At 47.7% G+C, this 144179-nt stretch overlaps 1 protein-coding gene across 1 annotated transcript; it reads right to left on the reverse strand.

Annotated features, from left to right (window-relative positions):
- Positions 1-395: 395 nt before the first annotated feature.
- On the reverse strand, positions 396-83443 carry LOC147710149 (E3 ubiquitin-protein ligase TRIM39-like). Its single transcript, XM_086920847.1, has 6 exons — positions 82866-83443; positions 80202-80297; positions 49021-49251; positions 43873-43895; positions 10515-10567; positions 396-1520 (listed from the first exon to the last, which is right to left on the reverse strand). The coding sequence occupies exons 1-6, from the start codon at positions 83277-83279 to the stop codon at positions 1012-1014; spliced, it is 1326 nt and encodes a 441-aa protein (XP_086776973.1). The 5' UTR covers positions 83280-83443; the 3' UTR covers positions 396-1011.
- Between the last annotated feature and the right edge of the window lie 60736 nt (positions 83444-144179).

Genomic DNA, 144179 nt, shown 5'->3' on the forward strand with positions numbered 1-144179 from the left:
ACCCGGCTTTAGAGTTAGAGGCGCCAGGTGCGACAATATTTATTTGCGCCCCTCCGCCCATGACCGCCAATTCCAAATATTCCCTCACCCCCACCTTCCAACAGTGGCACCCATCTCTGTACAGTCCCTCTCTCATACGCATGTCTTTTGTTTTATAGCGCTACTCATGCCAACTCGTAGGTGTCAGAGCAATTTACAACAAACACACATTAACAGAGGCAATGAATCTTATATGTGTAAATCAGTCTACAGGAAATTTTACACAAACCAATGAGGATTACCGTTCTGTGTTCTGCATGTACACGTTCTTTGCAGCCGGCATATTAACCCTCTGCGCTACTTAAGGATGAGTTGAAACTGTGACAAGACAAAACTTCGATCTCTCTCCAGCAGAAACATTATTCACCTGCGTCATCTTGACATTTTTATTGTTGCCTGAAACCTGCTGGACAGACAAGGAAGCAGCAGGTGCTTTTAAAACCTAAAGTTTTTCTGCACACAGCACCGCTCCCAGGTTAGCGCAGGTGCGGCTGCACCGGTCGCACTGTCCTAAAGCCGTCCTGAATCTGGTTTACATACAGGGTTCACGTGACAACTGTCTTGCGTCTGAGGTATTTAATAATATCGTTATTGGCCGGGGCAGGAATGGTTTCTAGGGTCATGTTTAAAAACAATCACTTTCAATAAGTACTTCTCAGCGCAGCGCTATAATGTGCATATTAATGTCACAGCTCTGCATGCCAAAGAAATACACATTTTTGAATTTTACAGAGACTTTATCATATGTTACATAATGTCTGGTGCATGATTCACACGGCAAACATTTCCTGCCCTTGTTTTAAAAAATGTACAAGGAAAAGAGATATGAAGCAGTCAGTTTCACGTGAGGCTTCTGGGTGTCATGGCAACAGGTGGGAGGGTCCTTGTGAAGAAGATTCTTTGGAATGTTGGTGTTTGAAGATTCTTTTAACGGTAGATGACAGTTGGGGGGAGAGGGGGGTGGTGTCACTCTCACACCAGCCTTATCTCCGCTCCACAGAGACTGAAGATCGGGAAGAGCCGCTGTGTGAAGGGGGCCGGCGGGAAGGAATAGAGAAGCTCCATGGAGTCAGCATTGTACAGGGACAGCTGCCCCCCCTCGTAGTCCAGATACACCCCCAGCTTCAGGGGCATCTCACGAGGGGACAGAGGGGTCAGAGGGGAGGTGAGAGCCTCGTACTGACCCTTCGACCCCCGCACAGCCAAGACTCCCCTCTCAGGTGAGCATGTGATCCCCCCCTTCCTGTTCACAGACTCTGCTGCGACCCCCACACGCCACGCTCCCCCCTCCTGCAGCAGCTGCACCTCCCAGTAATGTCTGCCGGAGGTGAACCCCTCGCTCCCCAGCACACAGGGGTAGTAGGTGAATCTCTTGCAGGTGTCTGGCAGGGTCTGTTCTGTGCCCGTCTCTCTCACTCGTCTCCCCCCCTCAGACAGGAGGAGCTCAGGATGAGCCGTGTCAGGATCCAGAGTCACCATCACTGCAGAGAAGAGATTCAGAATTAGAGATTTAATGACACAAATAAAGGCTGTAATTACTGCTTCTGTTTTGCATATGATTAATTTACACCACATCTGGAAGGAGCACGCGGCGCTAGATGGAAAAAATGAAACCCACGCAAGCAGAGGCTACAACAAAACAAGAAGGGGGTACCTTTTATAGTTTACTTTTGTGAAACCGAATAAAGTTTATTTGATTGATTGATTGATTGAACAAGAAGGGGATTTCCTTCAATTATAGCAGAGGTTCAAACTACCAGCAAACTAGTACAGGGGGAAATCGAGACGAAATTTGTTTTTTTTTAAAGAATCCAGTGACTGCTTTACTTACATATCACAACAAGGCAAGTGGATTACAAGCCTGCTACGTTCATTTTAACCTGGTTTTTCCGAAATAACAACCAAAACTCTGTAAATATCTTTAAAATCTGTTACCTCCGCAGAAATTAAAACTAAAAAACCTGCCTTCCGGTGGGAGGACTTGGCGAAAAGGAGCTTCCGAGCCATGGAGAGAAGCCAAACTCAGGTGTTGAGCTCATTGAAGTCATAATGACTTGGGGATTTTGCAGTCTGAGCTGGATACAGTTCCTGAGGGACTGTATCTTAATTCCAATGGGCCACTGGCGGCTAAATGTGTAATAGAGCCAAACACTGTCCTGACAAAGGTCAAGGTTAGGCAAGTGATAGTTGAGGTGCACCAATCATTTAATTCCAACGATAACAGCTTTAAACCTCAACTTTCAGGCTTGGACAGCAAGGATCCTGTCCAGGGAACAAAACAGTCAATTACTAATGGTATTTCTCTAATAGGGCTGCCGAATTCCATTCGAGTTCTGGAGGAAGACTCAATTGGATGAGACCTTTCCACTCACAGGTGGAGCCACAGGCAAAGCCTGTGTTGATACAGGGAGAAGGAATACCTCTGGCTGCCCCCCCTTATCACTGTCTCCAGACATCTCCCGACAAGCTGAAGTATTGGACCGCCACTTCCCTTGTCGGGGAGGAAACGACAACAATACGTGGGATATTTTGCTTGGTTCCTTTCAAACTGTCATCGAAGCCTTACCGTACGAGTCTAGTAAGTCAGACATCTAGGTGGACTTATTCAATACAAAAGCTCTCTATATTCCAGAGGGCACAAGTTCCTGCTTGTTTCTGCAGTCCAGTTTTAGATAAACTGGCATCGCTCCCAAGATTTGTAGACTCTGTTTTGGACGACATTAAGCTGCAGTTAAAGACCACTCCAAGAACAGTGGACATTACCACACCAACCAATTCCCACAATTGCGCTTCAAATAATAAAGTTTCTTGCCAAAAAAACAACACAATTAGGAAAGGTTACAGTGGAGTCGAGTGAAGTAATTTCGGAACAGCGGCGTCGTGGAGCCGAAAGGTCACTAACTAGCAGGTGCCACAGGAGACTGAAAGCTGTGGTGTCTCTCTGCTTTGTCCACCTCACAAAACTAGTATAGATCTGGGAGAACCAGTAACCCATACTTTATTAAGGTGCGACCCACTTGAAGACATCGCACAACCGACTAAAAGACAGCGTAAGAGGCTTAGGAAAGCACATTACAAAAAGTCACATTTTGGGAAAGAGTGGATCGCATGCTAGTCAGTCTGGTCAAGTCTACCCAATTTTAAAAACAAGCATTGGAATAGCCAATAGGTCTCGCCTTTGGGACCTTATAACTGTTTAGCAAGAGCTATTGCCATTTCTGTTAGCTTATATATAATTAGGATTATATTATGTATAATTGAACATCTGTATTAAAAAAGAAATAACAAAAAATGCTGCAACGCATGTCTACTATGAAGACGAACCTTGTGGGATGTTTCCGGGTTATGTGCACTTGTGTCAGTGCTGGGGCACCTTGAAAGCAAATGGCAGTGATGATATACTCAAGCTTTAAGTCCCTTACATGTGAATAACCAAACAAGCTCCCCTTAAGAGAATATACCATGCGCTATCGAGAAAAGAAATAGGGCCTTGTGTGACATCGTGTCACTGCTGTTATATTATTTATATGAAATACTGATAGAGATATCAAAATAAAAAAGATTGTTGTTTGGGCCTTTAAATTCACAATGGGTAAACCCGCATTACAAGCCGTGCTGTCACTGAATTAGTAAGTGTCTTTAGGGATCCATCCCAAACTGAATTTGTTTTTGCATCGACCACAAAGGGGTTCATTTTTGCACAAATATTATGAGCATTATTGATTTAATAAAAATAAAGCTGCTCTTGTTATGTAGCTGTATATTCATTCATTCATCTTACAGGGAAAATCAAATACAAGCATTGGAAATGCAATAGGTCTCACATTTATTTGAATTAGAGCTAATGGCATTGTAAATGTAAATGTACAGGAATTTATATAGCGCAAATCACCGAGCGGTTTCTAAGCGCTTGCTTAGGGAACCCATCCTGGTATTCCCCTGTGAGATAACCCCGGCAGGGTATCCGCAAGGTGAAAGCCAGGCATCCCACCGCGAGGGGCCATTGTGGAGATTAAGCAAGCTATTGCCCAGATTCGCAGAGCGTGAACCCGTGAATCGAGTAGGCACCGGAGCGAGAATTGTTGAGTCCATGGACATTTTTAGGACTCAAGACCCCGCCGAGCCGGGAATTGAACCCTGGTCCCGGGCTGACCTCTGCTTCCAGGTCTGCCTCCTCTAACCAGTGAGCGTACAAAAAGGTTTTGGGTCCAAAAATATGGCCAGCCTGGACCTCAACAGTTGCGAAACAGAAAAAATGGCTAGCCAGACTGCTTTAGTTTACAATTAGAACCCACACAGCCGATGAATGCTGCGTGGCCAGGCCATTTATTTAGCAAAACTTTTATTTTTGGTTCAGAATTAAGTTTTCAAAGTTCATAAAAACATGGCATCAACTGAGAACACACCGTCCAGACCAGTCAAATCAAAAGCAAAAACAAACAACTGTGTGCACCATGAATACAAAATATACAGACATGAATACTAAATATTCAAACATTAACAGGACACCAGAATGCAACTTAGAATTAAATGCATACGAGCCAAATCAATTGTGAATACAACACATACCACACAACATACACAACACCTCTAACCAGTGAGCCACACTTCTCCACATGGCAATGTGCTTCACCTGTGTAAAACACATTTTATGTGTGTGTATGCATGTGTTGTGTAGTGGAATTATGTGGGTTGGTTTGTAATTTTTAGTTGAGGAATTATGTCGAGTGGATTTGTGTAGTGGAATTATGTGGCATGGCGTGCAGTGGAATTATGCGGAAAGTAATTATGTGGTATTGAGTGCAGTGGAACTATGTGGAGTGAGATTGTGTGTTATGAGTGTAATTATGTGGAATGGTATTTTGTGTTGAATGATGGGATATTTACTTTTATTTTAATATCTTTTCTTTCAAACACAAATACAGTGATGAACAGTAAAAACTGTACCTCGACAGAAAATGTTCCCTTCAGTGTTGTTAAACATGGGGCAGTAGTGTGAAAACACGATCGGTAGCAAGTCTTAGGCTGACTAGAAAATGCCCTGTTTATTCCCTTATTCAAGATCCATGTTTAAGGCAGCATGGAAAACAATCAAAACAATGTATTGCTGCTGTTAACAATAAAGCCTGAGCAAAAAAGCCTGTTTTGCACTCGTCAATAAAAGTCACTCATAACCAATTTCTTGACTGATTAAAGATAATGCTTGATGTCTTTGAAACTCCACCAATACACATAATCGGACATTAAAATTGGCGAGAAGGTTGCACTACCACAACATGTAGATGTCCCTGCAATGGTCACTCAATTAAACAGCAATATTCCCACTGTCAGCAAACATGATTTTAGTGAAATCATCAAAAATGTTGATAGTGATGTAATATCACCATTAAGATCATCTGTGACCATGCGCGAGGCCTTGAACAGTGCTCTGGGCCCAGGGTCACCGCTCAGTAGATCTCTCTTTCAAGTGACCGACTCCACGTGTTTTCTTGTGCAAGAGATCCGGGTAACAAGTCTCCTGATGGGGGCTGTACATGATTCGGAAGGTGGCTCACTGATGTGTGGTAGAGATACACTCAAAACGACGACCAGACCCATGAATCGGCCAAGACAACGACTAGTAGCAGCTGATCAAACCATGCAGAGAACAATTACCAGCTTTTCCTGTGTGAATCTATGTCGTTTACATGGCTAGCCGAACTAGTACCAAATGTATGTGTGAGTAGATCTTAATTAAATGATGGGAGGAGCACACCCACGTTGGGAGGAGTCCAGTATTTATTTAGACCCTACAGTTATCAGCAGGGTTTACTAGTAGTCAGAATGGATATCCGTCCTTTTCCTACCTGTTTCCTCTACTGCTCTCCTATCTCTCATTCTCCCTCCCTCCAGAAACCAATGGAACGCCAAGTGTATGCATCTTGTGTGAAATCACCTATACTTCGATGGAGCAGGAAGTCTGGAGTACACCTTCGTTTGACTAAGACACTTCCTGAAGAATGAAGAATTGTGGACATTGGCATGATCAGAGTTGCACACCCACACATAGAGATGGGCTGCACGTCAATTTCCTGCATTATGTACTGCATGAACAAAGGAACCAAGTTCCTTGAAAGAGTACTCTGTGTTTTTTTTGTCCTTTCACCATTTTCGTGTTCTCAATTATCACAGCTGGAGACTGCCACATCACTGTTTCCCTTGACATGATGCTGAATTAGCATAGAGGACCATGAGCCGTGCCACTATTCAATATGCCTTGGAGTCAGTAGTAGTCTTACACGTCCTCTAATGTGATGTCATTAAGGCCAAAGGATGTGTGATGTCACTTCCAGTACACCTGCCATTTTGGTGTAATGATGTCTATGATTCTGCCCATAGCCGAATCTGTGAACAGCAACAGGTCAGTATGAGCTTGCATAACTTGCAAAAGGTGCCAATGCCTGGTAGTCAAATCGTTGCAATCAAAGCTATTGATCATCAGAATGGACTGCAGGGATTCGAACCTTTACCCCTTCTGAACAAGTCTTTCATTATGATCCCTAAACCAACATTCGCAGGCACTCAGGGGTGACGTGTGTGGTCAAATGAATCAGTCTATCTTGACAACTAATAAAGCTGTGGAAATTGCTGCAAAGTGACTTCTGCACTTAAGGGAGTACCACGTCATCTGTCCATTCAGAACAACTATCCTCTCGAGAAGCTCCCGACTTTGATGCTAAAGTGTCCCAGAAACTGAGACAATAAACAAGCAGCTGTGCATCAACTACAGTGACTCTTTGTCTTGAACTCGGTCTGGTACATGGATGTAATAACGGTTTAATTCCTTGCACCGTGACACAAGCAAAAAAGAAAATCACATATATAAATATTGCCTGATGTCCACAGCACTACCGCTGCATATGCCAATCAGTCACAATTAGAGAATCCTAATCAAGTTAATGGACATCTCGTATCTTGGTCGGTGCATCTGCGGGGTATGAGGAACGTGTATATTGTATTCAACTTGAAAATGCCTCCCTGACCAAGCCCACACAGGGGCAGCAATAATGGAGCCAGCAACGGGAGGGGCTGCTTAGCAGATCCGCTAGGGCCACAGGAGAGGGCAAGGTACGCTAATGGCAGAAGGGATGAACAACATAAGAGGAGCTACGGGCAGTCTCATGGCGGAGCAAAAAGCGGGGCGGTAATTAGACGAAGGGACACGTAGCACAAGAGGAGGGAGGAAAGGTGCAGAGCGGCATGCACAAAAAGTGGGCGGTCGCAAGGTAGTGGTTGTGAAAAGTGACTTTACGATAAACAGTTGCGCTTGTGAAAAGTGCTCGTAAATAAATTCCAAAATAGTCCCGAACTCGGCCAAAGTAGTACAACGCCATTGTATACTTGGTCATGGTGCTGAGGGACAGCACCACTACTCTTCGGATGTTCACACACAACAAACACAAGGGTGCAAATGTTTCACCCGGGAGTGCAGGCGGTGTACTCGGTTTCCCAGCAACACGCCGTAAGAGGCTGGAGGTGATCCTGTATGCCGCCTCATGTTTCCACGCCGCTCTCCGCTTGCTAACGCTGCCTTGTGGCAAATCTATATACACACTTCTCTCTGCTTACAGAGAGAACAACTAACAGAACAAGCCCGGGAGTGGTGCGTGCATGCATGCTCGCGAGGTCTTCACTTTTCAAGCACTGCACTTGTGCTTGTGGCACGCCGCTGCTCGATCCCGCAAGGTGGATGATGCCACAAGCACGAGTGCAGCGCTTGAAAAGTGAAGACGGATGGCTAAAGGCCCTCCTAGATCAGCGCATGCGCGCTGCATAGGCGAGACCTAAAAAATAACTGCTAACAGAACAGAATCGGTTAACACGCTGGGAGAGGAGCTGGACCGAATTCAGACGGCAGATACTCACAGTGATCAAAACGGACCGCAGTCGAATAAATAGTGACATGATAAGCAAACCCTTATTACAATTAGATCCAACCTTACTACTGGCAGTTTCCCCACTACTGGAAAATAAGAGTCTTAAAGAGGCAAAGTTAGAGCAGAAGCAAGAACTAGGAGGAAAGAAAAGGCGGTGAAGCTGCTTCTCAAAGATAAACCAGGCTTCGACAGCTGTCCTTCAGGTAGAAAAGGATGAGAAATCTTGGGGCAAATGTTCTGCAACTGGGGTGCATCTCAGAGGTGCTAGAAGGTGATCTGTACTAGTCAGTACACTCTATTAGAAGTCACAGTGTGACAAAGCTACTTCAAATACTTCAAAGGTATACAGTAGTAATCAGGAACAACAGAGAAAGGGCTCCCTCTTGACCTATAATTACTTATACCATAGGAGTTACCTCTCAAACATAGGGCATACACCAACAATATCTACACAAAATGTAAAAAAAATTCTCATTTTATTTCATTTATACAGTTAAAAAGTCTTTTTTTCTTTTTTTATATCATATTTTTCAGATTCATTATAAAAATATATACATTTTGCACAGAGGCTACAAGAAAAACATTTTGCAATACATTAAAGTTGTGAATATATGTCCTTAATTCTTCAAATTCATGTAGAACACAAAATCAATTAAATGTGCACACCAGGTAAAGAGCCACACATACAACACATACATACTCCTAAACATCCATCCCATCACAGAAATAACAAAAGAAAAGGATTTCCTATAGCGTTGAAACTGTAGTCCAATTAATGACCAAAGTCATTTAGATTTTAGAGGAAGAAGAAGGGTCGACGCGTTTCGGTGGAAATGTCGCATTGGGGACCACCTTCATCAGGACCGAACAGAGACAATACGGTATAGGATCTCTGAACCTGGGGTGTGGATCTGAAGATTTGTAGAGGTCCACGAGGCTAGATTTATATTTCTTTTTTAATGTTGGATAAGGCAGCTGTATGCTGAAGGGAATACAAGAGAGCAGAACGCAGCAGAAGGCGACTTATTGGTATCTCTAAGTTTGGCTTATGCTTCAATATCGGTGTGGAGGGGACGCCACATTTTAAAATGTTTTTTATGGTTGCCTTCTAGATGTCACCTAGTCATCTTAAAGCGGTGTATCTTAGTAATGTAGATGCGTTTTACATGGTACAAAAGGTCCTAGTCCCCAAGACAAGCCGCCTCCACCGTCGTCCGCAGTTCGCGCCGTGAAAAAAATGTGGTAATCAGTACACCGCAATGGATGCTGCAGGGAAGGAAAGCTACTAGAGGTATACAGTACTAGTCAGTACACTGCGTTAGATGGTACAGAGTAAGAGAGTTATTAGAAGGTATACAGTACTAGTCACTACACTGCGTTACATGGTACAGCGTGAGAGAGTTATTAGAAAGTATACAGTACTAGTCAGTACACTGCATTAGATGGTACAGAGCTACTCCAAGCTATAATGTAATAGCCAGTACAGTGCATTAGATTGTACAGAAAACAGAATTGATCCAAGACATACTGTACTAGTTAGTAATCTATATTAGATTATACAGAGCAAGAGAGCTACTCGAAGGAATACAGTACTGGTCAGTACACTGCATTTGATGGTACAGAATGACAGATCTACTCCAAGGTATACAGTTCCAGTCATACACTACACTGCATTGTAGATGGATGCACTACATCAGAGTAAATATATGCGCTAGGTTAGTGTAGGTGAATGCGCTAGCCAGCGTGGGTGCATGTGCTAGGTCAGTGTAGGTTCATACACCACCTCACTATAGGTGCATGCGTTGGATTAGAAGTATGCGCTAGGTCAGTGTAGGTGCATGGGGTAGCTCAGGGTAAGTGCACGAACTACAACAGTGTAGGTACATGAGCTAGGTCAGTGTAAGTGCATGCGCTAGGTCAGTGTAGGTGCATGTGCTAGGTCTGTGTAGGTGCATGTGCTAGGTCAGTGTACATGCCTGTGTTAGGTCAGTGTAGGTGCATGCCCTAGGTCAGTGTAGGTGAATGCCCTAGGTCAGTATGTGCTGGGTCATTGCAGAAGCATGTGTTAGGTCCCTGTTGGAGCTAGCACTCTGGAACACAGAATGTGTTATGCATTACATGCCAAATTCTGAGGTGCAATTCCATGCCATCCCATATTTTACTATGATCCCACCCCATATCACATCACACCATCCCATCATAACGTTCCATACCATACCGCCATAACATACCATTTCATAAAACTCCAATCCACACCATCCAATCGCATCTAATCCCTTCCTACCCCATACCATACCACCATAACATTCCATGCCATACCGTTCCATAGCACACCACACCATCCCATCATACCATATTACACCATGATACCAACCCATAGCACGCCACACCACCCCATCCAATCCATACAATACCATACCATACACAATCTCATCCCTTCCTATCCCATACCATACGAACATAACATTCCATTCCATACCATACCACATAAAACCATACCATACCACATCATTTTCATGAACCATAACATACAGAGCTAATCGTCACAATGATATTTACCTTTATAACTCTTCACCACCATCTCTGGGCACTGAATCTTCACATTATTACACCTGTAATAAATAACACACACATCATCTTTGTATTAAAGAGCAATGACAGCTACAGGAACAAAGGATGAACATCACATAAGACCTGTATTTGAAATAAGATTCAGTATTAAGAGCAGCGCCTGCGGACTAGTGCTCAGGGTGAGTTACTGTTCATACACAACAGTCAAAGCTCTAACGATATCCAAAAGTACCTTTAACATCTTATGACAGGATGTGGGTGTTCTATGGCAGATAGCTCGGTGAGACCAGCGTGCTTCATGCGAGTCCACGGAGAGCCTCAGATTGGGTCTATGAGCGGCGGTTAGCTCAGTGAGAGGGGGGCTGACTAACAGGGTACATCTGCTTCTGGTGGAGTCTTGTGTATATAAAGTACACACAGCCGGAGATTGGCCCCAATAATGCGCATGGCTGGAGGGGTTACGTGTGCTCCTAAAACACTACAAATTCAGATGCCGCATTAGTTAGAAACATATAGCCAATCAGGTAATGAACAAGTGGTCCGTGACTGCTTTAGAGAAGAGTAATTTATGATTTATCATGTGTGTGTTGCTTAATTAAGTCAAACACTGGTAAGACATACCAACAATGAACACAACAACATACCCTGCTATCTAAGATAGCATTTTTCAAAACGTACAGTCAATGTAAAACACAAAAGCGTCAAAGAATTGTTTAAGTCCAGTATATTTAATTTTATATACTTGAAACAGATCAAAAGTTAATTTAGACAAAAGGTTGCTCAAGGGATGGGAGAAGAATGGGTGTGCTCGTGATGGGTAGGACAAGGTGAATAGTCACTAATATTCAGAGTTTATACATTTCTAATGCTAGGCACTGGACTGGTAAAGAGACCAGTACAGAAAGGCCTGTCCCAAACAAATTATTTATAAAAATGTTTACAGTTTTTTAAAAATGCATAAATGCAACATCAAGCGAAGGGGATGGGATGAGATACAGGCCGTGGATGGGTGGGGTGCGTCGACGTTTCGACTCGGCTTGTGCATAGAGGGTGACGTATACCTCCACTGCGAGACTTCTTCAGGACGAAAGAGGGGGCAACCTAGGGGTGAAAGATCAACTGTCGGTTAATTGGCGCCTATTACCCAATCCGGGAGAGAATAGAGTGACGGTATAGTACTGACCTAATCCTGGTGCCGCACAAGCATCTCAGGTAAACCACTGGAGGTTGAGTAGTTAATGGCTCTGTCAGGGCTTTCTGTGGAAAACCAATACTAAACTTAGTATGCATACAATTCTGCAATGTGACGCAAGGTATGAGGTTACTCTGATTCTGAACTCCCCCATTAGTAGTGAGCTGAAATCCACTCATGGGGGCCCACCTTGTGAAGTCCTCACCGGTATTTTAAACTGTCAATTAATTAGAACATGGTCATCAGACGTTTGAATTAATCTGTCAAGACCTGCACCAGGATTAGGTCAGGACTATACCGTCACTCAATTCTCTCCCGGATTGGGTAATAGGCGCCAATTAACCGACTGTTGATCTTTCACCCCTAGGTTGCCCCCATCCCCCCTTTCGTCCTGAAGAAGACTCACAGCTGAGGTATAAGTCACCCTCTATGCACAAGCCGAGTCGAAATGTCGACGCACCCGACCCATCAACCGCCTGTATCTCATCCCATCCCCTTCGCTTGATGTTGCATTTGTGCATTTGCAAAAAACCTGTAAAAAATCTTATAAATAATCTGTTTGGGACAGGCCTTTCTGTACTGGTCTCTTTACCAGTCCATTGCCTAAGCATTAAAAATGTATAAACTCTGAATATTAGTGACTATTCACTTTTCCCGACCCATCACTAGCACACCCATTCTTCTCCCGTCCCTTGAGCAATCTTTGTACCTTCCTTTTGCCTAAATTACCTTTTGATCTGTTTCAAGTATATGAAATTAAATATACTAGACTTAAACAATTCTTTGGCGCTTTTGTGTTTTACATTGACTGTACGTTTTGAAAAATGCTATCCAAGATAGCAGGGTATGTTGTTGTGTTCATTGTTGGTATGTCTTACCAGTGTTTGACTTAATTAAGCAACACACACATGATAAGCTATAAATTATTCTTCTCTAAAGCAGTCAAGGACCACTTGTTCATTACCTCATTGTACCCAGATCTTCGGGCAATTATTGGGTTACCCCATTATTTTGTAATGGGCATATAGCCAATCAGAACACAGCAATCGGGCGCTCCCCATGCCAGACATCTGGACACGTTACCCACCGGCCGCATTGTGTCCATGCAAGGTCGAGGCCCACCTGGATTATCCATTTAAAATGATTTATGACTCCAGAGGCAGCAATTTATAATCCTCACCATACAAGGATCGCCAGAATAATTTTCCTGCCAATAATGAACTTTATATAAGACTGCTACAGAGTGATTGAAATGTGACCCTGTGCCTGTCACTCTTATCCTGGCTGATACGTTTAATCGAACTAACTGTTCCTGTTTTGCCAAACGCCTCTTGTCTCTTGTTTTTCAAAGATCTTTCACGTTCAAACAACACCGTGATATAGATGCTCTCCTTCAAAGGTGGGAAAATCTGCCCCTCTGTATCTGTGGGAGGGTGAACATCATTAAGATGCTGGTTCTTCCTAAGGTAATGGACTTGTTTAACACTAAACCACTTCCTTTCCCCAAAACTCTTTTGCAGAAATTGCAAGGGAGGGTCGGAAGCTGTATCCAGGGGAGCCGAGATCTCATGAAAACAGCTCTGGATGAGACTGTTATGCTTTCCAGTTCAAGAATTCCAGGCTCTTGGCTGGAGAGCTAGATAATTCTTACATGAGTCAATTGGGGGAGCTAAATAGATTTACTGGCAAACCTTCGTGATCCTTACCTGCCATGACGGGGGTGTTCTGCTTCATTGTTCACCTTCTTTGTTGGTCCCGCTGCCTGTGTTGCTGTGCCCGCCCACCTCCCGCCGCTGCACAACTATTACACATGAGTGCGGCCGCCGTGTGGAGAGGGGGCCGTGGCACATTGAACTACATCTCCCGGCAGCCTATGCGGCCGCAAGCCGCTCACGGGGGAAGCGCTCCAGGAGGCGCATAAATAACAGCGTCATCCCCGGTGGAGCTGGGAGCTGAATAGATTTACTGGCAAACCTTCGTGATCCTTACCTGCCATGACGGGGGTGTTCTGCTTCATTGTTCACCTTCTTTGTTGGTCCCGCTGCCTGTGTTGCTGTGTCCGCCCACCTCCCGCCGCCTCACAACTATTACACCTGAGTGCGGCCGCCGTGTGGAGGGGGGGCCGTGGTGCATTGAACTACATCTCCCAGCAGCCTATGCGGCCGGAAGCCGCCCACGGGGGAAGCGCGCCAGTAGGCGCATAAATAACAGCGTCATCCCCCGCGTCGCGGGAGCGTCGCGGGAGAAGCCCGGGACAAGGGCGGGACCGTCTGTGGCCGTCTGGGGCCGGAGGAGGCAGGGCTGGGCCACCCCCCCCCTTGGTTGAGCATTAGGTCTGTTGCATTATCATAGTCATTGATTGTAAAAGACTTGTAAAGTCTGTCCTGTGTGCTTATAGGTGATAATATAAATATGGGTAAAAGTACTCCAATGCACACTCGTTCTACCTCGAGACAGAAAACACATACTACTACACCACTCCCAAGTCTGACAGCAATAGACAGGATGTTGCAAAAGACCATAGGGGTAGTTGTGACTGCAATTGAGAGCACCGAGAGACGTCTCTCACTACCCCCAGATATGTGTCTATCCACCCAACATATTAATACATCTACAACAACGGCATATTCCCATGACTCCATCCTTATGGACTCATATGCAGATTTTCCAGGGATAGAAAGACTGTAGTACCGAGCAACAACATAATCCCCCTATTGAATCCTTACTTCCGGCTAGTAGACTCTCATTAACGCCGACCTTGCGGCCTCCACAGATAAGCGAGGAACCCCCTCTTTTAATTAATGATTTGAATGATGTGGAGGGGTTGGATCCCTATCCTATTATTGACCCTGACTCAACAGATATGGGAAACAAGGAGAGTCCCCCACAAAGAACTAGAGGGCAAAAAACAAAGCAAGCATCTAGTAGGAAAGAACAGCCCATAATTAAAACTAGGGGGAAAGATAAAAGAAATCGTAAAAAAATACCCATCCCACCTAGACAAAAAGGGGACAAGAGTGAAGATCAGCTTATCGCTGTTGAGGTGCAACATAATGAAGAGAGGTGTAGAGCTCAACCAGAAACAATACTATCAAATCCTGTAGGTTTTATGAATCATCTGGAGCAGATAATGAAATCTCTAACTTTACCCCTGCTGGAAAGAATAAAGCTCCTAACAGATAAAATAGGGACTTTGGGAAAGCTGGTTACAGCTAACTCAGATTTATTGAAACATCTTGAAATTTATAGTAGAAGTGCTGTTATACCCAGCCCTAAGTACAGCTAGTGGTGCTTTAAAGCCATCTGACAAACCAGCCACACTAGCGGTAAAGGGTGATAACTGCCCAGTTCTGCATACTCTGCCTCTAGGAAAAAGAGCACAGGCTCATAAAAGCAGTGAAAGAAAGGGGAACGAGAGGGAGACTGGAAAGGAACTAACAGTAAGGGTCCAGGGGCCCCATTGATAGAGATACAGAAAAGAACAGTAGTGTTAGGGAGAAGATCATTTATCCACGCATTGACCTCCCACCACAGTCTATGCCGTACACTGTGGTGTTGACGGGAGTGCCAGAGTTGAAAAATGAAAGAGGGGAATCCTATTTAGAACTTAAGAACAAGGTAGTTTTTTGGCTCAATACCAACAGACCACCCCCAGGGCGCGTACAAGCAGAAATTATACATGTTCGCAGAGTAAGCTGGATTGGACACAGACAAAAAGATCTTCCTGGGGACTGTATAATTGTACATTTTAGAGATAGACGTTCAATAAGATTCATTTGTGGTTGGAATAACCATCGAAGGAATGGCGGGATCCAGACTATGGATCTGGCCTACTTCTATCCATCAATGAACTCTACAACGACTACGTTTAACTTATGGCAGCAATGGGAGCCGAGGGCTAGAAACAGAGTTGATTATAATATAACAATATCTAACCAATACCATATATTGCAGGGATTAGAGGATATCGATTGACTTGCTACGGATACATGGGTTACTAATTTATCAGTGTCCACGAAACCTTGCAGATAAATGTCAGTCCTTGATAAACATGGCATGGTTATGACCAATGCCAAGGATGATACTGGCACAGTGGGTTATGAAATTAAAGAACGGGTTCTAATAAATGAAAGTACCCCACATGATAAGCCAATTCTAGGGGCTATCGTGGAGCCTAGCCGCAACACGGATGTGCTGGTTAGATAAACAAATAAGAAAACATGGTCTTTTATGAGCTGGAATATCGCAGGGCTAAGGACAAAATTGGATAACGAGAACTGGGTAAACCTTGTGAATAAATATGATGTTGTCAGTTTCCAAGAAACTTGGACTACGGTCCCTGATCATCTTAATGGTTTTAGAACTTATTTCTCCCCAGCCACCAGCTCAGCTCATGGTAGGGCCAAAGGAGGCTTATGTACCTATGTCTCCAACATGTTATTATGTACTAAAGTAGAAATGGTTTTTAATAACATGTATTATCATGTTATCAGGATTACAATTGGAAACGTGTTTCTTTAGTTCTGGTGAACTTTTATAATAATGTCCCGGGTGAGGACATAGACAATATTTTTAAATCTTTAAGAGATAATATTAAATCTATGACGGAAGGAATATTAAGAGAGGTCTGTGTCATATGGGCAGGGGACTTTAATTGTTCTTTATGTGCGAGAGGAGAGAGAGGAATATGTGGAGTAATGCTGGATAAAAGATACCAGTTTTAGCCACTTTGAGCATACTAAATGTGGGGATTATTTAAACGAAGTTATTTTTGGGTGTGATATGGGCTTTGCGAATAGATTGATTAGCCCAGAGTTCCCATTTCTCCCCACTTTTAATGGTAGGGGGCAAATACGATTGATTACATGATTATGACTGCTAGACATGGGGGTACGATACAGGAATTTACCACACTTGATAATTCAATGAGCGACCACTTTCCCCTCAGTTTAGTATTACAAGGCATACTGAAGGCACTATGTGGAAAATATATGGCTAGAATACAAGTAGATAATATCTCCATGGTTAGGAAAAATGGTTACTCTTTAAAGTGGACAAAAATTGTCCCGGATGACTTTTTACAAAAACTAGTACAGAGTACTGTTCCCCAATTCTATGCCTGCACAGAGATGAATACTGCTGACCCTGATATCATCAATAATTTCTTAATGAATATAACACAAATTAAGAAATTGCTATAGGTCGAAACAAAAGGTGGTAAGAGGGTTCGAAAGGGGTGGTTTGATACGGCCTGCACTAAGGCCTATTCAAAACTGAAATGTGCCCTAAATGCCCCAGTTAAGGATAGTTCCCTAATTAAAGATTGCAGAAATGCCTATAAGCAGACCTTAAAAAGGAGAAAAGAGATCTTAAAAAAGGAAGCTTGGGAAACTCTGTGTGAAGCATCTTTTAGCAGAGACCCTGCAGCTTTCTGGAAGGTTGTTAATGCCCCCTTTCTGAATTATAACACCACCACTACAATAGAAGTAGCAATACCTGAGAAAGAGTGGGTGAAACACTTTTCAGAACTGTACTCTGCTGAGATCTATGAGGAGGATTGCTCGATAGAGAAAGATCAAGCTGGAAATTATTCACACTTAATGAGTAAACTAGTTCCTGATATCTCTGTAACAGAAGTAAATGCTAGCATTAATGCAAGTTCTGGGGGTAAGGCACCGGGCCCGGATGGGGTTCCGGTGGACCTATATAAAAATAATACAGACCTCTGGGCCCGATACTTACACAACTTTTCAATGCTACACTTCATACTTCTTCTTCCTTCCTGGTGCGAATCATTGATAGTCCCTATATTTAAAAAGAGGAAGGTGGCTTTTACCGGTTCTTCCCCAGTTGATTTTACTTTAACAGTCTCTTATTTAGGAGTTTTATTTGATCATATGGGCCTATGGAACACCACAATTAACACTAGAAAATTATTGTATTGCAAATCCATCATGGCCTTAAAACATTTTAGCCACAAAATTGGCAGAAAACCAATTGGGGAAATGTTGACTGTATACAACGCTACTTGTGTAGCAATCGTGACATATGGTGCAGGCCTATGGGGCTATGCAAATGTAACATCTTTACAGGTGGTAGAAAATCTCTTTATGAAGTATCTTCTAGCTGTACCTAAAAGTGTCTCCACATACGTCTGCCATGCAGAACTTGGGGAACCATATCTGGAGGATACAATAAAGACAGCCCCAGTATTACTATGGCATTGAGTCTGGACGACCGATGAATGTGGGTTAAATCGTTTGATCATCAACAATGTGGTCGGATTAGAAAAGAGTAGTAAAATAAAATGGTTGTGTTACGTAAGGAAATTCCTCACGGATTTGGGCATGCGGAATTATTTTTCCAAACCATCTATTTTATGTAATATCTCAAGTAAGTCCTTGAAGGAAAAATGTATGGCCCACTTACATGACCACAGAACAATAATAGAAATGAAGAAAATGACGGTAGTCACCCATGAACAGATTATGATTTCAAGAAAAATGCAGCCATATGTTAAACTGCAAATGAGTAACCATGAGAGGTTTTTATTAACCCGTTTTAGATTTAATTTGCTGTTTAGGTTGCTTAGTTTCCCCGCTATGAATGATTGGTCGAAAAATTTGATTAAGTGCCCATGTGATGATTTGTGTGAACAATCGGATATACATATTCTTTTCTTTTGTAAATTTTATACTATACCGCGACGAAGGTGGGTTGTCCCATTATTGAAGACCATGGATATTAATCGCTGTCGCCCTGCCTTTTTAGCTGTACAGAAGCTGGATAACATTTTAACTATTGTATTCATTTCCTCGTTTTAAAAAAATGTTTACAAATCACGTAAATCAATTGTATCCTGAACTATGAAGAATTGACCTTGGCACATTGGATGAATTTTCTATACTGTGTTTTTATCTGTACTTTTATGGTTATTGTGCTTTAATAACCGAATAAAGAATTTTTGTTTTGATTTGAGTCAATTGTATGAAGTTATGTTGAAGCATTTAGGCCTCAATACGTTTTTTGTTTCAGTTTGGGGACCCAAAGTTTTTAAACAAGTTACGTTGAAGGTGCTCTTAACGGCACAGAGGGTGTGGGTCTTCTTTAGGAAAATTCTCGGGATAGACCACAAAGCAGAACCGGCACCAATTCAATTTAGGGCTCTCCTGGAACCCCCGAGTAGCTTAAAGATAAACTTAGTTATCCTCCCCAGCATGGCAACCTTTCCACCTGGGGAGACTTCAGGGAGGGTGATGCCCTCATCACATAACAAGAGATATCCGACCTGTTGAAGGGGGGGCTTTCCAAGTTTAATTACCTGCAGCTATGTTTTTGTCGGTCATCCAAAAGAGTTGTTAGAGGTGAGCTGTTCAGTGCAGGATTTTCTCGAGCGGGTGAGAGCTAAGCAACAACCTAAGAAAGAGGTTTTGCAGTGGTTTTGGATATTTATTTCTACAGCAGATGAGAAAATGGGAGGACCATCCCTGCACTGGGAAAAGGATCTTCCAGAGCTGGCTACAGAGCAATTATGACGAGTATCTTTAAATCTGTCATGCACTCTGGTCAAACCAGCACCACTTAAAAAGATTCATTTGTTGACTCTCCAGAGAGCTTATTGGTCACCAGCGAAGTTAGCTAAGAAAGACCATGTTGGAACCATCAAAATCTAAGAAGTACAGTGACACAGAAGCGGACAATATACGAATGGCATGTTTGTGGATTGCCGTTATTGGCCTTCTTCCGGGGGAATGTACCTCAGATGTTTCAAGAACTTATTGGCTGAAAAACTTAGGTAAGCCCCTGCCTTATCCTATTTGAAATGGACTTGTGGCCTTACTGGGATGAGTTAAACTTGGATATTCATATATATACACATGTATATTTTGTCTGATATTTTTAGCAAGAAAGGAAATCTGTAAGAAATGGATTACTCCCGACCCGCCAAAGGTATAAGAAAGGCTAAGATCTGTAAGAGATGTCAGTAGACTGGACTTGGACTGCAAGTTGGCCGCGAAAGAGAAAAGATGGCGTCCCTTTGTGATATGGCAAAGTAAATCATAACATCCTATGATTGTACTTCTATCTTGCTGAGAAACGGGCAGTTCTCCTTCCTACAAAAGGGCAAAACTATAAGAAATATTCAGCGTGCATGCACGATCGCTGGACGCTCCGGATAAAGGCATCTTGGCTCACAGCTCACTTAGCTGGATGGTGATTTAAGGACAAGAATATGTAAACTATTCCTCTACTACCTTTAACAGGATTAGCACACACCCTCTGTTACTGCAAACTCCATCATCACTGCTCTAGAACTTTGGAGGACAAACCCCTCTAAAAATATATCCTCAAGTTTACAAGATGGCTCAAGGAGGTAAGTGCTCACTACTGGCATCTATCTGACCTGTAAGACATAACTGTGAATTCCAGCAAGGCAAACTCACCCTTTCATCCTTCTCAGGTTGTTACCCTGCACACAGTGGGTAATGGACATTTTGTTATCAGCAATGATGAATTTAAAAGCTCCAGTACTTTGGGAGATCTCTGACCAGAGATCTCAGTCGACAGTTCTCTGCCCACATACCCTCACAACAGAGGGAGACAGGCACATAATCCCTGCAAGTGTAATCACCATACTCTCTGCTCTAGAACCTTGGTGGGGTTAGCACGCAATACCTACATCTTTAAACCCCTTCATCGCTGCTCTAGAACCTTGGATCAATAAACACACAATCCCGGCCACTGTAAACCCCGTCTTCCCTGTTCTAGAACTTTTAATGGGATTAGCGCAGCATACTACCTCTGGAGAGAGGCGAGTTCATGTCACTATACGCTGTAACCTCGAGGCACTGTTACTTCTTAGGATTCTTCCTTCATCTTTGGCTGAACTGGTCTGTGGCATCCATAGGATCTATCTGTGATTTATCCTATGGGGGATCCATAGGGTCGGCATGTGCATTCATTTTATTATTGATAAATAATATTACCGTCTGGACTCCTTCTTTGTGTATACAGTTGTGTAGAACGAGATGTGTTAAATAAGAACCCACTGTGCACTGGAAGACCCCACCTGCACAAGGATGTGCATCCAAAGCCCTTTATTCAATCCCAGTCTGGGGTTATTTACACCTACAATGCATCCATCAGATGACCTTTAATGGGTCAAATGTGGGATGCAATGAATTCTGCAGTCAATGCCTCCCAGCTCCGACTGATTCTCCCTTAAAAACATATTGGCGTTGGTTTACACCCTTCCAGACACTGAGCAAAGGATGTAAGGGGGAAATGCCTTCCTGATAGGGTGGCTGGGGAGAAGCTGGACCCCACCCTAGTTACACTTCTAAAGATTCACACAAGGAAACTGACATCAGGCCTGGCCTTGCCTTTGTCACCCTGGACAGTTTAGAGACAAGACCAGGGGATGGGGAAGAACTGACCAGAACCAGTTTTGGGGTTGGTTGGGGAATTTCCTCACACAAAGCTGACACCAGTATGAAATTAGGACCTTCAGAACATTTTATCAGAACACTCCTGGCCGTGTGGAAGATTCAGAAGAAGGACTGCCCTGCTGCTGCAAAGACTGCCCTGCTGCTGGAAGGACTGCTCTGCTGCTGGATGGACTGCCCTGCTGCGGGAAGGACTGCCCCGCTGCTGGAAGGACTGCCCCGCTGCTGAAAGGACTGCCCCGCTGCTGAAAGGACTGCCCCGCTGCTGAAAGGACTGCCCCGCTGCTGGAAGGACTGCCTCGCTGCTGGGAGGACTGCCTTGCTGCTGAAAGGACTGCCCTACCGCTGGAAGGACTGCCCTGCTGCTGGAGGGACTGCCCCGCTGCTGGAAGGACTGCCCTGCTGCTGGAAGGACTGCCCTGCTGCTGGAAGGACTGCCCTGCTGCTAGAAGGACTGCCCTGCTGCTGCAAGGACTGCCCTGCTGCTGGAAGGACTGCCCTGCTGCTGGAAGGACTGCATCGCTGCTGGAAGGACTGCCCTGCTGCTGCAAGGACTGCCCTGCTGCTGCAAGGACTGCCCTGCTGCTGCAAGGACTGCCCTGCTGCTGCAAGGACTGCCCTGCTGCTGGAGGGACTGCCCCGCTGCTGGAAGGACTGCCCTGCTGCTGGAAGGACCGCCCTGCTGCTGGAAGGACTGCCCTGCTGCTGCAAGGACTGCCCTGCTGCTGCAAGGACTGCCCTGCTGCTGGAAGGACTGCCCTGCTGCTGGAAGGACTGCCCTGCTCCTGGAAGGACTGCCCTACTGCTGGAAGGACTGCCCTGCTGCTGGAAGGACTGCCCTGCTGCTGCAAGGACTGCCCTGCTGCTGGATGCACTGCCCTGCTGCTGGAAGGACTGCCCCGCTGGAAGGACTGCCCCGCTGCGGGAAGGACTGCCCTGCTGCTGGAAGGACTGCCCTGCTGCTGGAAGGACTGCCTTGCTGCTGGAAGGACTGCCCTGCTGCTGGAAGGACTGCCCCGCTGGAAGGACTGCCCCGCTGCGGGAAGGACTGCCCTGCTGCTGGAAGGACTGCCCTGCTGCTGGAAGGACTGCCATGCTGCTGGAGGGACTGCATTGCTGTCTGAAGAGGAAGGGTTGGACCTGCTTGCCTAGGGCACAGGCTACCCAGAGTGAATCTAAGGGTTAGTCGACTGACCTCCTGTGTGAGCGACATTGACACCACAAGCTTCTAGAGACCTCCCTGCAATTGCCCTGCTGACCAGTACCAACTTGACCTGCCTGGACCTGCCCAAGCCTCCTGCTGGGCTGTAGGCATTATAGACTGTGCACTCTTGTGATACAACGCAGGGATCCGGATATGGATTAGCCTTACAGAGCGTTGACTCTTGTAATATGACGCCTAGCTGATGACATGATGTATCCTTACAAAGTAAAGTGTCCTGTAATATGACACCTGGCTCCTGACATGGTGTAACTTTACAGAGTGTACACCCCTGTAATATGATGCATAGATGCTTACACAACACCTTGGGGCCTCGAGTCTGATTCTATGCACTCGTTCTGATCCATTCCAGGGTTTGCAGTTAGCTGGCGGTCAGCGGCAGTGTCGTGCTGAGCGAGAAAGCGAGCGAGAAAGCAGCAGCTCCTCTGCTCCTGTGTTCCTCTGTTCCTCCGTTTTCGGTCAGCGGCCCGTTCCCCTGCCCTGTGGTTTGTGGTTTGCAGTCTGCAGCAGAGTTCAGCGTGGAGTCCAGCGGAGTTGAGCGGAGTGGGAAAGCGTGAAAGGCTGCTCCTCTGTTCCTCCGCTCCTCCGTTCCTCTGCTCCTCCGCCATCCATCCATCACCGCCATTGCCGCGGGGGGCAGGAGCGCCGTGCGAAAAAGTGGAAGGCTGAAGGTGAGAGGCGGGAGGCGCTGGGAAAAGACAGTCCTTCTGCTGCCCTTCCGCTCTTGGGAGCTGAGGACTTTGGACCAAAAAAAAAAATAATAACTATCCTGGCTCTCTCACAGCACAGTACAGTGTAATAACAAGCAATAACTGTTATTTCCGAATCCTTGACGTTTGCTCGCCAGCGCCAGGCGCCACGGAAATATTCCATTAGGAGACGGACGCCACTCTCAGTGCAGTGGGGCAAGTCTACAGCGCCTGCATGGTAGTACGACACAGCTCATAGAACCGCGGCTGGACCCCGACTGCCTCCCGGGCCCCGTGCGGCTGGCACCACCGCTGCAGGATCTCGAGAGCTGGCCGGTTCTGTACAATTGCTTTGGCACCGGAGGTTTCCAATCTTGGCACCGGATTCCGGTCGCTGCTGTGAGTGCTGAGTGGAGTTTCTCTGAGCCAGACCCGGTTTTCAAAGGTCACGTTTCCCGTCGCCTGCCACTTGCTGCTTGCGGTTCTTGGCCGCTGGCCGGGTGGCTCCTCCAGCTCACCGCCCCTCCTGCGGATACACTGTCACCGCACCTTCTGCCCCCCTCCCACCTCTCAGTTTTTCCTGGAGACATCGCACTGTATCAAAGAGAGCCCCGGGACCGAGGACAGAGGTTTCTCAGATCCAAGCTGCTTTTCAGCGGCTAGTGGTAGAGGGTAAGCGGAAGCGGCTGCCATCAAAAGGAAAACCGAGGAGCCAGGGCTCAGCTGTTGGGGAGATTTGCAAGCATAGTATTCCGCACACAAGAAGGATGACAAGAAAAAAAAGAAAAAGTCTCCCAGTGTCAAGAAAATGCCTCCGCAAAACAATTTCCACAACCCAAGTTCCATCTAGAATCCTAAAGAGTGCAAGAATGCTGTCCCAGACAAAAATTCTTTTTTAAAGTCTCCAGCAGCAGGGCTCATAACTCAATACCTATATAAACGAGCTACCAAGGACGAGAGCCCCCCTGCCCCGACAGATCGATCAGAATGGATTAAAGCCAGCAATGAAATAACTCAGCGGCTAGGGAACCTTACCAATAACAAGTCACACGCACCACTAGCACAAAGTATAAGCAGCGGAACCATACATCTCGATAGACGCCGGTCCCAATCTTGCTCCTGGTCATGTTGTCGTGTAGGAACCAAGCACAGACATGCAAGCGACCCACCTGCTGACGCCACAGCTCTAACCCCAGAAAATCATACGCAGGTAGTGACAGCTCAAATACACCCTCAACACCATCTCACATCGCAGGCTCCCGCTCAATCACAACCACTTTCATCCATAGGCCCCACCTGACGACGCTACCGCCTTAACTCCAGAAAACCACGTGCAGGTAGTGACAGCTCAAATACATCACCAACACCATCTCACACTGCAGGCTCCTGCACAATCACAACCATTTGCACCCACAGGTCTCGATCTATCGAAGACCAACGATCCAGAGTGCCATCAAAATCTTGGATATCTATCTCCTCTATTCCTTCACAACTTGGAATCAAGGATACAAAGTACGTTAGACCTTACTCCAAAGCTCCTCAGAACGGCCAGTGTAACCCTGTTCTCCCCACCCCCTACACAAAGCTCCCACAGTCGCCACAACGGTAGTTTCATCAACGAGCCAGGCACAACCCCACCGGGCGAGACAGGCCGCTCAGTGGCAAGGGCACTGTTCTGGCAATCGAAGAAAATGGAACTACAAATTATCCTCCTATCCACTATGGCTCAACGGCTAGTGGAACTGAGTAACAAGGTGTACTTTATAGAGAACAAGCTTAGCATCAAGCAGTTCAATGGGTCGTGCCCATGTTCCTGTGCAGACCTCATGGATAAATGGGCTACACTTCCAAAAATCCTAACAGATCTGGTAGTCTTATTAACAGTTCACACAGGAAGCATTACGGGCCCGATGATCAATAACAGCACCCTACCAACCTCAAACTTCACCGACCCTCACAACAACTCAGTTAAAAACAGCCCGGGCAAATCTCCAACAAAGTCAGACACACAAGGTCCCCCTGCACTCACCAAACATTGCATCAATTCAGACAGTTCCATATCTAGCCCCCGAAGCTTAACCCCACTGAAGATCAATAAGGGCACGCCTCCTCGGAGACAAAGAATGAAGAACCTCCCTCCAGGAGAGCTAAGAAAAAAAATAAAAAACAAGAGAAAAAGGCCAAAGCATCCAAAAAAAGTGCCCTCTTACTGTCAACTTATTCTCAAAACCGACAAACTGATAAAGATAAATCACGGACCTTTTCAATATTCACTAAACCGTACGGCAAAAGCTATTTAACACCTACAGTATCAACACCTTCGGACGCCAAACAAGAGCCTATTGCTCCATCACAGCCAACTCTCAGCACGGGGGATCTGTACAGACCAGCTGGTCTGGTTACTCCAACTCAGCCACCTCACTCACCAAACACCAGGAATTTAAAGCAGGGAAGTTTAACACGCAAAACCAAGGAACAAGGCCCCGACACCAGGGACAAGATAGTGCAGGGCCCTCTTATCTTGGACTCCCAAAGGCCTAGTGATCAAACTGCGCAGTCACTACAAAATCCGACCCATGCCCCTGTGCTACACCAACGGGCTTTAGACCCAAGCTCCAACTTAAGTACTGTGCAGATGGGTCCCAGCTCTCAGTCCAAATCAATCCTAGACACCAAAACTGTGCACGAGGTAATTCTCACCCGAGATACTTTATCAAAGGCTAACATGATATTCTAAATAGGGGCAACATACTCCGACTTTTCAAGCATATCCCATCCCTCTCAGAAACACATTCAAACGACTTAGCCTGGGTTAAGTTCCTGTGTCTCTCCAGTGACTCACACGGGGAGTCAACCTCAATTGGGCTGTGCCGTCACTCTCAGGACTGAATCTGGAAATGAATCCCTAGAGTTATGGAGGAATTTTGCTCAAAGCCCTGGACCTTTTCAGCCTCAAAAAGACAAGTAGAGATAGGGTTGTGAGCTTCAGCCCTCACCAGCCAGGCTAGCTTGAATTCAGTGGCAAAGTGAGCAAGGGTATGCCCAGACGTGGGTCCCTTGCTCACTTTGCCACTGAATTCAAGCTAGCATGGCTGATGAAGGGTGTTACCCAGAAACAGGTCCCAGGATGCTTGATTCCGGTTCAGGGAAGACCTGGCTTGGCAATTCGGGCTGGACATTTCCCATAAGGCACAGAGTCAAGACTGATTTGCATATAGCTGGGTCTGAACTGAGGTTGCGAAGAGAGCTAAAAAATGATGATGGATTCAACCCAGATCTGTGACTGGGGGTGAGAGTCTGAAACGTTTTGGCGCTCCATCCATCATCTCCTTGTGTTTGCTGTGTTCGCCCTAAGTTGGCAGGGTATGCCCAGACCTGGGTCCCTTGCTTACTTTGCCACTGAATTCAAGCTAGCCGGGCTGATGAAGGGTGATACCCAAAAACCGGTTTAAGGATGCTTTTTCCGGTTCTGGGAAGACCTGGCTTGGCAATTCGGGCTGAACTGTTCCCAGCAGGCACAGGGTCAAGACTGATTTGCATATAGCTGGGTCTGAACTGAGGTGGCGAAGTGAGCTAAAGAATGATGATGGAATCAACCCAGATATGTGACTCGGGGTGAGTGTCTGAAAAGTTGCGGTGCTCCGTCCATCATCTCCTTGTGTTTGCTTTGTTCGCCCTAAGTTGGCAAGGTATGCCCAGACGTGGGTCCTTTGCTCACTTTACCACTGAATTTAAGCTAGCCTGTCTGATGAAGGTGTTATCCAGAAACCGGTCCCAGGATGCTTGTTTCCAGTTCAGGGAAGACCTGGCTTGGCAATTCGGGCTGGACTGTTCCCATGAGGCACAGGGTGAAGACTGATTTGCATATAGCTGGGTATGAACTGAGGTGGCGAAGTGAGCTAAAGAATGATGATGGATTCAGCCCAGGTCTGTGACTGGGGGTGAGTGTCTGAAATGTTTCAGCGATCCGTCCATCATCTCCTTGTGTTTGCTCCATTTATCAATGCCATATATATAGCCCAAATGGAGGAGTGGTCAGATATCCTCCTAGTTAATGGTGCATCTCTCGGAATCACGAGACGTGGTGGGCCAAAGTGAGTAGGAGGGAAATACAGGAGAGACGCCCAATGAGCCTCCGAGGGAAATGTACAATTCTGAGTGATGGGATTGTATGTTTGCCATACATCTACCAACCCCATTGCTGTAAAGAAGTCCATCAAATGTGTGTGGGAAGTGGTCACGTGGCGTGGGGGTCGGCAGTCAAGTGAATCACGCATGGTCATATTAAAGTCACCCCCTAATAGGAGTTCACCCAGGTCCAGAGGAGTGCTGCTGTGTAAGGCCAGATGGTTATACACTGATAGGACATTTATCGGTTCCCCCTCCCATATCCCAGAGAGGGCTGTGCATCTATGTAGGGGATTGATTCATTGTCAACTGCAAATATTTTTTAATAGAATGCCTACTGCTCTAGAGCTTGTTGTGAAACCTGCATATATCACCAACGTGTGACCCCTGCCATCTAGGGCTTTGCAAGTGTTACCATCAGATGCATCTCCTGTAGGAGGACCACCATCAGGTGAATGCCGTTTAACATATTGTAGCACTACCCCGCTTGAGTCGGTCTCCCAATCCTTTCACATTCCAGGATAGGATGCAGATATCAGAGACTGCTCGCATCGTCATTCCAGGGGCCTAGTGTTGTCGGTAGCCATGCAGGGCCGGGCCTGTCCGTATATACATAAAGTGTAGTCTCTACGTTACAATATGTGTGGAGCACATCAAGAGAAATAACATTAAATTCAACACAACCCATTCCCTTCCCTCCCTCCCCCCAAATGTTGAAACCCTCCATTCCGCCTCCCTGCACAGCAAACTCAAAACTGCCTGCCACCAAACTCTGCAGAGTGCCCATCGCCCCACCCCAACATGAAACAAGTACAGGAACTATGGAGCACCCAACAAACTGCACCCCCGGCCTCTCTCATAACTAGTACCAAAGAGCACAACTAAACCCCACAGTAGTGCAACACATTTAAATAGAATTTTCGTCTTTCATCCCATTGCATCTATATATTTCAGCCATCTTTATAGGTTCCCTGCCACCCATATCTCAGTAGTCGGGGCCTGTGCTTCAATCCTGGCCTGTGCCATACACAGTTCGATGTCGCCATGTGAGATGTCTCATAGTGCGAAAATAGCCCAAAACAGCTCTTTGCGTTCTGTTCATGGATCGTGTTCAGGAGGTTCCCTTGTTTCCTCCTGATGTGTTTACCTGGGTCTGTTGTCCTGATGAATATCCTGAACGGCATCGTTGTCATCCATGCCGGTTCGTAGCCCCCTGCTTGCCGACAGTTCTCCAACCATCCAACCACTCCCAGGCCTCTTCTGGGGATGTGAAAAACCACGGTTTTCTCTCTGCTTCCACTCGTAATTTAGCAGGGAAGAGCAGTGCACACTTAATTGCGTTGTACCTCACCGCTTTTTGGACTTCAAGAAAGCTGCGGTGTTGTCTCTGAACTTTGAGCGTAAAGTCGTGAAAACATTTTATCTGTACATTTTCACAAGTCTCTGGGGGTGCCCTGCGGGCAGTTTTTAATATCACGTTCCGGTCTCTGAAGTAAAAAATTCAGGCTATGATAGGTCATGAGGCTGCCCCCCGGAATCGGTGGAACCGTTGCACCAAAAAGTATTTAGGCAGGCCTCGAGGCTGTAGCTCCTTGGTCACCAGATCTTAAACAAAGATGTCCACTGAAGGCCCCTCTGCGTGCGCCGGAACCCCCAGTATGCGTATGTTGTTGTGTAGACATCTACATCAATAGTCCTCCAGTCAGGCCTCCATTGGGGCATTAGCCTTTCGTAGATCGTGAACTTGGCTTTTGAGGGTCTTAGTGTCTAGGCCGAGAGAGGTGGAGGGGTCTTCTATTTCCTTCACTCGTGAGCTCATGTTCCGCAGATCCGCCCTCCTTACGGATACCTCATTCGTGACCAAGTCCATAAGTGTTTCCAGTGAGGACTTTAACCCCTGGATCAGCACCATGATACCTTGCAGCATCATGCAGTCTTCCCATTACGGAGGTGGCCCCACAAGCGGCGTGTGGTCTTTGGCCTCTTGGCAAAATGGGTTTGAGCTGCCCTCCGAGGCACTGGGCTTAGCCTGTACCCACTAGTCGGTCGTAGATATGAGGTTTTTTGTCCGCTCTTCCCCCAGCAGGCAGCAGAAAGCCCATTAGACCACTCGGGATTATATTTGGAGGGGGAAGCGCTCCTCTCTGGCAATGGGTAATGCACCCCCCTACCCACAGGCCCAAAAGTCTTTCTACTCCTGTGGGGGCATATCAGTGGTTTTTACCCACTATACACCCAGTGGGGCTGGCACGGAGCAGGGTAGTAAAAAAAAGAAAAATGTAATCTACCTTCTTTCCACCACGTCTCTTCTAGTCGTCCCTCCTCGTAATGACGTCTGTCCTCAACCAGAAGCGAGGAAGCACTCAGGCTCCCCTGAGCAAATCACAACGCTGCAGTGAAGAGTTGTGATTGGTCTGGCTGCCGTTGTTCGGCGCTCAGCCATGGACTGGGAGCGTGGGCATGTTCTCGATCCAGGCTGTAATGCAGCCTGCGTGGACAACATGCAAAGTGCGCTTAATGGTTTGGCATGACTGAGACGGACGGTCAAACTCATGCGCACTGATAACAGGTTGTACCACTCCCGCGAGGGCCCGTTATCCCCCTGGCCCCGCCTCCCAGACGCCAGGACACAAAATAAAATCATAATAAACCACGGTTTATTCTCATTTTTTTCTTCTTGTATTTACCTGCTGTAAGGGGGGGTCAACGGTGTAGATACCAGGGATGATTGTTTGGGGGAGAAATGGGTGGGATCTGCCGACCTTGGCATTGGGCCTAACCCACCCTCTCAAATGAACCGTAATAGTCTTTCTGTCCAACCCAGGGGCAAGATGAGAGGTCTTTAACCCAATCAGCTCCAGTGGGAGGGGCAGAAAGCCCACTAGACACCTGGGAGCTTTTATATTACTACAATGTGTGGGAGTGGCCTGCCCACCCCCCCACACATCATGCCTAGCCTCCCCTTGAAAAGTGACCCCAACATTCTTTCTGCCCCCTTGGGGACTAAAGCATCCCCATCTATTTGGCAACAAGGGACATTTTGCTTGTGGATGCTTTTTTTTTTTAAAATTACGTGCAGGCACCCGTCATACTCAATCTCCACCATCACAGGTATGATTAACTGCCCTTCAGGAGGCGTGCAAGCTATCACGGGGTATGAACCCTAACTGCCTAACTAACAGCCTTGTGGAGAAGCGTGGCTCAATGGTTAGAGCGGCAGACCCTGATTCAGAGGTCTGGCCCGGGACCAGGGTTCAATTCCCGCCTCGGCGGCTCTTGGACTCAATCTCCCCGGACCTGATAATTCTCGCCTCGGTGCCTATTCTAATCATGGGTCCCACTCTGTGACTCTGGGCAATAGCTTGCTTAATCTCCACAACGGCCCCAGCAGCGCTTGGATGCCTGGCTTCACCATGGGGGTGCCCAGGAGTGGACATCTCACAGGACAGCCAGGAAGGGTTCCACAGCGGTATGAATACAGCGCTACGAGACCTCTGGGTAGAAGGCGCTATATAAATACAAACACATTTACATTTACATCACTGCAGCACAGGTCATCACACCTGGCTGCGGCAGACGTGTCCTCCCTGCAGTATCGCCACCTTAGGCACCAGCCTCGAGGTGTGACTCGGACTACCCGCCTGCTCCACTCTGCGTGCACACCCAAGATGCCTTCCATCCTCGCCATCTGTCCATTCATGATCTCTTGGGCATTCTCTTCACAGCACCTAAAAGGAAGCTGCGGCTGGACAGAATAGAAATCTATTTCACAGGCACCAGTGTTTTGGAGGAGAGGAAGAAAGAGACAACACTAAAACCAACGGAGATATAAATGTATTCCTAATGACATCCAAACCCACTACCCTTACCAGGAGTCTTCAAAGTGGAACTCACTCATGAGATCAAGCAGTCAGGGCAGAGGTGCTCATTGCCAAAGAGTGCAGGAATGCTGCCAGGCAGCCACAAGTCTTCAGCTGATTCAGTTTGCCTCCACTGCTGAGCTGGACAATCTTCTCCTGGAAAGCAACAGCCTGTTTCATGGCATTGGGTGTTTGAAAGGAAAGACTGTGCATCTGCAGATCGATCAATCTATTGACATCACTGAGGGGCGATTCGTCTTCAGGCAAAAGTGGAAGAGGAGCTATGAAGGCTGGAAGAGGCTGACATCATCGAGTGAGATTATGGGCCCACTCCCTGGGTTTTCACAACTGTTGTCACCCAGAAGCCCAAACAGCCAGGAGACGTGTGGCTGTGTGTGGCCATGCACCTCCTTAATCAGGCACGCCAAAGACAACAACCTATCGTGCCTACAGAGGATGGACTAATAAATGAGATCAAAGGAGCTAGCTTGTTCTCCAAAACAGATCTTAAGTCAGGGTATCACCTGCTGATGCTCGACCCCACTTTTTGATATATCACGACCTTCTCCACACACCTGGGTCTGAGACTATACACAAGATTAAACTTCGGAATCTCCAGTGTCGCTGATGTTTTTGAGAACACCATCCCAGAAGTTCTATACGGATTGACTGGAATAATTAACATCAGTGATGACATATTGGTGCAGGCACACAATGTGACAGTCATTATTGCCCCCGAAAAGTCCTACAGTGCCTTCAAGCGGCCTCAGGGTAAACCCTGCAAGCTTGACTTTTTAAAGCAACACATCAGTTTCTTCGAACAGAGATTTTCAGCGGAAATGGTGACTCCGAATCCCCACAAAGTCAAAGACAAGAAATCTGTACTCACACCAACTTTCATGACAGGAGTAAGACGTTTCCTTGGAATGATGACATACTGTGGTAAGTTCACAAAGAACTTGGTAGCCTTTACGGATTTAACCCAGGCACTTACAAAGACTGATGTCAAGCAATGGTCATAGAGGGAAGATAGAGTTTCAACAGACCAAGGATGGGGCACCGCAGTATCTGCCGCTCCCTCACCCGCTTCTCCAGGCTCCGGACTCCTGCCTCACGACTCTCCGAGCTCCACTCGGGAGCCAGAGCCAGCGCCGCCATCAGCCTCAGGGAACTAAAGTTCCCAGCAGCCTCCGGGAGGTGGGCCTGGCACATTTTCACACCTCCGGCAGCATAATAATTCCTTCTGCGGCTCCCGCCTCACAGGAGCTGTGAAGGTGGTGCTCAGGCAAAACCCAGGCAAAGGGCGGTCCCGTGCATGCCCGTCAGAAACAGAAGGAGGCTGGGCCACCCCTCTTACGCCCACAGTTTCAGTTAAAGTGCTCCGTGGCCTTGTCCCCCATGACACCGTGCCCGACGCTCTCCCCTCAGCCCAACCTGCACTAGACTCCCAGTAGTTACTGCCCAGCTGCGCCCCTCTTGACCTTGGTAGCCTGGGCCAGCTGCACTTGACCTTGCAGTCTAGCTTCTTCGTCTTCCCTCTGTCCCTGCCTGCCCCCACCAATCCCTTGCCCGGCTCTGCTGGGAGTTCCCTTCCGCTGCCTGGAGGCCTACCGCTCCCTACACCTCGCCTCCCGCCTCGCTCCCCATTGTGCCTGCTGTCTCCCCTTATGGGCACCATTGGCACCCTCTTTCCAGTAACCCAGTCCTCTGGCATGAAGACCACAGCACACCAATGCAGCAGAAGCGCACAGTGGGTATGCTGTGGATGGACCTCGCTCTGCACTAGGTCTCCACCCACCATGGACCGCTGGAGTTTCACAGCAGACGACTTTGGGGCAGATGTATGAAGCATTTTTGCATTCACTAACGGACAGATTCTGTGGATCTGCCCGTTTGCGAACACAAAAACTGATTTTCAGATGCAGCAAACCGAATTTTGCGATTCGGTAACCTGTTACTGAATCGCAAAATGGGTCTGTGATTCGGTATGAGGAAGGGGTGTGTTTAGGTTGTCCCTTCCTAATACTGAATCGCATAGGTATGTATGAATGTTTTGTGACCGCATTTGCGGTGGCAAAACATTTGCATGTTACCACCTACTTCAAGTAGGTGGTAACCCATTCGCAAATGGGAAGGGGTCCCCAAGGGATCCCTTCCCCTTTGTAAATGTTTGTAAAACCATTTTTAAGAACCTACTCTTTAAAAATCAAAAGAAATCTTATCATTTTTCCTTTTGTAAAGCATCTTGTTTTCCTTTAAGGAAAATGGGCTGCTTTACAAAAAAAAGATGGCTTCATTTAAAAGCAAACACGAACATGGCGGTCTGCTGATCTCAGCAGGCTATCATCCCCGTGATTTTTGCGATTCCTAGGGGGTCGCAAATTGCGACCTACCTCATTAATATTCATGAGGTAGGTCATTTGCGACCCCCTAGGAATCGCAAAAGGTGTACTATACACCTTCATACATGGCCTTTTCCGATTCCCTAATTGCGAATCCTTGGGATTCGCAAATAGGGAATCGCAAATAACTATATTGATAAATCTGGCCCTCAGAGCCCTGGACCCCGGATGCCAGAACAACTCCTGCGCCCAGGCCTCCCCCTGGACCATCAACGGCCCTTTCTCCTACCGGAATTGCCGATTTATCTGCATCACAAGAGAAACAACAGACACCACACCACGTTCATCAGCCACAACAAGTCACTCACACTCAACATGCAACACTGGTACAGGTTGTGATCTCCTTGGTGCTATCCCGCCTCGACTTCTCGGACTTCCACAATCACTGCTTCATCGTCTTCAAATTGTACAAAATCAGGCTGCTAGACTCATTCTTAAAACCCCAAAGTGGCAATCTGCTAAATCTCTGCTGCGTAAACTACATTGGCTGCCGATTGAACAAAGAGCAGCCTTCAAGATCGTCTGTCTGGCGTTCAAAGCTCTCTATTGCCCCAGCCCTGCTTTCCTTAAAAACCTGATTGTGGAGCACCGCCCGGTGCGCAATCTCCGGTCGGCTCACCTTCACCTGCTGGTCCCCCGACCATAAAACTCAAAAAGTTTGGTGGCTGACGGTTCGCCCATCTGGTCCCCAAACTGTGGAACCCCCTTACCTTGTCATTCAAATCCAGCTGCTCCCTTCTGAATTTCAGGAAACTCCTAAAAAGTAGACTCTTCACTCTGACCGGCTAGCCTACCTCTTTGCAATCTCTACACCCTTCAGTGCTAGGAAACTTATGGTGTCAGCGCGCTCTACAAATTTCATTTCACCTAACATAACATATCATAACAGCAGGGCCGTGGCCAACCCATTCAGAGAGATCAACTGCCTGCTGAACAACGCACGCTCTCTTGGAAAAGACGCCACAGAAATCAGGAAAATCATCACTACCCCAGACACAGTCTTCATCACAGAGACCTGGCTGAACCCCGCATCAGCACCCAGTACTGCCACAGCCGTACCAGACTGATGCAAGATCACGCACACAGACCGGACCAATAGAAACGTCAGCGGCACAGCACATAATGCACAAAGAGGTTCTCAAATGTGCAACCACCACAGACAACACCACCCCCTTCATGGAGCACCTCAACTTCCAACTCCAAAAGAACAGCAAAACCACATTCGGAGACACCCTCGCCAACAGACCTCCGGGACTCCGCCCTCCCTTCTGCAACCCAATCTCCGACTTCATTGCTCATATCACCATTGAGGTGAAACCATCTTCCTAGGGGACCTCAACTTTCACCTTGAAAACACTGATGATACCAACACGGCTGACATCCTAGAAAGTATGACCAACCTCAAACTCGAGCAATTAGTCACCGACATCACTCACATCGCAGGAGACACGATTGACCCTATCTTTACAGCCAGCAACAGAGTGAACTACGCCCACACTGAAGAGCTCACCTGGACTAACCACCACTGCGCCCACTTCCTCGTCTCAGAGCCCCTCAACACCTTCACCGCCACTGCCAACAAAACATTTCGCAGCTAGTCCAAAGCATCAGAACAACGCTGGATCAACCTCCTCAACTTCCACCTACCCACCTCCACCTGGACGCGGAATAAGCAGTGGACAACTTCACGAACTGGATCACAGCAAGCGCTGATGGAAGTCGCCCTGACGAATCCTACCAACCCCAAGAAACAAACACAACACCCCCAGGAGCTGAACTAGTACACGTTATGGAGCTGCCCCCGAATAGGAGTGTACTGCAACACAATAACCAGGATATTACACACATTTACAGGTGGAGCACTACCTTTTGAATAGTCCGTATACCTCCTGTATCAATTCAGGAGAATGCCTAAGACCAAAGTAGTGTCTAGGTTTCTAGACTTGGGGACAATAGTAGCTAAAAGCCCCCTAACTAGACGGTGGAAAGCGGCGGACCCACCACATGTACGGGCATGGCGTCACTCATTGTTAGCATGGGCCAAGGCACAAAGCATCTCCATCAAGCGTGAAGAAACGTTAGGACTGCGTCGAGAACCCATAGCACATGTTGGGAAAACCTCTTAAATGAGCTGCAACAGATAGAGGGCGGTGACCCTGAGGATTCGCCTGGTCGAGACATGGGCGAATAGATTTAGCGAACCATACATACCGCTAACGGGCATGATATTCCATGGGTGTATGCAGACTACTTAAGAATGTGAATAAGCGTGGACATTACGCAAAGGGGTCGTTGAGTAATACAGCAGCAAGGAAACATTACGCAAACAAGCCCGAAGATGGAGAGATACGTTACCACGCGCAGGTCATTGTTTTGGTTGTTCTTGTTTATTCTGGATTCATCTGTTCATTATCCCAATGTGTCAGAACTGGAAGGACTCTTAAATATAATATAACATATAATTGCTGATATTATCAAACAGAAAAACATTTGATTGTACACATGGTGTTTTTTCAAGATAAGTTTGCATATAAAATTAATTTCAAAATTGCAGTTACCATAAACAGCGTTGTCATTATTATCATTTGCATCTAAGTGTATGACTGAAAACATAATTCCGCACCAAACATTTGCTCGACCATTCAAGTTGTGTCATTATCCGAGATCAGAGATACTTGTTTCCAAGTTTAATGTTAACAGCAATATTACGAAGGGTATGGTCTCAAAAGAAGAGGTTATATTTATACAAATGGATCCTATGGGACATACTGCATGGCCCCAGAACACAAACCTCAATTTCATCTCTGTTATCATACTTCAGTATTAGAAAAGAACACTTGCTTTCTTTTAAGAAATGGGCCCATTATCTGAGTACGTCTTTTTCATGGACGTTTCTTTCGTCCCCATCATCAACCAAACAGGTCCAAGCTACACATAGAGCGACAGAATAAAATCTCCATAGTTATCTCTATATCTACAAGATAGCGGTCCTACAAAAAGTTATTATTCATGCATAGCACATATATATATATAGTTCCTACCGTAATGGTAGTTGACAGTCGTGGATATTTTCTGAGCCAGGATAGCGGGATGAAGTAAAAATCTATTCCCTCTATGTGGGTGGTGACGAATTAGATGCAAATGATAATAATGACAACGCTGTTTCTGGTAACTGCAATTTTGAATTTAATTTTATATGCAAACTTATCTTGAAAAAACACCATGTGTACAATCAAATGTTTTTCTGTTTGATAATATCAGCTTAACCCCCAGGCTTTGCTTGTGGGTGTAAATTGAGATCTGTTTTAAATTCTTTATGCAGCATAAGAACCCATTGAAATAGACAATACAATGCTTTGATGTGATGTGAATGCTGCATTTTTAAACTGTAGGATGTTTTTAACTTTGGCTTGACTTGGTGTAATTAATGTTTTTGTCTTTTCATGTACGTTGCACTCAATTTGGTTTGAAGGAACTTACACGGGTTTTTGTATGTTTCACTTTATGATTTACAGCCCTGAAGAAGTTCCGCTTGACGGAACGAAACGCGTTGGCTGGTTTCTCAATTGGAATATTAAAAGAACTCTGAACACTTTTTTGCAATTACGGACTCAGCGTTTTCTCATTTGGAACATTTCTGATCACAGACTTTATCACTTATATATGGTGTAGATTTAATTTCCTGAGCGGTGCATTTCAAAATTAGTTTCAACATTGTAAATATCAATACAATACCCACAAACATTAATTAAAAGGGAATAAAAAACCATATTGAATAGACAACAATATCACTTTCCTACGATTTTTAGATTCTTAAATCTCTCCACCTTTTAATTGGTGCCCAAATATTCCTCCCCAATTCTTGATTTATTTGCCCTTATATTCATACAAGCATGTTTCTATATTATGTATTCCCAACAATCGGGCCAGCCACATTTGAAAAGATGGAGCTGCAGTATCCTTCCATCCAGCCGAGATAAGAATCCTAAGTACCACAACTGAAATAAAAACCAGAGCTTCTGCATCTTTTGCCAGTCCCAACTTGTTATCCGTACCTAATAACATCAGGGTTAGGGTTAAATTGATTTTTACGGCTAATACTCCCTCCCAAAATGTCATGATTTTCCTACGTATTGGGACTAACTTATCGCACAGATGGAACATAAGCGCCAAATCCGCCGGGCCCTGATTGCATCTGGGGCACTTATCGTCCCCCCTTACCCCCAAGCAAACAGCTTTGCTGGGGTATAATATAGACTAAACAAAGTCTTGTAATGCTGTTCCCTCAGGTTTGATGAGCGGAATAGCTTTTTGTTTAAAAGTATGGCTTTATCAAGATCGGCATCTGGGTCACCTAATTTTACCGCTAAGGAAGTCTCGGTTTTTTCCATATCATCCTGTATCCCAGATACCAGAAAGCTATATACTTTTTTAATCCCCCCCCTTTGACAGGTACTCAATTAGTGTATTACTCTTTCCCAAAGAAATCCGCGGTCTTACTGCCGCCAACGTTCTAACTAACTGGGCATATAAAAACCATTGGTTAGAGGGGATACCGTACTTCTGCTGAATACTTTCAAACCCCAAAAGAGATTCCCCTGTCATAATGTCGCCTAAGGTTATTACTCCCTTCTCCCTCCAAATCAGGCTATTCCTATTTAAGTGCAGTTGAGGAAGAAGACTAGAGTTCCACAGATGGAGGTAAGAATTTATCTTAAGAATATTCAACATCTTTTGAGCCGCATTCCAGACCTGCCAGGCCCCTTCGACCACCTCATACCGTGTTCTTTTATAATAACGGCGATCTACTTCAGACATTAATAAGCCTAAAGCTTTTCTCCCCAATAACAGCTCAAAAATAGTTGCCTTCATCAATATTATCAGAGATCGCCTCCGGTTGAAAAAGAAGGGTCTTTTGGGTCAACAGGCATGTCCAATGGTAAAGCCTGAGATTCGGCATAGCTAATCCTCCTTTTTCTGGGGGCAATGACATATATTTAGTGGAGCGCCTGATCTTTCCATACTGCCATATAAACCTAATAAATATTGATTCCAATTTTTTCATCAGTTTATCTTCTACAAAGAGAGGAATAGCTCTGAACAGGTATAATACCTTTGGAAACATGGACATTTTTAAAACATTCACCCTACCTATCGGGGATAAATGCAATACATCAATTCTTTTCAGGTCGGCCTCTATATTCCTCATAAGGGGCACATAGTTGTCTCCAATAATCTTATCAACAGAGGCATTAACTTTCACCCCCAGGTATACCGCTGAATCAACAAATCTGGCATCTGTCTTGCTCATATCTTTGGTACAAATTATTTGCGTTTTTCCTTCGTTCAATAAGTACCCAGACCGAGTGCCAAATTCCTTTGCTAATTGCACCAATACCGGTAGCGCTTGATTGGGATCAGGGGTAATGACTGCCAAATCATCGGCATACGCCTATAAGTTATTTTCATAGCCGTTAAGCATTACTGGGCTAATCTGCGCGCAACCAAGAATCTTCTGAATCAGGGGATCAATATATAATGAAAAAAGAATCGGGGAGCAGGGACACCCTTGGCGAGTCCCCCTCCTAATTATGATTTTATACGAGCGCTCCCCCATTACTTGTAAATGTAAATGTGTTTGTATTTATATAGCGCCTTCTACCCAGAGGTCTCGTAGCGCTGTATTCATACCGCTGTGGAACCCTTCCTGGCTTTCCTGTGAGATGTCCACTCCTGGGCACCCCCAAGGTGAAGCCAGGCATCCAAGCGCTGCTGGGGCCGTTGTGGAGATTAAGCAAGCTATTGCCCAGAGTCACAGAGTGGGACCGATGATTAGAATAGGCACCGAGGCGAGAATTATCAGGTCCGGGGAGATTGAGTCCAAGAGCCGCCGAGGCAGGAATTGAACCCTGGTCCCGGGCCAGACCTCTGCATCAGGGTCTGCCGCTCTAACCATTGAGCCACGCTTCTCCACTGTACTCGAGCTGTTGGGTCTTGATACATTATACATTGCCTTAAGGGCTCTCAAAGCCTGTGGGCCAAAACCTCTGCCAGCCAATATGCCCATAGATGTTTCCATACCACGCGGTCAAAGGCTTTTTCAGCATCGAGGAGGATCATGGCCATCCCGCCCCCCCGCCCCCCCTAGACAGCATTGGCGTCAAACAGCGCTATAGCTCGCCTGGTGTGATCAGTGGTACCTCGCCCAGGAACAAACCCATGCTGCCACGGAGAGACGAGACCCCCAATAATCCTCCACAATCTCCTGGCCCACACCTTTGAATATAACTTTGTATCAGCATTTATGAGCGAGATTGGGCGGTATGACCCCGGGTCTTCCTTTGGTTTCCCCTTCTTGTGAAACACAATTATATTTGTTTCCTTCCATGAATCTGGTGTATTGCCTGAATATAAAATCCCATTAAAAAGATCCATTAACATAGGGGCAATCTACATTTCGATACTCTTATAGCCCTCCAAAGGAATACCATCGGGCCAACAGCTTTTCCTACCACTAGGTCCTGTAGCGCCGCTCTTATCTCGCTCATCGACAGTTCTTTATCCAATTCTATTCTCTCCTGTTCAGCTAGAGCGAGCCCCTATCCCAGGGCTCCTCACAGCTACTGCTAATTTCCCTTTCTTCGTTATACAGCAATTGATAAAAGTTTTTGAACACTCCTAGAATATCCTTCGGATCCGTATAGCCCGTCCCCCCTCCTTTAAACTAGAGATCATATTCTTAGTCTTCTCCTGTCTAATTTTTAGTGCCAGTGCACTCCCCGCTTGTTCTCCGGTTTCATAAAGTTTTGCCCTAGAGGTTTGGTAATCGCTAATTGCTTTTTGTGTTACTAATTTCTGAAGCTCTGCTTTTATAATTGCCAATTTCTGTTGGCTCTCAACACAATCCCCTCCACCTACAATATCTCGCACATGCTGTTCTTCTGCTTCTGTTAGTAAACCCATGAGTTTATCACCCTCCCTCCTAAATCTTGCAGAGCAGCTTATGGTCTCCGCTCTTAGGGCGGTTTTAAATGCATCCCACACTCCGTTCCTTGACGTGCTGTAGCGGTTAGCATCAAAGAACTCCACAGTCCACTTCTTAAGATGATCTACAAATCTAACATCCGTTAATAACCTTCTTTCAAACGTCCAACTAGATTTAACTCTTTATATAGTTTCCACCTCATAGGACAATATCAACGGATTATGATCCAATATTACTTTCGGTAGTTTCTTAATCTTAACCTTCCCTAATTCTGAAGCAGAAATAAAGAAATAGTCCAATTTTGTATATTTTTTAAAGGGATTTGAAAAATGTGTAAAACCAGGATTGGCTGGCTCCTTGTACCCCCAAACATCTTTCAAGCCATGTGAGCGTATAAGAGCAGTGAGTGCCCAAAATACTCTGGGTTTACGTCCTGTGTATGACGCCTGATTAATCCAGTCAGCAGAAATATTAAAATCCCCACAGACTATAATTGGGGTAGGCCAGCCTGCTAAGTCCACTTCTAAAGCATCAAAAATGTCAGGGTCATCCTGATTGGAGCCGTATATCACACATAGTGTGTATCCCGTGCTTAATTCAACTATTGCCCATCTCCCTTGGCAGTCAGCTTTACACCGTTTAGCCCCCCCCCCCCACTAATGATCTAGCCCGAATTGCAACCCCCCTTACTGAAGAGGTTTGTGATGAGCAAGCAACTATATCAAAGCCTCTTATTTTCATCAAATGTCTTTTTGCCCAAGGCAGATGTGTCTCCTGGAGACATAATACATCAATTCCCTTTAGTTTAACAAAATGAGCAAGCTTTTCACGTTTCCTCCAGTCGTTCAACCCCCCGATGTTAATTGTGCAGATTCTAATATTCATCATTTTGGCGCTTAAATTTTCCGCCTTCGGTCCCTTGTTGCATTTGTAACATTTGTATCTGAGTCTCCACTACACCTTTAACAAACCCAAACATATAGCAAATCAAAACTGTATAGTAACAGAATCTCTCTTATTTAGAATGTTCTCCCTTGCACCCCCTCACCCTTCCCCCTGCCCCCATCCCTCCCGGACTTCGTTGATTATTTTCAACTGCGCTGGGTTTATCAAATATGCTTGCAACTTTTTCTCTTGAAAGAGCCTTATCAATTGTCTTAGTCTCCAGCGCCTTTCGACAGTCGAATGGAAAAAGTCTGGGCGTACGAAAAACAAGATCCCCCTCGCTTGCCCTCTTCGCATCAGGTCTCGCTTTATCAGCTATGGCTTGCCTCAGAATAAAATTGCCCAAAAAAATCAAAATCACCCTTGGTTTATCTCCCTCCTTTGCAGTGCATCTTATTTTGAAGGGTGTGCGATGCGCCCTTTGTATCTCCCCAGACCAATTCCAACTTGACAGTTCGGGGAAATGCAGACTGAAATAATTTGATGACATAGCCTCTTACGTCAGCCCCTTCCACACCCTCAGGAATTCCGAGGATCCTGAGATTGTTCCGTCTGAGCCGGTTCTCCATGTCCTCTAATTTCCTCTGTATATCAATAACTTGAGCGCCTTGGGACTCGACTTTACTGGTGGCCGCCGCTACTTCCGTTTCGGTCGAGACTACCCTCTCCTCAAGGTTAGAGACTCTATCCCCCACGTTAGTACAGGCTTTAGAGAGTTTTCTCACCACAGTCTGCATTTTTCTCATTGCCGCTTGGGCTTTACGGCTATCCTGGCGAGCTTCCTCTCTGTGTGCTAAAATTGCCCGGTGAACCACCTCCAGGATTGGGGGATGAAAAGCTTCCAAAATAGGGCTACCCTGTAACAGCATTGCGGAGGAATGATCCCAACTTCGATTCAACTGCGGTTGCTGCAAGCTCTTGTTCCAGGTCACTTTCTGACTCTAAATTGCTGTCCTCCAGGTAAGAGCTATGCTCCTCGTCCTCTTCAGACCACTCCGCGCCTTCAGATTCGGAGAAGAAGCACTCACTGGGGTCCTTCTCTTTTTCAGAGTCCTGGATACTCTTAACACTTCCTGTGTCTGGAAGGTCTAAATTATCAATTATTAACAAGTCACTGGCTTCATTGCCATTGTTTGTGTCTATCAAAGGCACCCCGGGGTACTGTCGGACCTGTGGGACCTTTATTGTTGCCTGGGGGGTCTGGATACCGGTTTGCGCCGTCTCACCCACAGCAGCCAGATTCCCTTGTGTAGTCTGATCTAATGGTTTCCGATTTTTCTTGGGAACCTCCAATGTTGGGTGAGATTCATGGCCCCCTTTGATAGCCTTCCTTGCCGGGGGGGTTTGTGAGGCGCCTGCACCAGCAATCTCCCCCTGCTTTATGCCTGCAGTCCCACGCGCCATGTCTGGGCCCCCCACATCCCGCTCCAGCGCAGTTTTCATGCCCTTCTCCTTACCGCTTTTTGCGAATAATTCTGCAATGGAGGCATTGTTCTGGCGGGTCCTGGCCGTATTCTTTTTGCTCTTTTTCGCGAGCTCCTCCATGGACATCTGTGACCACCGTGACATTTTCTCCTCGTCGGGTGTCACCTCCTCCATCTCAGGTTTCTTCCGCGCTGCCACTGCAGCATTTGCTCCCGCTTTTGGAGGCATCTCTCCGGTCTTGTTTCGTGAACTCCATGAATTCCGCGAGCTCCGCAGACTCTCCCGGCTTCTCTTCGGTAGTCTCTCTTCCAGGCCACTCACTGTGCTCCGCCTCCTCAAACGGATCCTCCAGCAAGAGGTGAATGGCGTTCCAACCACTATCGCCGATCTCGATATCTTCACCCAGAGCACTCGCCAGGTACAGGCATTAATCATTTGGCATTTGGCATTTGGCTTTCCCGGTCACCGGTTCATAAAATTACTAATATTTACAGGTATTCCAGTTTTACACGGTTTTACTCATGCCCTCGCCCTCTCATTGCAAACGGCCACCACTACGCGGCCGCCATCTTGCTCCTTACAAGCTGCTTCGGTCGTAGTTAGGAAACTTTGAATGAGTTTTTGCACAACTCAGAATTGAGGAAAACCGGAGGGGAAGTTTCCTGAATGTGCCTTCGTTTTCTGTCTGTTCAGGGAACTCTTCTGAGGACTTTAGTTAAGTTTTATAGATACAAATATGTTTTGTGAGGACAGCAGCTCATTCTGTAGCAATTATTTCAAGACTCAAAGGAGTTTTCTGATGACTCACAGGGATTTAGGAACATTTAAGAGCATTTCCTGATGATACAAGGGAGTTTTCAGAGGACTTAAGTTTTCAGAGGAATCAAAGGTATTTTCTGAGGACTTAAGGTTCTTTTTGAGGAAACAAAGTGATTTTATGAGGACCTCAAAGCTTCCTAGCACTTTGTGTGAGCTTAGTAGTGGCATTTACACACTGCAGCAGCGAGACCTGCTCCTTACACACTGAGAGGAAGATAATAAAACAACCTTACCTGCTTAGGGTGCTTCTGACATCCTGCAAAACAGAGAAACAATCAAAGTGAAATCAGTTTCTAGAGAAGATGTTAAAGTTATGGCAGTATTTTTAGAAGTGAAACACTTCGATCTATCTACAATTAGAAAACAGTGGCTGGGGTCACATGACACGGCACATTCTGTGGCATCGCATGCCGAAGCAGAGAATGTGACATTCTGAACGAAGTCAAATGACACAGTAGAAACTGATATTCTGAATGGTAATGACACAGCACAGAGTAATTCTGAATGGAGTCACAAAACACAGCACATTCTGATATTCTGAATGGAGTCACTTGACACATTGTATCATGTTCTCAACAGGGTCACATGCATGGGCATCATTTAGGGCTTGCCAGGGTTTGCAGCTGCGACTCCTGGATTGCCCCTTGTGACCCCTGGCACTGCTTGTGCGACCCCTGGCTTCAGAGGGAGTAAAATCAGTGCCAAGGAGACAGAGGCAGCTCACCCCTATGAGAGTTGTGCTCCACCTTCGTTTTCTGCCCCTTTTTTTATCACATTAACAGTGAATAACCTGCCAGAAGTCCTTGTTGTAGATCCCGGTGCAGGAGGAAGTATGAACAGCCGGGATACTAGAAGAGTGTTCTTCAAAAGAGTAAGGAACGAACAGAAGGATTACTAGAAGAGTGCCATGAAGGAGTAGTTAAGAGCTGAAGGGGTAGAAGAGTGCCCCGCAGGAGGAGGTACAGCCAGAAGGAGGGGCTAGAAGAGTGCCCTGCAGGAGGAGGCACAAGAAGAAGGGGTACTAGAAGAGTGCCCTGCAAGAGGAGGCACAAGAAGAAGGGGTACTAGACGGAGTGTCCTGCAGGAGGAGGTATAAGAAGAAAGGGTACTAGAAGAGTGCCCTGCAAGAGGAGGCACAAGAAGAAAGGGTACTAGAAGAGTGCCCCCCAGGAGGAGGTACAAGGAAGGGGTACTAGAAGAGTGCCCTGCAGGAGGAGGTACAAGGAAGGGGTACTAGAAGAGTGCCCCGCAGGAGGAGGTACAAGGAAGGGGGGCTAGAAGAGTGTCCTGCAGGAAGAGGTATAAGAAGAAAGGGTACTAGAAGAGTGCCCCGCAGGAGAAGGTACAAGGAAGGGGGGCTAGAAGAGTGCCCTGCAGGAGGAGGCACAAGAAGAAGGGGTACTAGAAGAGTGTCCTGCAGGAAGAGGTATAAGAAGAAAGGGTACTAGAAGAGTGTCCTGCAGGAAGAGGTATAAGAAGAAAGGGTACTAGAAGAGTGTCCTGCAGGAAGAGGTACAAGGAAGGGGTACTAGAAGAGTGCCCCGCAGGAGGAGGTACAAGGAAGGGGGGCTAGAAGAGTGTCCTGCAGGAAGAGGTATAAGAAGAAAGGGTACTAGAAGAGTGCCCCGCAGGAGAAGGTACAAGGAAGGGGGGCTAGAAGAGTGCCCTGCAGGAGGAGGCACAAGAAGAAGGGGTACTAGAAGAGTGTCCTGCAGGAAGAGGTATAAGAAGAAAGGGTACTAGAAGAGTGTCCTGCAGGAAGAGGTATAAGAAGAAAGGGTACTAGAAGAGTGTCCTGCAGGAAGAGGTATAAGAAGAAAGGGTACTAGAAGAGTGTCCTGCAGGAAGAGGTATAAGAAGAAAGGGTACTAGAAGAGTGCCCCGCAGGAGGAGGTACAAGGAAGGGGTACTAGAAGAGTGCCCCGCAGGAGGAGGTACAAGGAAGGGGGGCTAGAAGAGTGCCCTGCAGGAGGAGGAGGTACGGGCAGAACGGGTACTAGAGGAGTGCATGTAGGTGGAAGCCGTCTAGGAAACGAGATCTCAGCTGCCCAGGAAGAACAAAGAACTGTGACCCCCTCTTTTGCAGTAATGGATTTTTGAAGGATCTGCTTGTGTGAAGCTCCCGCCAGTTACTGGATTCATTCATCCCAGAATGGGGTGAGCTGTTAGAGTGAAGAGGCTGAAATGGGAGACCCACTATTAACGTTTAAAGAAGAACCAGGTATGAGCAAAGGATTTGGAATATTGGACTTTTTATGACACGTTGTCAATGACCTACATGCGACGTGGCTAAATTCATGTCAGTATAAGCACTCAAACGCACTGTTTAGAGGGTGACGCCAGGTTCACAGCTGGCGAATGTAAAGTGTCCTCATCCGAAATACAAAATAACTCTGAGAGGATATAAACTATTAAAGAAATAATTGTGAAGCACTTTCAGATCAATATTTTACAACTGTGAAACCTGTGTGCGTTGTAGTGGTTTAATGATTCACAGCAAATGACTGCACCTTGATGACCACTCTCAGAGGACCAGCGTGATGAAATACTCTGCAACATCAGAGCTTTTAGGAAGAGCTGAACATAGGACTACTATAGTAATTCATGACCATCAATAATGTAAATGGTGTTTTACGTTCAATACGATTCAGAATGTGTCAAGGAAAAACATATTTCTAGTAAACATTGAATTTTTGATATATAAAAAGAATATATTATTTCTATTTACATGTTTCTCTGAAATTCTACCATCTTTGAAGGCACTGCTCCCCACATCTGTGTATTGTTGATTGCTGGGGTCTTCAACCTTTTCTGTAATAAGAGCCACTTATGATCAAAGAAAAGCTCCAAAGATACTATTATTTGTGTTGTAATAGTGACCACGTTAGACAAGATCACAGTAGTGGTCGTCCTGTGCACGATTACCAGCAATTTGGAATGCCTTTGAATGAGTAATACATGACGGCCACAGGTGCAATGCTCCCGGCCAATGGTAATAGTATTAATAATGCGTCTCTCCAAAGCGGTATGAGTAATACATGACAGCTATAGGTGCAATGCCCCCGGCCCATGGTAATATTAATAATACGTCTCTCCAAAGCTGTATGAGTAATACATGACAGCTATAGGTGCAATGCCCCCGGCCCATGGTAATAATATTAATAATACGTCTCTCCAAAGCTGCATGAGTACTATATGTCGGCCACGGGTGCAATACCCCCGGCCCTTGGTAATCATATTAATAAGGCTCTCCGAAGCATCATGATTTATCACTCAAATAACAGCTTTAAATATATTTTAGAAATCAATTTTTCCTCAAAAGATCAGTTCATGAGTTCTGAAACTAAATACATGTTCATCTCAAATACAGGCTTCAGAATTCTAGTACACATATATTAATTCAACCAAGCAAAAACGTCTAATTTTGAAGCCTGGGCTACACACGAGAGCTACTTGCAGGTAGCTGGAGAGATACCAGTATCTCACAAGCTCCTCGTTGGAGAAGCCTGGTCTATTGCAATCAGAAGTCAGTAGAGATACTGCCTTAGTTGTTGGTAGCAAGCAGAGGGTCACGATTATCAGATAAACCAAACGCATAGGACCCTTTGAAGGTCATCAACGGATCGTCCTTGATGACAAAAAAGGTTTATCAACATGTCAGGAGTCACTTTCCTGTAATTACAAGAGAGGTTAAATCAAAAGGCCATGGGAGAGCATCCTAAAATGAGTCGCGAGGTCATATCAACGGGTCCGGGGCCACCATTCTAGCAGGAGGTAAGAGTGGTCCTCTCTTGTAAGAAGGATGAGCCTCCCATGGACTGTGGGTCTAACTGGTCCCATTTCATTTCTCTTCACGGACGCAAAACTATGGGCCAAACTTTATCTGCATTGGTGGTGGGCTTGATTCCCAAATTGGTCACCAGGGGAAGCATAGGTTTATTATCTATCATTTTCCTAGAAGCAGAAATGGCGTTTGAGCATGTGTTTAGACTAACTGGTGAATTACATGTGTGTACGAACCAGAGAGGGATGCTCTCTTTCACTCTAGGAGGGATGCGCTCTGTCACCCTCAGAGGGATGCTCTCTGTCACCCTCAGAGGGATGCTCTCTGTCACCCTCAGAGGGATGCTCTCTGTCACCCTCAGAGGGATGCTCTCTGTCGCCCTCAGAGGGATGCTCTCTGTCGCCCTCAGAGGGATGCTCTCTGTCGCCCTCAGAGGGATGCTCTCTGTCACCCTCCGAGGGATGCTCTCTGTCACCCTCCGAGGGATGCTCTCTGTCACCCTCCGAGGGATGCTCTCTGTCACCCTCCGAGGGATGCTCTCGGTCACCCTCCGAGGGATGCTCTCGGTCACCCTCCGAGGGATGCTCTCTGTCACCCTCCGAGGGATGCTCTCTGTCGCCCTCCGAGGGATGCTCTGGGTCAACCTTGGAGGGATGTCCTGGATAATCTCTGTCACCATCATCTAGTGCCCTTTACATGGAGCTACCACTCGGGAAGCTTCTTGGCTGTAAACTAATCAAACTATTTGAGCAGAGCATCACTGTTAAAGTGACAGCGTATGACCACAATAAGGAGATTTATTCCTCTAATCCCATCCGAAGCCATATTGTTGAGGAATTTGGTTGCTGTTCAGGGTGTCAAGATAATACAGTCATAAATCAAATTTCTTTTGCTGGCGGGCAGCAAGTTGCGGACATTCATTTTGCACGCTCTGTAATATAACCAAGGGTTACCCGTCATATTAAATTGTCACTATTCTTCAAACTAAAGAGTTTTCTGTGGCAATCTCTATCTTTATCTGGGGTGACAAAAAACAAAGTGAGCTGCCATTACCTATTCCAGATTCCTAGTCATATAGCTGTTCACCCTAACAATCGGTTTGGTGACCACCTACATCAGGAGAAAAGTAACCGCATTAGAACAGAAATGTTTTCAAATTTCTTAGAAAAGGAGATATTTGGTTTCTTTCCAGTTCTCTCAGGTGTTGTCACTCATTAAGCTTTCCATTTCTTTCTAACTTTTAACACATTTTGCTCCTTGGTCTTCATATATAATTTACTGTCACTGGAATTGCTTGGTGTGTTGCATTCTCCCAATAGATAAAATACATAAATAATTTGTATATAGATGGGTTATTAACTTGTATATCACACTGAAAACAGTCACTGTACATTTCACAGTTTGTATATTGAGTTGGGCTCACATCATCAAGTGGGACAATGGAAATTATCCATCTCTGTACATTGTGTGTGGCTCAGAGTGTGTGCATTGACCCTTCCGGGAGTTCATACGTGCTCCGCTCATACATTTATTAATGCACGCAAAATATGAATATTTCACTTCCTTCTTCTGCTTTTTTTCCCAAACAGTATCTCACCTTCAGGAGTTCCCACGCCGGCGCCTCACACTTCTTTTCTATCTCTGTTATCAGGGCCTTGAGAGCGGTGATTTGATTGGACAGTTTGGTGATATTTGCATTTTCTATCATGGACATTTTCTTCTCCATCTCCTCCAGGCTTCTGTGCAGTGATTGCTCATTTTCTTTCAGAAGCTGCCGCAGCTTTTCAAACTCAGATTCAATTTTATTCTTCTCAGTTCTTAGCTTGTTCTGTCAGAAGCAAAGAAAAGTTGTTTAGATATTAAAAAGCTTTCTACAAGCCGTCCTTAGAGTCGGAGGCCAAGAGGAGGGTGGAGGGGTTGATAGTTCCTTCAAAAATCAGACCACTAATGTGCTTTTCCTAATTTCGGAACTGCAATCTCTTACTACCTTCCCTTCTATCGTCTTCCATTTTTCTAACATTCCTGCCCGCCCCCTTCCCTCAGACATCTCATGAACTGTAGAGAGGTCAGAATATGTGAAGCTACAGAGAAGCTCGTTCCATGGTGAGTGCAAGGAAGAAAACCCGCCGCAGGCAGAGACACTCGATACATGGAGAAAGGTCAAGGAAGAAAACCCACCGCAGGCCGAGACACTTGATCCATGGAGCAAGTGCAAGGATGAGAACCCACTGCAGGCAGAGACGCTCGATCCATGGAGCGAGTGCAAGGAAGAGAACCCACTACAGGCTGGGATGCTCGATCCATAGAGCGAGTGCAAGGAAGAGAACCCACTGCAGGCAGAGATGCTCGATCCATTGAGTGAGTGCAAGAAGAGAACCCACTGCAGGCAGGAAAACTCGATCCATGGAGCGAGTGCAAGAAGAGAACCCACTGCAGGCAGAGATGCTCGATCCATTGAGTGAGTGCAAGAAGAGAACCCACTGCAGGCAGAGATGCTCGATCCATTGAGTGAGTGCAAGAAGAGAACCCACTGCAGGCAGGGAAACTCGATCCATGGAGCGAGTGCAAGGAAGAGAACCCACGGCAGGCAGAGACGCTCGATCCATGGAGCGAGTGCAAGGAAGAGAACCTACTGGGGGCAGGGACGCTCGATCCATGGAGCGAGCGCAAGGAAGAGACCCACTGCAGGCAGAGACGCTCGATCCATGGAGTGAGTGCAAGAAGAGAACCCACTGCAGGCAGGGACGCTCAATCCATGGAGCGAGTGCAAGGAAGAGACCCACTGCAGGCAGAGACGCTCGATCCAAGGAGCGAGTGCAAGGAAGAGAACCCACTGCAGGCAGGGACGCTCGATTAATGGAACGAGAGCAAGGAAGAGAATCCACTACAGGCAGAGATGCTTGATCCATGGAGCGAGTGCAAGGAAGAAAACCCACTGCAGGCAGGGACGCTCGATTAATGGAACGAGAGCAAGGAAGAGAATCCACTACAGGCAGAGATGCTTGATCCATGGAGCGAGTGCAAGGAAGAGAACCTACTGGGGGCAGGGACGCTCGATCCATGAAGCGAGTGCAAGGAAGAGAACGCCCTTAGGCAGATACAGTCAAACACCCAGAGACAGGCTGAAGTCAAAAGATGATGTAAAAGAAGTGGTGCCATGAAGTTTCAGCCCTTTGGGATGGAAGACACAAGATTTGGGGAGTGCGGACTGCCCCTGTCCTGCCAGCACAATGAATGTGTTTGTCCGTTCAAAATCATAAATAATGTATGTGCATTCTGTTACAAAATGCAGAATTACCAGATAAATCAATGTTTCTGAAGGTAATTCAGCGGTTTCTGTAGAAGATGAGTGAGGAGATTGGTTAGACATCTTGTCCTATTCTAAGATAAGAGGCTGTGAGTTATCGGGTGAGGTATGTCACACTGCAGCTTAGATCAGGAGCCTGTGTGCTCAATTCAATTCAATTTTCTTTATTCGGATACAAATATCCATAAAAGCACAGTTCAAATACCATCAACAGTAATACAATTCTTTGTTAAAAAGCACGGTACATAGAAGCTTTGGTTAAAAGGAACTTCGATATAAAAAGACTACAATTGTGCACAAAATTAAAAAGGGCATAATGTAAGACAAAACTATCATAATTAAAATGTTCAAGTTGATAAGCAGATAACAGCGTTAAAATATTAGCACATTAAAAGGGAGATGGACAGACATGTAGCAGCAACATCATGTTGAAATAAAGTGCAATTGGTTATTAACAATATTAGCAGCATAGCTTAAGTGCAAGTACATTTTAAGGCTTTTAAGATTATCCGGCCTACAAGTAGCGCTTTAATTGGTATTCAACTAAGAAGATAGAAGTAACTGCATACAAAAGAACAATGCTATGTGTTCGAGTGCCCTTAATACATTCAAGATTGATCATAGAAATACGTGAGCGGAATGCCGCTCTCAAAAACGAGCTGACACGGAAAGTCAGATCGTCACTTTCAAGTCTAAGAATCTCAAGGTGCGCTGTTCTGTAATCAATATTAGCAAATGCCTTAAAATACGGAATCAAGTATTGTTTTGTGTACTCTCCGTAAAAGTTACAGAAAAATAAAAAATTTAGTACCGTTTGATTGCTGCTGGTGCCACACGGGCAGGGCATTTGCTCAAGATGGATGTTAAATCCCAAAGGGAAGCAAAGTGAGTATTTTAAAGTGCCATCCCTAAGGCGAAAAATCAGGCTCCTCCCCCAACGTCCAATACTCTTCAGAAGGTATTTAGACGGCATATGTGTTTGAAGGCTATTTAACTCCAGTAGGGACATATACCTACCGACTGAAGGTTTCAGGCGCTCTGTGGCGTGTCTTTCGATGTTATGAGATTCATACAATGCTCCCATGAGGACTCTTTTATTCATACCCTCTAGTGCTAATGGCTTTAAGAAGATATGTTCAAGGTTCACGCTGGTTAGGCTTTTTCTAACAGCGAAATGCCAGGCTATGGATCCTCCCTTGTCGTAATTAAGGCAGTCTACAATGATCTCCCTTGTTAAAGTTGCTGCTGGGTTAGCCAGATTTTTAGCCAAAATATAGCTGGGAGTGACCTGATAAAATCTTCTATATAATACAATTTGAGTCCTTATGACCTACATAATTCGGGAAGGAAATTTGCTCCCCTAGAAGTTTCCTGTAAAATGTATTTTCCTCTCTTTAGATCCCACTGCAATTTATAAAACCCCAGACTTCAGCGCCATATGTGGCAGTGGGGATACACTGCGGTTTGTAGATCTTCAATAAGGGTACAACTACCTCTGCCTGTTTTGGTTGAGGGAGACTTAGAATAGAATTAGTTGCTTTTAAAAACTTACTTCTACTATGGGCAGTATGGGGTGCCCAAGATCCAGCGTCAGAAAATACTAAACTCAAATAGGGAAAAGTGCGGGTGCGTAGTAGGCGTTCATGACCTGAGGTTACTGAATTGATGCAGTGTTTTTTTGGGCCACAAGTCAATCAATCAATCAATAATCCTTTATTCAGTATTTAAAAAACACCATAAAAGTTCATATTTACACAATAAAAGGCACTATAAAAAATACAATTCATAAACATCACATGCCCACTGCAGAATAAAGTAAGAAAGCACGAAATTCGGTCAGCACAACCCTCTTGTGTTCCTCAGCCTTAAAGCAACCTTGATAAAATTCATAGCACAAGTCAGCGAGAGGGGGTCATTAGCCCTTTGCAAGAATAGTAGGGCTACCTTAGCTTGTCGAAACTTGGCCTCCTTTAAAATACCTACTAAAAAGCTACGCCTAGGTAATACATAAAATGGACATAATAATACAAAATGAAAGGTGTCAAGCGGAGACCGATTGTCGCAGCCGCAGGCACCCTTCTGCTTAGAGTAAACCCTGGTGGGTCAGCCAGGAGGTGGAGTAAAAGGTTGAGCCTAAAACTGGTGATTAGAAATCTGTCCTGTGCGTTAGGCATAAGAGTGAGATAAGGTTCCATGCCCTCCCCTGTTTGGACCAGGCTATGCGCGCAGACTGTGGGTTTGCCTCCTTCCAATGCTGCCCTACGTGAGGCTACCTCCTCCAGGAATATTCGCTTAACTCTGGATTTGTCTTGGGGGACGATTTCCACTGGGTTTGTAAAGAGATCCTCACAGCCAATTCTTTCAAAGGAATTTTTTAAGTACATTAGCCATGGGATTCTCATTCCCTTGTCGCTACCCAGACAGTCTCTAATCATTTGCCTACTCAGGTCAGCCTCAACATTTGTCCAGATCTTTAGCCAGGCCATTAGGTGTCTAACCGTAACCAGGTCCTCAATATAGGGCCTGCCCAGTTCCTCGTGTATGAACGATCAGGGCCGAAGTGCTTTTGGGGTTTGGAGTACCTTCCTCAAATATTTATTCTCCTCCACCTGTAGTTGCTGTATGTTGACAAAACCCCAAACTTCTGACCCACAGGTCGCTTTAGAGCCACATACTGAGCTATACAAATTCATAATTTGCTCTGGTGACCACCTCCCCAGCCTCCGCCCATAGTTCATTATGGCCCCAGTCGAGGCCACTAATTTGATTTGATTTGATTTGATTTGTCAATTTATACAGCGCAGCGATTGCCCATGGGCGTCTTGGCGCTAAGATAAATCCTTTCCAGCTAGATGGCAAAGTCTGATGTTTATTCGGAGAACAGCCATGTTTTTATTTCCTTCCTGAAAGTTTCTAAGGATGGACAGGTTTTTATATACAGAGGCAGTTGATTCCATGTGCGTGCTGCATGCAGCAGGAAGCTTCTTCCTCCCCAGTTCGCTCTTTTAAATCTAGGAACAGTAATTAATTTCATTTGGCCCGATCTTAGAGGTCTCATGGGTTCATACTGTTTCAAATGATCCCTTAGAAACTTTGCACCCTTTCCCTGAAGTGCCTTGTATGTTATACAGAGTGATTTGAATTTCACCCTTTTTTCAATTGGTAGCCAGTGTAGACTTTTCAGTCTATGTCTGATCGGCTCAAACCTGGGTATGTCCAGTACCAGTCTTGCTGCTGTATTCTGTAGACGCTGTAGTTTATCTGTGATCTTTTTCCTGGCTCCGGCGTATAAACCATTTCCATAATCCAGTCTTGCTAGAGCAAGTGCTGTGACTACTGTTTTTCGAGACTCTTGTGGTAGATATGGAAATAGTTTTTTTATCATTTTTAAGATGTACCAGAGTGATGATGACAGCTTGTTGGCTTGAGCTTCGAATGATAGATTCACATCAAGAGTGAAGCCTAAATTCTTCACTTTCTCTGATGATCCAGGGCATCTGCCCATGTCCGTGGGCCACCAGGCAGGGGACCAGATGTTAATGTCACCTCCCATTATCATCACTTCACTCTTGTCTCCATTAAGTTTTAGACAATTTCCTTCAATCCATTGGCTGACCTGTATCATACAATGTTGGAATTTTTCTGCTGTTTCTTCTATTTCTTTATTGATGGTCACCACGATCTGAGTGTCGTCAGCGTATGATATTGGGGTGAATCCATTATTTCTTATTATCTCAGCTAGTGGGGCTACATAAAGGTTAAAAAGGGTGGGACTTAACGACGAACCCTGTGGAACTCCACATGGTAGGGAGAAGGCTTTGGATTTTGATCCTTCTACTTCTACTGTAAAAGTTCTATTAGCAAGGAATGATTCAATGAGCATACATGTTGATTCGTGTATTTCCACTGTTTTTAGTCGTTGTAGAAGAATTTCATGACTGACCGTGTCGAAGGCCGCCGATAAGTCAAGTAATATCAATGTGGAACATCGCTCTACAATTAATGTTTTAAAATTTAACAATGAAAAGTCTAAAGATAATCCCTGGAAAACTGTTACATTCACTCACACTCCCTATTCTAAGTAACTGGTCTGAAACTCTTTTATACCGTTCACAGACTTTTATTAAAAACATACATATAGAGAAAATTCATTACACAATACAATACAGCAGAGAGGTAACAGAGGACTGGACGTACCCGTGGCTGCTTGTCACAGCACAATACCGAAGATCAAACTAGTGCTACTACATATCCTGTTACCATTATCCAGAGTGGAATGGGAGTGAAATAAAGAAAAATAAACCATGGGAAGGAGGAAACCCCTGACTCTTGGAGGGGCTCCATTGGACTAAGTAATACAAGGAACACCTGCAAGTCCTATGATCCAGAAGGCCTGAATCAGCGCCAAAAATTCTAGACAACGTTCCATTGAGAAGCAAGGGAAAGCTAACATCCTCAAGATTTTACTCCTCAAAGAGAAGATCAAGTATAATATCCAACACTTCGTGGATACGACTCTCATATTATATATATGAGCCTTTCTAGTCAAGGAAGGATATCATATTTTAAACCCCTAGCCATCTTGAACTGTCCTGAAGAAGGTGTGCCAACATCCAAGGGCAATACACCGAAACACGTCGACGCATTTCTTGTTTTGTAGAATTCAAGCCCAGGAAATTCCTAACATCAGGCGTACTGTCATATAGGATATATATGAATATGTAAATAGGGCATTTGAATCTTATGATCGTTAACAGATATAGGTACTTTGCTTACATTAGGGGTTTCTGTTTCTGTTTTGGTTCATAGGAAACATCTCTTGTCCTAGATTAATATATTGTTTCCACTTATTTTTGAATATGTTGACACTTCAGCATTTGTAAAAAATTGTTTCTCTCCCTGCCTCATCTGTATATGTTTATGAATACTTTTTAATGTTGCTTTTTATTGTGTGCACAAATTGATTTTATTTATGAATTGTATTGTGTAATGAATTTTCTCTATATGTATGTTTTTAATAAAAGTCTGTGAACGGTATAAAATAGTTTCTGACCAGTTACTTAGAATAGGGAGTGTGAGTGAATGTAACAGTTTTCAAGGGATTATCTTTAGACTTTTCAGTGTCTGCAGTACCCTGTTCCCTGGAACATGTGGGGTCTTCTCTCTTTTTGTTAACTTTAAAATTTAACAAACCATCAAATAACAGGCCAAGATAAGTAAAGGTTTGTACCTGTCCTATTTTGTCTGCACCTATCTTATAGGAGAACTTCTTACATGGTTTAGTACCAGCCAACATAACAAAGGACTTAGAAAGATTGGCTGATAAATCTAGGGTGTCCATAAACCTAACAAACGCGTCTATCAGACACTGAAGTCCCTTGGGGGTGCGGATTAGCAGTTCCGCGTCATCCGCGTACAACAGCACCGGAACGGGTCGAGTACCTACTCTTGGGGAATCCACCTTTAGTTTACTTAATGCCTGGTCTAAGTTATTTATATATAGCGTGAACAAAAAGGGGGCCAGGATGCATCCCTGTCTAACCCCACTATTGCAGGGAAAAGATTCTGTAGTGCCCTCTTCCAGATTAAACCGCACATTGGCAGAGGTATTCCAGTGCAATGCTCTCAGGATGTTTACCAGACCCTGATCTACTCCTAGCCTAATCATCAGGGTCCATAACTTTTCTCTATTTACGTGGTCAAAAGCTGCGGTAAGGTCCATGAACCCTATGAACCCTAAGTATACCGCTTCGTTTCTGGCTATAGTGTACTTGATTCAGAAAAGGGGGTGGTGATGTACAGAGTGTCTGAATTAAGCAGACCACTTTTACCCAGTCCTAAGATCAGGGCTTGATCCATCACCGTTATTTATCTCACTGCACCATCCCAGCTCAGAACCTGGCTATATGCAAATCAGTCTGTCCCTGGCCCAGTGCATCATGGGAACAGGGCAGACTTAACTACCAAGCCAATTCTTCACCAGAAAGGAGACAAGCTACCGGGGACCGGTTTCTGGCATCTCAGCCGTCTTCGGCCCGGCTTGCTTGAATCCTGATGGTGCAGTGAGAAAGGGACTCATCCCTGGCTAATACTACAAACGGGGCCACTGCCCCCTTCCTCCTAACTAACTCAATACTTAGGTTGTTGTCTACTTCTTGGATTATTGATTCTTTTCTCTTAGTTACGGCAGCATTATACAGATTGATCAGTATCATGTTCAGCCCGTTTCTAGCGAACCCAAGAACCTGCATATTGTTAGAGATCCAATTTAAGTTTGCCTCCGTTCTTGGTTATCAAACTTGGCTGACAAACCGGCTATGTTCCAGGATACTAATTTGAGCCCACCTTGCATGTAACTTTCTGTGGGCTGTGGTGTAACGGAGATATTAACAGTTAGTCTCTCACCATTTAGATCAACAGTGGGTCTTCCAAACCCTGGTACGGTATTTGTTCTGTGAGATGACGAAGAGGATTGATCTACTTCCAATACGTCCTCACTCCCTAGTGTCACAGGCAAAGACCCAAGCGGGGGTCCTAGGATGCTAATGTGGACAGGGGGGCTCTTGTTAGAATTCTCAGTTATTGGGGGCACTTCTACCATTGTTCGTAAATCCCGGGAATGATTCTTGTGCGTAGACTGTAAGCCCCAACCCAAATCATCTTCAACCCTGTAGGACCTAGTCAGTGCTAGGTTGGGCGATAGGGGTGGGGTCTGATGGTTGATGGTAGGACCTCCCTCTTCCCCTAGAACCTTCTTGGAGTGACCTCTCATGGGCATTAGTCAATCCAGTCCCTCTAAAAACATCAAGGGTTCAAAACTGTTTCTTAAACTCAATGCACCCGGGTTATCTAAGGGGGCACTGGGCATTAAAGGGCGTGGTCCCATCCCATCGTCTGGGGTATCCCTTTTTCCTGTGTACGCGGGGCCTTGATTATAACTCAGGGTTCCCCTCCAGAAAAAGTAACCCACGGGCAGGGGTATTATATTGCTTGGGTGGGCTACCAGTCCACCTCCTAAGATGTGGTTGACTAATCTACAGGCTCTAAAATTGACCACCACACAATTACCAATAAAATCCTTTTTCCTACGTCCCAGCCAACTCACTCTCCGCACATGCAAGATTTCCCCCGGTTCGTTCCCTGGCAGCGGCCTATGCTTATTTAGCCAGAACATAGTCTTGTTCCTTAGTACTTCATGAGATTCAGTATGTTCTGGCTTCAGTTCTTGCACTCCCGCAAGTATAACCACATATGGGGCTGCCTCAGGGGGGTAAGTTTATACTAGGTGGTTAGTTAATGTCGCCTTAGGGGATAACCCTTTTGGGTGACCCAGAGGTGGAGCTTCAGGGGTAGTTTGCTTGTGGGTTGGGGCTTGTATATTAGTAGTTAGGGGGGCTGTGGGCGCCTTACCTATACTGGGAGTGCTTCTAGATGGGGCACCGCTATTGAGCACTTGTGCAGTGGTGATAGACGGGACAGTGATTATTTTCCCTATACACGGGGTACTTCTGTTGGGAAAACCGCCGGTACTTGGTTGTTGGATAGATGTGGATAATGGTAAATCCATGGCAGTGGTGGTTTGCACGATGGGGGGTCTGCTGTGCTCATTCCCTACAGTAGTCTTGGGGCCTTTGTACTTGGCTACAGTAGTAGGAGGTAGATTGCCACCCTGAGCCCACCCCCTGGTTTTCACTAGGGTTACTATTTTGTCCAACCTACGCACGATTAGTTTCATTTGGGTGTTAACCACTTGCTCGAAGTGGGACTGTAAGTCTACAATAAGTTGGGACCCCCAAATCGGGGGTACTTGCGTTTGCGTAACATGCCCAACTTCCTCCCCTACCACATTTGTTACTACATTCGGTGCAGGGATCATTTTGCACTTCTTGGACCTAGGTTTTCTAAGACTAACCCCCTTTTTCTTTCTGGTAGATGCCTTTTTCCCAGCTTTGGTGTTCACAGAATCAGCATTGCTCACCCTCTGGGCACATGGAATTGCCACAGATGGCGAGACTAATAAACTTTGTGGGGAATTAACCGTATTATCATTGTCAGATTCTTGGGTCATTGCAGTCAGGTCGATTTTTGGGGTTAGTGATAGGCGTCTTTCCGTTCGCTCTATTTCATTAGAAACCACCCCAATCGCCCTTTGCAACATTCCGTCAATTGCAGTGGGCTGTATAGTTGTGGGTGGGAGAGCTCTCTTTTGTTTGGTCGCCGAGCAGGCATTAGGTGGGATGTTATGACATCTTTTGGCTGATCTTGTTTGCACAGTACTGGCCATTATATTGCACCGCCAACACTTTGAATCCCAGGTTCACAGGTACTATCACAGTACAAGTCTGAGTCCCCTAAATTGTTCTGTGACTTGGATGCAATCAACCCTGGTAACCAAAGTCTCGTGCCACCCGGCTCCCCCCCACAAATTGTATTTAATAAGAAACAATGTAATGGCGACTTTGCCTAGTCACTCACAGTCCAAGGCACCATCTCTTGTATCAGCAATCAGGGGGTCAGCACCAGCAGGATTCAACACTCCCTCAAGGATCAGTACATGAAAGGGGGGAAGCCCAACCCAGCCTCGGTCTGCCCCGGATGGCCACAGATGGCCCTGCCCTTGTCCCGGGCGCCGACCGCACGCGTCCTGCTTTGCGTGGGGCGGGAGCGCTTTAGTGCTGCAGGGCGTCGCTGCTATCGCGTCAGTAGGACTGCGCCGAGCAGGGGATTCTGGGGGCTGTAGTTTTCAAAAGCTATTCCCCTCACAGCGTCGGAAGGCCTCGCTCTCCGGTCTGCTCCCTCTGCTTCTGTGAGCAAAGGGAAAGCCGTTCCCCTGACGGCTGGCGGAACAACTGACACCCCAGGTGAGCGCGTCCCGCGTTGCGTGGGGCGGGAGCGCTTTAGTGCTGCAGGGCATCGCTGCTATTGCGTCAGTAGGTCTGCGACGAGCAGGCGATTCTGGGGGCTGTAGTTTTCAAATACCGTTCCCCTCACGGCGTCAGAATGCCTCACTCTCCGGCCTGCTTCCTCTGCGATGAAAAGGAAAGCCGTTCCCCTCACGGCTGCCAAAACAACTGACACCCCAGGTGAGCGCGTCCTGAGTTGCATGGGGCGGGAGCTCTTTAGTGCTGCAGGGCGTCGCTGCTATCGCGTCAGTAGGCCTGCGCCGAGCAGGGGATTCTGGAGGCTGTAGTTTTCAAAAGCTGTTCCCCTCACGGCGTCGGAATGCCTCGCTCTCTGTTCTGCTCCCTCTGCTCCCTCCGCTTCTGTGAGCAAACGGAAAGCCATTCCCCTCACGGCTGGCGAAACGACTGACACCCCAGGTGAGCGCGTCCACAAGTCATTATAAAGGATTTCTTAAAATTTGTGCAGAGGTCTAGGTCTGCCATAAAGGACACGAAACCCCCCAACTAAAGTGTATAATGCATTCGGAGTGCGGCCCTTAAGGACCACATCATCCGGATATAAGAGCATTATGTAATTTGTTTATGTGAAGCATGAATCGGAGAGGGGACAGTACACATCCCTGTCTGACCCCTCTAACAATAATGATGTCCCCTGAGACGTCCCCATCATTACTGATCCTTACCCGCGCCTTCAAGTCCCTGTGCAAATGTGCCAAAAAGTAAACCAGAGTCTCGTCCAACCCGTAGTTTAAAAGGACCGACCACACGCGCGAACTGTTGATAAAATCGAACGCGGAGGTAAGCTCCATGAAGACCAAATAAATAGGTGACTTCTGTGCTATCGTATACTTGCCAATAATAAGATTTAAATTAAGACACTGTTCGATTGTTCCCAGTTAGCTTCTAAAACCCAGCTGGCACCGATTTCGAATTTGTTCTTTTTCGGTCCATGACCTAATTTTGTTAAACACGACCCTCCCTAGGGGGCAGATTTATGAAGTCCTTGCGCCGCCGGTGCGTCATTTTTAACATGGGAAAAAGTGACGCACCGGCGGCGCAAGTCCTTCATAAATCTGCCCCTAGGATTTTTACGGTGTTGTCAATCAGAGAGATCGGTCTATAGCAGCTAGGATTAGATCAATCTCCTTTGTTAAAAATAGGCACGATGATGCTGGTAGACAAGGTGCTTGGAATAAAGGTGTTTGTTAAGTTGTTAAAAACATTACATAAAAGGGTTGCCCAGAAGTCCGGTTCATGTTTAATAAGATCAAAAGAAAGCCCGTCCGGCCCTGGGGCTTTATTGCCTACGCTTTGGTGTGTGGCATTCTCAACGTCGGACACAGATATAAAAACCCTAGTGGCAGAAGGACTAATTGACGTGTTCATCGTCTTGGGCGGGGCTGTGTAAATCCTAGCATAATGTGCTTCCCTTGCTTCACTGGTTATGTTGCAGCTTAGGGGAGTAAGGGTGAGGCCCAAGGATCTCATAGTTTTAACTGCTGCCCAGAAACGGTTTCCGTCATTAAGTGTAGCGGCACAGGCTAGGTTAACCCAACGTTCTTTTAAAAGCTCGTCTTTTCGTAGCCTGGCTTCTTCTTTGTAACAAGATCGTAATAATCTAACGAGAGTTACATCCCTGGATGTAGCCACTGATGCTACACGCAGTTCTCTATTTGCTCGCGAGCAGGTACTATTGAACCATCTAGGTTTCTCACTGGTGTTTAAAGCTGGTCTAGAGATCATTTGTTTGATACCAGCGCATAGGCTACTAAATGCCTCAATCTCTAGGTTAGGATCACTAATTGTGAAAACAAGTTTCAATGAGCAGTGGGTGTAATTGTATCATATTGGCAAATAGAGCTTTATTATCAATGCCCTTCCAAATTACTCTTATTTTGTCAGTTGAGACCACTAAATTATTTGCCCCGGGCTCTTTAACGAGACTTGGTCTGGGAGAGAATCTGATTGGTGTTAAAATTGGATTATGGTCGCCCTGCGTGGTACAAAAGACCTCTGCCTTTACTAAAAGGTCCTCCAAGAGGCTGATATGAAAAGGTAATTGATTGTAGATAAACAGCCATGACCCCTATATGTGGGCAATTTTTGTTTTGATGTACGTCAACTATTTGCATCACGTTAATTAAATTGCAAATTGATAGGTGATATAGTAGTTCCATCGCTCTTTTATAAGGAGGATCAGAGGCCAAGGGAATAGGAGTTGGGCCGTTGTCCTTAGGAAGTCTAGCGTTAAAATCACCATCCAGACACAATCCAGCCAATTTGTCATACACATTCTGATTTTGTAAATTAGCATATTTGGTAATGTTACAAAATCGTTATTATAAAAGATGATCAAACAAATTGACGCCCCTCGTGTGTAAATCATTGCTTGGAAGTTATCGTTCTTTGTCACAAGAGACTTTATGCTCCCGCCTGCGAGGATATTGATCCAGGTTGAGAGTCCACCTGATGGACGGCCTGCTTTAGGGCTCGGTACAGTACTGTTAAGGCATACAAAGCCTTCCAAGAATAGTTTATTTGTTTCTTGGAACATTAGGATGTCGTACTTTTGGACTATATTGACCTCGTCTTTAGAGTGTAGCTTAGAGGCTAGCCCTGCAACGTTCCAACTAAGCACATGAAGATCTGAATCGTCTGGTTCAGGGGTAGCATCGAGGAGAAGGTCTGGGGAGAGTCCATTGATAACAGATGCAGCAGGTGGTGAACGGGAAGACAGTCAATCCAGGCTTTCTAAGCTTGACAGAGCAGAGAACCGGTTATGCATGGTGTGAGGGGGGATAACAAAAGTATTTGGGTCCAGGGTTGGTTTATAGAAAAAACCTAAGGGCAAAGACCAAATGAGGGTTGGGAAATTGTTATTGAATTCCTGTTCTGATAGTAACAGTTTTACCAATGGGGGTCGTCTAAAGTTATTAATGATGCAGTCCCCTTTAATATTCTTTTGTGAGGGTCCTACCCAGCCCACCCTGCGCCCCTTAATATCTCACTGACATTTGCCAACCTTAGGCCTTTATGTTTAACTAGCCAGTCGGCGCTTTTATTCCGGAGTTGGTCCCATGCCTCGGTTTGGTTTTTTAGGTCTCGCCTGTTGCCGATGCGCATGCGCATCGAGCAAAGCGAGACTATTGCGAGTTATCCACTCTTTAGACACACTGCAAGGAATCGTGGCGATTCCTTGCAGTGCCCGTGAGTTTTAAGGTCAATGCGCATGCGCATTAAGCTTATGCGCATGCGCATTGACCTTAAAACTCACGGGCGCGTGCACGTCCGTCTTTGTTTACCCCTCCGCCCCCTCCCGCCGTGTCGCATTTCTCCTCCCCCTCCCCTCTCTTCCTTCCGTCGTGTCGCACCTCTCCCCTCTCCGCCCCCTCCCCTGCCCGCCCCCTCCCGCCGTGTCGCATTTCTCCTCCCCCTCCCCTCTCTTCCTTCCGTCCTGCCGTGTCGCACCTCGCCTGCACGTTTTCGGCAAGGAACTTTGCCAGCGCTTGTTTTAAAGCTGAAGTTGTTTTCAATCAGTTATCATACCAGACGGTGACGAACGTTCTTGTGCCCTGCCAATACACAGGAAGTTCCTCGGTGACCCCCCCTCCCACCCTCAACCCCCACCCCAAGCACTACTATGGCTGCTGGCCGCTTTAACTTACGATCGATTGCCAAGGTCAGTGGAGTTATAGCTTACAAACCTTCTTTTATTTTTATATAGTGCATCAGACAGGGTGCGAGTCACACTGACACTGCGCCTTGCTTAGAGCCACTCGCTGAAATGTAGTTTTGTGCAGGTTAACGAAGGTGGCCAGTGTTCTTGCAGTGGCTAATGGATAGTTGGTTCTGACGGTGACAGGGTGCATGGCATACCCTCGTGGTGTAGGACACTGGCAGTGTAGAAGACGACATATCCACTCCTCTGGCAGAACTCGGGACAGAAGATGGAAATGCGCTCTTTCTCGAAGTGCCAAATCACTCCATTTTATCGGCACGTCTCAGTGCATCGTTTGCTTTGTAAATTCCAGGAGCGAACCTTTACCATGTCGGCACTGTTGCATCGCCTGACTTGGTACTGGTTCTTTGTGTGCATTCAGACAGCCAGGGCTTTAAGTAGTCCGATTGTCAGACCCGGTAGTCATTAAAAACAGACTTGACTATTATATAATTCTTTGATGCTTGATTAATAAAAACCATTTCAGTGTAATACACGATGAGCAACTTAAACCCATAATATATACAATGGAACCGTCAACTTAAATTCATAGCAATAAACTCAATTAAAGCCTTCCCTCCAGCCTCGGCAGCCTCTTCATCATCAGACTGTGCATCGGCGTGCTAAGAGTTAAAGTGCGGATGCTCTGTTTCGAGTACAGGGCTGGTGGGGGCAGATTGAATACACCCTTATGAGATCTGCACCCTACTCAGCTTAAAATGCGAGTGCTTATTATATGATCAAAAGAAAGGTAAAATCTGAGGAAACGGAGACTATTATAGAGATGGATGTGCAGATACTCATTGAACGATCTAGGACAGTGCATTATGAAAATGTAAGATGCAAGTGCTGGTTTATAAAATCAAATTTTCAAAAATGTAGTGCACTGCTGCTTATGATGAAATCTAGGACAAGTGCAAAGCATGAGAGCAGCGACCATTATAGAGATGAAGGTCCTTAGTGCTTTTTAAGTGGTGCATTTTTAGAGTTAAAATACTGTTTTGAAATACAGGGCGAAAATCAAGGACAGTGCTCTCTTCTCAGGACTTTGAAACGGGTCCCTTTTGGGGCCCTGTATTTAGGTCCTTATTTTATAGGCAGAAAGACCCACCGAATGTTGAACAATGAGTGTAAAAAAGTTTAAATTATCTGTCATTCATGTATATATTTCACTTGCTTCTCTTACTCTCACATTCCCCAATAGTGTTCGATATTTCCAGAATTTTGTGCAAGGTATTCTTTTTTTTTTTTTTTTCAGGCAGCATACATTGAACAAGCGTCCGATGGTACCGCCCTCACTCTATGTATCTATCTATCGCACTCACTCTTTGGCCCTCACTCTATCTATCGCCCTCACTATATGTATCTATTTATCGCCCTCACTCTATCGATTGCACCCTCAACCCCTCACCCTCACCCTCACTCACCCTCAACACCTCACTCGCCCTCACCCTCACTCACCCTCAACACCTCAACCTCAACCCCTCACCCACCCTCACCCACCCTCACTCACCCTCACTCTCACTCACCCTCAACCCCTCACCCTCACCCACCCTCAACCCCTCACCCTAACTCACTCACCCTAACTCACACTCACCCTAAATCACACTCACCCTCACTCACCCTCACCCTCACTCACCCTCACTCTGACTCACCCTCAACCCCTCACTCACCCTCACCCTCACTCACCCTCACCCTCACTCACCCTCAACCCCTCACCCTCACTCACCCTCAATCCCTCACCCCCTCACCCACCCTCACTCACCCTCACTCACCCTCAACCCCTCACCCTCACTCACCCTCAACCCCTCACCCTCACTCACCCTCAACCCCTCACCCTCACTCACCCTCAACCCCTCACCCTCACTCACCCTCAACCCCTCACCCTCACTCACCCTCAACCCCTCACCCTCAACCCCTCACTCACCCTCACTCACCCTCAACCCCTCAGCCTCACCCTCACTCACCCTCACTCTCTCACCCTCACTCACCCTCAACCCCTCACCCTCGCTCACCCTCACCCTCACTCACCCTTACTCACCCTCAACCCCTCAGCCTCACTCACCCTCAACCCCTCACCCTCACTCACCCTCACTCACCCTCACTCACCCTCACTCACCCTCAACCCCTCACCCAACCTCACCCTCACTCACCCTCAACCCCTCACTCACCCTCAACCCCTCACCCTCACTCACCCTCAACCCCTCACCCTCACTCACCCTCAACCCCTCACCCTCACTCACCCTCACCCTCACTCACCCTCAACCCCTCACCCTCACTCACTCACCCTCAACCCTCACCCTCACTCACCCTCAACCCCTCACCCTCACTCACCCTCAACCCCTCACCCTCACTCACCCTCAACCCCTCACCCTCACTCACCCTCACCCACTCACCCTCACCCTCACTCACCCTCAACCCCTCACCCTCACTCACACTCAACCCCTCACCCTCAACCCCTCACCCTCAACCCCTCACTCACCCTCACTCACCCTCAACCCCTCACCCTCACTCACCCTCAACCCCTCACCCTCACTCAACCTCAACCCCTCACCCTCACTCACCCTCAACCCCTCACTCTCAACCCCTCACCCTCACTCAACCTCACTCACCCTCAACCCCTCACTCTCACTCACCCTCAACCCCTCACCCTCAACCCCTCACTCGCTCACTCACCCTCACTCACCCTCAACCCCTCACTCACCCTCAACCCCTCACCCACCCTCAACCCCTCACCCTCACTCACCCTCAACCCCTCACCCTCAACCCCTCACTCACCCTCACTCACCCTCACCCTCAACCCCTCTGCCTCACCCTCACTCACCCTCACCCTCAACCCCTCAGCCTCACCCTCACTCACCCTCAACCCCTCACCCTCACTCACCCTCAACCTCATGCTAAAGATTTACAAAAAAACCCATAAACAATTCTAAAAGCACTAACTCTAATGCTGCGAGACCTATTGCATTTCTAATGCTTGTCCTTAAAGAGGGAACGCCTGCTGAGACTAGGACATAGGGCCATGCTGCAGGTGGTACCTTGAGAACATCAATCCTTCTCTCTAAGGACGGCCCCATGTCATGGTTGTCTGAGATTAAGGTGGCACTCGGGGTGTTGGATTGCAAGGGGGCCCAGAGTTGTGGGGTTGTGGGGAACAAAAGGGTTAGCTGAAGAGGTGTTGTAATATAAACAATTGCTGTTATTAGTGCACATGGTGCGTGTTAAAGGATTCTCACTGGGAATAGATTTGGTGAGTAAACTATCTTTTTGTTTGCCGCACATTACACTAGCATTATTGGAAAGAAAGGGTATGGGATCTGCAGTTTGCTGTTGCATATTTGTGCTCGCTACGCTAGAGGACTCTGTATTCTGAACCCCCCTGGTTTTGCTTGGGACTTTGGATATACTTATATGTGTATTTGATTTATTTATCAAAGCCTCCAAGTGATTTAAGCGTTTCAAAAGGGCATAAAAAATGTTATCCACCAAGTTTTTTCATACGTTCATAAACTGAGTTCACTATGGTGTCAATTGAAATGTCACGGGGTCTAATGCGAGTCATCGGGGCTTTTGTATGCTCAGTTTGTGTATGAATAGAGTGGGTTACGGCTTCTGATGAGGTCAGATCGATGGTTGTATCAATTGTAGTGTTGGTGGGCTCTGTGTTTACTATGATCGCAGGGGCAGCCGTGCCTTGTATCCATGAGCTCAGGGTTGTGCGTTGTGGTTTTAAGCGAGGTGGTGGTTTCCTCTTAGTACTGATATGTTTCGCCAAAGTTCTTTTTCTTTTAGCCCATGTGGTTTTGGGGTCTGGGGAGACGTCTTTATTTGTGACAATGTCTTTTGCATGGGTCGAAGCTTGACTATCCGTAAGGCCTACATTGACCTGGTTACCCTCATTGTTTGCCAACTCGTAACCGCCTTTTTGAGTTGGTGAGTGTCTGTTGGTGTTAACAATTACGTTTGGTGTCAGGGGAGGGCCAGTGCGAACCTCCTGCCCCTCTTCTTCCATCAAGGTAGGTTGGTGTGTCAACAGTCCCAAAGACAGTCGCCTTTCTGTTAACTCGATCTCTGGTGAAAGAATGCTGACTGCTCTTTCTAACATACTGTCCATGGTGGTGGTAGTGGTGAGACGGGAGCCTGGTGTGGTGGTGCGTTTCCCCATATCACAGTATCTGATTAGCACTCACCTAACTCCCGCAACACTGCAACTTCGGCAGCATCACTCGGGGGGATGGCCCGGCCTGGCCTCTGACGGGCGTTGACCGGCCCGCCCTTGATCCGGGATTTGCCCGGGCACGCCCGCGCGCATCCCGCGATGCGCGAGGCCGCCGGTGTTCTTATTGCGCCTCCGCGCGCGGGAAGTGGTTGCAGGGGTGCCTGGAACTTGCAGTCTCCTTTCGTCCTGTTCCGGCTGTTCCCCTAATGGCGCAGCGAACCGCTAAGGCGGTGCTGGTGACTCTCGAGCCGTTTCCCTCACAGCCTCTGGATTCCTCTGGCTTCCCGCGCTGCGGGAGGCCGCCAGTGTTCTTATCGCTCCTCCAAGCACAGGAAGTGGTCGCAGGGGTGCCTGGGACTTGCAGTCCCCTTTCGCGCTGTTTCGGCCGTTCCCCTCACGGCGCCGCGATCGGCTATGGCCGAGCTGAGGAATCTCAAGCCGTTTCCCTCACGGTGCCTAGATTCCTCGGGCTTCCCAGGCTGCAGGAGGCCGCCGGTGTTCTTATCGCGCCTCCGGGGGCGGGAAGTGGTTGCTGGGGTGCCTGGGACTTGAAGTCCCCTTTCGCGCTATTTCGGCCGTTCCCCTCATGGCGCCGCGATCGGCTAAGGCGGTGCTGGTGACTCTCGAGCCGTTTCCCTCACAGCATCTGGATTCCTCGGGTTCCCTGTGTGTTATCAAGTGAGGTATGTCACACTGTGGCTTAGAACAGGAGCCTGTGTGTTATCAAGTGAGGCACGCCTCGTCCCAGTAGGAATAGGAGATTTTCAGCAGTGGAGAGCGGTGTTTTTCTCTTGCATCATCAAAAATGACTGGAGTCAGACTTTTTGTGGAGTCGGGTATGTCTCCACTGCTGGTAGGGGGTTGTGCTCCTGTGATGCGACACCAGTCCTGGTAGTGTTGTTCTCTTGTATTGTGTCACTAGTCCTGGCAGGGGTTGCACCTCTTAGCTCTCTCCTTGGTAGAGGTGTGTGTCCTTGTATCACCAGTGTTAATAAGGAATGCGTTCCTGTGTTGTGCAAAACTGTAATGTTATAGCTCCCTGAAGCCCAGAACAGTACCTGTTTGGTGACCTGGAAAGGCGTGCCAAGCGTGCCCTCATAACCGAGATGACACTACTTCTCTTATCCTGGGTTAGCGAGCTAAAGTGGTGGTGGCAGCGTATTAAGTTTATTGGCTCATTACTTATGACCAGACCTCTTTCTTGTGTCCGATGAAAGAACAGTCTACTGTGCTGCTTTGGTGTGATCCCCAGACCCTTGCACTAACCTTCTGTGTGCATGCCCAGTGCATGTAGGTACGGTGGATGTGCCGCACATGTGTGGTAATAGGAATCTCCAGGCCCAACTCATGAGGTCGCACACTGTCTCTCACACACTGCAGACTTAACCTAAACCTTGTTGCTAGGTACGCATACACACCCGATCATGATCAGACCTGCGCACAAGATAGATAATCGTCACATATGAATGGTAAATTATAGACAGTTGTTTTTGTTAATGTTAACAATGCTCATGGTGATATATTTGCACAATTAATATGATCTTGAGTTCCCGTTGGGACATTGACATTGAACCACAATTCTTTAGTATGTGTAATGCTGTTATTATATCCTTGTACCCCATCAATGTTCTATGTATACCTGTATGAAAGATATTATGTACACTCACTATTGTCAAGGATCTATGTACAAACCTCTGAAAAATCAATAAATAATATATTTTTTTAAATGTGCACTAGTCATCCTGGGACATTTCAGTCAGTTATGGCCTATCCCTGTGAGAGGTGTAATGAAGGCATAAAAATGACACGTCAACCTATTGACGATTAATGAGACTGTTGCAGGAAATCCTTGCAGCGAGGATTGAGCAAAACAGAGAATGCTCAAGGTCAGTGGCTGATGCTCAGCTGTGCCCATGTAATCTCTAGAATTAGAAATGCATATGTCCTGAAGAAGGGAATGTATATGTCCCAAAACGTGTTAAGATTAGAGGGCATTTGGCTTAATGAACTATTCGTGGCTTAAAACTCATCTACACAATGTTGGAGCTCCCATGCTTGCTTTATGGTGTTCTGCTGACAGCGAGGGAATCTCACCTGCCATTTGCTGCGCCTGCCTGCACTCTCTCCTTATCGGCTGTGCCCTGGTCTCCCTCCCGCCGCCGCTGTAGTCATCCTTGCAGCCGCCGAGCAGAGGGAGACTACACTTCCCAGCCTGCCCTGCGACCCGGAACACATCAGCGGGGTCACCGCGCCCGGAGGCGCTTGAAATTCACTGCTCCCTCGGTGGAACGGGTGTTCTGCTGACAGCGAGGGAATCTCACCTGCCATTTGCTGCGCCTGCCTGCACTCTCTCCTTATAGGCTGTGCCCTGGTCTCCCTCCCGCCGCCGCTGTAGTCATCCTTGCGGCCGCCGAGCGGAGGGAGACTACACTTCCCAGCCTGCCCTGCGACCCGGAACACATCAGCGGGGTCACCGCGCCCGGAGGCGCTTGAAATTCACTGCTCCCTCCGCGTCGCGGGACGCGAGCGGGACGCCCAGACGAAGCCCGGACAAAGGGCGGGCCGTCTGAGGCCGTCCGAGGTTGGACCAGGTTGGGTTGGGCCTGGGACCCTGCCCGAAAATCCCTTCGAACACTTGATGGATACAGCCCATCTTGGACTACACTGCCCAAGGTAATTAAAATAACTGCTGAGTCCTGTGAGAAACCATCTTGCTTTGAATGTATTGTCCATCTGAACGATGCCTGCGAAAAAGCAAACCCCAGTCAATAACACCATAGATAATTATCTTTTTCAAGTCGTGGCAAAAATAAACAGCGACAGGAGATCCTCATTGGGATTAGACTCATCTAACCAATCTCCTTTGGACGATAAAGAGATAGAGGACCCTTTTGCACTACAAAATAGCAGTCCATCTGGTGTGGCACATGATTCTCTCCACGATACAATTACCATCCAGCCTAGTGGCATAGTTGCTAGCACTGAAGATAATAGTGATAGTGAAGTTGTGACTGTGATATCCACTAATAATGAGTCCCCAATCCCCATTGCAGCCCCTGTTCCAGCCCCGAGGATTACAGGGGATAAAACAAAGGTTATGCCAAAACGGGGGGGTTTAAGGTCAGCTAGAAATAAAGTTGCAACCCCACCAAGGAAAACACTTGAGGATGAGGAGGACGATTTGATTAGTGAAGCCTATGTTACCCTCTCTAATGCTCAATTTAATAAACTATTGAATATGATGGATACAAAAATTAAAGGTATAGTTAAACCTCTGGTCAGTAAAATAGACAAACTAACCGCTGAGGTCAGTAGACTGGAAGGTTTACTAGAAAAAACTCTGGTGGAGGTAGGAAATCTCCCGGAAGTCGTTCTGTCTAGGGTAGAGCCATTAGTGAGTAAAACAGCTTCTGTTGAAAATAGTGGACTTATTTCTATTCCTGCGCCAAACCCACCAATGGTTTCACAGATTAACTCCTCTGGTGGTGCCTCAGATGTTGTACCCCCCGTTCCCACCACTGGTGATTTTAATACTGGGAAAGGGTCTTCTGAGCTTGTAGTAGAAGCTTCTCCATTAGTTCTCGTCCTTGCAAACGTCCCCCCACTAGCACCAGGAGAGAATGAACCAACATCATCCTTAATAAACAAATCCTTATCGTGGCTCACTAACAACATGGTAATTTCTCCCTGGGGAAAGCAGCAATTATCTGAAGAACTTGTAAATGCCAGAAGGGTCGAGTGGATTGGTAATAGGGTCAAAAAGTTTAAGGGGGAGTGTGCTGTCCTCCACTTTTCAGACCCTGAGGTCTTGTCAAACATCTTGCCCAACATCTTACCTCCACAGCGAAGATCAACTTCAATTGTTCCACTGACTTTGGACTTTTTCTACCCTCGGAAAGGAAGAGGTCCGAATTCTAGTATTTTAAGAACAAAATGGAACGTTGTGACCAAAAGGGGCAGGACGGAAGTTGGTTTTACTAAGTGGGGATTAGGCTTGGAAAATAGATTTTCTGCCCTCTCAAACCTGGATGCCTGTGACTGACAACCATTTAACCCTAATTCTATGTTGCAAAATACCCGTGATGCATGTACTACTGGGGAGACCGGTCATCCAGTTGATGCTTGAATCAAGATTGTCAACCCTGAGGTTACAGTAGGACCAATCAACGAAAATGTAAACTACAATGGTATTGTTGATACGGTGTTGAATGGGTTTGTCTCTAGCCCTAAACCTGTCATGGAAATCGACACGGGGAATCTATTGTCCTGGAATGTGGCTGGGTTATGTTCCAAGTTGGATTGTGCAGACTGGTTTGGGTTTGTAAGCAAGTATGATATTTGTATTTTCCAAGAGACATGGGCCTGTGATCCTGTTTTTGCTTTGGGGTACTTAAATTTTTATGTTCCAGCCATCAAGGGCCCAAAAGGGCGCCCGATGGGGGGCCTTACTATATGGGTCAGGCAGTCCCTAAAGGTTGTAGTAAAAAGTGTGGAGCTTGATCAAAAAGATATCCAGCTCATTAGACTCACGAGTGATTCATCCATTTCCATCGACATCTATAACATATACGTTAGAGGTGGAAATGCAGGAAAATCTGAGGTCCTTCTGACCCTGTATAATCTTCTAGAGACACATTCTAGTAGGAAGAACATAATAATTGCAGGCGACTTAAATCGTATTTTTGAACCTCTGGACACTGGTGAGGCTTTCCTGGGTGCAGAGGAAGACAAGCAATGGGATATTCCCACACTAGATACTACTCCAGTAACTCGCTGGACTGAGGATATTTTAGGTTTAAATGCAATGTGCCTCGAACAAGGGCTAAGAGCTCTGAATGGTCGAACTAAGTCAGATAGAGTACCAGCTATGACTTTCAATAACGGGAGAAATAAAAGCCGCATTGATTATGTCATCTGTAGCATGTCTCTTTGGTCATCTGTTAGTGATATGGTAGTAACAGAAAGGCTAGAGAGTGACCATAACCCTTTATGCGTTTCTCACAAATGGTGGTTGTCTGAAGACATTGTATCTATCCCCCGTGACGAACCTCTACCACCGTTGATTGTACCAACAAATGACATGCGCAGGTTGAGGTGGTCAGGTGTTATGACAGACCAGCAGGTCTTAGAAAAAATAGGAGCTGCGACTGACAAGGCTATTGAGGCCTTAGAGTGTGTGGCAGGGATCTCTCCGGGCCATGACGATACTACTAAAGTACATGTGATTCTCTTTAATGAAATTAAATGTTATTTTTTAAAACATGTAAACAGAAAGAGGGTATGTGCTTATAGAGCTGCTAAGTGGTATAATCATGATTGCAAGGTGGCACGAACCTCTCTGGGAGCAGCGATTAAGAGTAAAAATTTGGGGGAGATTCGATCTGCTAGGAAGCATTATAAAAACTGTATTGCTAAGGCGAAAAGAGATTGGGACGAAGCCCATTGGAACAAGTTGAAATGTGCAAGTGATCGTAAACACTCTAGATTATTTTGGCACATTGTCAAATGGGGTCAAGAAAGGTCTGAAGAAGCAAGTAACAACAATGTCCCACAGGACGCATGGGTCAAATTCTTCAGTGAACAGTACGCTACCAGGGATCAGTCTGTAAATAGCATTTGCCCTACTTATTTGTTTGCAGAAAACAATGTCTTCGCTCAGAGTGAAGTATTGTCTGCCCTAAAAACTGTACATAGCGGCCGAGCTCCTGGCATTGATGGGGTCCCAGCGGATGTTTTTCTAAATGACACTGGAAGGTGGAGTAAATATATTTACCTGCTAATAAACCACATTGCCAAGGGTGCAGAAATCCCGGTATCATGGCGGGGGTGCTGTAATCATCCCTGTATATAAAAAGGGAGATTGTGCCCAACCTTGCAACTACCGCCCAATCAGTTTAATTGATAATGTCCAAAAAATCTTGGGGCGAGTGATTATAAACAGATTGCTCGACTGGGCGGAGGACCACAATATTTTATCTCCTTTTCAGGCTGGGTTCCGCAGGGCAACTAGCACTGTGGATCAAGTCTTTCGCTTTCAACTGATCCAGTGGAGGACCGTGGTCCTAGGTGGAGGCAGTCTTTATGCAGCATTTGTTGATCTGCGGGCTGCATTCGACCTGGTACCATGGGCAAAACTGTGGGAAGTACTTGCGGCTCTGGGGGTCCCAGGGGTCTTGCTGACCTTGATCATGAGATTACATGAAGGTACTTATGCCAAAATTCAATGGGGTGGGTACGGTAATGACACTGCCGAATTTCCTGTTGAGCGCGGGGTTCGGCAAGGGTGCTCAATGGCACCAACACTGTTTACCCTTTTTATTAATGGTATTGTCCCCCGCATGCAATCACAGGTAGTGGATGCTCCCTCTCTCGCAGGTGTAAAAGTTCCTATTTTAATGTTTGCCGATGACACGTTAATTTTATCTAAAACCTCTAAGTGGTCTGCAAAAAGCATTGGCAATATTTGATAAGTTCTGTGGGGATCACGGTCTGGAGGTGAATGCATCTAAGACAAAACTCATGGTTTTTAATCCTCATAGAAATTTTAAATCCAAAATTACCATGAGTGGTCGCATCCTTGAAGTTGTAAAATCCTTTACATATCTGGGGATCCTTATCCCCAATGATAATAGGTGGAACCAACATCTAAATATTGCAACATTAAGGCACAAGCAATTAGCTGGTACCATTATAAAGGAGCATAGGAAATCGCTGACCAAACCGATTAAACCACCCTTGATCATATATGAGGCAAAAGCAATTGGGTCAGCATTGTACGGGGCTGAGTTGTGGGGGCATGAAAATCTGCAGGAGCTCCAAACATCTGAGAATAAATTCTTTAGGAAACTTACAGGTACCCCACAGAGTAGCCCGCTACTGCCTCTGAGATATGAGCTTGGCAGGAGAGAAATCTCGGAAATGGGTAAACTACGACCGATTTTATACTGGCGCAGGCTCTGGACCACGCCTGAGCTCTCCCACTATGCGGATGGGTTCATTGATGTCATTAAAGCAGATCGTTTTAACAAAATTAGATGGTTCAAATCATTAAAACTTGCACTATTTGAACTAGGACTAAATGCATTATTGTCTGATCCAGTTGGGTCATCATTTCCCACTAAATCAATCCTAAAAAATATATTCTGGGAACGGGTTGCTAATAGGAGTTTGCTCAGTATTAACAGCGGGTCCATGACTACCAGTTTTCTCGAGGTTAAACTGTTCCCTATATATGAAATGTATTGGTATTATATATCAAAACCTATGGATAGGAAACTGTTTTTCCAACTAAGGGCTGGCTCTCTCCCTCTCCGTAATTTAACATCTAAGTGGAGAGAAGGAGGACCAGCTACTTGTCCAGTTTGTGGGGAAGGAAACGAAACTCTTGGTCACTTTTTGTTCTCCTGCCATGTATATTCTGCTCCAAGGCGAGTTTGGTTGGCACCTATGTGTAGGAACTTGGGTACTAAAAGCAGTATGGTAGCTTTGCGCATTGTTAGATCTACTTCTTTGACTTGGATTACAATTGCGACCGCAAAGTACCTGGGGTGGGCGTGGGTAATTAGGCAGAGATTGCTAGTAGGGTAACTACTCTCTGCCTAGTTGTTCAGAGACTGCTAGATTATCTATTCTCTGTATTGGTACATTTTACGTGTCACTTCGGATTGAAATTTTATTGATATTTAGCACTGATATTGTATCTGTTTTAACTGTATCTTTAACAGTAATGAACTTTACACCTGTGATTGTGTAAATTCTGCTGAAATATAACTGTTTTTTAATGTGATATGTGCTTATGTCAAATATGACCTTTGTAATTTAATTGTTTTTTTATTACGTGTTTGTATGTCTGCTTTTATGAGTAACACTCGAATAAAGCACTTTTGAATTGAATTGCTTTATCACTTAGATGAACTCTGTTGGATTTTCTGTGGTTTGATGATGTATATACAATACCGTAGCAGGATTACATTGCTAAAACCTTTATTTAGGAAGGGCCTTACACTAGGCTTGCTCAGTCTGATGGATGGAGAGATAACTCCAGATCCATACGTACACACATCCACAGAGGTACACACTCATACAGATGCACACATTAATTTGCAGGCACACACAAACCGTGTACAAACTCACAGATGGATATCTTCAGTTCATGCTTGCACAGAGTCACAGACACACATTCATACATATATACTCGCACACAGATGCACATAAAATCTCACGGATTTATAACTCCAGACTTATGCAAACACATCACAAACTCACAGATCCTACTTTGTGATACTGTGTACTTTTTAAATATTACTTGACTCTTGCTTCTCCTGAACAGCGCGCCTCGCGCTGCAACGTTTGTTTACACCTAGGTCGCCATTCCAGACGGCGAGGCGAGCCACAAGACACGCCCACCTCGGTTGGCCACGCCCCCTCACCAGACCTATAAATAGTGCGCGCAGATCTCTAAGCGCGACACTGATAGAGACTCCTGAGGCGGAAGCCGGGAGGGCGAAAGACATTCTTTTAAAATACTTTGTGATACTGTGTACTTTTTAAATATTACTTGACTCTTGCTTCTCCTGAACAGCGCGCCTCGCGCTGCAACGTTTGTTTACATCTAGGTCGCCATTCCTGACGGCGAGGCGAGCCACGAGACACGCCCACCTCGGTTGGCCACACCCCCTCCAACGCCCCGACCAACTAATATAAATTATGTGCCTTGGCAGGAAGCGCAGCGGACGAGCGCAGCGGGCGCGACGATTGCGCGCCGAAGGCGCGCTTAAGGCAAGCTCGTCTGCGCTCGTCCGCGACCGTCCGGGGCAAGGGGCATGTCACTCTGCTCGCTTTACCACCTATTCACCTGCCCAACTGCGCTGCCTTCGGGGCCCATGATCTGCCTCCATCTGCTCCCACATCTCGTCTCTTGGCTTAGCTCCTCCTGCCCCTCTGACAATACCTTGGTCACAACTTGTTCCCCCGACTCCCTCTAGTGGTAGCTCTTCTCCAGCTGCTTCTAGATCTCTTACGGCTTTCTATCTGAACACTAGGTCTGCAGTAGCCCACGCCCATGAACTTTCGGTACTGCTGGATCTCCATGCCCCCGACCTTCTTTTCTTAACAGAAACTTGGTTCCGCGATGACTCCCTCCCCACCTTATTGGCTACTCTACCAGCTCCATATTACGCAATCCGTGCCGACCGGCTTAATGGCAAAGCTGGAGGCGGGGTGGCGGTCATCGCTCGAACCGACCTCCCTTTTCAGCCCTTGTCCCTTCCAGATATCGCTACTACGGAGAATTTAGCTATCCGTACCACCTCCATCACGCCCCCTCTCACCTGTATTCTCATCTATCGTCCCCCCCAATCTCCCTTATTGTTCCTCCCGGATTTCTTGGAAGTTCTAGCTACTATCACAGTCAACAACTCCTCCATTTTACTTTTGGGTGATTTTAATTTTTGGCCTTCTGACCAAGCCGAATGCCCATCTTCTAAGGAGTTCTCAGACACCCTTTCCTCTCTTAATTTCATTTCCCATATTCACTCTCCCACCCACGTCAAAGGTCACACTCTCGACCAGATTTGGTCCTCTAACTGCCCTGTTGAATTCCTTTCAATCTTACCCTGTACCTGGTCTGACCATCACTTGATTTCCTTTTCTCTTCCCATTCACCCCCCGATCAAGCCCCCACTCCCTAAAAACACCTGGGTTCGAGCATGGGGCCGAGTAGACCCAGATAGTCTATCCTCCATACTCACTTCCTCCGCTCCCCTCCTCCAAGACCTATCTACCAGCTCCCAGGTCACGGCCATTGATCAATGGCTCTCTGCAGGCTGCGATACCATTGCTCCTCTGAAGCGGGTCTCAACCAAACGAGAGAAGGACGCCAACCAGTGGTTTAATCAAGATCTTAAAGCCACTAAACTGGCGGTGCGGCGTGCGGAGCGGGCCTGGAGAAAAAACTACTGCCCCTCCTTACGTTTAGAGTTTATAAACATCCTGACCCTATATAAGAAAAACATCCTGGAGGCAAAAACCATCTACTTTTCCTCCAAAATCCTCGCAGCCGAAAGCAAATCGAAGGAAATCTTTTCGATTGTTCACAATCTAGCGTTTTCGGATAGAACCTCTCTCAAACCCACCCCTTCTCTGGAACTCTGTCACTCCCTAAATAATTTTTTTATTCAAAAAATCGTAACCATTAAAACCAACATTCTCTCTCCTTCCCCTGCCTTTGTGGACCCTCAGTGTCCTCCCCCCAAGGACTATCTCACCACCCTCCCACCTCTAACTAAGGAATCGATAACTGCCATAATTCCACTTGTTAAATCTGGTTCCCCGCTAGAACCCTGCCCAGCTCATATCCTCCGTCATATCTTCTCTAGCTGCCCAGATCCCCCCCTCCACCTTCTCAACAGTTCTTTATCCCAGGGTGTGGTACCCAACTCACTTAAATCTGCTGTAATCGTCCCTATTTTGAAAAAGCCTGGTGCCGATCCCTCAATCCCAGCCAATTTCCGTCCCATCTCTCTTCTTCCGTTCCTGGCGAAAGTACTCGAGTGTCACGTCACCTACGCCCTGAGCTCTTTCGTGGAGAAGAACGGGGCTCTTGCCCCTCGCCAGGCCGGGTTTCGCCCCGCACATTCCACGGAGTCCGTAGTGCTTTCGGTCCTTGATAACCTCAGGGAGGGAATGGATACCAACCAACCTCAGGCCCTGGTTCTCCTCGACCTCTCAGCCGCCTTTGACACGGTGGACCATTCCATCTTACTTTCCCGTGTCAGGGCGGCGGGAATCGGGGGTACCGCGTTGGTCTGGTTATCCTCCTTCCTGAGGGACCGCACCCAGGCAGTTCGCCTGGGAGACTTCACAGCGGACTTCCGCGACGTTCAGTGCGGGGTTCCCCAAGGTTCCTCCCTTTCTCCCCTCTTATTCAATCTCTACATCTCCCCTCTTATCTTTTCACTGCAACAAAGGGAGGTCGCCGTATTTAACTATGCGGACGACCTCCAGCTTGTGTTCAACCTTTCCTCTTCCCCCGACTCTGTCTCCAACTTTCAAACTATCATGATTCACATCCGAGACTGGATGAACCACAACCATCTTAAACTCAACCCAGACAAGACCGAGCTGGTGTTGACGGGTGGTTCATCCAGCCCCTGGTCCCCCATCTTCTGGCCCCCTTCCCTTGGTGCCCCACCTGTTCCCTCTACCTCAGTTAAAACTCTAGGCATCAAGCTCAACTCCCAACTCACCCTTCACTCCCAGGTTAGTTCTGTGGTTTCTTCCTCCTTTTTGGCACTTCGCACTATTCGCAAGGTGTCCCGTTTTTTTTCATTTGATGCCCTAAAACTTATCACTCTTGCCATGGTCGTATCCCGCCTGGATTATGGCAACGCCCTATATGCAGGTATCCCTGCATATAGTCTTCGGCGTTTGCAGCAGATCCAAAACCAGGCGGCGCGCCTGGTGTTCAAACTCCCAAAATCCTCCCATACCACTCCCCTCCTGAAATCTTAACATTGGCTTCCTGTCTGTGCCCGTGTCCAGTTTAAGCTTGCATCTATCACCTTCCAAGCACGACTGGGCACGGCACCAGCTTTCATCTCCTCGGAGATCATTCCCTATGTTCCATCTAGGGAACTGAGGTCATCTTCCCAATCCCTTCTCACTGTTCCACGGTTCCGAAGAAAGAAATGGGGAGGCTCGAAGTTTGCGACCCTCGCCCCGACTTTTTGGAACTCTTTGCCTGCAGAGCTCAGAGCTTCAACCTCATACCTGTTATTCCGGAAACAACTTAAGGCATACCTTTTCGCCAAATCCTTTAATTAATACTTTAGTTTCTCATTTTTCTCCTACCCTGGGTTTTCTGCTCTGACCTCTTTCAGTTTTTAGCGCCAAGAAACCGCTGGTGTACGTGCGCTGTATAAATAATTTCAAATAGAAATAGAAATAGATGCACACATGTATTTGCACACTCACAAATGCCACCAGACCTTGTGATATACAAACACATAGGCAGGCATTCACTTACGTAGGTACAAACTCACAGCCAATAATTCCAGACTGAAGCATACACAACCCTCAAACACGCATGTATATAGAAAAGGACATGTATTTGTATACTCTGTGGCTCAAACTCTATATATGAATATGCAGACACACACAAGCAGTAATCCATGGCCACAAAAACAGAGAGATATAGGGATGCGTAGACATGCATGTACTCCCAAAGATAACTCCAGGGCCATCAATACATGAACACATACTTAGACACGTACACCTAAGCCTGAACATGCACACACACAGATATGCACACACACATGCTGGTACGCACTCCCAGCCAGATAATGCCACCCCTCTACACACATACTCTAACACACACCGTGTGAGTATGCAAGTTCTACCTTAAGGTCTGAAGAGTAATACTTGATTTCATGTTTTTTTAGGACGCGCCCTTGTCCGATTGCAGCCCCAATATCCAGGTGCAGTGACTCCGGTCAGTATATTTATTTGGTTGGGACCACGACCCAGTCTGTAGGGCGACTCATTCGCCTCTGTGTGTCTTGAACTAAAGAGGCCACACAAAGACATGGGCACAGACATATACAGAGACACAGCACTCACTGCAGCCACTCACCCTCATGGTTTTATATTGTTCCTCTTCCTTGAGTTTAGACTCCAGAAAATATCCCTCCTGTTTCTTCAGGACAAGCAGCCACTCTTGAAGTTTCACCTGTAGGGATGAGAGAGCAAGAAATAAGTGTAGATCTGTAGAGTGTGGTCTTAATTACAAAAGAGTCACTACAGTACCTGCCACACGTGCCCAGACTGCACGTACCAGTCACACATTAGTATTGGATGTACCAGCCACACATCAGGATTGTGAGCACCAGCCCTAAGTATCACAGACAGTGATGTCCCTTTTTTGTACCTGTTCTTGCCAAGAAGGATCAGAATCCCTGGTCCATGGAAACAAGCGTCATCACTGGCACCTACTGCGACTGGACATTGTGCACACTTTATGCCTAAAGCATGGAAACAGATGCACTTGGCACTAAAGAAGAAAGGTTGTCCTAGAGACATCAAACATTCCAAAACAACACAGAACCAAGTGAAAATATCTAAGCAAACACGTCTTATAAGTGCAATAACCTTGGATGCAGCCCTGACACAGCCACACTCCAAGAAGTCGACAACACCCTCCTCCTCAACTACAGGAACGACCCCTGACCTCCTGGACCTCTCTGCAGCCTTCGACACAGGCGACCAGCCGGCCCTGATCAACGCACAAAAAACATGATGGATCTCTAAGACACTGTCTTGAAATGGTTCACATCCAACCTCACCAGCTGACACCAGTTCATGCAAATAGGTTCCACAAGATCACAGGAATGCCCTGTCTCCAGCAGAGTACCTCAGGGCTCCTTCCTTTCTCTCTTCATCTTTAACCTCTACATAGGACCTCTCAGATCCATCCTTACAGACAGCAGCATCAAGATCCATCAATATGCAGATGATGCTCAACTCTACCTTAAATATCCTCACCCAATGACATCCGCAAACCCTGCCCTGATCTCATCCAGTCTTGGATGTCAACTAATGTATTAAAGTTAAACCCCACAAAGACTGTACTCTTCCTGTCTGCCACCGGCTCAGAACAGCCACAGACTTAAGCCTGGGTCTCCAACGTAACCCCATCGGTCTTTATCCCCCACCCTCGACACAGACCTCTCATTCAAGCAACACACTGAAAGAATGACAAAGAATGACAAGAAAGCTTGATTTCAATGTCCTCTCTTGAAGAGGTGGTTTCTCCTGGAAGATGACTTCAGAACAAACGTACAAGGCCTCTCCCATGGGGGTGGGGACAAGGCCCTGGTCAACGGTCTCCCCAACACCACCCTAGCAACCCTGAAAGGCAGCATACATGACGGGAAGAACCGAGGGCGGACCAGAGAGTTGATCCAACAAGCAGGTGAAGTGCAGGGTGCAGAATATATTGATTTTTAAAAGACTCAAGGAGATCACACACTGAAAAGGAGCTTAAACGCGTTCCCACGGGCTGCCCAGAAAAGCCCACTCTGTATTGGTATCAAAAAGGCTAAAACAAGCGGCGCACGGCTTACTCCCCCAGACCAGGAGCCTGTGATCGCAGCCCCCCCGACGGTCATTCATCCTGTGAGGGGTCCACAAAGCCAGCGAGCTTCAAGCAGCCCAAACTACAGGAGACTTTCACCCTGTGTCCAGTGACGATGTAAGTCCAGCGCCTGGACCCTGCACTCCCCTGTGTGTCTGAAGAACCCTGCACTGCTGGGGAGTCATCTGCACCAATGCCCTTGAGACCCTGTGTGCGTCACCCTGCATTGCTGCAGCTCTTCTGCTGTGTCTCTGCTCCTGTGAGCTCGTGTGCTACACCCTGCATTGTCGCGTCAAGTCTTCTAACACCGACAACTCACACTGCAGTGTTACACGGAATGAGTATAATGCAAGATCCTAAAACACCCACACACATCCCTTCTGATCCTCTGCAGCCGCCTCTGTGGCTCACAGTATACGGCCTCTGATCCCAGCGCTCTGACAGACACACTGTGTGCTCTTTTGCAGGTTCCTATAAAGCCCTCGTGGAGTGTATTCACTTACAATCCCTAAACACCAACAAACATACCTTGTATTTTTCAGCAGCCTTCTCTAAGGACACTTAACACCCCTAAATATACATTGTATCCTCTTAAAGACTTAACAAGTTTATTCAGTTGTGAATCGTGATCGTCCACAGACACGCGTTGTGCTCCTCTGCAGCTTCTTCCTAGGACGTACAGAACGTCTGATCTTGTGAATCGTGAACACCCACATACACTCCTTGCACAGACTTCTCTTTGGGGCCCACGGGTGCCTTATGATCCATAAACATCCACACACACACCCTGTTCTCTTCTGCAGCCTCCTCAACGGCATACACAGGGAGGGCGAGCAGATGACTCTATGCCATCGGGACAAACATTCCAATTTCTGTACTTTTGATTTAACATATCAGTGCATTCTGGGAGTTGTAGTCTTGGTTCATTTTACTGGACCCTATTGCTTCAACTCACCAGAAGAAAATGATATGTAAAAGCAAAATCCAGGAATGGAAATGTGTTGTCCCAGTGGCATGGAGCCATCTGGCCACCGTATAGAAATGGGGACTTGTGATCTCTGGACACTCTCACACACAGACACATCTTATAATCTTCGGCTGCCCCTTGGTGTGGCCCACCAAGCGACTTTGTGATCCCTGAACAGTGAACACCCACAGACGTACCTTGTGCTCCTCTGCAGCCTCCTCTACAGGACTTGCTGAGTGAGTTTTATGCTCCTTGGACTCCCGGCAGACCCAGCATATCATCCTCTGATCCTCGGCACAGAACAGCCTCAGTTTCTCATCATGTTTCTCACACAGATTCTCCTCCGGGGGCTTCACTGGGGGCAGATGAAGCTGTTTTGCAATTTCCACCATGTTCTTTAGTTCCCTGCTGGGTCTGAGGTTTTTCTCAGAAGATATTTCCCTGCACTGTGGACAGGGGAAGTTTCCATCTCTTCCCTCCCAACTCTGAGTGATGCAGGAGCGGCAGAAGTTGTGTCCACACTCTATGGACACCGGATCAGTAAAATATTCCAGACAGATGGAACAAGTGGCCTCTTCCTGGAGGTTCCCGAGCTGAGCTGCTGCCGCCATGATGCAGAAATGCAGGAAGTGAAGGTAAGTTTCATTTCTCTCTGTTTATGAAGTGGGTGTGTCTGTGCGTCTGTCCCTCTCTGTGTGCAGTGGGTGTGTCTGTGCTTCTGCCCCTCTCTGTGTGCAGTGGGTGTGTCTGTGCGTCTGTCCCTCCCTCCCTGTGTGCAGTGGGTGTGTCTGTGCGTCTGTCCCTCTCTGGCTGCGCTGGGACTTCCGGGTTCATGTTACAGGCACAGAGCAGTGAACTGACTCCTCTGCTGTCTCTGCTCTGACTCGGGGTTTCCCTCCTTTCACAACTGAAATACCAGCATTTTTGTTGTATTCTCAGATTCTGTTAGTGCCGGGAGCGGTCACCTAAATATGGATTTCTGTCAAATCCTCTGTGTGGTTTTGAACGTGGCAATAATTTCTGCGCCGGTTTATAATATTTGTTTTAGAACTGTACTGACATCTGGAAATAATTATTAAACCATTTCTTCCTACATTTGCTGTTTTACTTAATGTTCCAAAGGCTGAAATATAACTGCTTTCTCAATCCTTCCCCTGTAATAATTCATAATCAGGTCACTGGCATCACGCGCTATCCGAGGAGCGATTTATACCGCAGGGTTGAGGAAATTATACAGCGAGATGAGGCAAATTATGCGGCGAAACAACAATCTCTGACCGCATTATTTCACTATTGTGCACTTTTATCAAACACAATTATTGTCTGAGCAGAGGTTTCATCTCATTAGTGCAGTTAAACACTTTACTACAACCTTCATCAGACAATCATTTGCAATGCAATAGGTCTCGCATTTACACGATTTTAAGCTATTAGCATGGTAATTGAGGAAACTTTTTATTTATGTTTTAAAAAACAAAAACAATAGGCATTGTCATTTCTCGTGCTGTGCGGGAGAAATAAACGGACGGCTCCCGGGCATCGTGCGCACACGCCTACCATGATGCATGACGGCCGGGAGCCGTCATGAGCATACAAGGGGTTAAACTCGTGTAAATGCGGGACCTATTGCATTGCAAATGCTTGTTTTTCTTTTTCTCTGGTCAGTGATTGTGCCATTTGTTGGTACTTTTCAGTTTTAAATATTTATCACTCATCATCACATCATCACTTGGTGCCGTCTCTTGTTGTTCCTCATGGCTCGTTGTTGATTGTTGTCGCTTTATGCTTCTTGTTGTTGCGTGTCCTTGCTTGTATTCATTGTTGGTTCTTGTTGGCACTTCCTGGTGCTTATTGTATTGTAATTTCATTTATATACCGCTTACTACCTCTGACAAGGCGTCAAAGCGCTTTTTCGGCAGGTAACACGCTACTCCAGAACCCATAAAGGATTAGCGTTGAATTAGTATAGTGAAATATTAAAGTCATTTGAGTGGTGGATAGGTTAGCCTGTTATTTGGATTCAGAAGGATAGCGGAGGGATAGAAGAGGGAAAAGGTTTGAATTTATGTAGCGCTTGTTAGACCTGGCACCATTGGCGTGGGCCTCCCTTCCATTTTTTGCTGGTCCCTCATGTGTTTTTGCTGGTTATAGATGCTTTGGGCACTGTGCCACTGCTATTCAGTTCCACAATGCAAGTGCTCCCTATGGTAAATTGATGTATGGATTAGTGACTCCATGATTGGCTGTTTTGGTTTACTTGTCAGACCCTAGTACAGTGCGCCCAGGGTTGGTAAATCAAATGCTGCTGGTTGGCTTGTAGCACTGATTGTGTCACCCACAGAAGCAGTCTGTAAGGTGTGTCTCAGGCCTGCCATTGCAGAGCCTGTGTGCAGTCTGGTACTGCCATGTTGACCGGGCATGTGCACCCACTTGCCAGTCCCTAAACCTTCCCTTTTCTGCATATTAGTCACCCCTATGGTAGGCCCAAGGGCAGGGTGCATTGTATGTAAAAGGTAGGACATGCCCTGATGTGTGTGGCATGTACTGATAGTGAATTACAGCCATCTTCGTTTTTCACTATTGCAAGGCTACCTATTCCCCATAGGCTGGAATGGGCAGTTTGTTTATAACATCTTAAAATCCTGTCTGACTCAGGGAACTAGGTAGAAATTTGAGTTTAGTATGCCTGAACTCAGGATGATAAAATACATCTTTTAGTGAAGTTTGGTTTTAACATTCTGTGTTTGAAAATACCACTTTTAGAAAGTAGGTATTTTCTTGCCTAACTATCCAAGCCTGCCTCTGCTAGGTTGTGTATTCCTAGTCTGGTTTTTGAGTGACAGGGGCTGGGGGATTCCAGTAGACAGGGTGAGTGAATCGAGCTAACTGCATAGAGAGTAAGGGGAGGGGTGGAACCTGGATCTGAATAGGTCTGTGCCTGCCTTCCACAATGGTCCTTCTAGCGTGTTTAGGGAAGATTTATTGAATAGAGTCATGCTACACGCAAGCAGTGCAGCAAACTTTACTATCTTAGGCGACCTAAATCTTCATCTCGAGAATAGTGGGAAAGTAGAGATTGCCAGTTTTTTGGATGACCTAGAGGCTTATCAGTTGGCTCAGCGTGTCTTTGAGTGTACGCATGTGGCAGGGCACCTACTGGACCCCATATTCTCTAATTTAAGTTCGCTAAAGGTTCGGCCGCCGGTTCCGCAGACCTGGACAGATCACTTTTTGGTCTCTTTCTCCCTGCGGTGGTGGGGAAAGTCAGCCTTGAACCGTCCCGGTTTTAAAACGTCCCTGGCATAAGCTGGACATCGGTCTTTTTTCAGCTTGTTTGTCCAGCCACAAGCCTCGGTTGCCATCGGACGTGGAGTTGGCAAATTCACATTTCCAGGACTGGTTGACGCTAGGCCTGGATAGTTGCATCCCGGCTGAACTGGGTGGGAATAATCGAGGGCCGTCCAACCCTTGGTTTAATGAATCATGAACTAAAGCCAAAAAATATTCTAAACAGCTTGAGCGCGCCGGGAGACGCTCTTACGACGTGGCAGCAAAAAGTCAATTCCGAGCGGCTATTAACCATTATCACAAAGTAATTCGGAGACCTCGAGCGGAGTTTGTTGCTGAGAAAATTTCGGTTAGCACCAACCCCTCTAAGACTATCTTCTCTCTGCTTAAGGGCACGAAGAGCGCTGGCGTAACTGGGGTTTCCCCCATTTCTTTGAACCTTCAGTTTAATGATCTGGCCAGGTATTTTGTGAACAAGGTAGAGAAGATATATATTGGCCTGCCTACCAGGGCCTCGTCTGCTGCGGTGGTTGCGCCAAGGGATATCGGACCCATGGTGGGCAACAACTTGTCATCTTTTCCTCCTCTGTCCTCCACTGAGTTTGAGTCCCTCTGTTTGAAAATCAAATCGGGCTCGCCAGCCGACCCTCTGACTCCCGCCCACTTTTGTCAGTTTCATGCTCTGATTTCACCTGTGAGTATTGATCTGGTCAACCTTTCTCTGTCCTCAGCATCTGTACCAGTGGCATGGAACCACGCCAAAGTCATTCCGCTGCTAAAGAAACCGTCTCTGGATCCTTCTGAGTTGGGCAATTATCGCCCCATTTCCCAGCTGCCTTTTTTGGCTAAATTGGTTGAATCTCATGTGAACTCCACTCTCTCTGAGTTTATTGAGCATAATGCCATATTGGACCCTTCGCAGAACGGTTTCAGAGCACGCCACAGCACAGAGTCTGCCCTGCTGGCGGTGACGGAAGCAATCCGGGGGAGTCTGGATGTCGGTGATTCGGCGGCCTTAGTCCTTTTGGACTTAAGTGCCGCGTTCGACACTGTCTCTCACGCGATACTTTTAAAGCGCCTACAGGAAATTGGTATCAGGGGTGTGGCTTTGGACTGGTTTCGGTCCTTTTTGGAGAGGAGATCTTTCCAGGTCTCTGTGCCACCTTTTCATTCGCAGGAGTTTGCCTTGCAACAGGGGGTACCGCAGGGCTCAATGCTGAGCCCCTTACTGTTCAACATTTATGTCCGACTCCTGGCGTCGGTAGCCAAAGGTAGGGGGCTGTCACTGGTGTCGTATGCCAACGACACCCAACTGGTGATCGCCTTCTCTAAGAAATGTGGCGTTAATCTGGACAAGTTTAAAGAGGACCTGCTAGTGGTTGCGGACTGGATGGCGGCAAACTGCTTGCAGTTGAACGCCAGTAAGTCAAAGGTTTTATTGTTCGGAAAGGATTGGGAGTTGTGGTCCAAGCAGTGCTGGCCGGATCGTCTTAAACCAGCTTCATCGCCCAAGGAGGCTGTGGAGAACCTGGGCGTGTGGTTCGACAGTGGTCTTACTTTTGACATTCAATTAAAAGCTGTTGCAGGGGTTTGTCTTGGGCTTCTGCGAAGCTTGAAACCTCTGCTTGGCTTTTTTCCTCCTAAAGTGCATCAACCCATTGTCCAGGCGACAATCTTATCTAGACTGGACTTTGGTAATTCTCTCTTTCTTGGCGCTAATAAGTCCAGTATCAGGCGTCTGCAGAGAGTACAGAACGCAGCAGCACGCATTCTGGTGGCACTTCCGAAATCTTGCTCTGCTTCCCATGTACTTCCTAAATTACACTGGCTGCCTGTTGACAAGCGCATCCATTTCAAAACACTTTGTATGTCGCACTGGATTTCGACCCAACAAGCACCTTTAGGGCTGGCCAATTTGTTAGAGTTCTATGTGCTGCGGCGCACCTTAAGATCTGCTGACCAAGCGTTGGTCAGTATTCCTCGAGTCTTACTGCAAAACTTTGGAATTCGCTCCCTGTTTCTATCAGAGCGATCCAGAACCATTTTGAATTTTGCAAAGCCATAAAGACCTGGCTTTTCCCGTCCTAGCTCCTTAATCTTCTTCCCTCTAGGCTCACGCTCATGGTCTTTGGTGGCGCTGGGACGCCCCGTCGCTGGGGCAGCCATGCGCAATACAAATCAGACTATTATTAATGCTGGCTCCACCTCCTGTGGTGCGTCTGATGTCCCTGGCTCACACTGTCAAAGGAAGGAAGGAGTCCTGTAAACAAAGTGCTCCAGGACTGACCAGAACTGGTTTGGACTAGGTACAGACACTCTCTGCCTTCAGAGAACAAAGAGAATAGGTGTATGAAAGGGGGGACCTAGACCCCAGAACTTTAGATCACTTCTGGGAAGCAAGAAGAACCTTTGCTGAGCAGAGGAACCAGAGAGAAACTGAAGGAGGAGACGATCCCTAAGCTGAGTTCTGTTTGGGGCATTGGCCTGCAGTGGTTGCCTGACTGCCAAAGAAAGGAGAAAGGAACTTTGTGCTACTTTCATCGTCTTGTAAAGGATCTCCATGGGCTTGAAGATTGAGCTTGCCTCCTGCTGAAGTCTAAGGAATAACAGATTTCACCAACCAGCTCCCCTGAATTCACTTGCTAGGAATTTGAAGTGCCTGTTGTTGTGCTGGGCCTTCTGAGAGACTGCGTGTCGCTGGGAGCTGGAAGCGTGACTCACGGAGAAGAAGCATGACGCCGCCACAGCCGGCGGTGTCACATCACTGAGTAAGGGTGCTGCCGCTGTCGCATCGCATCACGGAAGCGCCTCGCATCACTGGAGAAGAGTGTCGATGTCGCAGTAGACGCCATCTCATCACCAGAGAAGCGTGGCGCAGAGCCTGTCGCGGCTCAGAAGATTCACAGAGTCGCCACACAGCTGTCGGACATGCAGGCATCGCCTCTTCGTTGTCGCATCAAGAAGGAGATGCCATTTTGTTTCATTCCACAGCTCGTCATCGCATCGCGGCAGTGCTGGTCACATCGTCACAGAAGCGCAGTAAGAAATCGACACATCACCTCCCCACGCGGAGAGAACCGACGCATCAACGTCCTGTACGCAGCAGTAGGGAACCGACGCATCACTGTTCTTGCGTGTAAGGAACCGATGCATCACCTTCCCGGCAACTCTTTCGTTTGTATAGCTTTTCGCATCCAAAGGTACATTGAATGTAAAGTGTTGCATTTATCATCTAAAGAGAACTAAGCTATTTGTGCCATTCTAAAGTACAGTATTGTGGATTTTTGTCGTTTGCGGTCTTGTGTTAAGTCTATATAAAAAAACGTATTTTTGATATGCAACATGTGTGGTGTCCATCTGTAGTGTTGTCACTGTATTACGGTATGTGTTCACAAAAACATTACACACTGCCTCTAAGATAAGCCTGTCTGCTCGTGCCGAGCTACCAAGGGGTTGAGCAGGGGTTATTTTAGGAGTGTAGCCCCTTAACCTGACTAGACGCAAGGGTCCCTATTTGGTCAAAGGTACCTACCTCTGCCAACTAGAGACCACCAAATCTAACAGCACTTGTTACTCCTGATGGGGTGTTGTAGCACTTTTTTTGGCGAGTAGCATGCTACTCCGGAACCCATAAAGGATTGGTGGTTAATTAGTATAGTGAAATATGAAAGTAATTTGAGTGGTGGATAGTAGTCATTTATTTGGATTCAGAAGGATAGCAGAGGGATAGAGGAGAGAAAAAGGTTTGCATTTATATAGCGCTTGTTATCCTCGACGGGGTGTTGAAGCGCTTTTTTGGCGAGTAGCGCGCTACTGCGGAACCCATAAGGATTAGTGGTGAATTAGTATAGTGGAATATGAAAGTAAGTTGAGTGGGGGATATGTTAGTCAGTTCTTTGGATAGAGCAGGGTAGGAGAGGGATAGAAGAGGAAATAACATTTTTCACACAAAATGGATTCAACGCACAAATCTGACACACATTATAGATGATGGGGACAAAAGTAAAAACAAGCATTTACAATGCGACGGTTTCGCCTTTGGAAACGTTAGAGCTATTGGCATTGTAAATGACAAAATTTGTAATTATGTGTTGGTTTTGAAAACAGATAAATAAATGGCATTGTCATTTACATTGCCAATAGCTTAATCTCTCGCAAATGTGAGACCTATTGCACCCTACGGACGAGCTCAGCAGACAGCAATTACTACCACACACACACACACCCAGAGCCACACACACACACCCAGAGCCAGCCACACACACCCAGAGCCAGCCACACACACCCAGAGCCAGCCACACACACCTAGAGCCAGCCACACACACACCCAGGGCCCCACACACACACACACCAAGAGCCGTCACATACACACACCCACTGGAGCAGTCACACACACACACACTGGAGCAGTCACACACACACACACAGGAGCAGTCACACACACACACACTCTGGGGCAGTCACATACACACACACACACATTCTGAAGCAGTCACATACACACACACACTCTGGAGCAGTCACATACACACACACACCCTGGAGCAGTCACATACACACACACCCTGGAGCAGTCACATACACACACACCTCGGAGCAGTCACACACACACACACACACACGCACTCGGGAGCAGTCACATGCACACACACACTGGAGCAGTCACACATGCACACACTCTGGAGCAGTCACATACACACACACACTGGAGCAGTCACACACACACACACTCCGGATCAGTCACATACACACACACACTGGAGCAGTCACACACGCACACATTCTGGAGCAGTCACACACACACACACATACACACACTGGAGCAGACACACACACACTGGAGCAGTCACACACACCCTGGAGCAGTCACATACACACACACACACACACTGGAGCAGTCATACACACACACACTGGAGCAGTGACATACACACACACACTTTCTCTTATTACAGAACAGTCTGGAGACCCTGTGGTACACAGTGCCAGTCACTTGTCAAGATCTCTGAAATGACAGGCATGTCAGTATGAGTCATGCACCTGGAAGGGTGAGAGAGTTGTGACAGAATCAGTCAAGCCAGAAGTACCCTTGGGACATATAGCTTCGCTCCAGCACTACTACTTCTCAAGACAAAAATTAAGCATGCAATAATTTTAACGAACTAAAAAACAACTATACGCAAAATATACATTTTACTCATACTGTAAGACAAGGTTGAACAGAGACTTGAAGGGGATACTAGCTCTGAATTATGAAACCAGGGGGCCTAATGGGCACTTGGCGATTCCTTAGTCCGATACTGGCGGGCAGTAAAGAGGACTTAGTTAGTTTACAAACCTGCTACAGACATCGGTTTACACTCCAATTAAGCCTTTTATGCTTCAAAGGTAGAGCTAACAAACCGCACAAGTTTGACAATAAACACAAATTAGTAACCAGGATATTTTTTGATATAGACGATCACGTTTTTGATGTTTTCCGAGCCCTTCTGTTCGCATAAATAACATAACTGACGTCCATTGTTTAATCAAATATTGGTCACCACTACGGTGACAGGATATTTAGTGTATGGAAAGGTCTTAACCATGTAAGAAGTGTAAACACTGTTCTGGCAGTGTGAATCACGTCACTCATCAGGCTTTGTCACGTCACTGATCAGGCTTATATCAATTCAGTGAAAGATTGTCTATATCCATTTTCTAAGAACATTTGCCACTTTGATAGGGAAGATCCGCAGTAAACACAGAGGTTTCCCAACTCTACCACATGGCCCTTTTTCCACATCTTAAAATTATTGTACCAGCCGACGCACTTCTTCAGCACAGACATTTATCCGCCTATACTAAGGGTTTGTTAAATTATGCAGCAAGAGAAGACAGACTTCATGGCCTAATAAGGCCCATTCTGCGGTAGTCTTATTTCGCCATTTTAACATATTAATACTGTCTGTGTAGAGGCTCCACCTCACTGATGCCTGAATATAGGCAATAAGCAAGTGAAATGTGGCGAGTTAACCCTACAGGTGTGTGCCACTGCACGGAACGACGTTTGTGGCGTATTAAAGTCACTAGTTCCGTTCGAGTTACAAAGCTCACTTAGTTTGGAATCTGCAAATTATGAAGCAGTTGGTGGATTATTTGGCAAACATGGTAATTATAAATGCGAAAACTTTGCTGCCACATAATCAGAGTCGCTGCCTATACCCAAGCACCATGGTGAGGTAGTTACACCAGAGAGATGTTACCCAAAGGAGAATAACTGCTCCCACCACAAACCACGCTCAGTAACACATCAAACGAACACATCAGTAGGGATGTGAGCAGTTACGCGCACTATGACACAATCAAAAACACTAACGCATAGGTCACACAGGAATATGGAATTAATTAATAAAAGCGACTCTCTTCTGGTTTTGCACGAAAACGACATTAAAATGCACACATAGGGAAGAAAAACACATTTATGCACACAAAATGCACAGGAGTGCCCCCCCCCCCCACAATAATGCAACGACAGCTGATCTATCATATAGATCATCGGTGTAATTTAGACAAGTATCCAGGATGCACGTTTACAATTTGTTATTTAAGAGCCATCATTGATGTGAAACTAACAATTCCTATAATGCAAGAGACGAAATCAAGGATGAACAAGCACCTACGGGCACAAGGACAGCGGGAGGGGGCGGGAACGGACAGCGGGAGGGGGGGCGGGAACGGGGACACGAACAGCGGGAGGGGGGGCAGGAACGGGAAGACGGACAGCGGGAGGGGGTGCGGGAACGAACGGGCACACGGAAAGCACTCACCTGGAGCTGGACTTCCGGCGGCGACGGTCCCCCGCGGAATGACGAAAAGAAACCTCGACGAACAAAAAAATAAACCCCGCCCACTGCCGCACTGACGTCCTAAAAGGGGCCGGATGAGAAAAATTCTCAGGAACGCCCACGAGTCGCCTCGCAGAATGACTGACGCCTCTGTTTTCCAATGGCTAGCCTCCATTTATGGAGCTAGCCAATGTGAAACAGAGGCAGGACAAACAGCCATACTGCAAAACAAAAGATTTCGCCTGCGCGAAACGCTGCTTGCGCAGCTTTCGACAGGCGAAACCTAAAGAATCCAACATGAGCTGGGACAGACACAAATGTGGAAAAACTCAAGATATAGCGGTTTATATATTAAAAAGGAATTCTAGATTCTTTCCAGCCAAGAATGTCAGATTCTCACACAAACCTGCCAGCGTTGATGTCGATTACCACCTTCTTTCGTAGAGTTTTAGCAGCATTGCAATGCACTCCTCCTCCTGCTCATTTTCACCCCATAGCAATTATTTTTGTTTCATGCGGACAGATCCCTTTATCGGTAAATAGTGGTCTGACCCACGCCCTTATACCCCTTAAATGCAAACCTACATTTTTTAACGGGTGAACTATATTTGCTCAGTGAAGGTAAAAAAAATGCACTGCAAAGGTTTTTGATGTGGAAGAATATGATGCAAAAATACATGCTCTCTCTCTCTTGTCGTTCTTGGGTCTGGCAATGAGAGCTTTGGCTCTCGACTGCTCCATACATTTTGTTCATATAAGATTCAGATCAATCCAACGTATTTTCATCTCCAAGATGGATATATGTCGGGACTGTGCGCTGTCTGAATTCATCAGAACAGATTGCAAGGGGGCACGCATCATAAATTGTTACTTTATAGCTTAGGAAAAGTTACCAAGATCCCATTTCAAGAAAGCAGTGATCGATAATGCAAAACAAGACTTCAGAGAGATGAAGCCCAACAGAGAGACACAGCGATCTGTTTAAATAATTAATACAACACGACATGCATATCTGGGACAGTAAATAAAATGAACAAGAACAAGCGGTTGTGGCATGCGTCTGTGTGCACTCACCTCCACGTCGAAGGCGCGCTCTCTGGTGCGTGCCTGAGGCTCATGTTCTGCCACTTACCTGCACTTTTGACACTCACCCCTGTCACCTCTGCACGTCAGTGACTTACCCCGGGCTGTAATTGGGCTGGGTCTCACTGAGCACCGGCAGTTTTTAGGGCTCGCCTGCGGTGCAGCGCGAAGCGCGCTGCCGCTGGCGAGCCTTATTGTTGTTGTGAAGGCCTCCCAAGTGGTACAGACCGGTGCACAAGTAGACACCGGTCTGTGAACGCGCGAGCCGCAGGGAACGCCAACGTGCACGCTCACGGTGTCACGCTCCTGTCCTCCCACGTCTCTTCCAAGGCGCGCTCCAGGCCGACTTGCGGTGTGCGTGCTCCAACGTTTCTGTGGCCCATTTACCGCAGCATGGTACCAACAGGCTTGGGGACTGCAGACGGCATGTGGTAAGTGAGGGCCGGGGGGATTTTTTTGCTTGTTTTCATTTACTTGACTTACCAGGAGCAACAAAAACAATGGTATCTTAACCTAAATAAACACCACAGATAGATTAAAAATAGAAATACACTGCTTACACTTAACATCGCAGCTGCGTGCACGTGCCCTCACACGTTCACACTTGAAGAGTGCTACAAAAAAATTAAAAGCCCAGGTCTATGAGCAAAATTAAAGACATTCGCCTTCAACGTACAAGACCCACTGCGATAGCAGCAGATGTCCGAACAAGCTATTGCATAATCTCTTCATTCCACTGGGCGTTGTTGTGGTTTGTACTTTGTTTTAAACTCTACACACCATGTTGATTGGAGCCTGCGCGGTTTACAGGATGGCCGTAGCATACAGTCAAAGTCCGAGTTTATCATTTACCAATGCTGTTGCGCGCTTAATAACCAGGCCCTGCAGAACTACTAACTTTACCTCAGATGGCGCATGCACGTGCACATCGCAGGGAACCCGCTCACTTAACAGTAACTCCAAAGGCGCGTTGGATTGGAAGGAGAGCACTGTACCTGCCTACGCCCACAGTCGGTCGGCGCTTTTACGTTCACTTACAGACACCAAAACCGCAGTAACAAATAACTTTTTTTAAACGAAAAAAACATGTCAGCTTGAAAGGGCAATTCCCTTCGATGAATGTCGCTTAATAAGTTGTTAAGCAGTTATTCTACTTGCAAGATCGAATACTGTAGCCAGCAAATGAAGCCACCACCCCCGAGCCCCACCAGTGCGCCTACATCCAGACGCCAAAATGCAATTAACCCAGGAATGACCGAAGGAAGTCTTTCCTGCACCGGCACTAAACTTTCACCTAGAGAAAGAGACTCTGTTTCACGACCGTTCTTAGACAATAAACAAAGAAAAGTGTTAAGACTGGAGACAACTGCAACAGGCCCTGCGCCACCGCTAGGGAGAGAGTTTATTTTCTACTCAGTGACAAGGGGAGCCTTGGAGGGTTTAACAGCGTCGCTGACAGAACAGTATGCAAGCGGAATCAGGGGGATTAGTTATTTGTTACTTAATCGCAGGTTGATAGCCATGTTTGAACATCACCTGCAAGGCAAAGGTGCAAGGACTAGGAACCGGATCTCACGTTTACCAAGACTGAGTGGATCCAACAAGGCCTTCTCCAAGAATTCGGGTACGCAGCACTTTCAAAATAAGCATTAGAAATGCAATAGGTCTCGCATTAGAAAAGTTGGAGCCATTCGTTTTGTAAATGACAATTTTTTTTATGTGTTGGTCTTGAAAATAGCAACATTAATAGCTTTGTCATTTACAATGCCAATAGTTTTAACTTTTCCCAAACATGACACCTATAGCATTTGTAATGTAATATGTGTTGTATTTACATGACTATAAAAAGAAACAGGCTTGTAAATACAAACGTTTAGTTTTGTGAAAATGCACTGTCATGCGACATGTGAACACATTTCATGCTGGCTAATTATTCTAATTTGTTAAAATATTTACAACACTTAATTGCTAGTAACCAGGCGGTTGTCGACTCCACCAGAGCCCTCTTATGCAAGAAACACACCCGGAAAGTGCCCTCTTGCAGCCCTGTTCGCGCATGCGGCCTTGTTATTTAGTAAATAAAGACTGAATGAGAAGCTGTTGGGACCAGAACAAGTGGAGCCGGGGTTGAGGGGGCGGGGGCAGTTAGTGCGCAATACATAACCAGCAGACAAAAAACAGAAGAAATTCCTAAATATGCAGTTATAGGAGGACCACAATTTAAACCTATGCGTACTTGGTTTTCATGGGTCTATAATCCAAACCTGAGAGTGACTCACATGTAACATGCAATTTTCTGTGTGTTGCCCAAGTGTCAAAGAAATTACGTGCCTTAAATTAAACGCCCCTAAGAAAACATTTACCTCCAAACATCCTGATGTGGAATATAAAAAATGCAGAGGCAGTTTCAACACTTCCCTTTATTCTAAATGCATGCTACCAGAGTCGATATCTGTCTGCCTGGATCAGCCCTGCCTATCAAACCCTAAGTCATTACAAAAAACAAAATATGTGAAAGCCAACGCACTGTGCAATACCGGAGCATTACAACATTGAACGGGATTCTAAAATTTTGCAACTCAGCCCTTTAAATGACAACATTTCTAAATGCATGCTGCCAGAGTCGATATCTGTCTGCCTGGATCAGCCCTGCCTATCAAACCCTAAGTCATTACAAAAAACAAAATATGTGAAAGCCAACGCACTGTGCAATACCGGAGCATTACAACATTGAACGGGATTCTAAAATACTGCAACTCAGCCCTTTAAATGACAACATTTCTAAATGCATGCTACCAGAGTCGATATCTGTCTGCCTGGATCAGCCCTGCCTATCAAACCCTAAGTCATTACAAAAAACAAAATATGTGAAAGCCAACGCACTGTGCAATACCGGAGCATTACAACATTGAACGGGATTCTAAAATATTGCAACTCAGCCCTTTAAATGACGAAATTAAGCCTCATGTGCATACAGCACATGAGAAGGTTTGCTGTTCTCTGGTCGCGGTAGAATAGGCAATAACACGAGCCAAGGTATAAATAAAGAAATGCGCTGGATAAAAGGAGACATGGCCTGGCGTCCGTGAAACTGAAAGTACGGCCGGCCGGCCGTGAATAATTAGGGGAGGAGCAGCCAGGAGAGAGCAGGAGCAGAGGCGCCAAGCTGGGGAACAGATGGTGGAATATAAAAAATGCAGAGGCAGTTTCAACACTTCCCTTTATTCTAAATGCATGCTACCAGAGTCGATATCTGTCTGCCTGGATCAGCCCTGCCTATCAAACCCTAAGTCATTACAAAAAACAAAATATGTGAAAGCCAACGCACTGTGCAATACCGTAGCATTACAACATTGAACGGGATTCTAAAATATTGCAACTCAGCCCTTTAAATGACGAAATTTCTAAATGCATGCTACCAGAGTCGATATCTGTCTGCCTGGATCAGCCCTGCCTATCAAACCCTAAGTCATTACAAAAAACAAAACATGTGAAAGCCAACGCACTGTGCAATACTGGAGCACTACAACATTGAACGCGATTCTAAAATATTGCAACTCAGCCCTTTAAATGACGAAATTAAGCCTCTTGTGCATACAGCACATGAGAAGGTTTGCTGTTCTCCGGTCGCGGTAGAATAGGCAATAACACGAGCCAAGGTATAAATAAAGAAATGCGCTGGATAAAAGGAGGCACGGCCTGGCGGCCGTGAAACTGAAAGTACGGCCGGCCGGCCGTGAATAATTAGGGGAGGAGCAGCCAGGAGAGAGCAGGAGCGGAGGCGCCAAGCTGGGGAACAGATGGTGGAATATAAAAAATGCAGAGGCAGTTTCAACACTTCCCTTTATTCTAAATGCATGCTACCAGAGTCGATATCTGTCTGCCTGGATCAGCCCTGCCTATCAAACCCTAAGTCATTACAAAAAACAAAATATGTGAAAGCCAACGCACTGTGCAATACCGGAGCATTACAACATTGAACGGGATTCTAAAATATTGCAACTCAGCCCTTTAAATGACGAAATTAAGCCTCTTTTGCATACAGCACATGAGAAGGTTTGCTGTTCTCCGGTCGCGGTAGAATAGGCAATAACACGAGCCAAGGTATAAATAAAGGGGGAACATCACTTACAACGCAACTTTTACATCGCAATACTATTACAACGCAACCATTACAACGCAAACCATTTCAACGCATTGCGCTGGGGGGCGCTCTAGGATAGGGAATAGGTTAATTTACTATCCAATAACCTTCCCTAGTGTCCACGGGGACTGGAGTTGGAATAGTAAATTAAACTATTCACTATCCAGCACCCTTTAACATTATGCGTTGTAATGGTATGCGTGGTAAAACCTGCGTTGTAAAGGCATGCGATGTAAAAGCATGCGTTGTAACGTCATAGATCCAAAATAAAGAAATGCGCTGGATAAAAGGAGACACGGCCTGGCGGCCGTGAAACTGAAAGTACGGCCGGCCGGCCATGAATAATTAGGGGAGGAGCAGCCAGGAGAGAGCAGGAGCGGAGGCGCCAAGCTGGGGAACAGATGGTGGAATATAAAAAATGCAGAGGCAGTTTCAACACTTCCCTTTATTCTAAATGCATGCTACCAGAGTCGATATCTGTCTGCCTGGATCAGCCCTGCCTATCAAACCCTAAGTCATTACAAAAAACAAAATATGTGAAAGCCAACGCACTGTGCAATACCGGAGCATTACAACATTGAACGGGATTCTAAAATATTGCAACTCAGCCCTTTAAATGACGAAATTTCTGAATGCATGCTGCCAGAGTCGATATCTGTCTGCCTGGATCAGCCCTGCCTATCAAACCCTAAGTCATTACAAAAAACAAAATATGTGAAAGCCAACGCACTGTGCAATACCGGAGCATTACAACATTGAACGGGATTCTAAAATATTGCAACTCAGCCCTTTAAATGACGAAATTAAGCCTCATGTGCATACAGCACATGAGAAGGTTTGCTGTTCTCTGGTCGCGGTAGAATAGGCAATAACACGAGCCAAGGTATAAATAAAGAAATGTGCTGGATAAAAGGAGACACGGCCTAGCGGCCGTGAAACTGAAAGACGGCCGGCCGGCCGTGAATAATTAGGGGAGGAGCAGCCAGGAGAGAGCAGGAGCGGAGGCGCCAAGCTGGGGAACAGATGGCTGGCGATTTGATGATGTGCACGCGCATTTTAGCTCAATGCGCTTGTGCATTGACCTAAAAGCGCACGGGCACAGCATCAAATCGCCAGTCTAGTTAAACTCTGTTTAAGCCCCTATAGTTTCGCAAGCTCAATGCGCATGCGCATTGACAGGCGAGACCTAATGAGAGACCGTGAGTGTGGATTGTCCTAGATGTGGTGGAGAGAGAGCTTCCTTTCTGCATATGGCCTGGGCATGCTCGAACGTGCATGCCTATTAGACAACTGTGACAACACAGTTACAGGCAGTGACTGCACAGCCGATCAAGGAAAAGCCTCAGGTGTGTCTGCTCTGTATTGTTAAACAACCTAAAGGGGATAAAATGCACTGAAGGTTCCTACAGTTGGCATTTGTACTGGTTGAGGGAAGAGTGGCCATAGGGTGGTTGAGCATGAGGGCCCCTTCCATTCCTTTATGGACGTACTTGAGTGGGTGCTGGCAGAGGAGGCACACATGAAACTTAATCAATGGGATTAAAAATTGCAGGAGGATTTAGACTCCTGAACCACGCAGTTGGAGCCCATGTAAATGGGGATGGGTAGGAGTAATGAACAGGGCACACAATCACAAGGGACTGAAAATACTATCACACAGGAGCAGTGGTCGATGGATCCATCGGGTCGGGTTGAGCTATGGGCTATCGGGGGTTGCACACTCTGCCATGTGTATTTAGGGCTTCAATGTAACCATGTTTGTGGAATACCACTGTGTTATTTGAAGCAATCACTTTGGGTGGGAATTGGGGGCAAAACTGAGGGGTGGGGAATGAGGTTTGGTTACTTGAAACTTGTACTTAGAGATGGTGTGTACACTGAACAAATGTTCCATTGGCTGTCATTTTCCTGTTATACTCTTGATTGGTTGTGCTGAAACTGTGTCGTAAGGATTTGATATTATATGCCGACCCAGGAAGGACTTGCTCTCAACAACTAACCAGTAAAAAGAGTTTTTTTAAATGGAGTGCAGGCGTGAATTTGCTACTGCACTATAAACAGTGCATTAGTGAAAAGGGACAATCTGTTTGAACTTATTGGCCTAGCTTTGACTGCAGTTGGCATCCTGGCCCGCATTTCAAGGGTGTGGTGGGAGGCAGAGTTCCATTGCAGGTGGTGGAGTGACTGCATCCATTTGTAGGGGAAGCCTCAGGAAATGCATGGAACATCTGTGCCTCAACTGCGGGTGCACTTACTGTAAATCTACCCAGGTTTTGGCCACCAGATCTCAGGGTCACTTCCATGCTTTAACAAATTAACAGTTCCTTACCAAAAGATTAGATAAACAACATTTGGAAAATTATCTTGGTACCCTTTTTATCCTTTCACAATCACACAGAGCCATCTGCCCGTGATGAAATCCTTAAACCCTCACTAAGAACCACAGAGGTGCAAAAAATGATGGCGATGATACAGTAATGAGGCCTTTCTTCGGGCAGGGAGCCGGTGGTGTATGGAATAATGGGAGATTAGCCATCTGTAGCGTAGAGCAGTCATGCCACGGTGGTGGGAGGATAATCAACATTGGATTAAAACAGAGGAAGGGTTGTGGCCACACTTATTCCCACAATATGGCTCTAGCTTTACTTGTTACTAGGAAATAGGCATGGCCGCTGCAATTATGTGGTATGGAAGGCCATAGCTCACTTAATTATGCGGCATAATGCAGCACATTCTAAAGCAGTTTTCGTTTGCCATTTTGTCACTTTAACACATGCTAAAGCCTGTTTGCACAAGTTTATCTCATAAGTACCAGTTCAACACATCAATACAGCAACCGAAAGGGGACCCGTCAATCCTTTCATTGAGCCTGCGACTGTGCGGACCCACATGTGGGTTTTTTTCAGGTTGAGCATTAGAAACCGTCTTGTATATACTTTAGTATATACTCATATGTGTATGTACTTTGTGGGCTCTGGAGATCAGCCCTAGGACTTGTAGGTACTTTTTTTCTGTCCAACTGCCTCTGTTTTACTGTCTTGATAGAAAACGACCAGTAGAGGTCAGTAAAATACCAGAATCACTTTAGCATTCTCTAGATTCCAGGCCATAGAAATTGTCTTCCATGAGCACCCATAGACAATAATATTTGTTTTTAATCTTGTATTTTCAGTGATATGACCACCGAAGCCCCTGATTTTATATTAAAAACAGAGCTTTGGACTATACCATTTCCCGCTGAAAGGCAATATTTCTCTCCAAGTGTTCTCATACCTGGCGTGTCACGTAGTTTGGTGCTTACTTTCCCTCCATGTTAAAGAACAGTAGATGTTTCAGCACCCAGTCTAATCTGCTGCATAGCTAAATACATATAAGGTCCCAAAGGCGAGACCGATTGCATTGCAAATGCTTGTAAGGTCTTGCGACCTGCGTTGCACTGCGCAGCAGTGCACGCGCAGTCGCAAGACCTCTAGTAGGTGAAAAACGGGGTTTTCAAGCTGACCTGGAATGGCACACGCTTGTGCGTGTGTGTTTCCTATTCAGCTACCCCATTGGCCTTAGCATGCGTCTTTTAATGAAAGACTGCACGCTATTGGCCAAAGGCGGGTGCATTGCTCCGCCCACGGCCTATTGGTGTCTATTACGCGATTGGTGCGCGTAATAGACATCAATAGGCCGTCATGTGGTTTCAATTATCGTGCTCACACATGGGCGCGATAATTGAAAGATCGTCTCCTGTGGCGCACGCGCACCACTCAGCGGGATTGTTCATTTTCATTTTTGGATCCATTTCTCAACGAAGCAACGGTGCATTTCTTGGAGCCGGGGAAGCAGAATCTAGCTACCAGTGTGTGTCTTGCAATGCTCGCAGATTATCAGTGGCTCCTCTCCACAGGTCATCATGATTGGTTTGTTCATACCTACAAGCTTACCGTCTGAAACTGCTCAGTCAGACATCTGCATAGAAACTCCATGGCAGTGCAGTACTGCATGCATCAACTATTCGAGACTTGCTGAATCCGAAGTAATCTAAGGTGTTGTCTTCAAACGCGCCTGCCTGCTTGTCCTATTTGACTCTCCCCAAGCAGTTGCTGCCGGCTGGCAATAGTGCGCATGTACGGCTGTGAATTGTGGTAGCGCTGTGTGCTCTGGAGGTATATAAAAAGCCATGGTATATGTTGCTCTTGAACTAGTTTTAGTCCCCGTCTCCATGGTTACTGCTCCATGTGGGAAAGGGCAGTGTTACAGCGCGCGCACTCCGCAGCCGGCATCATTGCTGCGCGTCTCGTGACATGGTCAGCGCCCTTTGTTCTACAGCGTGAAAGCATCGCTTGAACCATTGTTGTGCTGTAATTCAAGGGTGTTTACAGTGTGTGCTACGCCTGTCCTTTTGTGGTCCTGCCTCGTGGTGGCATCACAGAAGCCCTCATTTGCAATCTGTTTGCCGTTTCGGTTTCCCTTCCTTTTCCATTTACCTCACCGTAAATTGGTGTACATAAATGTGGCGAGTTCGAAGCTTGTGTGGCCTAATGCAGCGATACAAGCTTCTCTTCACGGTATACTTTACAAGTCAGTGTTGTGTGAATAAAACCTTATTAATTATTATTTTCTATTTATACAGGCCACCAGGCGTGTTTAAAATTGTTATTAAATGATGCCGGCTGTATGTCTTGTGCACAGGTTTGCCACATAGCTGTTTTTTTTTAAAATCTGAAACAATCTGCCTTAAGCCCTCACTAAAGCCGTATCCTTCGGCCTGGGTAACGTGGCACAGTTCAAAAATATATCGCACAGTTTTACATTCAGTTATGGTGGCCGCGTGTTGTCTTGTGCGCAGCAACGGGTTTCTTGATTGAGTGCAACATAAGCTAGAAAGCAGGGATGTGGCTGTTCGTCCGTCAGAGCAGCTGTCTGCCCAGGGCTGAAAAGACATGTACAGGAAGGCCCCCTATAGAAAATGCATTGGCATCGAGACAAGTAAGCATTCGGAGTGAAATTGCACGCAGGTTGAAACGCATGGAAAAGGCTTCGGTTAATGACATTAAGTGAAAGATCAAAGAGACTTGTATGAATCATCCTTATGGGTGTGTGGGAGAGCTTCTGGCTGTCCGAAGCTGGGCGTGCTATGCTACTGACCTGCTGTCCACCCCTCACAAACCTCCTGTCCACGGACAAGGGGGCCACCAAGACAGAAGGCAGCAAAGCGTGCCATAAGGCACAGCACTGCCAGGGGGTACCAGAGTTGTGCTGAAGTTAGTTTTATGTTGAGGTTATGAATTGCACTTATTTTTTTTCATTTGGTTTCTCTACTTTACGATACAATAGCCTGCAGCTTAACTTTCACTTCACTTACTGTGCTTTATTTTTAGGGCGAGGTACTACCCGGTTCGTCAGAACCGGAAGTAGCGAGTCTTATGTTTCTTAGTAGGGCTTCTTCATCCCGCCTCTCATTTTGGCTCCCTTCCATTGGCTGGCTTCCTAAATGGAGGCCAGCCATTGCAGGAGAGAGCCGTCACTCCAAATAGGCTCCGTCCTTTTCGGATTTGGAGGTGTGTTCGGTGTGCTTCTTTCCACTTTTTAGCCACGCCCACCGAACACGCCCCCAAATCTGAAAAGTCGGAGTTTGCCGGCCGCCATTTAATGAAGGTGAGCCTCGCTAGCACTGCGCACCATTCCATCGGGTTTGCAGTTGTGAACTCTCACTCCCGTTTTTCATTCGCCATTGCTCAGCAAAAGAGTCCGTGTTGGAGTGACTGACTGGGCTGTGACTCACTCCATGAATGCAGGCGCAGAGCTGGGATTTTCTGTGCAACCACTCACGAACGACTACCGTAAACAGGCAGGAGTCGCTTGGATCAGCTGATACACAGAGCAAGCCGCCGGAGAGTGCATACGGAGGGGACTGGGGCTAGCATGGCTGCCCGGGAGCCACCGGTAATCTGAGTGTCTCGATAGGAGGATCTCCGACAGCTTTCTGACTCATCAAATATCCAGGTCAAAAGTGCCGTTTTCTAGAGTGTGACTCAGCAGACGGTCTCTAAGACAACAATGCCAAGCAACCTTTTGAGAAGACGTACCCGGAAATAATCCTACAGGAACGGGGTTATTTAGTCCTTGTTCTGTCTCTCTCCGGGTCTCTTCTGCGCTTCTGCTTCGGGCGCAGCCGCTCTCCTCGCACTGCTCACGCTTACAAACCTCCTCTGCCTCGCCTCGCTACACCTTTCCCGTTCTCCCCCCTCCCTCCGCCCGCTGCTCTCCTCTGTCCCGTTCTCCCCCTCCTTCCGCCCGCTGCTCTCCTCTGTCCCGTTGTCCCCCCCTCCGCCCGCTGCTCTCCTCTGTCCCGTTGCCCCCCCCTCCGCCCGCTGCTCTCCTCTGTCCCGTCCTCCCCCCTCCCTCCGCCCACTGCTCTCCTCTGTCCCGTTGTCCCCCCCCTCCACCCTCTGCTCTCCACTGTCCCGTTCTCCCCCCTCCCTCCGCCCGCTGCTCTCCTCTGTCCCGTTCTCCCCCCTCCCTCCGCCCGCTGCTCTCCTCTGTCCCGTTGTCCCCCCTCCCTCCGCCCGCTGCTCTCCACTGTCCCGTTCTCCCCCCTCCCTCCGCCCGCTGCTCTCCTCTGTCCCGTTCTCCCCCCTCCCTCCGCCCGCTGCTCTCCTCTGTCCCGTTGTCCCCCCCTCCCTCCGCCCGCTGCTCTCCTCTGTCCCGTTGTCCCCCCCCCTCCGCCCGCTGCTCTCCTCTGTCCCGTTGTCCCCCCCTCCGCCCGCTGCTCTCCTCTGTCCCGTTGTCCCCCCCCTCCGCCCGCTGCTCTCCTCTGTCCCGTTCTCCCCCCTCCCTCCGCCCGCTGCTCTCCTCTGTCCCGCTCCCCCCTCCCTTACATTTCAGGATCTCTGTCCTTCTGCCCAGATCACATTAGACTCCCTCTTTACTTTTCCTATGCATTGTCAAGCGTTTGGATGCCTTTCCTGTGGGAGTGGTGGGCGCTATATCCAATATAAAGCATATTGTCAGCGGGGCATGCCAGATATGGGCTTTCGGTGCAGGCATGTAGTCGGTTCTAAGGCAAGGGTGCCAGTGCAGGCAAGAGGGCAGTTTTTGGGGTAGGCAGGAGGGCCAGCTCTGAGAGCTTTAGCTTTGAGAGAAGGCCTCTCTGGGTGATGTTAAGGGCTCGAGTGGTGTGAATTGCATAGGAAGGACAGCATGTCCTTTATCCGGCTTGTTTGGTCCCTTTTAGCTCGCACTACTGATGGTGCAGCCGGAACGGCCTGCACGGTGGCCTTTGTCTTGCTGCCTGCCTCCAAACCGCTTATAAAATTACAGCACTCAAATCCCCTGGCAGCGGCATCTCTGGCCGGGGAGGAACAGGTGATGCGGCTTCCAGTCCAGCTGCCGGCCTGACATCACAGGCCTATTCTTCACAGTGTGAAGTTTTCATGTGTGCAGAATCCCTGCAACAAAGGACCGGCTGTAAGCGCGTGAATTAGCACTTCCGTTTCAGTGTGGTGAGCGGGACAGCCAGAGTGCAGGCTTAGGACTTAGTCGGATGTCAGGGAGCAGCACGCTCAAAGCATTGGAAATGAGGGAAGAAGTGAGGTGAGAGGAGTGGTGATGCTGGCAAACTGACGTGCTGATGGAGGGATGTGCCACTGTGGCTATCTATGTGTGGCACTGCCACACATAAATAGCGCTGTATAGTTCTAGCCCTCTCTAGGCGTTGTGCTAAGCGTTACGGGTCTTGGAGCCAACCAGTCACGAGTGTCCCATAAAACCCCATTTTTTCCCAGTTTTATGAAGCGCAACTCGACCCCAAGGTAGTAGGGCGCTTTACATGAGCTCCAGTTACATTACACAAGGACACATTCATGTTTTTTTTAGTCACGGGGAGATTGTGATGTGCCCAGAATCACAGGATGGTGAGCCGACGCCGAGGCTCCGACCTTGCTCACTGTTTCGAACCTGCAGCTCTGTCCTTAGCGCCCCTTAAGGTGTCCTTACCTCCTGTTACTCAGGAGATGGGACTTAAGGGCTGTTGACCGGCCATCCACTCAATAATGCTTTTATTATGAAGGGGTTATGGCTAGGGGTGTGCAACATTTGCAAAGTTGACTTTAGCAAACTTCGAGTTTTTTCCCCAAGATTTTGCAACTTGGGAAGTTTAAAAAACCCAAAAAAAACTGGATGACGCTCTCCGCAAGCTAGGTTTTCTGCGAGAAAAACATGACCACTTAATTTTGGGGGGAAAATGGAAAAAAACACTTTGATGGCATATATGTTAGGTGCAAACTGTTTTGCATGAAGTTCCACCTATGAGAGATGTTTATGAAGTTGCAAACTTTTTAAAGTAGTAATATCAGTCATGCTTCACAAAACGTCGTTGGCAATAGTACACGCCCCTAATTACGCTGGCCCTGATTCACAATGCTATTTACGAACGTTAGTTCATTTTAGAAACTCAAATAAAGTAATTTGTAGGAGCAACATTTAATTCTTGATTTATAGAATCACGAATGGTGGGAGTTTACTCTTCTAACTTGAATTTGCTGTGAAGGAAATTCTGCTGATATGGTGGAATTTCCATGGAGCACTCTCTCTCTATTTCAATACCTCACTCGCTCTCTCTATCTCACTACCTCACTCTCTCTCTGCTAATGCAATCGGTATCACATATGCAAAAAATAAAGCTAATGCCAATACAACTAACAATGCCATTTATTTAGGGATACAAAAAAAGATAAAAAAATAATGAGCAATTCCAATAGCTCTACCTATAATATTGCCGAGACCGTTGCATTGTAAATGCTTGTTAAAATTATGATGTTCAGTATGTTTTTATGTGCTCATGTATTACTATGTGTTTTTATGATGATTTTTAGCCTTCGAAATAAATAAAGAACTGAACTGAACTACTGTGAAGTACATATTTTGTCTGTTTTTTTTTTCCTTGGATGAAACTTTTATTTCTCCGTATGACAGCAAAGCATGTCGAGATGGCACGCAGTTACAAGTATTTACCTCTTTTCGTGTATGTCATGTAGTTCAGAAAGGCTTGGTGGAAGCGCGCTGTCTGTTCCTTTCTGGATCTCCTTTCGAAGCCGCAACAATGTGCTCTGTTTGTATTTAGGCATATTTACACCTCTGAACGTTTTGTTACTATTCACCAAAAGGCCGCACAGCGACGTCAGGACTTTCTTGATGATTGGTGCCGCTGCCAAAATGTGAATACAACGAATAGCTTTAGAGTGGATGGTGCGTTTTAAAAAGAGTTGGACATTTTGTGGGATTGAAGGGCATAAGTGTTTCTGGGCTTCTGCTGCACAAAGGCTGACAATGGTTCAAGTACCAAAGTCAATCATGGTGTCTCTTCTCTGTGTGTTTTACATCATGGATGTCCGAGGGTCATGGATGGACATGCTACACGTACACTGCTTTCTCCTGGTCTGGTCCTTTGGAACAGCAACATGACACTATTTTGGTGCCCAGGTAAAAGGGGCGCCGGGGTGTGTCCTTGGGGTGCTGATAGTCTACATTATGTCATTCTGGTGGTTGCTGTTGCCAGGATACTGTGCAGGTCTAGTTGTGATGAGTCAATGCTTACCGTGGATTACATTGAGTCTCCATTAAAGTGCTCATATCTTTTAATCACTAGAGTTTTTATTTTAAATTAGCTCGATATTGGTTCAATGTCTGCTGCCAGATTAGCAGCTCAATTAAACAACACATACGTTTCTGGAGAGGGAAACATACTTCAATACAAGCATCTTCTGCCGTCCTCTGCCGCTCACGACAGCGCCAGTGGTGGGTTTAATCATAGAACCCTCACAGTGGTTTTGTTCTTTAAATGTATTTTCTTTTTTTGTCAGCTGTTGGTTGCACTGTTACCCTGAGTATCAGAACTATAGCCCCAAACAAATTCTATTATAAACGCGCTCCATTTCAAAATAATATTTTGCAAATGCATCAAAATTGTTAGTATCTGTTGAAGTATATATTTAGTTCAGATGATTTTTTTAAAATGTACTTTTCTTTCGAATGTTTTTCCTCACATCTCCCTTGCTTGCTCCCTGAACACTATCACTAACCCATACCCTAATTTTAACTGTGTCCTACAGTTTAACTTAACTCAAGCACTCTCCCTAGCCCTAAATCAGTCGATAACATAGAGTGCCTAACCCTGCTTCTGTCCCTCAAATAACCCCACTGTCCCTCCTGAGCCCAGACCTAACACTCAACTTTCACCCTTAATCCAGATCCTATTTCTCTCCATATCTATGGCTTTCACCCTTGAGTCAGACCTTAAGCATAACCTTGCTTTTATCCCTCACAGTAACCCCAGCTTTCACTCTTAAATCAAATGTATCACTCCCCCTAACCTTAGCTTTCACCTTCAAAAAATACCTGCTCCAATGCCTCCCCTAATCCTAGTTTTCACTTTTAACCCAAACCTTAAACCCAATCCTAATCCTGCCACTAACTCTAACCCACAACTCTAACACCACGCAATTCCACAACTAACAATTCCAATGCAATCCATATAATTCCACTCCACACCAAATACATTCACTACACTCCAAAGCAAAACAGATAGGTAAAAGACATTATAATTTACAACCCTAATAACGCTAACTCTCCCAAATGCGAGACCTATTGCATTGCAAATGCTTGTTTCAAGGGGGCCTCAAAACAGGTCTGTACCGGGCTCTGTTGTGTGTCCTGGCACAGGCAGGCTGCAGTGACAGCAGACACATGGATGTGCACAAGCTCACAGTGCCTTGTAGGGGGAAGGGAAATCCTTCAAAGAGAGTCATTTTCTCTCTGGATTTCTCTTCTCTTTTTGAAACTCAGGAGCAGCAACATTGTCATGGTGTCACCAGGGCTTTAAGTGGAAGCTTTTGCAATATTATATACAAGCCATAGTTGCTGTTCGTTTATCGTATGCAACTAACAATCATTGACAAATCCAACAGTCCTGACTTGTAGGTATGATGTTACTTGTTGTATCATATATCTATAGGCAATGACAGAAACAGCAAAATACAGCACAGACTTTTAGCTTACATGTGTTTACGCCACGCCCCTAATTACATTGGCCACGCCCCTCCGAGAGACCCCCCAGTTTTTTCACCCCACTTAAAGCCCTGGACTTACCCAGACTAACCCAACAGGTCAGGAGCAGGTAGGACAGGCGGACGTTGAAGACGTTGCTGAGGCAGCGGCCCACGGTGTAGTAGGGACCCCCAGGTGCATGAGGCAGAGGTTGTTGAAGGTGATCACGCCGATGAAGACCAGCGAGAGGGACGGGATGCTGCGCAGCACCTTGGGGTGCACCCGAGATCACAGTGGGTGTCACTGTTCATCATTTTGCCATGCTTGCCACGTCATCACTTGACCTCATTAGCCTCTCATCGCTGCTCAACGTTGCTTGTTCACTTCTTGCTGTTGCTTGTTGTCCCTTGTCAGTGCTTAATGCTTGTCAATGTTTCCCAGTGCTTGTCTCTAGTCCCTACTTGCTCTCTCTTGTAGTCGCTCTTTACTGCGTGTTGCTGCTTGTTGTACCTTGCCGGTGGTTGTCACCACTTGCTGGTGCCTGGCATCACTTGCCTTTGGTTGGCACTTGTCATTGCATATCGAGGTATGCCCGATCTTTTCCCTTGCATTCCTTGGCCATGCTCTGAGAGTGTACCAAGCCGTGCCTGTGAGGAATGAAAATTAATCTGATGGTAAACTACTGGCAAATCCAATGTCGTAAACACACTTCCTTCTCCAATGGTGGATAACATTTCCCAGATGTTCAGTTGCTGTGCCACCCAAATTGCTGTATTAATAGATTCCTTAGGTCAATGCACTCTGGGATCGTCCATCCGGTTTCTTGACCAGGACAATGGGACTCGCCCATTGGGCAGACTCAACCTGTTCTATTATGCTTAGTTTTTCCGACAATTAGTTATTCATGCATTGATCATATTGAGATTATGCATCACCTGTGTTACTTCATCTTTCACAGTAATATTGTGGAAAAAGCCCTTCAGTAAAATGTACCCTCACTGCAAAAAACATCAAGTTCAAGTTCAAGTTCAGTAATTTATATAGCGCACTACACACCCAGAGGGTCTCAAGGCGCTTGGGGGAGGGTGGGTGCATTACTTATCGAATAGCCAGGTTTTTAGTTGCTTTCTAAAAGAGAGGTGGTTCTGTGTAAGGCGGAGTTGAGTGGGGAGAGAATTCCAGGTTTTGGCCGCTAAGTAGGAGAAAGATCTTCCTCCCATGGTGGATTTATTGATGCGCGGGATTGCGGCGAGGGCTTGATTGGATGACCGTAGTTGGCGGGTGGGTGTGTAGAAGGACAGTTGTTTGTTGAGGCATTCGGGTCCTAGCTCGTAGAGGGCTTTGTGTGCGTGGGTGAGGAGACGGAACGTTACTCTCTTGTTGACGGGAAGCCAGTGGAGATCTTTCAGGTGACCGGAAATGTGGGCTTGACGGGGGATGTCCAGTATGAGTCTGGCTGAGGCGTTTTGGATGCGTTGGAGTTTTTTCTGTATTTTGGCTGTGGTTCCGGCGTAAAGGGTATTTCCATAATCTAGTCGGCTAGTGACTAGTGCGTGGGTGACTGTTTTTCTTGAATCGGTGGGGATCCAACTGAAGATTTTTTTGAGCATGCGTAGGATGTTGAAGCATGATGATGAAACGGCGTTGACTTGTCTGGTCATTGAGAGGGAGGAGTCGAGGATGAAGCCCAGGTTCCGTGCGTGATCTGTAGGTAGGGGTGCTGTGCCCAGAGCCGGTGGCCACCATGAGTCGTCCCATGCGGAGGGGGACGATCCTAAGATGAGGACTTCCGTTTTGTCCGAGTTTAGTTTTAAACGGCTGTTCTTCATCCATTCGGCTACTTCTTTCATTCCTTCGTGTAGATTGGTTTTGGCTGTGTTTGGGTCTTTGGTGAGGGAGCGGATCAGCTGGGTGTCGTCAGCGTAGGAGATGATGTTGAGGTCGTGTTGTCGCGCGATGGTTGCGAGGGGACTCATGTACACGTTGAAGAGGGTGGGACTGAGTGATGATCCTTGTGGTACGCCGCAGATGACTTCGGTGGCCTCTGATTTGAATGGGGGGAGGTGAACTCTCTGTGTTCTTCCGGCGAGGAATGAGGTGATCCAGTCCAATGCTTTTCCTTGTATTCCGACGTTGCTGAGGCGTTGTATGAGGGTGTTGTGACAGACTGTATCGAAGGCGGCAGGGAGGTCAAGTAGGATAAGGGCAACTGATTCTCCGTTGTCCAGTAGCTTTCGGATGTCATCCGTAGCGGCGATGAGGGCGGTTTTGGTGCTGTGTTTGGCTTGAAAGCTGGACTGTGATGGGTCGTGTGAATTGTTGGATTCAAGGAAGGCGACGAGCTGGCTATTGACGGCTTTCTCGATGACTTTGGCCGGGAAGGGGAGGAGTGAGATGGGGCGGTAGCTCTTAAGTTCAGAGGCGTCCGCTGTGGGTTTCTTCAGAAGGGCGCTGAGTTCGGCATGTTTCCTGCTTTCTGGGAAGGTAGCGGAGTTGAGGGAGCAGTTGATGACATCGCGGAGGAGGGGTGCGATGATGGAGTCTGCTTTGTTGAAGATGTGGTGGGGGCATGGGTCAGTTGGTGAACCTGAGTGGATGGAGTTCATCAGACGGATGGTGTCTTCAGTAGTGATTGGGTTCCAGGCGCAAATGTTGTGAGAATGCTGTTTTAGTTCGAAGGTGGGTGGAGTGGGTTGTTCATCGGACAGGATATCAAAGCTGTTGTGAATGTCAGCGATTTTGTTGTGGAAGAAAGATGATAGAGAGTCGCAGAGGTCTTGGGAGGGAGTGATGTTGTTGGTGCCGGCGGTGGGGTTGGTAAATTCTTTGACGATGTTGAATAGTTCTTTGCTGTTTTGGGCGTTGTTGTCGAGTCGATCCTTAATTGCTGATTTCTTGGTAGATCGGATCAGTTGGTGGTGTTTGCGGGTGGCGTCCTTGAAGGTGGTCAGGTTGTTGGTGGTTGGGTTTTTTCTCCAGGTTTTCTCGAGGGTACGACATAGCTTCTTGGATTTCTTAAGGTCATCGTTGAACCAGGGGGCCTTTTTGCTACCTGGTTTGATCTGGTGGTTTTTCAAGGGTGCTAATTCGCCAGCGCAGTGGGTGAACCATTGTGTGAGTTTGGTGGCAGCTTGGTGTGGGTCCGATGCTATGGCAGGGGGGTTTTGGTTAAGCGATGTGAAGAGTTGATCAGTGGTGATTTTGTTCCAGTTTCTTCGAGGAATAGGTCGTGGTGGGATGTGAGTTGTGGTCTTTTTGTAGCTGAAGTGAACGCAGCTGTGGTCCGTCCAATGGAGAGCTGTGGTGTGATCGAAGGAGATGTGTTTGCTGGAGGTGAAGATGGGGTCGAGCGTGTGTCCGGCAAGGTGGGTGGGGGTGTCAACAAGTTGTTTGAGTCCGAGATTTGCCAGGTTTTCCAGAAGAGTGGTGGTGTTGCTGTCGTTATTTTTTTCCATGTGGAAGTTGAGGTCTCCCAGTAGAATGTAGTTCTCGGAGATGAGGGCATGTGGGCTGATGAAGTCAGTGATGTCTTCATTGAATTGTGTGCGGGTTCCTGGTGGTCTGTAGATGAGGGTGCCTCTGAGTGTGGTCCTGGGGTCGGTGTGGATTTGGAAGTGAAGGTGTTCGGCGGTCGCGAGGTTATCGTCGGAGCTGGTCGTGATCCGGATGGTGTTCTTATGGACGATGGCGATGCCTCCTCCTGTTTGGTTGGTGCGGTCTTTTCGTATGATCTTGTAGGTGTCCGGGATGGCTATGGCGATGTCGGGTGCTGATGAGGTGTTCATCCAGGTTTCTGTAAGGAAGGCGACGTCAGGTGATGTAGTGTTGAGTAGGTCCCAGAGTTCAGTGGCATGTTTGTGGATGGATCGGGTGTTCAGCAGGATACATTTTAGGTGGTTAGAGTCTGAGTTGTGTTTGGAGGGGGAGGGTTTGGCATGGGTCCTGATGCAGGCGAACTTGCAGGAGTGGCAGGCGAATGATCCGTGGGTGTGTCCTGGGGAAGCTACGCAGCATTGAGGGGTGCGTCCGGGGTTAAGGGCAAGGAGAGTAGTGGCGTCATACGTAAAGCGAGTGGAGTGGGTAATGCGAGGACCAGGGGGTCTGGCTCTGGGCGCGGTCCAGGCGTGGTCGGCGCGCAAGGGGCGCGACCGCTGCACGTGAACGCTGCACGCTATAGCATCTGTCATATATGGATAGTGGAGGGGGCGGGGCGAGGGAGGGGCAGCTGGGAGGCGGGATCGTGGTGGAGGGGACGGGCTCCGATGCACAACAACAACAAAATGGCTGGCAAAACGAAACCGGAACAGGCCGGGGCACAGACAGGGTTACGCTGTCGGCAGGGGCACTGGCACAATCAGGCTACACACTTTGCATGCAAAGCGGGCAATCTCTACAGCCCTAGGAAATCAATACGGAGGCAATGCGATTTAATTAAGGTCAAACAAAGCGAGCAGCACACTGAAAAAAACAGTTGAGTATTGAGCGCTATAATGGCAGAAGCAGCTGGGGAGGCAATGCGAGCAGTGCAGGCACCAGAATTACTTCTAAGTAGCAGAGCAATACAGCGGCACAATGCCGCAGAGTAACGATACCCAGGTGGACCAGGGGTCGTGGTAATGTTAGATATGTGTGCTGTGCATACTCCTGCCATCTAGAGTTGGGCTCAGACGTTTGTTACTTTTTTAGGTCTCGGCATCGAGACCTATTGCCGCCGAGTTGCTCCTCAAGGGAGATAGAGCGGTGCACGAGCGGACCAGGCTCTGTGGACGCGCTTTCCAGGCCGGCCGAAGACAAACGCATACACACACGCGCAGACACACACGCAGAAACACACACACACGCAGACACACACACACTCGCGCGCAGACACACACACGTGCCAAGCCCCACTTACCGCATCAGCGGCCTGAGCCGCCACTCCTCACTTCTACTGCCACCGGTCCTCTTGGCCATCCACTACATGGGCGCGGGCTTCTCGCAAAGACGGAAGTCCCGCCCCACGACAGCCGTGAGCGTGTACATCCCGAAACTGGAAGTTCGGGAGCGTGCACGCTCACGGCTTGTTTGTGCTCGAAGCACTCCTATGGGCTGGCATGGTGCGTTTGCTCCAGCGGCTCTCTTCCCTGCCGTGCGGTGCCGGTGGAGTTAGGGAGGTCACACAGAGAGGTTTATCTTGGCCCTTCCTTCTCTCCTGGGTGTTCCTGGCGCTGGTGTGTTCAATGCCATCCCGATCTTTATGCCTTGCTGCCTTTGGTGTTCCGGGGCCGGTGTACAGGTGAGTGGGGGAGGCCTCCTCTGCCTGCAGTGCGGCAGGTCCTTGTATTTTTTTGTTGCTCCAGTGTTCTTGTGGCCGTGCTTGCCCCCAGCTGGCTTAGGGGCGTGTCCTGGTGGGCAGGAATGGTGTGTGTCTTCGGCTGCTGCCTTAGGTTGTAAACGGGCGTGTCTGTAGGGTGGGGAGGCTGTGAGGGTCTCTTCCGGCGTTCTGGCTCCCTGTGGCCTCTGCAGTGCGGCTGTGTTGGGTCAGTGTTTCCTGCTGTATGCCTACCACGTCTAAGGGTGTCTGGGGTTCTGTGGCGTTCTGCCACGGGTCGTCATGCTGCTGTCCTCTGGCGCCATTTTCCCTGTAGTCCGGCCCGCCTGTTTGCAGTGGGGCAGTCTGCGGAGGTAGGTTTTGCATCCCACGGGTTGCTGTGCACCTGGGTGGACGCAGTGGAGGGTTTTGATGCCTGCCCCATGTTGCCGTGTAATGACATTACTAATGTGCATTATGAAATTGCAAGCGTGCCTTATGGGCAGTGATGAAATTACGTGCATGCCCTATGATGACATTACGTGCGTGCATCATGGTGTCTGTAGTAATTCCATGTGCGCATTGTATGATGCAGTTACAAGTGTGCAATTGGCCACTGATGAGATTGCGGTGTACATACTGTACAGTGATGACATTACGGGATCTTCGCCTGTTGTCACTGACGGCCCGCCTTGACTTTACAGCAACCAGTAATGATTCATGTGCTTGTGTGTCACTCATGTTACCCCTTCGTCCATCTTGCTTCACGGGGTCCTTCTTCACCCTCTGGTTGCTTTCTGGGGCAGCCGTTCTACCTGTGTCTATGGGGTGTCCGTCTGTTTGATGGGTACTGTTTGTTCTTTGCCTTTGACCCCACAGTTCTGCCCTTTTCACATTTATCAGTTGTTTAATTAATGCCCAGCTGGTGGTATGCTGTCCTTCCCTCCGCTGGGGAGGGCATAGCTTTATGCCAGTCTGCAGTGCTTTCACTCCCACCGGTGTATACTTCACTTTTTCAGCGGTCCACTTTGCACATGGCTGCTTTATCGGAGGTTGGAGGCATTGGTCACAGTTGCTTACGCTTCTCGCTTTTCCTCGCTGTCTGGGCGGTTGCATGTTGGGCTCTGATGTGGCCGCTTTCAGCCTCCATGTTTATGGGTGTCAGTCTGGAGGGCTGTGTGCCCTGTATTTCCTGCACGGCCGCCTGTTGCTGTGCTTGAGCTTCGTTTTTTTTCCTGCTGCCACTTCCTCTGCTGTCTGTTTTATTTTTCCTTAGTGGCCTTTGCACATGGTTTCTGGATCTCTGGCTGTTGTTTTTACTGGGTTTGTGGGGGGGTCCACCTCCGCATCCCTGGGCTTGTGGGCTGGGAGGCTGCATCTTGAGGACCTGGTTGCCTGACGGTCTCTGTTCCTGGCTCGTCTCCATTGTGGCCTCCGTGTGTGTGGGTATGAGTGGTGGGCTACGTGCCTGGTTCCCTCTCTGGCCGCCTCTTTGCTGGGCTGCGGGGTTTGGCTTGTGTTGTCCTCTTCGTTTTTAGGTCGAGGTAATATCCGGTCTGCCGAAGGAAGAACCGGAAGTACCGAGATGTAATGTTTCTTAGTGTGGACTATTTGTCCCGCCTCTGTTTTTGCCTCTCTCCCATTGGCTGGCTTTCTAAACGTAGGCCATCCATTGGAGGAGAGAGCTATCCCTCCGAATAGGCTCCGTCCTTTTCGGATTTGGAGGTGTGTTCGGTGTTCTTCTTTCCACTTTTAGGCCACGCCCATTCTGAGAACACCGAACCCGCCCCCAATCCGATTAATTCCGGAAGCTTGATGCCGCCATTTTGCTGCTGGTAAGGTTGAGGTAGGCTGCTCTCTCTCGCTTTCCTCGTTCCCGCCGTCTTTTTTCCCGCCCCCTCCCTCTGTCCGTGTCCCACCCGCATGGGATCTCAGCTGGTATCTACCTTCCCGCCCCCTCCCGCTGTCCGTGTCCCGCCCGGTTCCCGGCGTCTCTTTTCCCGCCCCCTCCCGCTGTCCGTGTCCCGCCCGCACAGGATCTCAGCGTCGCAGCTGGTATCTACCTTCCCGCCCCTCCCGCTGTCCGTGTCCCGCCCGGTTCCGACAGTGCTCTTGGCCCCGAGGGCTGCGGCGCGCAGGAGGAGTTCACTGAGGAGAACGGGGAGCCGCCTCGGAGAGCGCTCTTCTCACTCCGGAGGACTCCAGTCTGGAACCTGTGGACCGCTCGCGCCGCCTCCTCTTTGCCAGCTCTGTCCCGGCTGGAGCCTCCCGCACGCCCCTTGCCTCTGTCCCAGCCCAAGTGTGCGGCTTCCCTGCCGGGGTCTGTGCGTGGGCTGCAGGCAGTGAGAGGGGAGCATGGAGTGGCCGCTCGGCCTGTGCTGACCAGCATCATGGAACTTGGCAACCCCTTGGCTCTATCCTGCCTGACGTCGGGAAGCTGCCCCCCAACGCATCTGAGCCGACACTCATCAGGTATGCGGGTCAGGATTAAAATATCTTTTTTTACTTGACTGCCCAAGTGAGCGCGTCTCTCCAGACGAGCTTGTTAATGAAAAGATGTCTGTTATTTATACCAGTTTACATTGTCTATATTCGACCGCACGCGTTGAAAATTAGTGTATTTAATCTATCCACACGAGCGTACGCGGGTGCATTTATATGGTTTTCGATACCGACTCATTTCATTTATATCGTATCGCACGCTGGTATAAATAGGGCTTGTTATTCTCCTATACACCTCTGCACATCCGTATGATATACTGCTCTTCTTTTGTTGTTTACAGCCTCGAGCGTGTGCCCTATTCAGTGTCGGTCCTGGCAGCAGGATATTTTAATTGACGCGTTAAAGGTAATCGCAATTGTGGCCTCTCCTTGAAGTCTTTGATAAGGGAGACCGGGGACCACCTGGGCCCAGAAACCAAAAAAAAGGTGTAGAGATGTGCGCTGCCTCCTATTACTATTCTGACGTGTAGGGCCCCTAGCTTTCCCCTAAATCTCTGCTAGCTAGGGTGGACGAAAAACCGTGTTTCGGGGAGTTTGGGAGACGGACCTATGACATAATCCTCCGCCCCCGGCAGCTCCTATGGACCGCGTGTTGAGGCTAAGGGTATAAATACGACTTTTTGCTGCCGAAAATAATAAGAATTTCTGTGCACCATCTGCCCCCCGTTTGTATAAGAAGCCTCATGTTTCTAGGCACACCTGAATTTCAGATGGCAGTCTCATGTGCTCTTTTGCTTTACAGAGTAGAACACTAACGTTTCTGGGATCCATCACAGGCAACCTGTATATACTACTACTCCGCTGGGTTATACCCATACATTTGGGCTGCGGTTTCGCAACCCTGCAATGTAACAACTATTAAGCCCAGGTAAGTGCTTTCTGCCAGCGATCGTTGGCCCTTTTGTTAGTCGAATGGAAGGGGCCTCATAAGTAGATATGCAGGATCTGAGTTCATCCATTATTTTATAGGTGTGCTGTACGAAATACGTTGATGTGCAATTCTCGATTGCACTAACTGCAAGCATCTCCTCCTACACAAAGCTTTCTATTCGAATTCTGCGCCAAAGTATCAGGAACATTGTGATAGATCCCCTTAATCCTCCACCCAAAAACTCTCAGTTTGGAATTTTAGGTAGGTAACATATCGGGTAGTCCAATCCTGTGTACATGCTCAGCTGAATAAGTGGGTAATGTATTATATGGCCCTGTAGGTCTCTGGGTTATCTGGTCCTGATAGATTGCGATATCTTTGGAGGTGGTCCTTTGTTGTTTGTTGTTACGTACACCTTTGACACGCTGCTTCTTATTTATTTGTTTTCTTTCCCCTTAAAGCGTCAAGTTTCTATGGTTCCTTGCTGTCTTGTACTTTCTGATATTTTCATGGATTATTGTTATTAATAAGTCTGAAGCCTACTAACAAATGACCATGTTAATCCAATTAGGAAACTCTATAACATGTGAATTGCATATGAATTGTTCAAGTGAGATTACGAATTTGTGAAACTGATTATGTAATTTTTTTTTCTTATTAATTGTTTCAGAGTTGTGCTGCTGCCCCCCTCCCTTCCCTATTGTGCCCTGATGAAGGTGTGGCCCAAGTCCAGGCCAAACACCGAAACGCGCGTTGGCGCTTGAAGATTGTCCCATAACTGTTTCATCTGGTCTCAACTGTGTATGAGACCCCGTGGGACCTGAGTCATCTACATCAGTTGGCAATCTGACTGTGTTGTGAGAAGGATGAATGAATTTTGTTGACGTATGTGTGTTTTAGTAGGTTTGACTGAAGGGATGTGTGAGACGTGGGTTGAATGAGCTGATTATTTATTAGGTAGATGTAAGAATTTCCCAACCTGATGTTTGAATTGATAATGTAAAAAAGTAAATGAAACTTTTTTTCTAATCGTGGTCCTTTTGATGTTATGATATTGGTTTTTCTAGTGAGCTTTTGACTGATTGCATAAGTTTGGGACTCTATGAGCCTATATATTTATCATATATAGGCAGTAGTCCTGTTCGTTGGTTGTGTCTTTGATTCCCCTGCCTTTCTGCCTAGCATCAGTTTCTTCAGGGGTCCCCTGTGTTTAATTAATCAAAGCTAAACCCCTCCTCATTTTTCACAGAGAAGGTCCTTCTCTTGTTTCTGAACCTTAAGGCGCGCCCATTCTATTTGCTTTTAAATATGTTTTTTCAATGTTGACTAATAACCCCTTTGATCCCGTGGCATCTTGTGACCTTAAATCGATGTGTTCTAAGCCCGAATTTTTCTTGGCAGTTATGTAAAAAGAGGACAAGCAAGCTGCATGTGATATAACTTCCGCTGCCATTGGAATTTAGGTGAATTGACGCCCATGAAATCATCTGCAACATGATGAGCCGTTTAAAAAAAAAATGTTTCTAGCTCAATTGGATTAAAAGATGTTAAAAATGCAGCAACATTTGCTTGTGTAAAGTGCAAATTGTACTTTGAGAAGGAGGAAAAGTCACTTTTCAGTAGGCAAATGCTGTACTTCAGTGTTAAATTGGTACTAATGAGGGGAAAAAGTCGCCGTGATAACTGGAAGACAGCTGAGCTGTATTCTTTTCAAGTGCGACGGGAAACGAGGAGGGGGGAGAAAAGGAGCGCGTTTGATTTTTGTTTTTATCCCCTCAGTTCAGATGGTGGACTATTTCAAATAACCTTATGCTCGGCGCCGGGTGGTGTTCCATTTCCCAGTATCCCTAGTCAGGGCATAGAAGAATGACCTTTCTTCTTACTTGCCACGGTACTTTCCTGCCCATGCCTACTTCTACTGGTGAAGCAGTGCACCTATCAGCCCATTCTGATCTGTGCCCCTGCATATGTTTGCCCCTGGCTGGTGTGCCCTGTGCTACATGCTTCTCCCTGGCGCCTCTGCCACCATGCTACAGTACACCCACCTATGTCCCAAATTAACTGTGTCACCATGGCACTGCCCATCCTCTATGCCTCCTATACCCTCTATGCCACCATGGCCCTGCACTCTCTTGCTTCTTCATAGGCCTTGACTACACCTTATTTGATCAATGTTTCCTCGGTGCCACCTTGACACAGCGCTTTCTGCCTGCTGTCCCTTTGCAACACTGCCCAGTCTCGCTGCCTGCCACATGCCACCTGTCCACTTTGTCACCATGCTCCTCCCTGCCCTGATTCCCCCGTGCCACCAAGCACACCCTGCTCCTGACAATTTTCTCCTGCCATTTCATCACGCCGTTTCATCCAGACCCACAGGCCATGTCCCCCCACGCAGCAGTCTGCCTCTTTTCACCCTCTGTGCCACCGCTGGTAGTCTCTGCCACTCGCCCTGTGCCACCGTGCTTCTGCAAATCTCCTTAACTCTGATCCCACTGTGCCAGCTGGGCACTGCCCACCCTCTCTGACGCCCTCCTTCCTATGCTAGTCCCCTTCTACTCTCCTAGCATAGGGCACCGCCCACCTCCTGGCATCGGCGACTCATGTGCTGGCATGGAGGTTACCCTGGCTGCACCCGGCTGGCTGGCAGTGCCATGCTCTCTGCGTCGATGTGTGCGTCGTCCTGCAGACAAAAGGTTTCCCAAATCTGCTTTACAAGTCTGGTGGGCTGTGTTAATTTTATCACTGCAGGGTGGCCAGGTGATTAGCCGGGGCAGTCCGGGTTTTTAACCTTGGATGTTTTATGTAATTATAGGCTTCAAATGTCCGTGTTTTCAAAGAAAATTCACTAAGCACGTGGAGAGGATTATCTTGTGGGTTTATCTAGCCCCTTGTAAGAGAGTAATTTATGTAACGCAGATCACGCTGCTCACAAACTTGCATTTTACGCCCCCTTAGACTTAGCCTCCCTGTTGCATATGTTCCATGGTTGCTAGTGCATTGGCACCACTCATGCTCCTTTCCGCTTTCGACGTAAAGCACTTTTGTGAAAGCGCTACACAAATAACAGATTTTTATTTTAATAAAAACAAAAGGTGCGGTGTGCAACACCTGCTTGTTTTATGGGCATGGGAAGCAGGTGCTCTGTGTGTGTGTGTGTGTCTGTGTGTGGGGGGTGGCTCTGTGTGTGTGGCTGTGTGTGTGTGGCTCTGTGTGTGTGTCTCTGTGTGTGTGGGGGGGCTCTGTGTGCGGGGCTCTGTCTGTCTGCGTGTGCGTGGCTGTCTGTGTGTGCGTGGCTGGCTGTCTGTGTGTGCGTGGCTGTCTGTCTGTGTGTGCGTGGCTCTGTCTGTGTGTGCGTGGCTCTGTCTGTGTGCGTGGCTCTGTCTGTGTGTGTGCGTGGCTCTCTCTGTGTGTGTGCGTGGCTCTGTCTGTGTGTGTGCGTGGCTCTGTCTGTGTGTGCGTGGCTCTGTCTGTGTGTGCGTGGATCTGTCTGTGTGTGTGCGTGGCTCTGTCTGTGTGTGTGCGTGGCTCTGTGTGTGTGTGTGCGTGGCTCTGTCTGTGTGTGTGCGCCGCTCTGTGTGTGCTCTGTGTCCGCGAATACTCTCTAATGCTCACCTATTGCCATTGTAAATGACAATACCATTTATTTATGTTTAAAAAAAAAAATGTCATGAGCAATGCCAATAGCTCTACCTTTAATAATGCCGAGACCATTGCATTGTAAATGCTTGTTTTTTAAGTCTTTCAAGTTACGTGTTATGGTGATTTTGTTTGCAATGTGCATGTGCATGAGTTCCTATTGTTAGATTGTTTTCTTCTAGCTGGTGAGCATATTGATGGAGCAGTGTGTAGGACATTTTGATGACCATGGTGAAAATGTATAAATAAGGCTAAATCTGTAGCAGCCACTGGCTCCTGGGGAGGAGGGTGGGCATATTTGAATATGCAGCAATACATGCTATGAGCAGATGCTTACAGGGTAAGTTACATGTTCGAGGCATGTGAGCTGTAGATCACATGCTTTGCATACTCCTGCCAGCTAGTGTTGGGTCCGGATGTTTGCAAGTTGTTTGTCTTCGAAGAAGTCTTTCCGGTCACGAGGTAGGTGACTTCTCCTTTCGGTGATAGTGCGCGTGGGCATCGATTCCATTATAAGATTGTTTTTTTTCGCCATTGGGTTCGGACGTGAATTGCTGTGCTCCAGCCTGAGCCGTTCTCAGGTTACCTTCAGTGTGGAATCCACTTACTCTCGATCGTATTGTTTTCAATCTCATATCCCATTTCGCATATTGTGTCGGATACATTAAAAACCTCTATTTCAATCGGGAAATTTATGAAAGGCCGTCGGGCCTACCCGTTTCGGTCCACCTCACACTCGATGGAACGGACTCCATTTAAATTTTGCCCTCAGTGCCACACGGAGTTTCCGTGCACAGACTCACACAAAGTGTGCAACTTGTGCTTCTCTCTGGAGCACAACGAACAAGACTGCGATGCATGTAAATCTTTCCGCTCGAAGAAAACACTCTCCGACAGTCGGGCTCGAAGTCGCGACATGCAGAGCCAAAACATCGGATCCATTCCCGACCTCTTCGGAGAAGATTCAGAGCAAGAGACCGGTGATGCATTAGGGGCCAAGGAAGATCCTATATCCTTCTCAGATTCTGGCTCCAATTTGGACAAAGAGATTCCGCAAGGTCAGCATATTGTGAGTACCAATCTTCTCTTTCCCCAAAGTCCTAGTCCTATTCAGCCCAAGAAAAAGGCTCCGGTCCCACCTCTGCCTTCGGGCCATGGTCGGCACCCAGAAAATGTTTCCAATGCCCCACCTTCCGACTTGGTACTTCGAACACACAATAAAGCCTACTGGCTCGGGATCGAGTCGGTCACACTCGGGCACCGTGCCAAACCTTCGGGTTCGAAACAGAAACCAGTCTCAGATCCAACTCCGTCAATACCGAAACAATCTTCAGATCCGAAATCTCCAGCACCAAAAATACCAGCACCGAAAAACTCGGCACCAAAACAAAGATCCTCCGCTACCACCACAGGAGCCCCGTTTCGACGTCCCACGTTCAAAACCAGACCCAAAACGACACTATATTAACCCTAAAACTAGACATATCTCAACCAAAATTCCACAGAAATCTGAGTCAGAGGACACTTATTTTATTCCTTTGAAAAGGAAGCATGTTGGAACTAACCCTTCTCCCCCTCCTCCATCACCTACTTCTCCACAACCTCAGCCTTTACTAATTTCACCTGCTAATTTGCCACAAACACCTGATTATCAGGATGATGGGGATGGGGACAATGATTCGTTACCTACAGACCCTTGGGAGGATTATGATGCTGACTCCCCCACAGATGATGATCCTGACCTTTACCCTAACAAGCCTTCACCACCAGATGACAATGTAGGTTATATAGAGCTGTTAACTAGAGCTGCTGAATGCCAAGGGGTACAATTGCATAAGGAATCCAGAGGGGGATTTTCTCTTTGAAACCCTTAGTACTTCACAAAGATCAACTCACACACTTCCAATGCTCAAAGGCATGTTAAGACATGTGGACGACATATGTAGAGACCCTGTTCGTGTACACATTCTCACCCCCAGAATAGATAAAAAATATAAAACTGCACCATCAGATCCAGTGTACATTAAAGGCCAGTTACCTTTAGACTCTCTAGTGGTTTCTAATGCCCGTAAACGGGCCAATTCACAAACGCCAGGGGATGCCCCCACCCAGAGAAGGAGTCAAAACTCGTAGACGCTTCCGGCAAAAGACTAGCCTCCCAAGATGCAAACTTCTGGTGTATTGCTAACACCCAGGCCCTTTTAGCCACGTACGATAGAGCGCATTGGGACTAAATGGAGCAGTTGCTCCAATTTCTGCCAAATGAGCATCAATCCAAAGCTCAAGACGCGATACAAGAGGGGAAGATCATCTCTAATTCGTCATTTAGGTGTGCTTCAGATGCCGCTGACACTGCAGCTAGCGAAAATTAGCAACAATGTCTCAACTGGTATCAATAGGAAAGGCAAATATACATGTACGTACACGACATTACACGAAGGAAAGAGGGAGATTCGTGTTATTTTGTTCAAAAGTGCTCATGGCTTCATGTATTTGGTATAGCAGTTCATACAATACAGGTATATCAGCACTGTGAGCATGAATTGCGAAGGCAACCCAAAGGAACTTGGTGCACGTAGTGCTTGTGACATAAAAAGTGACGGCGCAAGTGACAAGTGGAAAAGAACAGCATAAGGCGCAAGGTGACAATGTGAAGAGAAATATATACAGAGTTATATGGTTCAACATAAAAAGTTATAAAGGAATATACACCCTAAGAATTGCGCTGAAAGTTCGGTCGACGGCGTTTCGATCCTATTGAGTTAGGATCATCTTCAGGACCGGGTTGCCAATTAGGGGTGCTGTGCAGGGAGCGAAAGGGAGAAATCAGGGTGGGAATGGGTAGGGAGACGCAGGGCGCGAGGCTGGTGAAGAGAAAAAGGGAGGTGGAGAAAGGCATACCTGAGGGTGCAGGAAGCACGTGAATTACGGCATTCAGGTGTGCTCGGAGACAGGACAAGAAACCGGTGGGTAAGAGTGCCACGGGTCAGGAGCTGCGAGGAGCGTCAGCAGTGTGAGGAAGAAGGACGCGACTGGACAATCCCGAGCATGATGTCCCACTCATGCCTTATAAAGGAGTATTCTAAAATGAGAAAAAAGTGACTTTTGTCTGTTTCAAAGTCGCCTTCTCCTGTGTGAGCTGGGGCTGGTCTGTGGTCCTCTCCTGCCTGTGCTTGTAATTGGTCCTTCTACAACTAATATTGTTGCATCTCTTGTTTTGCTCCAGTTTTGTTTGTGCGTTTGTCCTGCATGTGGGAGAGGGAGCTGCTCTTCTCTGTTTGCCAGTATATGCGGGGGCCCTAAAATGTACACCTTCATTTTATTGGGGGGTGGGGGGGGAGGTGGATGCGGGGCAGGTGGCAAGTCATTCTGTACATACGGACTGTGGCTGACAATAGCTTGATGTGCCTCCTCTGCAGAACCATTCTCCCATCAGTGGATGTGGACAGCACCGCAGTGGAGCTCAAGGAGGAGACCTACCCTGGCCCCGGACAGCTCTGGGTGTGGAAGAAGATGCTGAAAATTCTTGATGTTGGTGAGTCTTGGAAAAGAGCAAAACCCAATCCCAGAGGAGCAGAACTTCTCTGGAATGAGCAGGGCCAGGGGTGGACTCCGTCTTGTAGTCGGGATGCTTTCAGAAGCAATAGTCTCCACCCCCAAATCGCTTTCCAGGTGGACATTTATGAGGCATTGGCTGCTCTCAGGGATGATCCGTCTGTTTTCCCTAAGATATCTCTGCTCATGTTTTACTTGCCAGCTCCAGAAATCATGAAGCTGGACAGAACACGGCCAGCCCATTCCCGGTGATCACGGACAGTGTGAAGGTGGCTGTGGAGAAAAAACACGGGCAGTGCCGGACGGGCCAGAGCCGGATGGGCCTGAGCGCTTCGACCCTGCCGCGTGCATGCTGGGCGCTACTGGCTTCGACCAAGGCAGACACTACTGGGAGGTGATGGTCGGCCAGAAGTCAGAGAGGGGGCTGGGTGTGGCGAAGGAGTCAGTGACCCGCAAGGGAGAGATCATGTTGTGTCCGGACAATGGCTTCTGGGCGGTGGTGCGCAATGGTGAGGATTACCGGGCTTTCACACTGCCACCCACACCACTAATGTTCGACCGGAAGCCGCAGCGAGTGGGCATCTACCTTGACTACGAGAAGGGGCAGGTGTCCTTCTACGACCTGGACAAGATGGCGCACTTCACACCTTCCGCGGATCTTTCTCTGAGAAGTTGTTGCCTTCTTTTTCACTGGTGTGAAAGAAGGCAGGGGGACCCTCTCCGAATTCTGCAGTTCCGATTGTAGAGGTCCTCCACCTGATGCTCCTTGGGAAAGATTTTATTTTGTCCTCTGTTTCTACACCAGAAATACAAAGTTTACACTTTACTTTCCTTTTGGTTTTTTTCTGGCGTCCCTCAACCATTTCTGCCCATTTTCCATGATGAGGGGGTGGGACCATTAGAGCACAGGTCAAGGCTGGTTTGCATATGGCTGGGTCCAAACTGGAATGGCATAGTGAGCAAAAAAACGATGGAGTTAGGCCTAGATCCCTGTACAGGGGCGAATGTATGACATTGTTCTGCATTCTGTCCATCAACTGTTGTTTTGGCCAATACCCAATGGCGCATCGTCAAATCAGTCGGTCTCCTGTGGCGCTACGACAGAGCCTAGTGGGAGGGGAAGGAGGAATTTCAACCCCACCTCCCTAACCAATTCAGAAAGGGGGGGGAGAGATAGTCTCAAAGTGCATAAAGATCCCTAATGCCACCATAGAGTTTGCCCTTGACCCAGCTCACACTTCAGCCAGGGGAGTAAATGCTTCCATTACACTCAGATGGCACTTCTGGCTCTGTCTGCTCAGCTTCAAGCCAGAAGTCCACAGCCAGTCATCAATCTAATGTTCAACAGAGAGCACCTCATCGGTCTGCGGTTTGGTGAGATCCTTCTTCAAATTAAAAAGGACACACAGACGACCAAGGCTATGGGTGCTCTCCGGACCGCATCTGCTAGGGGCTCCTTTCGGAAGCCACAGTAGAGGGGAGGATTCAAGGCCATCTCTCCTGACTAGACCCACTTGTACCTAAGGCAGCAGCAAGCCTACTACCAGCAAGAGGATAAAGGGCACATGCAGGGCATATTTAGGGTGGCAGTTCAATAAAGGCAAAGGCATGCCCGGTAAGAGCGCATCTACTTCCAGGCACAGACTTTTCCTACATTATCTCAATCGCTACTGTTGGAAGGAAGGCTTAAGGATTTCCTCCCTCATTGCGAGGCCTTCACCTCAGATCATTTAGCTCTGATATTGCTTGGCACTCCTTTTAACCCACTAAGCATCCCACCCTACCCCCACACTTTCAGCCCAGAACCTGTCCACTGCAGGAGTAGGTTCAAGTGTTCCTTCTCAAGGGAGCAATAGAGCCAGGCCCCTAGAACACTAGAACAGATGTGTCTACTCCTTGTACTTCCTCATCTCCAAGAAGGAATCCCCCCTCTGGCCAATCCTTGACCATTGCACTCTCAACAGATGCATCCTCTCTGAACATTTCCATATGACCACCCTGTAGGATGTCATTCCCCTGCTGCAGCAATGCAACATCATGACCACGTTTCACCTGAGGGACGACTATTTTCATCCCCGTTCATCTGGCTCACCGGCACTACCTCTGCTTCATGGTAAGTGGACGGCACTACCAATTCAAAGTGCTGCCCTTCAGAGGCACCTCACTCCAAGGACCTTCACCAAATGCCTGGCAGCAGCTGCCACCCGTCTCTGATTGAGGTACTCGCACGTTCCCTAGTCTGCCGCCCATCTCTGATGGAGGTACTCACACGTTCTCTAGTCTGACGCCCGTCTCTGATGGAGGTACTCACGCGTTCCCTAGTCTGCCGCCCGTCTCTGATGGAGGTACTCACGCTTTCCTTAGTCTGCCGCCCGTCTCTGATGGAGGTACTCACGCGTTCCCTAGTCTGCCGCCCGTCTCTGATGGAGGTACTCACGCATTCCTTAGTCTGCTGCATATCTCTGATGGAGGTACTCACGCTTTCCTTAGCCTGCCGCCCGTCTCTGATGGAGGTACTCACGCATTCCCTAGTCTGCTGCATATCTCTGATGGAGGTACTCACGCTTTCCTTAGTCTGCCGCCCGTCTCTGATGGAGGTACTCACGCTTTCCTTAGTCTGCCGCCCATCTCTGATGGAGGTACTCACACGTTCTCTAGTCTGACGCCCGTCTCTGATGGAGGTACTCACGCGTTCTCTAGTCTGACGCCCGTCTCTGATGGAGGTACTCACACGTTCCCTAGTCTGACGCCCGTCTCTGATGGAGGTACTCACGTGGTCCCTTGTCGAGACGATTGATCAGGAGTATGAGCAGGCAGGAGTGCCTATCTTATACCCAGTCTATCCTCTCCCTCCTCCACAACCTGGTGTTTACAGTCAATGCCACCAAGTTCCTCCAACCCTTTTAGGTACAACCTTCAGGTTCTTTGGCGTCTGTCCTAAATGCAGTCACACTCGAGGCATATCCAAGCGACCAAAGGGTGACTCATTTCAGCAGCTATTGCTTCTTTTTCAGCCACATCGCGCTCCCATAGTCAGAACGGTAATGTGCCGCCTAGTGATTATATCCACTTCTTAGCCATATTCTCCCACGCCAAGCTCCAAATGTGTCCACTGCAGGAGTGTCACAAGAAGATCGAGTGTTAATAAGGGCCAGTACCCATCACCCTCTGCCGGGGTACAGCAGTAAACGTGGGTGGCAGGCCCTTCATGGATCTCATTCTGCAGGTGACCATCACCACAGACGCATCACTCTCCGACTGGTGGGCGCTTCTCCTAAATATGCCAGTATGGGGTCTGTGGCCACCTCATCTACCATCCAGCTAGGCCTCAAACTGTTTCTAGGCAAAGTTGCCCGGGTACAAACACAACATCACTGCCATGTACTGGCTCTACAAACAGGGCGGCGCACATTCACCGCAGCTGTCAGCTCTGGCGCAGTTGCCACTGGATACACATCCTAGCTGAATACCTCCCAGGAGCAGACAATACATTTGCAGATCTGCTCAGTGGGTCCCACCTACAAGTACGTCAGTAGGAACTTCAACCACAAGTCCTTTTCCTGTACTTCTACTGGTAGGGGGTCCCAGAGATGGATCTCTTCGCCACTTGTGAAAACGCTGATGGCCAAATTTTACCTTCAAATCTCCAAACCCTCAGTCCTTGGGCAATTCTCTGTGGATTAACTGCTCAAGGATCTTTGCCTATGTTTTTTTCCTCCTGTACATAGTGAGGAAACTAAGGCAAACATACCTCACTCTTATCCTGTTGGCTCCCGCTTGGGCCAGGCAAACATTGTTTCTAACCCTTTCTAGAAATGTTCATCGCTCCCTAAGCGAAGCGTCAAAATATGCCGGGCCTTCTCATGGAGAACCAAGGCAGACTCCCTCACCAAGACCGCAGGCAGCTCAAACTAGCAATGTTAGTCGTCAGGTCCTAGAGTTCGGTTACCTTAATCTACCTCAAGAATGTATGGACATCTTAACGAAGCCCATTGACCCACCACACAGCCCTGTTAGGCTGCGAAGTGCAACAGGATTGTTCCCATCTCCATTGGCAACCACACAGAGCCCCTTAAACCAGCAGTCCAAGACATTGTTACCTACCTTCTATGATTACAAAACCTAGGGCTAGCCTATACCTCGATACGGCTACATCTAGATGTCATCGCTGCATATATGCAGAACAGCGAACACTGCTTGTAGTTTAAAATCCCTCTCATCAAAGCTTTCCTGGCAACCAGTTATGCCACCGCATTTGCCACCAGTCCCAGCGTTGAACCGTAATATTGTCCTTATCAAGGTCATGGGCCCTCCTTTTAAACCCCTACATTCTTGCCCTCTTCAGTTCCTCTCTTGGAAGGTTGCCTTTCTAGCAGCTGTTCCATCTCTCAGGCATAAAAGAGATGTGCAGGCTCTTACATTGCAGAGGCCTCTCTTCCACGTCCTTAGAACTAACTCTAAGTTCTTATCCAAGGTTGTCCTCTTTTCCTCTCAACCAAACACTAGAGCTCGTGGTCTTCTTCCTCCGGCCTGGCTCAGTAGCTGAGAGGACACTACACACTCTTGATCCCAAGCATGCACTAATGTACTACATCAATTCAACAGGACTAAGCACTTGTGGAAAACACAAATGTTTGTGCCTTTACTGAATCTCACAAAGGTCGCCCTTTATCGAAGGCAGGTCTGGCCATGTGGATCGTCCAGTGCATCCAAACCTGCTCCCTCAAAGCCCTGAGAGCCCTTCCTGCCTCCTCCCGAGCCACACTCCTACACAGAGCGTCAGTGTGGCTTTCCTTGCCAATGTTACCATAGCTGACATTTGTAAAGCTGCCACATGGACGCCTCCACACACTTTCACAAAACATTGTGTGGACATCCTGGCTAGGCAACAAGCTAGAGTTGGACAAACTGTCCTAAGGACTTTGTTTCAGACATCTGCACCATCCACTGGCTTACCACCGCTCAGGGGAGTACTGCTTACAGTCAATACAGAGCATGTGTATGTACACCCAGACATGCTACAAACGGAATATGTTACCCTGTAAGTATCCGTTTGTTGCAATAGTACTCTAGATTCACATTCGCCCACCCACCTTCCATGGAACCAGTGCTTGCTGCAGATACCATCACCCTTAATATTCTGTTTCTCATATACAGCACACACATGGTCACCATAGTGTTCTATTCCGTACTCCAAACTAACTTTCACCCACTGTACTGAAAGCATTCGAATGGAGTCGGTATCCATTGGAGCCACATGGTACCCCATGACTCAAAGTATGTTCGTACAAAAACATAAGCTACAACAGTCCGAGCCCAACACTAGATGACAGGAGTATATAGAGTGTGTGAATCTACAGCACTGCATGCAGACAACAGATGCTTACAGGTTAATTAACATGTTCCTTCCAGAGTAAGACACCATCAGCTCTTTGTGTGATTTCTTCACTTGAAGATGTACATGATGAAGGGTGTGCTGGGCCTGCCTACGAAGATGGAGGCCCCATAGATGTATGCTCTCATACATATTTATGTCTCTATTGTAAGTGTTAAACATTTGGACCAGGACATGAGCTGATTCTAAACAGGTTAAATCCAGATATGTAGGGTGCGACTAGATGGGTGGATTAGGACAACCCTAGTTTAAGGGGTTCTGGGTTATCCTTTGTAGAGACAGGCAAAGAACTGACAAGGCATAAGTCAGTCGCCTTTCAAGTCTGTGGGGTGTGAATCAATGCTAGTGTGAATAACCAAAGTTGTTAGGGAAATACTGCAGCATCCTCCCAGGAGCAATGAAAGAAACACACAATACAGCAGTTTGTGCAGGAACTAAATGTAATATATTTGTTGGTACCCATTCATGCTTGCTGGCCAGCAAGGAAGAAGTCATTGCACACAATGGTGCTCTGTCTGCTTCTTGTCTGCATGTCTGGTTTCTTGGTCATGTGTGCAATTAGTAATGCATCTTCAGCAGAACTGTAAAAAGACAAGGTGCCAAATATGGGCAACAGAGAAATGCCAAGATTGGCACTGTGCCAATTATAATACAGGCGTATAGTGTAAGCAGAAGTGAACAGCCTGATGAGCAAACTGACATGGACGTCAGGACTAGGGAAGTGACCTCTGAGGTGGTTCTGAGAAGCTGTTGAAACTTGTCCAGGCAAGGACAGATTGGAAGCCTGAGCTGCTCCGAGGATGTAACAGGGAGAAGTGAGATGGTGTCAGTATATGGATAGATATCCAACAATGACCCCTTTAGGATACTTAAATACTACACTAGCATAACAAGCATTTGCAATGCAATAGGTCTCGCATTTGCGAGAGTTTAAGCTATTGGCAGTGTAATGACAATGCTTTTTATTTATCCTGTTTTTATAATTAACAGATAAATAAAAGACACTGTCATTTACAATGCCAATCGCTCAAATTCTCGTAAATGCGAGACCTATTTCATTTCAAAGAAGCGGCCACCATTACCCCGGACTGCGTGGGAAGTTAAAGCGTGCATGGTGCGCAGAATGTTTCAGGAAAGCATGTGCTGCCTGCAGTAGGAGAAACTCATTAAAGAAAATTGTGCTTACAGACTACATAAGACCCAACGTGTTACAACAGAAGTAAAAGGGCCAGTCCTAATAGGAGGTTACAAATGAAGACAAGGCGGTACTAAGGAGTGACTAACAAGCCTATTAATGACTCAGAAGCCAGCATTTACGAAGGAAATGACAAAAGCCAATGACAAATATGGGTGGAAAGTGGGCCGAGCTCGACCTAATAAACAGGAAAGGTTGAAAAATACCCTTATTACTTGGGACAAATTCAGGTGTAAGGTATGCCTGTGCAACCCCATGCCACTGGAGTCAAGCTATCCTAGCTGATGAGGGGTGAAACCCCAAAACCGGACCTAGGATGCTTGCTTTCAGTCCAGAGAGGACTTGCCCTGGGAGTTCAGGCTGGACTGTGCCCATTGGGTGCAGGGTCAATACTGATTTACATGTGGCTGGGTTCAAACTGGAATGGCAGGGGGAGCAAAAAAACAATGGATTTAGACCCAGATCTCTGTACTGGGGTGAATGTATGACATTGTTCCGCATTCTGTCCATCGATTGTTCTTTTTCCGTTTGTCACCCCGAGTGGGACGGATATGCCCAGACGCGGGTCTTGTGATCTGCATGCCACGGGAATCAAGCTATCCTGGCAGATGAGGGTTGAAAGCCCGAAACCGGTTCTAGGATGCTTGTTTCCAGTCCAGGGAGGACCTGGCCTGGCAGTTCGGGCTGGACTGTTCCCATTGGGCGCAGGGTCAAGACTGATTTGCATATGGCTGGGTTCAAAGTGGAATGGCATGGGTAGCAAAAAAACGATTGATTTAGGCTTAGATCTCTGCACTGGGTTGAATGTATGACATTGTTCTGCATTCTGTCCATCAATTGTTCTTTTTGCAAGTGCAGCTACAGTGGCGCATGGGGTTTTCACGCATCCTGGGGCTCCTGACTGGCTCAATGTCCTTGTAAATGTGTTGAGCACCCAGCTAAGTGAATTTCTAAGGGCTATCCCTATTTAAAGGAACCCCATAATGTTGTGGTCACAGACAAAATACAGTGTGGAACTACTAGAGTGGGCCTAGAAAATAAGGAAAACCCACATCGCAAACATAAACAGAGGCAATATCGACTACAAAGTAGGCAAGGCTGTATTTAAATAATTATTACAGTCCTTTTAATGTTTGTTACAGTTATGTTATAGTTTATTGCTTGACACATTGTTGCCAAAAGACCCTATGTCCTAAGGGCCATTTTAAGCCAGATTTTGGAACATGTACACCCAAACTTACATAAACAGGCACAAACCAACATGTCGAATAGTGCCCCTCAGCTGGACATATTTCACAAGTCCTAATGTTATAGCCACGAGTAACAAGAATACTGCAAAGTGTGGCTTCAGTTTTCCATTGAAAACATGGGTTCTTAATGGTTACTGGTTTCAAGAATTGCCCTGGTCCTTTTCAAATTTGTCTATTAAGGATATTTTTCCAAGAAAAAAAGGAGAGAGATGAGGTTGGTAATTTGTGGCGCAATCATCTGTCATATAGCAGGGCTACGTTTATAAAGACAAATGCTATATGGTAAAATAAATGCAGTTAAACCCTGGGCAAGCTGTGAAAGAATATTATTGGGAAGCTGTCCATTAAGAACGTTTAAGTAAAGTGAAACTAATCATCTCACAAAACATACCGTCACAAGGCCCCACCTATGTAAGGAAGTGGCTCACCCTTAGACCGCCCGCCTGTGGTTTATGCATTCTCACCTCTGAGTTTAAGAATGAAGAAGTTGTAATTCAAAATGGAGGACGGCCATCTTGGACTGTTGTCCATTCCACTTGTAACTGGTGCATGGGTTCTTTGCTCACAAGCCCCCTGATTCATCTGCTCTTCTTACATGTTGCAGACTGACTCTGCAGCACTACTTCACAGTGGTCACATGCAGACTTTAATCACTATGGCCACTTGGAAACTCGCCCTGTTTTCCCCAACCTGCATTTACAGGTGTATTACCTTGGGACCTAAGCATACACACGTGTAGCGAATTCTGCAAGCACTTAAAGAATCGCTTTACTGAAATTAACCAAAGACACCATGTCCATCTTCCTGCGTTCTGGTGCAGGCCCAGGCCAGAGTCCAACTGGCAATGCACTTTCTGCACTAACTGTGGGTATGCCCACTATCGGAACATTTTTTGAGAGATCATTGAGTTGAATATCTTGTGTGAAGCTGGTAACTTCGTGTTATTTTTGGACTTCCACACTACTGTTCTAAGCTTAGAAAAAGTCATCACAAAGGACACGCGAGTGATTAGAATAATTCTATGCTTTGTTGTTGTGTAAGAACAAATAATTGTTAGAGGAACCACTCTCTACATATATAATTTGCATTTAGTATTTATTTAGATAGTGTAGCATTTCAACAAGAATCCTCGTACGTTTGCCTTGTATGTTTGACATCATACTTAAGTGATGTGTTGTGGTTCGGATTATTTACCTAAAATGTGTGGATATCTTGACGAAGACAGGCAAACATATCCACATACATCTAATGATACTACATACAGTACATTACATAATTTATTTCAGCAGTTTGACTGCGTGGAAGGGATAATGGCGTGCGTCCTTCTATTTTTTTTTTTTTTTTTAATTATATTTTTATTGCAGTTATAAACAGCAGGAAAAAAGTAAACAGCCAGTGCACTTGTGGGCCCCCCCCGTCCAGTAACAGTTCACAGTTGTACACAGCCATTCAGCCCGCATCCCGGAGGCCGGGCGGCATATCAGATCGCTCTAGAGGAGCACAACACAGTGTACGTCCCATTGGGACCCTGGCGGAAGGTCGTTTTACGTATCTGCTTTTACCCCCCCACCCGCAACAACATTCCCGTCAGCCATCTCCGTGGTATCAACGTAATTGCCCCCGTCGGGCCCTGCTCTAGGCTATTCGGGCCTTCGTGCCAGGCCGTCCCACCCAATCAGTCCGCCCGCCACTCAATACCCCCTGTCCCAGTAGTTCCAAGGCCTCCTCCAGCAACCCTCCAATGGCTTCCGGCCCTCCCCAAGCCCCCCTACAACTAACCCCCCCAACGCCCCCCCCCCCCTGGCAACTGCTAAGGTGTGTGCTCCGCTCTACTGAACTGGATGGTTCCATTACAGTGCGTAGTGACATACTTCTGTGTTCGCCCCGCGGTGTCCAGCGGCTTAGTCCTCGCCGTCCTCATCCTCAACCAAAGCATCACGCAGAGCCTGTACCACTAACTCCCATGCACGCGCCGCATCCAGATCCTTCTCATTCCCCAACTTCACTGCTTGCTTCATCCGGAGCACGCTCTCGCAGTCAGACCATCGCAGCAACTCATTCTTCCATCTACGCAGTGAGGGACCCCCCCTGGCCTTCCAGTGCCACGATATTTCCCTTTGAGCCAATATCAGACCCAGATCTATGAATTTACTGGTCACCTTGGTGTGCTTAGTATGCGGGAACCAGAGCAATAGACACGTCGCCATGTCGAAGTCTACCTCCCTGTCAGTCACTTCATTCAGGAGTTCCCCTACCTCCGCCCAATAAGTTCCCAGTTGTGGACACCCCCAAAACAAGTGGTCCATGTCCGCCCCAAGGGACGAGCACCGGGGGCAACAGGCATCCGGCACCCGAAAGTGCCGCTGTAGTTTCTCTGGAGTTAGATAGGCCCTATGGAGCACATAAAAATGGACCTGCTGAAAGCGCGCGTTCCTAGTGCCCTTCCACGTGCGTCGCAGGATATGGCCCCATGCCGTATCCGGTATGGGCCGGCCAACGCTCCCCTCCCATTTAGCTTTGAGCCCATGGAGTGGTTCCAGCCCGTCGTTCAGCATCCTATTATGGAGGCACGTCACAGCTTTGAATGTACCAGCCGCCATCACCACATATTGGCATGCCATAGTCGTCGCGGGTTCCAGGAGCCCCTCTTTCCAGTGCTTTTGCATGGCAGCCACTACAGCCGCGTGTAGTAGGAAGCCCCCCTCAGGCAGTCCGAACTGGTCCCGGAGCACGTCGAACGGTGCCAACGACCCACCACCTGCAACCCCGCGTCCTCCCAATCCATCAACGGGGACCAATCCCCTCCGTGCGGCAAAGCCGTCAACATCCCGATCGGGATCTCCGGGGCATAAGGCCGCGACGCCCTCGCTCTCCGAAGGCTCCTCTGCCAGCACAGCCGGAGCGTCCGCTCCTCCATGGTGAGGGCCCGTAATTCGAGCCGTTGCTGCATAATGATGTACGACAGCACGTGGCGCTGTATCCCCCGACCCCGGTCTTCCTCCGGCCCCCGGAACACCCTGGCTACGTTCTGCGTTAGGACCTGCAACTGCGCCGCTAAATAATACAGCTCAAGGTCGGGCACGGCCATGCCCCCCTCCAGCTTGGGGCGAAGTAGCGTGCTCAAGGCTATCCTGCGACGACCATGCCCCCACAGAAAGCCAATAATCATTGACCGCAGTTCCCTAAACACCCCCTGGGGAATCCAGACAGGTAGCGTTCGGAAATAATAAAGGAAGCGGGGGAGCGCCACCATTTTCAACAATGCTATCCTGCCCAGGACTGTCAGCGGGAGGGTCGACCAGAAAGACAAGCTACCCCGCAGTGACCGGACACAACGGCCAATGTTACCCTCCAAAAGGTCAGCAGCCGAGTGGTAAATGCGGACACCCAAGTAGGTGATGGAAGAGGGTTCCCACGTCACCCCCAGGTCGCTGCTAGGGGCTGGCGATCCCGCTCTCAGCGGAAACACGCAGGTCTTTGCCCAATTGACCTTAAGGCCTGACAGTCGGCCGTACTCGGACAGCAGATCCATCGCTCCAACCAGTGCCCCCGAAGTGTCAGCTAGGTACAGGAGCAGGTCATCCGCATAGAGCGATATACAATGCCATTGCCCATCCCTCACTATTCCCACGTATCGGTCGCCTGACCTCGCATGGACCGCCAAGGGTTCCATCGCCAGGGCAAACAACAGAGGGGAGAGAGAGCATCCCTGTCGTGTTCCCCTGCCCACCGGATACGCGGCAGATACCAAGCCGCCCAATCGAACCCTCGCCGTCGCCGAGTTATACAAGACCCTCGTCCACCTCCGAAACCCATCGCCCATGCCAAACCGCTCCAGCACTCCATCCAGGAAAGGCCATTCCAAACTATCGAAGGCCTTCTCGATATCCACGGACAGAACCGCCGGCGATCCCTCCCCATCCAAGATGGCGTCCATTATTCCCACCAGGCGGCGGATATTCATCGCCGTGCCCCTCGTGGGTATAAACCCGGCCTGATCCCTGTGCACCAGGCCCGTCATGTGCGGGGCCAGTCTAGTGGCCAGGATGCGACTCAGGATCTTATAGTCCACCGTCAGCATGGACAGCGGGCGATAAGACCTCACGTCCGCGGCATCCCGGCCAGGCTTGAGGAGTGGTACTATCAAGGCCTCCCGCATGGAGGCAGGCAATGCCCCCTTCTCGAAGGCCTCCGTATACACCACCAGCAGCCTGGGCGCCAGAGCGTCTACATAGTGCTGATAGAACTCGATTGGGAGTCCGTCCACCCCGGGCGTCTTGTTACGGGCCATATGTTTGATAGCCACTCGAATTTCCGTTAGCGTGATCGGGCTACCCAGGTCCTTCGCGTCGTCCTCGTCCAAGACCGGAAGCGGCCTCTCCCCCAGGTACTCCACGATGTCCTGAACCCCCACTCCCAGCTGACTCCGGTACAATTCCTCATAGTAACCCCTAAAGCGGTCCAATACAGCTGCCTGGGAGTACACCATCTCTCCCTGCGCGTCAATAATGCTGAGGATCGGGCAACCCCTAAGTTCCGGGCTAGCTAATCTGGCTAAGAGGGTACCCACCTTGTCCCTTTCTGCGTGTGCCCTAATCATGTACTGCCTATAATCATAGCATCTCAAACGTTCCGTCTCCGCGGCTACCACTTCCTTCGCTTCCAATAACTGGGCCTGTAGATCTGGCCTAGTTGGCCTGCGGCGCTCCAGGTCCCTCAAAGTCTCCTCCGCTTTCATTAAGTCATTCAGCACAGTCGTTCGAGCATTCGAGAACCTGCCCAGGCACACCCCTCTCACCACCACTTTCATTGCATCCCATTCAACAGACCTGCTCGTCGCCGTTCCTTCGTTCACACCGAAATAACTATCAATGCCCTGCCGGACCGCATCGTCGAACACAGAATCCTCTAACGTCTCCGGCCGAAGCCGCCATGTTGGTATTACAGAGCGCTCCCTCTGCCATTGAATATGCACCAACAGGGGGTTATGATCGGATATCGTCCTAGCAAGGTACTCAGCATGGGTGATCAATGGGGCTAGGGAGCTCCCGCAAAGCACCGAATCAATCCTGACATGTAAATCATGTAGAGCGGAATAAAAGGATTAATCCCTGGTTCCCCTGTGCCTCTCCCCCCAGACATCCAGCAACCCCCACCGTTCTTGCCAGTCCTTCCTGTGCGCGGCCAGCCTGCGCACAGGAGAGTCTACTAGGGGGGGATGGGACCTATCCAGAGCCACATCCGTAATTGAATTGAAGTCCCCCCCTAGCACTATCGGACCCGCCAGGAAAGAGGCCAAGGACCCCGAGAGGCTATCAAAGTATCGGCCTTGGTCATTGTTCGGTGCATAAACACAACATAAAACCACATCCCGTCCATACAATCTCCCCTCCACCGCTACAAACCTGCCATCCGGATCTATTACCTGATTCAGCACCTGAAAGGGTATCCCCGCCCTCACCCAGATCAAGACCCCCCTGGCATACGCTGAATAAGTGGTGCCAAAAACCTGGCCCCGCCATCTTTTCTGCAAGGCAGCACACTCTTTTTTGGTGAGGTGAGTCTCCTGGAGCATAGCTATCTGAACCCCCCTGCGTACCAGGTATGCATGTACTTTGTGACGTTTCACCATAGTCCGCAGCCCCCGGACATTCCACGTTAGGCATTTCAAATTAGGTAATGTCCCCATTCCAATTCCGTACAGTCCGAATCAAACTCCAACGGTCCATGACCCCCCCAATGCAGTTGCCCCCCCCCAAACAACCCCAAAACTGAAACATTCCCCAAACCCCACTCCCCAGGACAGAGCACACGAACCCAATGGCCGCCCCCATCCAAACCTTGATCCAACTTCTCGCACACTTACCCTGTGGTCTCCACCACAGTCGGCCTTAAGGGCCTAGGGGGGGTGAGTCGCCGCCGACCCCAGCTAGCGGAGCCCGCGTCCCGCCCTTCATCCCCTCTGATACACTCAGCTCCCCCACCCGGCAACCCGCCCTCCAGCAACAGGATATCACCCTACCATGAAGTCCCGATCTAGGCCAAAGTCTATCTTAGCCGCAGAAAATATCATCCGAAGTCTGTGGGGTCACTGTCGGCCCCTTCTGGCTCTCTGCCTCCGAAAGTTCCTCTCCTGTTCTGCTGCCTTCTCCTCCCGAGTCCGTTTCGGCCCGTTCACTGTTCTGTTGCGACCCTGTAATGGCCGCCGTCGCCGCGAGTGCATCCCTCTTCTCCGCCGCCATTTGAGCCTCCCGCTTCTCCCGCTGGCGCCTGTTGCGGGACCTGATGCGTTGTGACTGCCGCACCCGGGGCTGCTTGGGCTGGTCTCGCCTACTTTGGTGTGTCCTGTCCGTCCCCACTCTGTACAACTCAAGCCAGTGCCAAACTTCGTCCGGAGTTTGGAAAAAGTGTGTGGTGCCATCCATGATAATCCGCAGCTTGGCCGGGTAGAGCAAGGAGTACTGATTGCCTTCCTCCCTGAGCTCCTTCTTCACAGCAAGGAACGATGCCCTGTCCTTCTGGACCGCCTGCGTATAGTCCGGAAAGATCGTTACCTTGCTGTTCTCCACCCCATAAGGGCCCGACATCCTGGCCCGCTGGATGAGGAGGTCTCGGTCTTTGTAGTGGAGGAGCCGCACCACCATTGGTCGGGGGGGGCGGCCAAGCCCCGGCGGGCGAGCGGGCACCCGGTGAGCTCGTTCCAGAGTGAAAAATGGAGTAAGCCCCTCCGGCGCCACCACAGTGCGGAACCAGTTCTCCATGTAGGCCACCGCATCCTCCCCCTCAATCCGCTCCGGCAGGCCTACGACCCGCACGTTGTTCCGCCTATTGCGGCCTTCGGCATCCTCCGCCCTCCGCTCTAGAGTGTCCAGCCGGGCCAAAATGTCTGTAATCCTGTGCTCCGCGGTCACCACCGAGGGCTTCAGGTCCAGCAACAGTTGGTCATGATCCTTGACCCGATCCGCCAGCTTCGCGTGATCCGCGCGTAGCAGCCCCAGGCCCGTGGCCACTTGGGCAATGTCGTTGTGCAACGCCTCCTTGGTGGAGGTGATCGCCTCAAGGATGGCATCCAAGCGCCGGTTCAGCCGCTGTTCCTGGTCAAGCTCCGGGGAGGGACTCTCACTCAGCCGGGTCGATGTCGCCGAGTCCCCTTCGCGGCTCCCGGGTATCGGCCCTCCGATCGCCGCCATGTCAGGGCGCTGCGTCACAAGTCCGGCCACCCGTACTGTGGGTGCTCCCGTGGGTCCGTGCCGATTACCGGGCACCGGGCAGTACAATGTCACCGCCAATGGTCTCAGGAGCAATGACCAGGCGGATGAGCTCCGTTCCGTCACCCCCACTGGACCTGTGGGGGGAGGATGAGTCGTAGGACGGCGGCCGACGGGAACCCCTGATCTCCTGGGTGAATCGGGCAGCGTCCCCCGGTCTCAGGGCTTCGCGCCGCCAATCCCAGTGCGTCGGGCAGCCGGGTGCAGGGTCCCTCTCTGCTTGGCGACAGCCGGACTCAGGGCTGAAGTTCGGGACCGTCCGACCTCCTCGCCGCCATTTTCTTCACACCCCGGTCTACACCTCGGCCGCCTCTTCCTCGATCTCCTCGGGGCCAGCAGTCCCCCAGCGATTCACCGATTACGTCCAGCTGTCCCCTTACACTTCAGAGGGCAGGAACGTCGTCTCCGGGTCGCCTAGGGTCCCGAAAAACAGGAGAATTAGCGGGAATCCGCGCGGAGCTGCGAGCTCACGCCGCCATCCCGATCGGCGTCCAAGCCACGCCCCCCCGGCGTGCGTCCTTCTAGCAGCAAGAACTTACATTTTAGTGGGTTTTTTTAACTCCTGGAGAGAGTGGCTAGCACAGATGTCTGGTGATGGGCAGTTCCGGTGTCGTACAAGGCTAGAGGATCACAACCTAGAAGTGACTCTACTCCCTAGTGCCGGTGGGAGGTTGAGGTTAGCAGATCCTATGTTCCAGGTCGGATTCTACTGACAAGGGGCATCTGAGAGATAGTAGGACAATGTAACTAATAAAAGTAGCAATACGTCTGAAGCAGCCTCTACTATTACCATGGCAACTGCAACTTCCTCTACTGATGCAACTACCATTACTACTGCCACTGCTACTATTACTGCAGCAGACATTACTACTACGACCACCGTAACTGTTACTTCCCCTCCTGCTGCCACCCTTACTACTACCATTGGAACTGCGGTCAATGCTAACCTCAGAACTACTGTTACTATTTCTATTGGTACCACGAGTGCAACTACTACTGCTACTATAACCACATTAGCATTACCACTAATACTTGGACTACTATTATTTTTACTACCATTGTCAGTATTACTACCAAAACAAATTCCTCTACTGCTACTAAAACTATCACTACTACTGCCACTACGAAAGCTACTACTGTCATTACAACTATTACTACTGCCACTACTACAACTACCATTCCTGCTACTTCTACTCGTACTGTCACTACTACTACTGCTACAACTACAATCAATTCTGCCACTATTTCTTTGTGTTACTACTGCTATCACTACTACTCTCACTACCATCACTGCCACTATAATAACCAATAATCGCATTTCTACTATTACTGTGACTACTACCACATTTACTAAGATTGCAACAAATTGGACTAATGTTACTAAAACTGCTATCACTACTACTGCTACCACCAAAGCTACAAACTACAGCTACCATTACTGCTACCTCCACTTGTACTGCCACTACTATCACTACTGTTACTACTCCCATTACTAGTACACCCACTACTACCACCACCACTACAAGCACTAATAGCATAATCAATAGGACTATTATACTGCCAATGTCAGTATTACCGGTAAGAGCGGTTTGCCTTGAAATCACTTTGAACCACAGGTGATACATGTGAACAATATATTGTTACTTATGTTCGCCTTTGGAACACGAAATGCTGAATCGTCCTTGCAGAAAGTGAATACTCAATCGGTGATTTGAGACAAGCGCTTAGAAACACTTTCACCATAAGCGACTCAACAGTCCAGTCGCAACAGTTCTTTTCGCACAGCATATGCCTGGGGTAGTGATACTATGCTCCCTGCCACCTGACCCCGCAGCCTGATCATCCCTTTGTCCGAGTGGCTTATTGTCCTAGGAACCACTTTAAAGCGCTATATTAGGTATGGTCATATATGCAACAAGCACCTGGCACAAAAATATCTGCAGGGGAAATATCTCCATGGCTCCTTTTAGCACGTGACCATCACCTGCTGCATATAGGCAATGTACACAATATATCACTTCGCACACTGTCCTGTCACCAAGAGCAGGAACACAGCCCTTGAGTCGGTATGAGAAAGATGAAAGGCAGCGCGTCATTACACAAGGACACTGTGCTTATTGGTTGACCCAAGAAGGCTGAAAGGCTGCACGTAACTACACAACGACATTTTGTGTTCATTGTATGACCCTGAGTAAAGATAGACTGGTGGGTTTCGAGCCTGCGTCCGTGAGTGTGTGTAAGGGGGTGCCTGGGCCCATGGACCCCCCTGTCTTTAACCCTCTTCGCTAGGTAATGTGAAGAGATAAATGAATAAATACTCAGAGGCAGAGTCGTGGGGCTGACCTGTCTGGGCATTCTTGTTGCTCCTGCTCCTGATTGAATCTACACGTCGCTGGATTGGAACCTTTTTCCCCCTGGACGCGGCTCTCCCCAGAGAGCTGCTGCTGCTGACTGAAGGTCCCGCCCTCACCGCCCACACCGCTGCAGGACTGCGAGGCAGTCTACACACCTGCAGCCTCTTCCCGCAGCGGCCCCGCCCCCCCGCCTGGTGCTCTATAAACTTTCGCAGCACCCGCTGTGCGGGTGCTACTCAGAGGCAGAGTCGTGGGGCTGACCTGTCTGGGCATTCTTGTTGCTCCTGCTCCTGATTGAATCTACACGTCGCTGGATTGGAACCTTTTTCCCCCTGGACGCGGCTCTCCCCAGAGAGCTGCTGCTGCTGACTGAAGGTCCCGCCCTCACCGCCCACACCGCTGCGGGACTGCGAGGCAGTCTACACACCTGCAGCCTCTTCCCGCAGCGCCCCCGCCCCCCCGCCTGGTGCTCTATAAACTTTCGCAGCACCCGCTGTGCGGGTGCTACTCAGAGGCAGAGTCGTGGGGCTGACCTGTCTGGGCATTCTTGTTGCTCCTGCTCCTGATTGAATCTACACGTCGCTGGATTGGAACCTTTTTCCCCCTGGACGCGGCTCTCCCCAGAGAGCTGCTGCTGCTGACTGAAGGTCCCGCCCTCACCGCCCACACCGCTGCGGGACTGCGAGGCAGTCTACACACCTGCAGCCTCTTCCCGCAGCGGCCCCGCCCCCCGCCTGGTGCTCTATAAACTTTCGCAGCACCCGCTGCGCGGGTGCTACTCAGAGGCAGAGTCGTGGGGCTGACCTGTCTGGGCATTCTTGTTGCTCCTGCTCCTGATTGAATCTACACATCGCTGGATTGGAACCTTTTTCCCCCTGAACGCGGCTCTCCCCAGAGAGCTGCTGCTGCTGACTGAAGGTCCCGCCCTCACCGCCCACACCGCTGCGGGACTGCGAGGCAGTCTACACACCTGCAGCCTCTTCCCGCAGTGGCCCCGTCCCCCCGCCTGTTGCTCTATAAACTTTCGCAGCACCCGCTGTGCGGGTGCTACTCAGAGGCAGAGTCGTGGGGCTGACCTGTCTGGGCATTCTTGTTGCTCCTGCTTGAATCTACACGTCGCTGGATTGGAACCTTTTCCCCCCTGAACGCGGCTCTCCCCAGAGAGCTGCTGCTGCTGACTGAAGGTCCCGCCCTCACCGCCCACACCGCTGCGGGACTGCGAGGCAGTCTACACACCTGCAGCCTCTTCCCACAGCGGCCCCGCCCCCCGCCTGGTGCTCTATAAACTTTCGCAGCACCCGCTGTGCGGGTGCTACTCAGAGGCAGAGTCGTGGGGCTGACCTGTCTGGGCATTCTTGTTGCTCCTGCTCCTGATTGAATCTACACGTCGCTGGATTGGAACCTTTTTCCCCCTGGACGCGGCTTTCCCCAGAGAGCTGCTGCTGCTGACTGAAGGTCCCGCCCTCACCGCCCACACCGCTGCGGGACTGCGAGGCAGTCTACACACCTGCAGCCTCTTCCCGCAGCGGCCCCGCCCCCCGCCTGGTGCTCTATAAACTTTCGCAGCACCCGCTGTGCGGGTGCTACTCAGAGGCAGAGTCGTGGGGCTGACCTGTCTGGGCATTCTTGTTGCTCCTGCTCCTGATTGAATCTACACGTCGCTGGATTGGAACCTTTTTCCCCCTGGACGCGGCTCTCCCCAGAGAGCTGCTGCTGCTGACTGAAGGTCCCGCCCACACCGCCCGCACCGCTGCGGGACTGCGAGGCAGTCTACACACCTGCAGCCTCTTCCAGCAGCGGCCCTGCCCCCCATCAGGGA

This window comes from Lissotriton vulgaris, chromosome 5, assembly GCF_964263255.1.
Source record: "Lissotriton vulgaris chromosome 5, aLisVul1.2, whole genome shotgun sequence".
Classification (NCBI taxonomy): domain Eukaryota; kingdom Metazoa; phylum Chordata; class Amphibia; order Caudata; family Salamandridae; genus Lissotriton; species Lissotriton vulgaris.

What these genes read in the sequence shown, in the direction of transcription:
- LOC147710149 (XM_086920847.1), bottom strand. Translation starts at nt 83,279, where the DNA reads ATGGCGGCAGCAGCTCAGCTCGGGAACCTCCAGGAAGAGGCCACTTGT. An exon ending in AGGCTGCAGAGGAGCACAAG is followed by an intron (nt 80,298 to 82,865) that starts GTACGTCTGTGG and finishes TCATCCCTACAG; the next exon opens with GTGAAACTTCAAGAGTGGCT. An exon ending in GTCAGAAGCACCCTAAGCAG is followed by an intron (nt 10,568 to 43,872) that starts GTAAGGTTGTTT and finishes TATTTATTACAG; the next exon opens with GTGTAATAATGTGAAGATTC.